The sequence below is a fragment of the Leptodactylus fuscus genome, chromosome 7, assembly GCF_031893055.1.
Source record: "Leptodactylus fuscus isolate aLepFus1 chromosome 7, aLepFus1.hap2, whole genome shotgun sequence".
Taxonomy (NCBI): domain Eukaryota; kingdom Metazoa; phylum Chordata; class Amphibia; order Anura; family Leptodactylidae; genus Leptodactylus; species Leptodactylus fuscus.
The window spans coordinates 15,919,502-16,022,435 of record NC_134271.1 but is presented as its reverse complement, the minus strand read 5'-3'; the positions used below and the strand labels follow the sequence as shown (position 1 = coordinate 16,022,435).

Sequence of the window (102,934 nt, the reverse complement as noted above, 5' to 3'; positions counted from 1 at the left end):
TTACCATCACTCAACTTTCCAGGGGAGAAACATGCACACTTGGACATTCAGCTGAGCAAGGTCACATGACTCTTCCTTGAAGCTCCGCCTTGTTGGGATCCCAGTTTATCTTTTCTTAGGCCTAGGTCTCACTTTTTGCACCGCCTTACTGGGTGCAGTGTACCCTCTGGATCGTCTGTAATGGTCTGACCCGATGACACTTCCCCTTTAAGGTATTCTGTGTGCTATGGTGGTTGGACTTCTGTCTATACTGAATCATCTGTTTTCAATATAGTAGGTGTTGTTTTGTGTAGGGGGTTGTAATGTTGTACGTTGGCAAAGTTCTACCCAGCTTTACCATACTTCTGAATTGCTCTCTAGTGGTGGCTAGTGGTTATGCAGCTGTTTGCCTCTAGGGGGGTGTATAACAGATTACAGCACCCTGTAAGAACTCTAATGGTGGTCCTACTGGCTATCACTACTAGTTATACCTACCCACATCTCAATCCCCATTCGGAGCACTTGTTAAACCCCACCAAGAGCGCCCACTGCAGGGGACAGATTTGCTTTGCCCCTACCCCTTTAAGGTCCCATGAGTCGTAGACTTGTATAGTACAGGTGACTATGACAAACTTTGTAATAGATCTTATTAAAGAAATCCGTTTCCTTCTCCAGTTATCAGGCTGAGTTACTTTTTATATAGAAGTCTATGGAGAGAGAATAGGGAAGCAGTAGGCTGCTGAAAAAGATACACAAATAACTGCAGCTGGTGACGGAGAATGAGGCAATAAATCAACACGGCCTCCTTTATCTCCCTATCCTCTCCATAGACTTCTTATTTGGCTATAGAGATAAATAGCCTGAGTGAAGATATGGAGAGCAGCTCAATAAGTGGAGAAGGAAACAGATTTCTTTAATAAGATCTATTACAAAGTTTCTTATATTCCCCTGTACTATTCATTTATAGAAAGTGGCGGTGCACGTAAAGGGCTGGAGGAGGAGACGGACTGACAACTGGAGAAAGAAGGATTTTTCTCTAATAAGCTATATGACAAAGTTTCTTATATTCACCTGTACTATTCGTTTATGGCAACTTGTTTTATGGGGGGGAGGTGCCCTTTAAGCAGAAAATCCCTGCAATGCTCCGCCCCTGAGGATCTACACTGATTAGAACATAGAGTTTTCTTTTATTGGAGCAGAAAAGAGGAAGTAGTCAAAGGGTCCTGCCATCCGTGATTAGATTTTGAAGGAAAAAGGGGTGTGGGGACCCTGGTATGTTGGGCGGGGGGGTGGTGAGGAGGGGCGGGGGAACTGGTCATATTTTCAATATACACCTATAAGTTGTGGCTTTATAGACTGACTGATTTTACTTGCTGGGAGTTGTAGTTCTACAACAACTTAGGGACCGCTGCCATGGAGGAAAGGACACACCGCAATTTTTTTTTTTAGGAACCGCCATTTTTAATGGGTCATTGGCATAATACATAGAGACGGCCGGGGCGGCCTATATACAACTCACTTTTATTAATATCTTCATGTTACAATGTGTTCATCCCAGACTTGTTAGGCAAAAGCGAAAAAAAAAAAAAGTTACACAAGCAAAAACTTTACACCGAGGAACAGCAATGACGTTGAGGGGCGGTCCGTCCGCTCACTCGCCCTTAACCACTTGCTTCCCGATCAAGCAGAATCGGCTTGGCAGTGAGGACCTGTGCTTCAGAATCAGTAGTATTTAAAGGGGCCACGCCCATCTAGAGCTCTGACAACATTCTGTGGTTGTCAGCCCCGCCCCTTCTCTTACTGTACAGGACCCGCCCATGCACTTTGTATTCATCGTTTTTTTCTTATGGATTGAAGGATTCAAAATGGCTACAAATGTTGCAAATTTGAAAACATTGTATCGAGGAATAGAACCTTGACCCTTAGTGCTGTGGGAAAGCTGGGTGATAACCGATAGTCACCCACTCAGCTTTTCTAGACTTCCGCACAGATAACCTCTTGTCAGGAGTCTGTGAAAGCTGGGGCTTTTAGAAAGACTCTCACTCAGCTTTCCTAGAAACCAATGTAGATAGAAAATAGAATTTTTATTATATTTTTTTCTTTTTTTTAATAGGGGTTTGAATGATTTAACAAAATTTTTTGACTGCAGCGCCACACGTGTCCCCAGGTTGTACTGGGTATTACAGCTTCAGTTAATTTAAATGAGTCAAGCTGCAATAACAGACGCAAGCCACGGACAGGTATGGCGCTGTTTTCTAATTCTTAACAGAAATCTATTGCTCTCTGTTATCAATCAGTCACTGGTCGCAGGAAGTTACTGTGCATATAAAAATACATTCCCTCCAATAATGGCAGGTCACCTTAAAGGGGCGCCCCAACAATTGATTTCTGATGATAATATGGCTTAATAGAATTTTTTCTCAGCACAGTGCCAGCTCTAAGCTCATGAAGCTCATGTTGAAGGTGCGCAGAGCCTTGGCTTCACTGAAACCAGATATTTTTCTATCTCTTGCTCCCGTCGTAATCAGATTTTTCCATTATAGCATTAAAATGTAGTTCCCCTTTAAATGTGGTAATGATAGATGTGACTTATGACTCCTCCTCTAGGGGCGCTGTTGGATTGTTCCTGTTTCTTTTTATATCTTCATACCTCTGCTGATGCTTGCATCTATGATGGGGCTACATCCTGGAGCTGATCCATCAGGCACAGGATAAAGGGGTTAATGGTTCTAATAAATTAAAGGGCATGTTCCGATTTTAAAGGCATGGTAAATTTAGTGGATTATTATAGTCCACATGTAGCTTCAAGCTCCTGGACTTCACGACACTCCCATAATACTGATGCCTTCTATAAAGAGCAATGTGATAAGGTTTTCCTAAATGAAATACTTCTTGCAGTACCGTTTTTCAACACTGGAGGCAGCAAATATTTCCTTTAGCACCTCTAATGTTTAAAAAAAAAAATTCAAGAAAAATCCTGACCTTTGAAATGCAAAAAGTTTTGAATGCCACATGAGCCGGGGAGGGTAGAGCCCTCATTTTAATCAGTACGAAGAGCTTTATCCTATACGATAGGGTGGGAGAATATTGGAACAATACCTTTAAATCCCAAATTACAAAAATTTTCTTCTGTTCCACACTTGTGGGACTTTTTGGTTAAGTTGTTTACTGTCGTTCCTGGAAAAACCTAAAGAGCTTTTCTGTGCGAGCGCCCAGCGCCATAAATCCCAGGATCCTACGTCGCCAGCTATTTGTGATCTGCTCCGGTTTTTTTGAGAGCGTAAGTAGGAATGTCTCAAAAACCTCATCTGACCCAGGAGACGAGTGTCACCGCGCTGCGCCGGGAGGAAATTTACAAGCTGAGTTCTGTCTTTTTGCACTGAAACAAGGAGAGCAGAAATGGTTTGTCTGGAGGATTTCCAAAGAGCTGGAAACACAAGAGAACCTTTAATGCCGGAGCCGAGGTGGACACTTAATCCGGGGGAAATGGGGGAACCTCCCTCTGACTGCGCTAAATCTAAGGGGGTCATCTGAGATGTAGACCTGCCATTGTGTGCAAAAATCTGCAGCCCATTTGGGACCTGATCTATGGGGGTGTCGGAACTGAAGATATGGAACGGATGGGAAGATATTTCTCAGCGCACAGTAAACTTCCTTGTCCTGGGATTTAACGTGGTGAACCTTCTGAACAATGGATCGCCCTACAATTTTTGGCAGTCAACAACCAACCTACTGGTAGGTTGTCCCAGATTCGATCCATTTTGGTATAGCTCCACCTCAAAATGGAGTCTCTTAAAGGGATTTTGTTATGGATGAACCTTGGGGTTTTTTGGTCTGGGTCATGTGATCAGAATTGGCACTCGAATCGAGCCATTTCCTCTCCCGGCATAGTAAGCTCCCCCCATTACACAGGAGCGCCAGGTGCTAGGTCAGATCATGTGACTCATGGTTGGAACCAGCCTTGAAGCCCAAAGTTTTTCCCTAATAGAGCCCTTAAGGGAGTGTTTCATCACCTCCAGGAGATCCCTCCCCTTTCTTTAAGACTCTATTTTGGGGTAGAGATATACAAAAAGGAGGTATTTAAACCATCCCTGGAGACCCCTAATGATTATAAACTCTTAAAGGGATCGTCCATTGATGCAGCCTCCCTTTATATTAGGACATAGATACAATTTACAATCCATGTGGCAGAATTTTACAAAAAATTGCTCCCTTGGAAAACTAAAAAGGTACGAACCCCGCGCCTTGTCTGTGGGAACTTCCTACTGTGTAGGATCCAGGACTACAAGGAAGTAATGTCATGTGACACTCCTTGGCCTGGCGATTGGCTGAGAGAACTTCGAACCAGCAAAAAGTTATCACTCCAATAGGTGGCAGCAGAGAGATGGGGTTTGTTCTAGATGAGAGCTCATTTGCATAGCTTTTTTTCCCAGAGGGCATTGCCTGGCCTATTTGTTGACAGTACCCCTAAACCAATGGGTACGTTAGCGCCCCCTACTTATTATTTTATAGGATTCCTTACAGATGTGCTGACTCATGTAATATAAAATACTCATCAGATACAAATCGTATTCCCATATTCAATGGATAAGTGGGCGCCCTGATCAGTAAGGGGGTCCCATTTTGGACATGGACTTGGTTTGCTATAGAGCTGGCTCTGGCATCTGCTATGGGGTCTGTAGGGTTGTAACAATGAAACCTCAGTGTCCTCGGAAAAGTCTGCGACTAAATCCTATTCAGGCGTTAGAGCAGCGGTCTGCAACCGGTTGTTGAGGAACTACAACTCCCATCATGCCTTGATAGCGCCCGGCTGCAGACCTCTGCTTTACAGAATCTCAATCATATTTCCACCAAAAAAAAAGGCTTATATTAGTATTTACAAATAAATAGGCGAATGTTACAAGAACGTAATGGAGCCGGATACATACAAGATACACACCCTGCAGGGGGCGCAGTGGAGACCTGAAGTCGCTGGAAGAACGCGGCCCACCATGTGTAATTCATATGTTCCACGTATAAATGGCTGACTTGGCAGCCCTATTAGTAGGAAGCAGCGGGGAGCCCCTCAGAGAGCAGGGGGGCCGCGTCTAAAGCTGGCGACACACAAAGCAACAAATTAACTTAATATTCTCGTGTGTGCAATCATCACAATGTGTTGGATTCTTTTTTTTGTGGGGGTGGAGGGATGTGTAAGGAGAAGGGACCCTCTTGTGAGACTCCAGGCATCAGTGGACCTTCGCTATTTGAGACGTTCATTGGGGTTCAAGGCACTTTATTATGACTTAAAGGGGGTGAATATTCAGAACCAGCCTAAGCACCCGGCCCGGCAGATAGATAGGTTAGGGTCACCTGAATCGGACAGTGTTTACCCTTTCCGAATCGCTGCCTCCGTTGCTGAGATATTGTCATGTTTGTCAAATGCTCTGGAGCAACATGGGGGCCGCCATTGCAAAGAGCTCATTTGCATATCAACTAAAACAGCAATATCTCGCCAACAGGGGGTCCGATTCATAAGGGGAAAACACTGTTTGATTCAGGTGACCCTAACCTATCTATCTGCAGGCTGGGGTGATATGCGGGATTCTGGTCACATGATCCCTTTAAGCCCAGATATCTTGCATAGTTATACTACTATGACCCTTGGCATTTGACTTAAGGGGCCCCAGTACCATGAGCAATATGGTCTTGCTTAGGGGCCCCACTTCAGATAGATCAATTGCAAAAAGGTTGATGCCACCCTTGATAGAACATTGGAAGAGAATTCTTGGCCCTCCATGGTTCATGTGGGTACCATAGAGTTAATTCTTGTAGCTACTATGGGACCATGGGTCCCACTTTGGGTTTTAGGCCCACCACTACTAAGATCTTCCATAATTCCCCTATGCAGGTGGCCCTGTAGATAAGGGAGCCCTAACAGAGACTGGCCCCAACCCCATGGACAATACCCTACCTCTGCGCACACAAGGGTCATACCTTGTGAATACTGGATGAGCCCAAGGGTCTTCTTTTGCTTTTGGGGACCCCTCCTATTTATATACCTTCCTGTGCAGGCCCATTCATGACTAAGAATGCAAAAAGATGCTAAAAGTAAAAAACTCAGCAAAGCAATCCAATCGCCAAATGTTATACCAGAGGCTCTGTGTGAACTGGTGGCCGCACCAAGGCCTCTCCTCAGGACATTATAAAACCCTGAGGCACCAGGCAGCTCTGCCTGAACATTGCAGCGGCCCAGGCAGAGTCCAAGTCCCCCTGCACCCTCCTCAGAAGGGTCCTCAATAGAAGGCAATGGGATTTCAGAGAAGGCTATCAATGGGCGCAATTGGCCTCCCCCATGAAGGTCAAATATCCCTGAATTGTTGGCGTTTCCTCTGAAGCAGGCGTCTCATGGGTGGGAAGCTTTTAGTCCTGGGGAGGGTAAGTAGCAGGCCCCCCCATTATAAAGTGTGGGTCTGCGCCACGGGGGCGGCTGGAGTGTCAGTATTTGCTGGTAGCGCTGTCATGTGGCCCACGACATGGCCGCGCTGTGTTCTTTGGCTTTCATCCTGAGCGCCGCGATGCTGGAACTCTTCCGGTCGGGTTCAGCGTTCAAGTCGTAACCGTTAATTCCGGGTCCCATGCCCGCGCTGCTGAAGAGGCCGCCCATGTGCGCTTGACCTACGTGAGAGCCGGGACCTGGGACGCTGAGGAACTCTGAGACTCCCCCGGCGGAGTGCGGATGAGTGTGCGGGGACATGCAGGAGGAGACGGTGTCACATGGGACCACGCAGGCCGGGACTGGAGATCCACCATTGTTATTGCCGATCCAAGACGGGTTCTGGATCTGGAGAAAAGGAACAGATGGGGCGGTGAGTAGTGCAGCAATCTACACACAACATAAGCCATACTACAGTCATGTCCTATGTTAGAAAAACATGGTGGCTTTCTTCCAAAAACAGCGCCATATAGGTCCACAGGTCGTGTATGGTATTGCAGTTCAGTCCCATTCAATGCAATTGGGTTACAATGTCAGACACATGTGGCTCTGGTTTTGTTTTTGGAAGAAATCAGCCATGTTTTTCCATTTTAGAGGCCACACAGCTTTTCCAGGAACAGATATTCTATGAAATACATACATTTTACCTGCACTGATACATTGTAACAAACAGGACAGAAGACATGTTTGTGCTGTTGATGTGTTCTGATCAGATTGACCTAATAAAACCTCTAATCTCATAGTCTACAGCATTTATGTAATTTGTGTCTCATTACCTCAATATATTCAAGATGGGGAGAGATTGATATTAGAAATTTGCAAAATTGAAACAAAATTCTATTGCAAATTTACAAAATTGATGAATTCTATTAGGAATTTGCAGAATTTATAAAAAATATTAGACATGCACAAAACCGATACAGAATTATATTAGAAATTTGCAGAATTGGTCCGAAATGATATTACAAATTTGCAAAATTGATACAAAATTATAATCAGAAATGTGCACATCATCTATTAATACAATGAGTAATAAGTCTTCTCCCCCAAGATTGTACCAAATAGTAAATCAATCCCCTTTGTACTGAGAACCCTCCAAAAATCCTATAAAAATGCAAATTGTATGTCGGAAATCTCCAGCCCCAGATTTAGGATGTAAATTTATGAGCGACTGTAATTCAGAATTCCTACTATGGCGTCTACTGTATTTCATTGAACCCAAATTCGTCTTTATCTCCAGCTTTCTGAGCTGCCACAAAGTATCTAAAAGCCAATAGACTTTATTCGGTTCCTTTTGATGGTAGAATGCATTAAGAATTGTAACTGAAGACCGCTCACTTCCCCCAAAAAAACCTCTCAATTAAAATAATACCCCACATGACCTGAAGGCACCCCGGCTACATGGCGGCTGCACTTAACGCTTAGTGCGCTGTGCGACAAACTCATGTGAAGGAAAGTAAAGAACCGGCCTAATGTATAATAATGTATAGTACCGTAATAAGCTGCTACAGTGTATGGCTATATATACATGCTCGGAGAGAATATATAGAGGGAATATATAATACTGCCATGTAGTGCCTGCATAATAATACCATACAGAGCCTGCCTTACAGATCCCAAATACTTCTCCTAAACAGAACCTACATAATAGTTATAAAATACCTACATAATAGTGTTATACAGAACATATATAATAGCACCATACAGAACCTACATAATGCTGTTATACAGAACCTACACAGTAGTGACATACAGAACCAACATAGTAGTGTCATACAGTATATACAGTATGTAATAGTGTAATACAGAACCTACATGATAGTCCCATACACCACGTTCTATAATCGCCAGATGATTTGTCATTATCCCTACTAAGCCGACCTGCCAAATCAACTTCAAGACTAATACCGAGAGATGTAAATATTATTACCAACGCTTATACTATGTAACATATCATCACTAATACTGATACCATGTAATATATTACCACTACTGATACCATGTAACATATCATAAATAATACTGATAACATGTAACATATCTTCACCAGCACTTATACCATGTAACATATCATTACCAATACCATGATGTGACATATCATAATTAATACCAATACCATGTAACATATCATAAATAATACTGATACCATGTAATATATTACCACTACTGATACCATGTAACATATCATAAATAATACTGATAACATGTAACATATCATCACCAATACAGATACTATGTAACATATAGTAAATAATACCAATACCATGTAACATATCATAAATAATACCAATACCATGTAACATATCATAAATAATACCGATACCATGTAACATATCATCACCAATACAGATACTATGTAACATATTGTAAATAATACCAATACCATGTAACATATCATCAACAATACAGATACTATGTAACATATTGTAAATAATACAGATACCATGTAACATATCACCGATACCGTATAGCATATCATAAATAATACCGATACCATGTAACATATCACTGATACCGTATAGCATATCATAAATAATAGCGATACCATGTAACATATCACCAGCATTTATACCCTATCATCACTGATACCATGTAATACATCACCAACACTTATACCATGTAACATATACATGACATATACATGGGGGGCTTTGGGCACAGATTTTTCTTCCACTTCTCCCCCTGAGCAGTTGTCCCGTGCTCTTACTCACTGATTCGCACTGCACTACTCCTTGGGGGTCCCTCAGGGCTGATCCCAGGAGCCAGTGTTTATTTACCCCTAGCCCCCGTATAAAGGTTACAGATATTATGATGAAGGTGGTGGCGGTTGTTTTTCCTATGACATTGGCAGGCACCAGGTCATCTTAGTGCAGATGCCCCCTATGTCTATTGACGTGATGGTTCATATTTCAGGCCCCCCATATCATCCCTGAGGAGCAGGGGAGTAATCTGGGAAGGAATGCAGAAGAAAAGCCTCCAGATGTGGCGGGGAGAGCCCGGATTCCAGCAGTCTCCCTGCAGTTCTCCTGCTCATCAAACATTTGACCTCTGCCTGGTGCAGCTCATTCCTCCTCCTCTCTCTCATCTGCTAGGCTCAGTGATGAAATGCACAATGACCAGGAAGTCAGAAGTGTCAGGGGCTGTCATCCTGCCTCATCAGTCTCTCTACAGTCTCCAGACCCTCTATCTGTCTGCTCATGACACCAATGCAGATGGAGGCAGGCCCAAGCAAAGACAGATATAACACTGATACCATGTAACATCACAGCAAAGAGTAACAAACTTAGCTCTGCTATATCTGATTAATTACTGCTCACTGAGCCAGGTAAAAACTAGGCATGAATGTAACACATGCCCAATGTACCAGGCATCAGGAAAACAATACCTGACATGATCACCTTCTCACTGTTCAGATATACACATATACACACCCTAAAACCAACACCTAACCACTAAGCCATCTTCAGCAAGCAAGATGTGAAGATATACCAGAAAAACACCTTCTTATTGTCCCATATAACATGCAACATAAAGTCAACACCTAACCACTAAGTCATGAACAGAAATTCATATGCAAAACCTACTCACTGAGCCAGTTCAAATGCTCCATGCCAGTCTGTACATCCAGATATACATAGTTACTGAGGCATACATCATATTGCTCGCTGAGCCAGGTAAAAACTAAGGCATGAATGTAACACATGCCCAATGTACCAGGCATCAGGAAAACAATACCTGACATGATCACCTTCTCACTGTTCAGATATACACATATACACACCCTAAAACAGAAACCTAACCACTAAGCCATCTTCAGCAAGCAAGATGTGAAGAAGATATACCAGAAAAACACCTTCTTATTGTCCCATATAACATGCAACATAAAGTCAACACCTAACCACTAAGTCATGAACGGAAATTCATATGCGAAACCTACTCACTGAGCCAGTTCAAATGCTCCATGCCAGTCAGTACATCCAGATATACATAGTTACTGAGGCATGCATCATATTGCTCGCTGAGCCAGGTAAAAACTTGGCAAGAATGAAACTCAAGCCCAGTGAGTTAGGCAGCAAAAAGAAAAACCTGAAACAAACACTTTCTCACTGTCCCATACACACACAACATAATACCAACACCTGACCACTAGGCCATGAACAAAAATTCACATTTGAGTCAAATCAAATGCTGAGTGCAACAAATGCGAACAAATTCTTATTGTAAACATGTATACCTGAAGCATAAAACCAACACCTGACCACTAAGCCATGAACAGAAATTCACATGTGAATCCTACTCACTGAGTGAGTTCAAATGCTGCACGCAACAAGTGTCAGTCTATATGCAAAGATATATGGATTAAATAGTTGTTCACTGAACCAACAAATTCAAACTTCAAAACTCAAGTGATCCTTTTCTCACTATACTCCCCCCATCTGCCCACTGAGCCAATGTACATCAAAACACATGCAAACATTCAATGCTTTACAACCTGTTTTATGTAGATTTTTATACTATACCTACCTTAGGGAGCTTGAACTGACTCAGTGAGACGTTTTGACATGTAGATTTCTGTTTGTGGCTTAATGGACAGGCGTTGGCTTTGTGCTGCGTTTGTGTATGGGATGTTCATTTCAGGTTTTGTCTTCTTGCTGCTTGTGTAAATGACTCACTGGGTATTTGCTCCCTTCATTCCATGCTTTTACCTGGCTCAGTGAGCAGTATTTAATTTTATACTCGTGTTCTCATGCACTTGTGACATGTAGTGTATGGTTTTGCCAGTGTCTGTTACATGCCACCTCTGCTTTGACAAAGTGATTTACGTTTTGATGTTAGGTCTCATGCTGTCTGTGTGGCTCAGTAAGTAAGTTTTAGTTAAATGCTGCTTGTGCATCTAACACTATGGGAATATATATTTATTTTGTGGTATTTTATATGTACTAGACTGGTGAGTATAAACTTGAGTGTGCATATTGTCTATTCTTGTGCAATGTCCTCAATCCCAAGATCTCTGTATATCTGGCTCAATGGCTAAGTGAATATATCCTATCTATATACCTAGCTCTCTATATATAGAGTGACCAGATGTTAAATGCATTTTTCCTTATTGGTGGTGTATTTGTGATATTCTTTACTTTTAGCTCAGTGGGAAGCTGAGTAGAATACTGTATATCCTATCTAGTTATCTGGCTTAGTGGGTAAGAGATATTTGGATGTTGATTTGATATTGCTTGTTTATGTGGCACCATAGCCAGATGTTTATGCATTTTGCCTTATCGGTGGGGTATTTGTGAAATTCTTTTTTTTTTTTTGTGGCTCAGTAGGTAGGTTTCATGTTACTTACCTGAGCATAGTTTTCTGCTCGTGTCAGTAGTGGCAACTCGTAGGCTGAGGAGAAGTGAGTTCGCACTTGTTGCATTTGCCCAAACCTCTCCCTTTTCCTCCATTTCGCCCTTCGGTTCTGGAACCAGACCTAGAAGATGAGAAGAGGTCAGTAAGCTGCCGGTAAAGGCGTCAAGTATGTGGTCATGATCCCAATGTAAGTACTCTGATGACTGAGGGGACCAGAACCGATTGATCGACCCATCCAGGACCTTCATGGTACAAGCAAGAACTGTAAGCCCAATGTGAAAATTTAATTGAAGTGACTGGTAGAAGTATGCCGGGCGATCCATTTATGTCAGATCACTCTATGTGCTGGGGCGGCTCAGTAGTTAAAACCACTCCTTAGCTTTCTGGTTCAGTCTTATCGTTTTGTTTTGATTCTGTAATATATTCCACATCTATGCTTACTGTCATGTGCTTTACGGCAGAATTATGGCCATAGGCAGCAATAGTCTGGAGCCGACTCATTGAGGTCTATGGGAGAGTTTTCTAGACATGTTTGTTGCAGAAAGTGGGAGGAGCTAAGCTGTGATGTCATCTGTTGTCAGTAGTAATGTAATGATGGTCAGTGGTCTTATCTATCGAGGTGTTATCTTCTATTGTATTGTCATATAAGGGAGGTGACTGCTTTTAGGTCTAGTGGTCAGACTAAAAATTGCAGATACTGTACTATAGTGATTTGGAAAATGTAAAAAAAAAAAAAAGATTTTTTTTTTTTTTTTTTAAATATATGTAACATAAAAAACTTGGTTTATAAGTAGGTCATAGTTTAGTAACATAGGATGAGAATCCATAATACTGAATAGTCTGTTCACTTGTCATAATATATCAGTGCAAGTAAACCTCTGTGAGCTAAACACATCCGCGGCACAGACCTCTCATCTGTCCTGGTAGTTCTGTTACAATGTATCAGTGCAAGCAATCCTCTGTGAGCTAAACACATCCGCAGCACAGACCTCTCACCTGTCCTGGTAGTTCTGTTACAATGTATCAGTGCAAGCAATCCTCTGTGAGCTCAACACACCCACAGTACGGACCTCTCTCCTGCCCTGGTAGTTCTGTTACAATGTATCAGTGCAAGCAATCCTCTGTGAGCTAAACACATCCGCAGCACAGACCTCTCACCTGTCCTGGTAGTTCTGTTACAATGTATCAGTGCAAGCAATCCTCTGTGAGCTCAACACACCCACAGTACGGACCTCTCTCCTGCCCTGGTAGTTTTGCTATAACATGTCTGTACGCAATCCTCTGTGAGCTAAACACATCCGCGGGACAGACCTCTCTCCAGCTCTGATGGTTCTGTTACAATGTATCAGTGTATGCAATCCTCCGCGAGCTAAACACATCCGCAGGCAGACCTCTCACCTGCCCTGGTAGTGCTGTTACAATGTATCAGTGCAAACAATCCTCTGTGAGATACGCATATCCGCAGCACAGACCTCTGGTAGTTCTGTTACAATGTATCAGTGCAAGCAATCCTCTGTGAGCTACACATATACTCATCACAGACCTCTCTCCTGTCCTGATAGTTCTGTTACAATGTATCAGTGCAAGTGATCCTCTGTGAGCTACATAGACCTCTGCTAGTTTTGTTACAATGTATCAGTGCAAGCAATCCTCTGTGAGCTACACATATCTGTAGCACAGACCTCTGCTAGTTTTGTTACAATGTATCAGTGCAAGCAATCCTCTGTGAGCTACACATATCTGTAGCACAGACCTCTGGTAGTTTTGTTACAATGTATCAGTTCAAACAATCCTCTGTGAGCTACACATATCCTCATCACAGACCTCTCTCCTGTCCTGATAGTTCTGTTACAATGTATCAGTGCAAGTGATCCTTGTGAGCTAAACCTATCTGCAGCACAGACCTCTGGTAGTTTTGTTACAATGTATCACTACAGAGATTATTAAATAAAATAAAAAAATAACAGCAAGTCCTCTTAGAAGCTGCAGAACGTTCCATCGTACAGTGATAAAATTTTAGATACATAACTTGATGTTTTACTCAGGACTGGCGCTGATATCATTGGGCGGAGCTAACGTTTCGCCGTTCTGTATCGGATTCTCCTGAGAGCAGTTTTTCTGCTTTCCCCTTTGATGTGAGTGTACGCGGCACCATCGGCCTCTCCTCGCACTGAGCACATGTACTGGCCGTGTAACGTGCACTCAGCAGTTTTCGGGTGATGGATGTTACAATGTTCTGAGCTCGGTGATAAATGTATCAACGTTCTCACATATGGTGAAGCCATAACAGCCCTGCGGGTGTCCGGCCGCTACATGTCTGCACAATCACTATTGTTTAACATTCCTGGGAAAGCTGGGTGACAAGTGCTTGAGCAGTGGTTGTAATCCAGCTTTTCCAGATGCCTGAATGACAATACTTGAGTTTCCTCTGCTTGTATCAAGGCGCGTCTTCTAGGTAGATTTACAGTTCAGGTCCCGGGGCGGTAGAATACGCCATAACAGTTATCACCCAGCTTTCCCAGAAACAGATAAGTCTATGACGGCTGGATCTCTGGAAGGACGTGGTATATAAATGTATGTAGCCAGCGATAAGCGAACCTCACATGATTCAAGCGTTTCGCTCTCAAGTCCTGTCATGATATTGATGGGCCCCATGTGACCACTGAGGCCCAATCACAGGCCTCAGCGTTATCCCATGAAGGTTGGAAGAATCCAAAAAAAAAGCCTGGATCAGGAAGGCGACTATGACCATTTATTATTTTTTCGTACCTCGCTCCGATTATTCTACTCTGGGCTCGTGGGTGGCGAATCACAAAAATTTCAAGTCTGAAATTTTTGGAAAACTCGTAACAAACCAGTCCGCTCATCCCTACAGGTAGCTAAACCTCGCCCACATGGGACGGAAAGGTCATTCGCAACCGTCTGTGGGTTAGCTGCATGAATTTGGTCACACCCTGTGTAGTCGTCCTATGGATATGTCACATGGCGACCGAAATGGATCTGAGAATGGCGCCGAAAGTTTATGGCTATGTGCACACAATCTGCTGAGCCATCCCAAGGCCCGAGTCTGCGCCATGTAAAGTAGGGAGGCGATATCATCCGGATTTCGACATGGAATACGAAAATGTTCTGCGCCAAAATCTGTGAACATGAATATCTGCGCAATTTTGCTTTAAAAAAGCCGCTTCACCCCCCAAACTGTGCAGCCATTAACAATGAATATGAAAACGTATCTCGTCGCAGTTCTGGGCCTTTGTATCTGCTCAAGTTTTATATATCTATATCTGCCCCAATGCAAAAGTAATGACACCCTTCTTATCCTCGTGGCTATTCCCATCATCCATTCATCATCTATGGCAGACCCCGGGATTCCAGCGCAGAATCACGTTCCTACATGGCACGGCGTGAGGTTGGTCGGGACCTGTACAGACCATACAGCACATTACGGGGAGGGTCATCAATCAGATGTCAGGTATCGGGGCAGCCAATGGTGTCAGGTACCAGGGGGTCTTCCCGAACTCTGCTTCCCATTCGACATGGTGGATGAATAGGGATTACCAGGGGGCAACGGTGTCAGATTGGTGACAGACATCACACCCGGCAGTGTATGGGGAATACAGGGTTCAGGGTCCCTGTTACTAATGGAGAGAGGGGGGTGGGGGAAGATGTCTTATATTTCATTGTACTGTCCCTTTAAGGGTGAAGATGTCTTGTTCTTTAGTGTACTGCCCCTTTAAGTCAATGGGATCGCTATATCTGATATATCTATATCTCCTGAATGTGAAGAATTGATGAAAGTGATGCCATGGGGCCATTAAGGGATCAGTATTAAAGGGGCGGTCTCACAATGAGCATTTATCAACTAAAAATCCCAGTCACTAGAACGAGGGTCCTGAGCCCCCTGTTCCCCCTCATTGCCTGACCACATTAAGGAGCTTGTTTGGAGCGGTGGTCACATCCTGCGTCCCCCATGCAGTGAGACGGACCAGGGGGTCTAACCCATATTCTAATGATCAGTGGGGCCCCCATAAATCCTGTGAACAAGGGGGCATATCCCTTTAAAGGGAGTCTGTCATCTGACCCAGCACATCAATTCAGCCCTGTAGATAGATAGGTTAGGGTCACCTGAAACAAACAGTGTTTTCCCCTTGTGACTTGATGACTTTGTTGCCAAGATATTGCTGTTGTTGTTAATATGCAAATGAGTGTTTAGCAATGGCAGTGCCCTCGTTGCTCCAAAGAACTCATTTGCATATTGAAAAAAACAATATCTCAGCAACATAGGGAGTGACAAACATGGGGATACTAACCTATCTATCTGCAGGGCTGGGGTGATATGCTGGGTCTGGTGACAGTAACCTATCTATCTGCAGGGCTGGGGTGATATACTGGTTCTGGTGACAGTAACCTATCTATCTGCAGGGCTGGGGTGATATGCTGGTTCTGGTGACAGTAACCTATCTATCTGCAGGGCTGGGGTGATATACTGGGGTCTGGTGACAGTATCCTATCTATCTGCAGGGCTGGGATGATATGCTGGTTCTGGTGACACTAACCTATCTATCTGCAGGGCTGGGGTGATATGCTGGGTCTGGTGACAGTAACCTATCTATCTGCAGGGCTGGGATGATATGCTGGTTCTGGTGACACTAACCTATCTATCTGCAGGGCTGGGGTGATATGCTGGTTCTGGTGACACTAACCTATCTATCTGCAGGGCTGGGGTGATATACTGGGGTCTGGTGACAGTAACCTATCTATCTGCAGGGCTGGGGTGATATGCTGGTTCTGGTGACACTAACCTATCTATCTGCAGGGCTGGGGTGATATGCTGGTTCTGGTGACAGTAACCTATCTATCTGCAGGGCTGGGGTGATATGCTGGTTCTGGTGACAGTAACCTATCTATCTGCAGGGCTGGGGTGATATGCTGGTTCTGGTGACAGTAACCTATCTATCTGCAGGGCTGGGGTGATATGCTGGGTCTGGTGACAGTAACCTATCTATCTGCAGGGCTGGGGTGATATACTGGGGTCTGGTGACAGTATCCTATCTATCTGCAGGGCTGGGATGATATGCTGGTTCTGGTGACACTAACCTATCTATCTGCAGGACTGGGGTGATATGCTGGTTCTGGTGATTATAACCTATCTGCAGGGCTGGGGTGATATTCTGGGACTGGTGACACACTGCCTTTAATCCTTTGATCCCCTGATTGTGGCCACTAATGAGTCACATGACCCAGGATGTTAAGAAGAGATCTGTTGTAAAATTATTAGAATATGATGATTGAGGGCCACACGGTGGCTCAGTGGTTAGCACTGTAGCCTTGCAGCGCTGGAGACCTGGTGTTCAAATCCCGCCAAGGGCATAAAACCATCTGCAAGGAGTTTGTATGTTCTCCCCGTGTTTGCATGGATTTCCATCCCATATTCCAAAAAAGACATACTGATAGGGAAAGATGTACATTGTGAGCTCTATGTAGGGCTCACAATCTACAAAAAAAAAAAAAGAATATGATGATTGAAATAGGACAAGAAAATCCCTTTAAGAACTGTTCCTATGACAAATCTGCAGGTCATAAAGCCATTTGGAGGTGGGTGATTAACTACCAGGCAGGATTCTGGGAAAGCTGGGTTTGATATACATGACCCAACACCATCACATCATTTGCACCCTATACTATACAGTTCATTCTGGGGCTTAGCTAGGGGGCGCTGATGAGTGATGGGCCCTAGGTAATGGGTGATAGGGAGAGTCCATAAACCATTCTCCCTTTGCTAGGGTATTATATACAGAGCTGGGGCAGGAACTGAAATATTTGCCCCAAATGAAGCCCTGCTATGACTCTACGTCGCCCCCAGCCCCCTATCAGGTGAGTGCAATGCACTGCCACATCCTCATAATTCAGATTTACGGTCTCTTCTCCTAATGGAGACTTTTATAGCTGTGATGAATATTACATGTCCTGCCGGGACCTCCATCAGGGGTCTCATCATTGTAGACTTATTGCCCCCCGGGGGGTCATCCTATAAATAGCCCGGGGGGGGGGCTCCGCAGTGGGATGAACATAAGGCAGTGCTATTAGGAACTATATTGTGATACTTATAAGATGGTAATATTACAGATGACACCGCGGCCCCCCCTGTGGCCCCTCTATTCCAGGGGAATCGCAGAGCACACTGTCAGCATTGTGTCCTGGGAAAACAGCTTGGGATGAGGGGGTCAGATAACTGCTGCTTGTTTTCATTACATCTTTAATTTCCTGTAGCCTGTCCTTTTCCCTAACACCACCCCCCATGGATAGGTGGGGGAAGGGATATAGAGGGAGGGGGTGTTAGCGATAGACCTAGACAGGCCGGGAAACAGATATGAATTACACGAGTAAAGCCGTCCATACATCATATAGGGATAGATCAGGTGTGGCTGCTGTGGAACTACAAGTCACAGCAAGCCCAGACATTACTCCATAGACAAGTGTCACAGAACGGATATCTACAGCATGATTCCCTATAGAAACCTCAGCGAGAACTGCTGCAGAACCTCTTTTCATACAGGAAATGATGAGTTTCATGTCAGTCCAATTGGTTTGAAATTTCTAATTGCCAAGAGGTTCTGCAGATCCTCTTTATACACAAAAAGGACGAGTTTCAAGTCAGTCGATGATAGGTTTGAAGCTTACTTTTCAGTTGCCAAAGAGGTTCTGCAGCAGTTTAGGTATTATATGGCTCACTGTACAAGCTGATGCGGAACCTCTTTTGTAGAGAAAGGATGAGTTTGATGTCAGAAGCTGATTGGTTTAAAGCTCACCTCTCAGTTGTCAAAGATGTTCTGCAGCAGTTTATATGATTATTATATGACTTGTTGTCCAAGCTGCTGCAGAACCTCTCAATATTTTTACTTTTGACTTATTTAGCTCACAGAGAACTGTTCAGATGCAAATGTAACAAACCCTCAGCCCCATTGCCCCACTTTCTAGGGGCTTCAACTACTCCGTCAGCACAGAGAATGAGCCAAGCCCCTCTGAAGACCTCACTTTGTAATTTACCTGACAGTTTTCCTGATACAAAGCTCCAAATCCCCTGAATGAACCTAAAGAAAAATGATAAAATTCTAGCTACCTGAACCCATCACTAGGGGGAGCCCATGAGCTGACTGAACTGTTTACATATTAAGGTCAGTATGCAGTAAACCTTTGAGCTCCCTCTAGTGGTGGCAGAAAAGTACATCTGTATAAAGTAATATAATAACATTTTTATAGCACTCTGTTATAGGCAGCTGGCACATGTATGTGAGATCACGGTACCTGCACTCTGGCCTCAGTTAAGTCAGTCCTCATTGCCAGCTGTTCCCGGGCGTAAACATCTGGATAGTGCGTCTTCTGGAAGACTTTCTCCAACTCCTCCAGCTGGTAACTTGTAAACGTGGTCCTGTTCCTCCTCTTCTTTCCTTTGTTACTCTCTGACTCGGCTTTATCCATGGGCAGATCACTGCTTCCCCGATCCTGCGAGCCCTTCCCTGATCCTTCTTTACTCAGATATCCGCTGTCCATTCCTGGGGGTTCACTATTTGGCGTTAGAGAAGTATCTTTACCTAAAAAGGGAGAAAAAATATTTCATTTATTATTATATATCAACAACATATTCCACAACGATTTACAGATATTGTCACCGCTCACTGTCCCACATTAGAACAATACAGGATAAAGCATTCAATATTCTGCTCTGAGCTATATCCTGTATTATACTCCAGAGCTGCGCTCACTATTCTGCTGGTACAGTCTCTGTGTACATACATTACATTACTTATCCTGTACTGATCCTGAGTTACATCCTGTATTATACTCCAGAGCTGCGCTCACTATTCTGCTGGTGCAGTCACTGTGTACATACATTACATTACTTATCCTGTACTGATCCTGAGTTACATCCTGTATTATATCCAGAGCTGCGCTCACTATTCTGCTGGTACAGTCACTGTGTACATACATTACATTACTTATCCTGTATTATACTCCAGAGCTGCACTCACTATTCTGCTGGTGCAGTCACTGTGTACATACATTACATTACTTATCCTGTATTATACTCCAGAGCTGCACTCACTATTCTGCTGGTGCAGTCACTGTGTACATACATTACATTACTTATCCTGTATTATACTCCAGAGCTGCACTCACTATTCTGCTGGTGCAGTCACTGTGTACATACATTACATTACTTATCCTGTACTGATCCTGAGTTACATCCTGTATTATACTCCAGAGCTGCACTCACTATTCTGCTGGTACAGTCACTGTGTACATACATTACATTACTTATCCTGTATTATATTCCAGAGCTGCACTCACTATTCTGCTGGTGCAGTCACTGTGTACATACATTACATTACTTATCCTGTACTGATCCTGAGTTACATCCTGTATTATACTCCAGAGCTGCGCTCACTACTCTGCTGGTATAGTCACTGTGTACATACATTACATTACTTATCCTGTATTATACTCCAGAGCTGCGCTCACTATTCTGCTGGTGCAGTCACTGTGTACATACATTACATTACTTATCCTGTACTGATCCTGAGTTACATCCTGTATTATACTCCAGAGCTGCGCTCCCTATTCTGCTGGTACAGTCACTGTGTACATACATTATATTACCTGCTCCTTCCCTCTAATAGACGGACATCAGATTTTGGGTTTGTAATAAATGGGTCAGACTGGTGTTAGATCCTCGAATTATCTGATACAGATGTAATGAAGAATTATGCATGACCTACTGAAATCCATGTCATCCAGAGCAGCGCTCATGAGTAACATACAGTAATGCAGACAAACCCTAGAACTGGTTTCCTGTAGGGTTAACCCTATCCTCTCCTTTTAGATTTATATAATTATACAATTTTTCCCCAGCTTGGCGTCATTGTGTATTCGCTTACGTCGTGGTGAGGACTGTAATGCGGGTTTCATGGTGTCGGCTGCCAATACTGGAGTGTGGTCAGGTATATTATATGGAGCAAAACCCCGAAACTAAATCTGCAGTTATGTAAGAGCTGAAATCCCACAGCAGTATAAAATATTACAGAACTATTCTATTATACTCCATACATAGAGCACTACAACACCCAGCATCAACCATTACCCATGACCATAATAGAATCCTATTACACCATACATATAGAACTAGGGTTGAGCCCATCTTGAGATTTCAGGATCGATTTTAAAATCCGATTTCCGATCATTTTCCAGCCGATCCCGATCATGAAATTTGCTCACTCGCCGATCGGAATCCGATCTTTCCCGATCCTGAATCGCTCAACCCTAGTCAATGCTTCTTTATGGGAAAAGTCACTTTTAGGACTGAACCGATCTTGAGATTTCAAAATCCGATTTCTGATCATTTTCCAGCCGATCCTGATCGTGAAATTTGTTTGATCGCCAATCTGATCTTTTCCGATACCGATCGCTCAACCCTGTATAAAACACTACTACAACCCCCAATATCACAACATCCCCCTAATGGTGGCCATATTGGATGCCACCCAGCTTTCCCACATATTAAACTTGTATAGTTCCTAGACTTAAAGGGGAACGGCTTCTTAAAGGGTTAGTCCACAAAACCTCGATTTCTCTAAGTATTGCTCAGTTTTCTCCTGACTGCACATCCATCAGTATGTCGGCCTTGTGGAGGGACTTAAGGGGTGAATAATTCACTTCTTATATCTGGCTTCGCAGACGTCTATTATATCCAGAATTATGAATCTTCGGAGACCCCGACTCTGTGATGAGTAAGATTCCTCGCCTTGTCCGGGCGTCCTCCGGGGGGAGCCGCTGCAGCCTCTGCTCCCGTCTTCTTCATCTTGATCCCACTCCCCCTTTTGTTGGATGAGCCGGAGGCCAAAGTTCACAGGAATCAAATGCTCCCTGAGCTGGAGGATTTAGAAGGGAGATTTCACAACTCAACTTTCCGTGACCTCTGAAAGTCATTTCATCTTCCTACACCCACAGCCGCACATTAGATGGTCAGCTCATATGGTGGTACTGATTCATTACCGCCATATGGATCACACAGGAGGGAGATGTATGGCTGCACAGAGCCTGCAAGGCTTTGGATAATCCCGCCAGTGCTGGGGGACCTTCACTTATCTCTCTGACTATATCAGGTTATTGCTGGAGGTCTGTGGGCAGATTCATGGCTATAGGGGGCGTCCTGCTGGGGGCCCCCGAGCCTGGGAGGGCCCAAATGCTGCATAAGAATACACCAGTATTATAAATGGCACCTGGTAGGCGGTAGATGTCTGTACAGATGTATCTAGAAAGATAGACTTGTACAACTAAATATGGATTTTGTGTTACACCGTACTCTAGTCACATCCAGAGCTGCATTCAGACAAATTCGTTTTTCTGTGTCCTTATAGGTTTTATATTTATATGCCTCCTCCTCTACTGTCTATAGGTCGGCAGGAAGGGACACATGGAGGTTTGGAAGGATGTGACGTGTTACCTTGTGCGTGTTACTATATGGCAGTATTTTAGTTTTGTTATTAAAATAAAGATTTTGGCTTTCCTTGTACCCGGAACTGACGTTACCCTGGATGGCGCCCTGTGCGGGGCCCACAATGTCACCATACAATACCCAAATAATACCAACATATAGATACCATCTACATCCATAATGTCTACGTAATACTGCTATACTGTGAAGAATAGGATTTATGTTGCGCTCATGTCTTAGATACCAGGATACATGAGATACCCATTCCCAAAAAGTTGGCAAACCCCTAAACTTAGCCCTCCTTGCTGGGATAAGCGGCTACCCTGACACCACTTATCTCCTGTTGAACCTTGTTTCCATTGGGGGCGGCAGGTCTGCCCTGACACATATCTAAGAATGCATTAAAGGGGTTTTCGAGGATTATTGTTAGTATAGGTCATTAATATGTGATCGGTGGGGGTCCCACACCTGAGACCCCCATAGATCAGCTGGCTGAAGATTGTAGCATTTGGGTGCGCACCATAACCTTGTACTGGTTGTACTTTGGTGTTTCAGCTCAGCCCCATTCACTTGAATGAGACTGAGCTGCTGCTGTACCATGTGAGCAAAGAATGTGACGTCATTGGCTCAGGGAAGAGACCCCTTCCAGACCCCCAGTGGTCACACACTGATGTCTTATTCTAAAAACAGACATCCCAGAAAACCCCTTTAAAAGACACTAGGATGGGGAGGGGGCCGCCATTGATATTTATCCAGTGGAGCACCACAGCAATTTTATGAAAAGGGATCCTACGTCCTTTTTATTGCAGCATATGAGATCCATTCATATGGGGCACACGGGGACCCCTATTTTTGTGATCAGTGGGGTTCCCCTCAGTCAGACACCTCAATCACCCTGTGGATCGGGGATATATTATTGCTCTGTGGACCCCTTTAAAGTCAGGAGGTCCCTTTAGGTTACTATGTATCAGATGTTTATATTTATAGATACGTTGTTTCCAATTTTTTTGCTACATTCTAGTGGCACATCTGGGGTTAATCTCCATGTCTATGGCAGATGTGGGCGAAAATCTGGACCTTTCCTGCAAGATTTATACCGTATAGATAGCGAGATCTGCCCATTGCACGGCACATGTTGGGGTCACATATAGAGACGTCTCCGGTGTGAGTTTATTTTCCTCTAGGTGAAGATCCCCTTTAAGGAGCTGCTGTAGATACCTGCAGAGCAGCTGTAAATAAGGATGCATTAACCTCAAAGGCGCTGGTGACAGTATTGAGCTGAAGCAGGGGCAGCGGCCGGTGATAACCTGAAAACTGGGCCATAACTCTGCTCTTTGAGGCCCTTCCTGGCCGATATCAGAGGCTGCTCAGAGACAGACAGGCGGCTGTGGAGGAACAGAGGTACCTGGCCCCTCTCCTCGGCCATAAAACTGCTCAGTGGGCAGATAAGGGCCATGTGCTGACAGATCCTCACCTGCTTCAAAGGCCCACATTGCTCAAAAGGAAGGTGTAAGACCCCAAATGTCAGGATGGGGCCAAATCTGGGGTTAGTTCTGCTAAATTGCATCATAGGAAATCCCGCGCCTGATCCAGATGTGTAAGAGGAGGCCTTGACTGTATTGAAGCTCCAGGACCCCAATGCAAAATCTGTAACAGGACCCAGGCCCGGGTGTGACTGCTACCTCGGCGCCCCCTATAACTATTGGCTGAGTATGGCAGATCGCTGGAGGTCTGTCAGTCGTGTGATCCTTCTGCAGCTCAGGCCCAGTTCAGTGAATCAGACTAACCTGCAATACCAGGCACAGCCACTATGCCATGCATGGCGCTGTTACTGCTCGCTGACCTTTTGACTGCCCTGTCAATCAGCTGATCTGTGAGGGTGCCAGATGTTAGACCCTCACCCATAGGCCATTAATATAAGTCTTTTAAATATAACACATTAAAGGGAATGTACTAGAAAATAATGGCATAGGATTGAAATTAATAATAGTCAGATTTTGTGAAGAATTTGCAATGAATTTTCTTGATCTATTTTAAGATATCCCTCAGTCTTCATTCTGCTTCACTTCCTGTCCTGTAGAGATCACGTCTCGCCAGTCATCTCATTATCGGTACAGGTAGGATTACAATGACAGCTATCACCTATGGAAAGATAACACAAGATCCACCATTGATAATAGAGGATGTCACAGCTCTTCTCCTCACCCCTCCCTGTGCGGTGACCTCTACACAGGTCATAGAGCATGCCCACAACACTCTGTTATAGAAGTCAATGGGACATCTCCAGACTACTTATAGCATAGTGTGTTATAATGTACAGTATTATATTGTATAGTGTGTTATAATAATGTATAGCGTAATATCATATAGTGTATGATCATGTATAGTATAGGGTTATATGGCGTATGATCATGTATAGTATACAGTAGTGTTATATGGTGTACGATCATGTATAGTATAGTGTTATATGGCGTACAATCATGTATAGTATAGCGTATGATCATGTATAGTATAGTGTTATATGGTGTATGATCACGTATAGTATAGTATATGGTATATGATCATGTATAGTATAGTATATGGCGTATGATCACGTATAGTATAGTATAGTATATGATCATGTATAGCATAATATTCGATAATCACAGCTCTATAGAGATAGAACCCACAACACCAGTACACAATGATAGGGGATGTTCTTCTCTGCAGCGCTCTCAGTATCACACATAAGAAGCTTAGGTACACAGGCTCACATATAATATCCAACACAAAGGGCTTAGATACACAGCTCAGTTAAACAGTATCACACATGATAGGATTAGATACATCAGCTCAGTAGTATTGCACATAATCTAGTCAGATACATCAGCCTGGCATACAGTATCATACATGGTAGGATGAGATACATAACCCAGCACATAGTGGATACATAGTTTAGCTATGCAGTGTCAAGAATATAAGGATTAGATACATCAATTCAGCAGGCTTTTTGAATTACAAAGTGTGCAAAACATGACCGGCTTAGATACAGGGATCATCAGCACAGTATAACACAATAGTACTAGATACACACAAAGTAGGCTAGGCCTCGCTTTCAGTATCACCAATGATGGGCTTAGATACACGGCTCTCAGACACAATATTAGTCATTATTGAAGAAATGTTAATACACAGGCTCAAAGAGAATATCACACATGACAGGCTTAGATACATGATTCTGTAGACAATATCACATAGAATAGGCTTAGATACATGGCTCCGCAGACTGTATCACACATGAGAGGCTTAGATACATGGCTCTACAGACAGTATCACACATGACAGGCTTAGATACATGATTCTGTAGACAATATCACATATAATAGGCTTAGATACATGGCTCTGCAGACTGTATCACACATGAGAGGCTTAGATACTCTGTTCAGCACTAAACCATCTCCTGACATAATGTGAGTGTGCGGCCATGATGGCGGATCCCGTTCACCTTGCAGTCAAGAATTGCCGGAATTACATCTTATAAAGTGGTCGATTTGTCAAATTAGTTTTCTTATTGCAGCCATTTCCCCATGCGAGGAGGTGATGATGTGACTACTGTGTGTACAACGTGTGGGCCGCAGAAACCCAGCTCCGTGTCTATTAGAAGTGACAGCAAAATCCCTTTTATCTAAGGCAAAATAAAAATTCATGATATTTTCTTTGGCAGCGCCGGGCGGTTTGGGGTAACGCAGCAGTCGGGGTTATAAAGCCGCACTTCAGCGGATTCCAGTTTTATCAGCGCTCTCCTTGCTTGGATTGTAGGTGTCTGTGAAAGTGTCTCTGTGTGTGCCAGGGTCTGCCATAACCCCCGCCCCAGACCCCGGCTTCCTGTCAGTGATGTCAAGCCCCAGAGCAAAAATCGCTTAATGCAGCTTAATGTGTCTGACCAGCACTGAATCATCAGAGAAATATGATGCAAGGGTTAATGGCTACTGGCGTACTACAGATCCCATCATGTACTGAAGCTTCCAAATAGGAGGGACCAAAGACTGTCTCTGGGGTAGATACTGAGCCCATGGTGCCGGACCCTGGGGGAACTAATAAGCAACTTTCCTAGCTTTCCTACTTTCCAACTTTCCAACTTTCCTACTTATCTCTAGAACATCATAATCTAAGTGCACGTCTCCTACAAAACCTGGAAAGGTCCCAAATTGCATCCTGTATTATACTCCAGAGCTGCGCTCACTATTCTGCTGGTACAGTCACTGTGTACATACATTACAATACTTATCCTGTACTGATCCTGAGTTACATCCTGTATTATACTCCAGAGCTGCGCTCACTATTCTGCTGGTGCAGTCACTGTGTACATACATTACAATACTTATCCTGTACTGATCCTGAGTTACATCCTGTATTATACTCCAGAGCTGCGCTCACTATTCTGCTGGTACAGTCACTGTGTACATACATTACATTACTTATCCTGTATTATACTCCAGAGCTGCGCTCACTATTCTGCTGGTACAGTCACTGTGTACATACATTACATTACTTATCCTGTACTGATCCTGAGTTACATCCTGTATTATACTCCAGAGCTGCACTCACTATTCTGCTGGTACAGTCACTGTGTACATACATTACATTACTTATCCTGTATTATACTCCAGAGCTGCACTCACTATTCTGCTGGTGCAGTCACTGTGTACATACATTACATTACTTATCCTGTATTATACTCCAGAGCTGCACTCACTATTCTGCTGGTACAGTCACTGTGTACATACATTACATTACTTATCCTGTACTGATCCTGAGTTACATCCTGTGTTATACTCCAGAGCTGCGCTCACTATTCTGCTGGTACAGTCACTGTGTACATACATTACATTACTTATCCTGTATTATACTCCAGAGCTGCACTCACTATTCTGCTGGTGCAGTCACTGTGTACATACATTACATTACTTATCCTGTATTATACTCCAGAGCTGCACTCACTATTCTGCTGGTACAGTCACTGTGTACATACATTACATTACTTATCCTGTATTATACTCCAGAGCTGCGCTCACTATTCTGCTGGTGCAGTCACTGTGTACATGGTCTATGAGACCCCAGACCATAATCTTTTTTGCTTCCATTACAGTTTTGTTACCCAAATCACTTGATTTTTAGACTCCTTTAACAACAATTGGCCCATACAGAGAGCGCTCAATGTCAGTCTTCCTCCTACAGCCCCATCATCACACCTCAGTATTACGGCAGGGGTGCAGACGTCCTGACTCATTGCTGATGAAAGGATATTTGGCTTATTTTTCTTTACTGACTGTTAATAAATTTACTGACAGTTGGCTCCAGCAGCAGCTCGGTGACATGTGTTAGTTTTTGTGGAAGCGAATAAAGCCTCCCCGAGCTCCTGGAAACATCCATTGTTGTAGCAGAAATTCCTAGAGATATTCCAGATCTGTCTCATTTCTGGGTATGTGAAATCCTGACAGCCATTATTCTGCTCATGTGAGATACTGGCCAAAGGGTGAAGTGGACATCCCAAAACTGGAATATAGAGATGTAACCCCTGAGAGACCTAGGAAAGCAGAATACATCTATAGTGTAGTAGGAGTGCAGCTATAGGGGATGCGATAAGAGTAAGAACCTGTATTATACTCCAGAGCTGTACTCACTATTCTGCTGGTGCAGTCACTGTGCACATACATTACATTACTTATCCTGTACTGATCCTGAGTTACATCCTGTATTATACTCCAGAGCTGCGCTCACTATTCTGCTGGTACAGTCACTGTGCACATACATTACATTACTTATCCTGTATTATACTCCAGAGCTGCGCTCACTATTCTGCTGATGCAGTCACTGTGTACATACATTGCATTACTTGTCCTGTACTGATCCTGAGTTACATCCTGTATTATACTCCAGAGCTGCGCTCACTATTCTGCTGGTGCAGTCACTGTGTACATACATTACATTACTTATCCTGTACTGATCCTGAGTTACATCCTGTATTATACTCCAGAGCTGCGCTCACTATTCTGCTGGTGCAGTCACTGTGTACATACATTACATTACTTGTCCTGTACTGATCCTGAGTTACATCCTGTATTATACTCCAGTGCTGCGCTCACTATTCTGCTGGTACAGTCACTTTGTACATACATTACATTACTTATCCTGTATTATACTCCAGAGCTGCGCTCACTATTCTGCTGGTACAGTCACTGTGTACATACATTACATTACTTATCCTGTACTGATCCTGAGTTACATCCTGTATTATACTCCAGAGCTGCGCTCACTATTCTGCTGGTGCAGTCACTGTGTACATACATTACATTACTTATCCTGTACTGATTCTGAGTTACATCCTGTATTATACTCCAGAGCTGCGCTCACTATTCTGCTGGTTCAGTCACTGTGTACATACATTACATTACTTATCCTGTACTGATCCTGAGTTACATCCTGTATTATACCGCAGAGCTGCACTCACTATTCTGCTGGTACAGTCACTGTGTACATACATTACATTACTTATCCTGTATTATACTCCAGAGCTGCACTCACTATTCTGCTGGTGCAGTCACTGTGTACATACATTACATTACTTATCCTGTATTATACTCCAGAGCTGCGCTCACTATTCTGCTGGTACAGTCACTGTGTACATACATTACATTACTTATCCTGTACTGATCCTGAGTTACATCCTGTATTATACTCCAGAGCTGCGCTCACTATTCTGCTGGTACAGTCACTGTGTACATACATTACATTACTTATCCTGTATTATACTCCAGAGCTGCGCTCACTATTCTGCTGGTACAGTCACTGTGTACATACATTACATTACTTATCCTGTACTGATCCTGAGTTACATCCTGTATTATACTCCAGAGCTGCGCTCACTATTCTGCTGGTACAGTCACTGTGTACATACATTGCATTATTTATCCTGTATTATACTCCAGAGCTGCGCTCACTATTCTGCTGGTGCAGTCACTGTGTACATACATTACATTACTTATTCTGAGTTACATCCTCCTTCTTTCTCTCTTTCCTTCTCCTTACAAGACTTCCTGAACCCATAAAACAACGGGAATGCTGGGAAAGTTGATCGTCTGCCGCGCCTTGGCCTGTCTCAGCATTCCCCACTGGGTCTTATATCTGGATTTGCCAATTTAGATTTGACCCCTATCCGGAGGTCCCTGCACCTTTAAATGGCCATATACGGAGTATAAGTGACACGTTCACCATAGGGGTGCCAGGGAAAGGTCTGGCAGGCAAGTGGTTAAACCTCACTGTATCAGTCACGTGACGGTCCGTGCAGATGTTGTATATGGCCCGGGCCCAGGAATAATAGACATGATTCCTTGTATCAGTGCAGACATAAGTAGCTTAAAATGGTATTGAAGCATTTTATGGTCCGTAAACATTTATGGAAGCGCGGACCGCCGTCCAGAGAGCATTCCGATGATTCAAAGACATATGGCGGCATTTATTTAAAGGAACCAGCCCTCTGCCTTATGCCTCCACACAAGACAGTCTGGTCATATTGTAAGATATAGCTTCATCTTTCACTAACATTGGCCTTATAGGCAGCAACGATGCTTCATTACTACTGTAACTCAACGTGGTGCTATTTGAAAACCATCAGCAAGTAGGTATTCTGCTGTCATAGGCCATAGTTTAAAATATGGCTCCGCCTTTGACTATAATTGGCTCTACAGGCAGCAAGGAGACTTCATTGCTTCTGTAAATGCAATCTATTGCTATCTGGAAACTATCAACAAGTAGGTATCCAGCTGCTATAAGTCGTAATTTAAGATATTGCTCCTCTGTTGTCTAAAATTGGGTCTAGAGGCAGCAAAGAGGCTTCATTGCTACTGTAGTGTAATCTGGTACTTTCTGGAAACAATCAGCAAGTAGGTATCATAGAAAATAGTTTCAAATATGGCTCTACTTCTCACTACAATTGGCTTTTCAGGCATCGAGGATATTTCATTGCTATTATACAGTACCTCAATCAGGAAACCATCAGTAAGTAGTTATGCTGCTGCCAAAGGTTATAGTTTAAGATATGGCTCCAACTTTGACCAAGATTGAATTTTCAGGTAGTGGGGTCGGGGGTACTTCATTTCTACCATAGCTCAACCTGGTGTAATTTGGAAACCGTCAGCCAGTAGGTATCCTGCTGTCATAGATCATAGTTTACAATATGGCTCTAACTGAGACTAAAATTGGCTCTACAGGCAGCAAGAAGACTTCATTGCTAACATAGCTCAAACTTATGCTATCTGGAAACCATCAGCAAGCAGGTATCCTGCTGCTAAAATATAATGATGCCTCTATTTTTAGATTTTCCGTATTTTTGACATTGAGATAGCCTGAAAGTCAAGAGAGATCAGTTAGCTGCTTGCTGACAGTCTCCTTAGAACCATATTGTTGCTGAAATACGAATAAAATGAAATCCATTGTATTGTGCAAATTACTTAACGTGTCCAGCAAGATTTCCTTTCCCATGCTTTACACTGCAGGACTGTTTCTTCAGATTGACTCTATGTATAAGGACAAGCTGAGTATGTGGTGAAATAGGGCCCTGTGTGTATACGGTGCGGGGAGGGGGCGCCCCATGTTCTCTACACGTGTCTCTATGGTTACAGCTATGAGTGGCGGTGTATATACCCTCCAGCCCGTGTCACTGATATTGGAGATGACGCCTCATCAGACTGAAGTATGTAGAAAGTAAAGTGTTTGTGTTCTAGTCTGACATATGGCGGCCACAACATCTCCGGGAAGAAAAATCATCTCCTCAGGACAGGAAGATTCATCCCAGGAGCGAAGAAGAATTGTAAAAAATGTCTATCTATCTATCTATCTATCTATCTATCTATCTATCTATCTATCATCTATCTATCTCATATCTATGTCCTATCTATCTATCTATCTATCTATCTATCTATCTATCTCTCTCTCTCATATCTATCTATCTATCTATCTATCTATCTATCTATCTATCTATCTATCCCATATCTATCTATCTATTGGGGGGGGGGGCTTGGCCTATGGGTCATGGACAGAGGGTGGCAGGGCAGACAGACAGCGGACCCCATTCTTGCTGCAGAGGGACGTACCACACACACTGCCCGGCCTGTTATACATTGTGGTAAATGCCCTCTGGTTCTAATAGAAAACCCACTAATAGGGGCGCCCTCATTATTACCACATGCTGCACAACACACCGCACTGTTACAATGAGGAGGCCTCTAAATATTTACGTCTGTCCTCCCCGTGACATTCACTGGTCCTAATATTTACTAAGTAACTCTATAAAATGGTCCCTACGTGAGTACGCAGCTCCGATGCAGACTAATGTGCCATGTACACTGTGCAGTAATAGCGCCCTGCAGCCTATATGGTCTCATGGGCAGAGTGCACCTGCATTGCTCCACCCGATCATAGAGAGTCCACAGTGGTCGCGCAGTCATACAGTTCCAGCCGCACAGTGATCTCAGTGCCCTCCCTGCAGTCATCTCTATGATCAGGCATCAGTGACTGACTCCCCGCAGCAGCCTGGACAGTGCTGGAGCATGAAGTAAGTAACCGCTGGACCCCAGGTAGGAATTGTGGACCCTTTCACTGCCTCGCTCCACCATGCATCCTAACATGAGCCTCAATCACTGTCCGAAATTACCGGGGATTCTGACAATAACCCCTTCACTGCCATAGGACACCAGGGCTCCTGGCATTAACCCTTTCATTGCCCTGAACCACCATGAATCCTAAAATCCCAGGCATTCTGGAATCACAATTGGCCCCCCAACACCTTAGGGGCCCATAGTCAACATATAAAACAAAACATGTAATGTAACATAAGTGCCAAAAATTTGTGACAAAGTATCATGAGGGGAGCAGGGATTATTTTGGGCTTGCAACCTTTACAGTCACCCCCTCCCCAGGCTGAAATGGCTGCTAACAGAGAGCAATAGATTACAATCAGCTGCACATTGAAATGAGAGAAGATACATTTTTTAGGTTTAGTGTCCCAAAGGGCCACAGGGGGGCAAATAAAAGGCAATATAAACCCCCCTCCCCCAATACAGCTTGGCATGCTGGATCTGGAGCAACAGGCCCAAGCATGGTGCAGAACATGAAGGACGTGCGGTGGAGCTTGTTTGTTTGTGTCTGTAATCAGCGCTCCATCGTCTCTCCTGGCAATCCCCGCATCCCTTATTGATAAAATATGTGAACCACACAAATGGATTTTGGCTGTGTGCGCTACCCCTGAGCATTGCCCCGGAGCGCGCTCTCCGCGGCCAACGCTGCTCTATGCTTTATATATATATATATATATATCTCCTTGTTTTGAAGTCTTGGAGAGAGTTAAGGCTGACAGATACAGAGGACTGGAAACCACATGTTAAAAGGTTCCGATTTCTGCTCTGCGCCCCCCCACCCCCACCCAATCCCTCTCTCCAGATGTGGCAGGGAAAAGTTTTTCCTTTAAAGTCAATCACACATGGGAAGCAAATGGAGGGCAATGAGAGTCCCTGGCTCCAGAGCTGAACTTTAGGATATTCAATAAAGGAGTACAAGAAGGGCCGACGTCTTGGACCATATGATAAAGATGGCGATTTGCTCTGGCTGACCGCAGGCGATATCAGTTTTGTTTTTCTGAGAGGCCAAGTAACACAGCACTTGGTATGGGCCATGCAATGTGTGCGACTTAAAGGGGCTTCCCAACATCAATAACATAGACTCAGACCAACTCTCTATTCAAAAGGGGGACACAGACATGGAAGTTGGCACTGCCCATAGACACCAGCTGTAAATCATTCAATAGCCGCAGTACCTGGTCCTGGTGAGACTTCTTTATATAGAGGTTTTCCTGAATAAATAATTTCTTTATGTAGAGATTTTTATGATAGAACTCCTTCATATAGATTTTATCCTGATGAGATAACTCCTTCATATAGAGGTTGTCCTGATGAGACAACTCCTTCATATAGAGGTTGTCCTGATGAGACAACTCCTTCATATAGAGGTTGTCCTGATGAGACAACTCCTTCATATAGAGGTTGTCCTGATGAGACAACTCCTTCATATAGAGGTTGTCCTGATGAGACAACTCCTTCATATAGAGGTTGTCCTGATGAGACAACTCCTTCATATAGAGGTTGTCCTGATGAGACAACTCCTTCATATAGAGGTTGTCCTGATGAGACAACTCCTTCATATAGAGGTTGTCCTGATGAGACAACTCCTTCATATAGAGGTTGTCCTGATGAGACAACTCCTTCATATAGAGGTTGTCCTGATGAGACAACTCCTTCATATAGAGGTTATCCTGATGAGATAACTCCTTCATATAGAGGTTATCCTGATGAGATAACTCCTTCATATAGAGGTTATCCTGATGAGACAACTCCTTCATATAGAGGTTGTCCTGATGAGACAACTCCTTCATATAGAATAATAATAATAATAAAAAAATGTTATTTATATAGCGCCAACATATTCCGCAGCGCTGTACAATTTGTAGGGTTCAAATACAGACAGAAAGATACATTACAAGAAAAGTCATTTCACACAATGGGACTGAGGGCCCTGCTCGCAAGAGCTTACAATCTATGAGGTAGAGGGGGTGACACAAGAGGTAGCAGGGGTGGCATTGATTATGCAGAGGTCAGACACTTTTGTAGTAGAGGTGACTGTCATTACACAAACATAAAATTTTATGAGCCATCACCAGTCGTGTCCTGTAACATGTGGATGGAGCTTGGACAAATAAAGTTAGCCTGAAAAGACATCATATCATGTGAGGTAATATGGGAGCGGGGACAGAGGAGGGTTAAATTTTGGGGATTCTAATGACGGTACAGAAGGGTTTACATTAGGAATTGTGATTGGCCGGTCTGATAAGATGTGTCTTTAGTTTGCGTTTGAAACTGTAGAAATTGGGAGTTAATCTGATTGTCCGGGGTAGAGCATTCCAGAGAAGTGGTGCAGCTCGGGAGAAGTCTTGTATACGAGCGTGGGAGGTTCTGATAATAGAGGATGTAAGTGTTAGGTCATTGAGTGAGCGGAGAGCACGGGTTGGGCGGTAGACAGAGATGAGGGAGGAAATGTATGGAGGTGCGCCATTATGGAGAGCCTTGTGGATGAGAGTGATAACTTTATATTGTATTCTATAATGAATAGGCAGCCAATGTAGTGACTGGCACAGACTGGAGGCATCACTGTAGCGTCTAGCCTGATAGATGAGCCTGGCCACTGCATTCAGAATAGATTGTAGAGGGGAGAGTTTAGTGAGGGGAAGACCGATTAGTAAGGAGTTACAGTAGTCAAGGCGAGAATGAATCAGAGAGACAATAAGTGTCTTTAGTGTATCTCTGGTAAGGAAAGGGTGTATTCTGGAGATGTTTTTGAGGTGGAGGTGACATGAGCGTGCGAGTGATTCAATATGGGGAGTGAAGGAAAGGTATGCGTCAAACATGACCCCGAGGCAGCAGGCCTGCTGCCTAGGAGTTATAGTAAGGCCTGAGACTGCAATGGATATATCAGGGACAGATCTGTTAGATGGTGGAAACAGTAGTAGTTCAGTCTTGGAGAGATTTAGTTTCAGATAGAGCGAGGACATGATATTAGAGACAGAAGAGAGACAGTTGCTGGTGTTCTGTATGAGTGCAGGGGTGATGTCACGGGAAGATGTGTATAATTGGGTGTCATCAGCATAAAGATGGTACAGGAAGCCAAATCTGGCGATGGTTTGTCCAATGGGGGCTGCATAGAGAGAAAAGAGCAGGGGGCCGAGGACCAAGCCCTGAGGAACCCCAACAGCAAGGGAAAGAGGGGAAGAAACCGAGCCCACAAATGATACACTGAAAGTGCGGTCTGAGAGATAAGAGGAGAATCAGGAGAGCGCAGTGTCCATGAGGCCGACTGAGCGGAGCATAGTGAGGAGGAGATGATGGTCAACAGTGTCAATAGCTGCAGAGAGGTCCAGAAGAATAAGAAGAGAGAGAAGTCACCATTGGATTTAGCCATCAGGAGATCATTGTAGACTTTTGTGAGGGCCGTTTCAGTAGAGTACTTAGTAAGGTAAGTAGTGACAGCAGGCGACAGAGATTGGAGAAGGTGTGAGAGGAAGGGGTCACTACTGCAGTTTGTAGGGCGAGATGAAGAAAGTAGCTGAGAGACTTCCTCTTCTGTAACAGGTTCAAAAGATGAGAATGGACAGTCTGAAGTGCGGTTGGTGAGGGGATCATTGCTATGGTAGGTGTGGAAATCAGTGCCACCGGGGGATTGGGCAGTCATTTCCTGACGGATCTTATCAATTTTATCATGGAAATAAGTGGCCAGGTCATCAGCACTGTGGTCTGTGAATGGCGTCTGCACCTTGGGTTGTCCTGATGATATAACTCCTTCATATAGAGGTTGTTATGATTATACAACTCCTTCATATAGTGGTTGTCCTGGTGAGATAACCCCTGTACATAGAGGTTGTCCTGATGATATAGCTCCTTCATATAGAGGTTGTCCTGATGAGAACTCCTCTATATAGAGGTTTTCCTGATAACCCATTCATATAGAGGCTGCCCTGATGATATAACTCCTTCATATAGAGGTTGGCCTGATGAAAAAAGTCCTTTATAAAGAGGTTTTCCTGATGAGATGTGAATTTATCATATAAATTGTTTTGTCTACATTCTTCTTGTAACAAAGTAATAGTGCAAGACTGGATGCAATTGTAACAACGTATCAGTATAGGAAAGAGATTTGCACTGCTGATGTCTTCAGCTCAAAGAGCATTGTCTAAACTGAATACATCTGTAAGTAAGTATAACTTCTGTACAAGTCTTCAGACTCTGGATGTAATCTGTAATCCCACTTATTGCTAATTGGCTGAGATTGTGAAAATGATGAAAAATTATACACAAAGTCAAGCAGAAAGTTGCAGAACTTTTCATTTTACATTGACTAACGGATGGGAGACCTAAATGGGAGAGCTGCAGTACCACTCATGGCCACTACATGACATACAGCGCTGTGCTTGTACTACAGCACTTCAATCAGCTGATTGGCAGGGGTGTCAGGTGCCAGACCTCCACCAATCTGATATTGATAGTAAAGATCTTTTTCTCCTGAGCACATTGATAATTCTCACCAGTCAGATATTGGGACGGGGATTTCCTCGTGTAACGTCCTCCCAGCAGCCTCCGGCAGATTCAGAAGATATTTCCTGTTTGCACATCAGACGATGTTCGTGTTTAGCGTCTTTAATAATGTAACCTGCTGATGTAGCAGTGTTTAGTCTGCGGATCCCTCGCCGCCGTCTTCTGTTTATCATCATAGGAAACAGCAACAGTAAATGCTTCTAAATGTATCAACCTCTGACTAGTGCCGGATAGTGCTGGTCTAGAAGCTTATAATACTGTCTGGGAGGTGACTGATGCAAAGAAAACCTGTACAGAACTCGTGTCAGTCTATTATTAGGCTTAGTGGCTGGAGTTAAAATTGCAGGATTTTGTATTTTTTGTAAAATTTTGAAAGTGACATGGGTAATTTTGTAAAATGTCATCAAAATATGTTGAACATGACAACTTGGTGACACATTCCCTTTAAATGCATGAAATACAGGCTAATCAGTATACAGTGCACTCAACTGCTCCCTCTAGTGGTGACTGCAAGGAGCTAGAAATTATTTAGCTATGTCATGGAGGGGGTTTGGAGCTCTGTGTCAGAAAATTGGATATATCTTAAGAAATTAATAAATGCTGGATGTTGCACCTAAAAATGACACAACGTTAATAGGTGGAAATTTGGGTTTATACAATAGTCTCATCATATTGTCATGGCCAGGTGATCTAACCCATGATCCAGTCTTGCTACTCCATTAACCCCTTCACAATGATATAATCCAGACCAAATAGTCATCCCATTGCCTGTTGGCAATGACTTAGCCATGTGTGATGTCATATCAGATCACTGATGATGTCATCAATGCTTGTTAATAGTGTCATATCCAACAACCATGATACAACCCATCACCCGGTCTTCTAGAAGTCAGCATGGCTTTCGTCGGGGCGTCTGTGACCCTGATATTAGGTCCTGCAAGTAATAATAGTAAGTAATCTCTCCTGTCTGTGGTTGGTTTTATGTCATGCACAGGACGGAGGCGGCCATGTTGTCTTTGACATTAAAACTGATGACATCACTGTGACAACCGCTGCAAACCATAAACACCCCGCGCAGGCTGAGGTTGTAAATACATGAACGACTGTCAGAAAACATCAGCTCCAAATTGTCTCCATGTGTCAAATATAATGGGATATTAGGAGAAATTCCGAAAACTTTTCCTCCCCGCTGCACTGATCCAACTTATAGGGTCAGAATTCATCAATGTCCTGGTTACATTTCCTGCTACACTGATACATTAGTGATCGTCCATCTTGTCTGCTCCTAAATACCTCGATGGATCTTGGCCAAAAAGCAAAGTAACCTCCTCACCTTCTATATGATACAGTGTCACGTGTAATCCTAAAATCCGTGATGGTCTAAGGCATGGAAAGGGTTAAGGGTTACAGGATAAGTAATGTAATGTGTATACACAGTGACTGTACCAGCAGAATAGTGAGTGCAGCTCTGCAGTATAATACAGGAGAAGTAATGTAATGTATGTACACAGTGACTGTACCAGCAGAATAGTGAGTGCAGCTCTGGGGTATAATACAGGATGTAACTCAGGATCAGTACAGGATAAGTAATGTAATGTATGTACACAGTGACTGCACCAGCAGAATAGTGAGTGCAGCTCTGGAGTATAATACAGGATAAGTAATGTAATGTATGTACACAGTGACTGTACCAGCAGAATAGTGAGCGCAGCTCTGGAGTATAATACAGGATGTAACTCAGGATCAGTACAGGATAAGTAATGTAATATATGTACACAGTGACTGTACCAGCAGAATAGAGAGCGCAGCTCTGGAGTATAATACAGGATGTAACTCAGGATCAGTGCAGGATAAGTAATGTAATGTATGTACACAGTGACTGTACCAGCAGAATAGAGAGCGCAGCTCTGGTGTATAATATAGGATGTAACTCAGGATCAGTACAGGATAAGTAATGTAATATATGTACACAGTGACTGCACCAGCAGAATAGTGAGCGCAGCTCTGGAGTATAATACAGGATGTAACTCAGGATCAGTACAGGATAAATAATGTAATGTATGTACACAGTGACTGTACCAGCAGAATGGAGAGCGCAGCTCTGGAGTATAATACAGGATGTAACTCAGGATCAGTACAGGATAAGTAATGTAATGTATGTACACAGTGACTGTACCAGCAGAATGGAGAGCGCAGCTCTGGAGTATAATACAGGATGTAACTCAGGATCAGTACAGGATAAGTAATGTAATATATGTACACAGTGACTGCACCAGCAGAATAGTGAGCGCAGCTCTGGAGTATAATACAGGATAAGTAATGTAATGTATGTACACAGTGACTACACCAGCAGAATAGTGAGCGCAGCTCTGGAGTATAATACAGGATGTAACTCAGGATCAGTGCAGGATAAGTAATGTAATGTACAGTGCCTACAAGTAGTATACAACCCCCTGCCGATTTAGCAGGTTTGATAAGATGCAAATAAGTTAGAGCCTTCAAACTTCAAACAAGAGCAGGACTTAGTAACAGATGCATAAATCTTACAAACCAAAAAGTTATGTTGCTCAGTTATATTTTAATAAATTTTAAACATAAAAGTGTGGGTCAATTATTATTCAACCCCTAGGTTTAATATTTTGTGGAATAACCCTTGTTTGCAATTACAGCTAATAATCGTCTTTTATAAGACCTGATCCGGCCGGCACAGGTCTCTGGAGTTATCTTGGCCCACTCCTCCATGCAGATCTTCTCCAAGTTATCTAGGTTCTTTGGGTGTCTCATGTGGACTTTAATCTTGAGCTCCTTCCACAAGTTTTCAATTGGGTTAAGGTCAGGAGACTGACTAGGCCACTGCAACACCTTGATTTTTTCCCTCTTGAAACAGGCCTTGGTTTTCTTGGCTGTGTGCTTTGGGGCATTGTCTTGTTGGAAGATGAAATGATGACCCATCTTAAGATCCTTGATGGAGGAGTGGAGGTTCTTGGCCAAAATCTCCAGGTAGGCCGTGCTATCCATCTTCCCATGGATGCGGACCAGATGGCCAGGCCCCTTGGCTGAGAAGCAGCCCCACAGCATGATGCTGCCACCACCATGCTTGACTGTAGGGATGGTATTCTTGGGGTCGTATGCAGTGCCATCCAGTCTCCAAACGTCACGTGTGTGGTTGGCACCAAAGATCTCGATCTTGGTCTCATCAGACCAGAGAACCTTGAACCAGTCTGTCTCAGAGTCCTCCAAGTGATCATGAGCAAACTGTAGCCGAGCCTTGACATGACGCTTTGAAAGTAAAGGTACCTTACGGGCTCGTCTGGAACGGAGACCATTGCGGTGGAGTACGTTACTTATGGTATTGACTGAAACCAATGTCCCCACTGCCATGAGATCTTCCCGGAGCTCCTTCCTTGTTGTCCTTGGGTTAGCCTTGACTCTTCGGACAATCCTGGCCTCGGCACGGGAGGAAACTTTCAAAGGCTGTCTAGGCCATGGAAGGCTAACAGTAGTTCCATAAGCCTTCCACTTCCGGATGATGCTCCCAACAGTGGAGACAGGTAGGCCCAACTCCTTGGAAAGGGTTTTGTACCCCTTGCCAGCCTTGTGACCCTCCACGATCTTGTCTCTGATGGCCTTGGAATGCTCCTTTGTCTTTCCCATGTTGACCATGTATGAGTGCTGGTCACAAGTTTGGGGAGGGTCTTAAATAGTCAGAAAAGGCTGGAAAAAGAGATAATTAATCCAAACATGTGAAGCTCATTGTTCTTTGTGCCTGAACTACTTCTTAATACTTTAGGGGAACCAAACAGAATTCTGGTGGTTTGAGGGGTTGAATAATAAATGACCCTCTGAAGAAACTTTTCACAATTTAAAAAAAAATTAAACAAAGAAATAACATTATTTTTTGCTGCAGAGCATTTCACACTTCCAGGCTGATCTACAGTCCAAATGTCACAATGCCAAGTTAATTCCGAATGTGTAAACCTGCTAAATCTGCAGGGGGTTGAATACTACTTGTAGGCACTGTATGTATACTGTGACTGTACCAGCAGAATAGTGAGCGCAGCACTGGAGTAGAATACATGATATATCTCAGGATCAGTACAGGATAAGTAATGTAATGTATGTACACAGTGACTGTACCAGCAGAATAGTGAGCGCAGCACTGGAGTATAATACAGGATGTAACTCAGGATTAGTACAGGATAAGTAGAATAATGTACGTACACAACAGAATAGTGAGCGCAGCTCTGGAGTACTCATATTGCTGCCTTGATTTATCTGGAGTGTTGCTTGGCTCTGTTTCTAACAATGTTCCTTCCCATGAGGAGCTATAATATAATCTTTGCAGTGAGTCCAGGACACTTGGGGTATAATATTCTGTCTACATGAACCATTATACTTCTCTTAGACCATTTGTAGATTTTCTGACTGGCCCTTTAAGATATATTATGGCAGGTCACTAATCCTCGGAGTAACGCTGAGCGCTGCGTATTTAGGCAAACCAAAGCAAAAAATACTTATGTGTTTGTGCCAAATGTCTGTGTACAAGGCGCTCTATAGCAGACACGAGTAAAAACACTGAGGCCTTTCAGATTGCGATCTCATCCATAAAAAGAAATTCAGCAGAGACAACATGTCCCCAGCCCCCTCCCCCTCCGGTCCCCTCTGCAACAGAAGCATTAAATACATTAAATAAAATCACTTAAAGGGGTTTTATGTAAATGAATGAAAAGTTCTTTAGATTTCAATCTGCAATTCTCTGCTTGCTGTCAATGAACGGGATCTTTCTGGCTTACATGCAGGGCTGAGGGTTTGCTACAGTTGCATACATACCTAGTAAACCTCTAAATATAATAATGGCACACATCGCTCTCTTATCCAGTTTGTTACAATGTATCATTGTAAGTGTAATGTAATGTCCACACAGCATGGAGTCATGGAGGTCTTTAGGAGATCGGCCCTCTCCTCCCTTCTAAACCTCTTCCTGGCTGTAAGGCATCTTGGTTCTACAGCAGCCCTTCCCCACTGCTCTGTTTTCAATAGGAGAACTTAGCCCCTCCCCTTTAGCTAGACTCCGCCCACATAAAAATCCAGCTTTAATTCTTAATTAAAGTGTACCTCTAATCATAAAACCATTTTCCATAAGTGAATGAATAAGTACAGGTGAATATAAGAAACTTTGTAATATATCTTATTAAAGAATAATGCTTCTTTCTCCATTACATAGAAGTCTATGGAGAGTAGAGGAGGCTGCGAAAGACCCACCAGCTGCCATATCATGACTGCTGTATCTTCTGAATAACATTGTACCCCTGTACAGAACAAACTTAGCTCCTCTCCTTCCCTTCTCCATAGACGTCTGTGTATGAGATAAATACAGAAATGGTCTGACTATGTAAACAAACAGTCTGAGTGAAGATAAGGAGGAGATCAGTCTGATAAGTGGAGAAAGAAGCATTTCTCTTTAATAAGATATATTACAAGGTTTCTTATATTCACCCACACTGTTCATTTATAGGGGTACACGTCAAGATTTTTCATCCAGGAATCTATAAATCCCATTGAACTATGCTAGTTTAAACCCAGCTTTCCAAGGATCAGATATTCCCAATAAGCAAGAAAAATGTTTTTTCCCCAGGTATCCGTGGACACTATTGCTGCCAGATTAAAGGGATTTTACCATAAACTGTAATTTTACCGTAAAGAGCCGTTTAACCCTACACGCTAATGTTTTGTGAGCCCGCTCGCGAGGTGATGTGACCGCTCTGCCCCATTTGCAGTAATAATAGCGGGTTTTCCATCTGTATAAATAAGTGACTGGTATCAGCGGATATTATGTTGTAAACCGAGTATAATGGCTTGTGAGCGGGGTCTGTGTGAGTGCGAGCGCCCCGCAGGGATTATTTCCTGTGTAAAAAGGTTCAGCTCCGATAGATCTGGAAGTTTATACCATGAGGAGAGAATGACGGCGGAAGAAGTGATGTAGGAGAACACAACGCAGGAGAGAGCACTGCCAGGGACTGCTGGGACTTGTAGTGTCACAACAGCTGAAAAGCAAAGGAGAACTCAACGGGCCGACATATTATATGTCTGCGGAATGTCTGATTGATTTGGTTAAATATTTGTGAGATTGTAGCCATATTTATTTAATATCTATCATCCTATCTATCTATCATCCTATCTATCTATCTATCTCATATCTATCTATCTATCTATCTATCTATCTATCTATCTATCTATCTATCTCCTATCTATCCATCCATCATCTATCTATCTCATATCTATCTATCTATCTATCTATCTATCTATCCATCCATCTCCTATCTATCCATCCATCTCCTATCTATCCATCCATCGCCTATCTATCTATCTATCTATCTATCAATCTCATATCTATCTATCTATCTATCTCATATCTATCTATCTATCTATCCATCAATTCCATCATAACAATATAATATAATATATTATATAATATAATAAGTTTAGTATAATAACATAATAATATAATGACAATCTTCAGACCATATTCACACTACACTGATGTCTGACTATGAGAACTTGCAGGTATACGTAACATGGGGCCATGTAATGGGGTCTGTCAGTAATTGACAGGCAAGTTATTACATTGGCTTTAGATACAGATACCCCACCCCCACCCCGGTCTCTGATGTCAAATCCAAATTTTCTTGGTGATTGGAGAGCCAGTTGGAAGCTTCTGCACTCTCAGATGTTTCCAGTGTTGCAGACCCTTGTCTGGGTGCTCATAGACATTTCTGGAGTCTTGATATAGGATGTTACAGCAGTACTGGTACTGGGGTGTGTAGACCTTTGCAACCAGTGTTTATGGGAAACCTCATGTATAAATACCAAAAAATGAAGCTACTTTGTTAAAATGTTGTGTCCCCCAATGTTCTTGTACCATGAAGCACTAGACACCCCGTATGGTGCGGTTCCTTCTTATGCCGCCCTATTACAGTGCACTACATATGGTGAAGGATATCTGCAATATTCTGTGTCTGATGGAACGGGATCATTCATGGTGTTAGTATCGGATATACAGAAGCTCCCCAGAGATTTCTATATATCCTCCTTGGAACTTGCCCAGGGGGGTGAATCCTAAGACTCTATTCACACTTCTTTCCATGAAGGTGAAGGATGCAAATAGGGTTTTATTGTGACATATTTGTACTAAACGCTTCTGTATGGAATAGGGTGAATCAAGTAACAGGTTTGTTGCAAATTTCTTGGCTTCTCTGCAGAAAAAAATTGCAACATGTTGTCTTTTTATACCATTCATTCTGCTACTATGTCTGCAAGAGAAATACTGAGAATAAGCCTCTGCTCACATGTGTCGTGTATGTGCTGGAATAGAGGGGGCGCTTCTACAATGTAACTTTTTAAAAAGTTGCAAAAATTATAATTTCACTTGAGTCCTGGGTTGGCATAGAAAGTGGAGAAACCTCTCAGAACAGAAGTTTCAGGGCCCCAGTCAGTAGGTTTTAGAGCTATGGAAGTAAATCAGAGGAAACCTGCACGTACATTGGGAGAACATGAAAACTCCATGAAGAAGTGGCCCTGGGTGGATTCAAACCCAGGACCCCAACACTGCAAGACAATAGTGATAATAACCGCATTATTATCATTATTAGCAATGCTACCTCTTGTGTCACCCCCTCTACCTCATAGCTTGTAAGCTCTTGTGCACAGGGCCCTCAGTCCCAGTGTGTGAAATGACTATTTCTTTGTAATGTCTCATTTTGTCTGTTCTTGAACTCTACACATTGTAAAGCGCTGCGGAATATGTTGGTGTTATATAAATACAATGTATTATTATTATTATTGTTTTTTTTATTTTATCATTGCTACATTTATTATGCTTTTTTTTTTTTTTTTTTTTTCATTCTTAACTACCACTAACTGATTTATGGGATTATAGACAATGACAAAGAATAATAATAATAATAATAATAATAATAATAATAATAATAATAATATATGATAATAATATTACGAAATAATATAATAAAATAATAAATAATATATGAATATTAATAATACAAAATATCATATAATAATAAAATAATAATAATAAATATTGAAAATAATAGGAGAATGCTAAAAAGAAGAAAAACATTCCCCTCGACATATTCATTCTGGTTAATTCCATCTGATTTTTAGTTTTAGTAATTTTAGATTATTGTATTCATTTTTAAACCTAATATTACACTTACGTGGCTCTTTATAGTATTATGTTTATATTTTATTTTAGTTACATATTATTGGCATGATACGAATTGTTCATTTATTTCATTGTTCATTTATTCCTATTCTTCTTCTTCTTTTATAACTGTTTGTTGTTTTTATTATCATTTTATTATCCATTTCATTGAATGACTATGATTTCGTATTCTTTTTTTAAAAATTATATTTTTATTTCTATTATTTTTATGGTTTGTCTCAGTATCATCGCTATTTTTAGATTGTTTTTACTATAATTTTATTTGTTTATTTTACCATTAACGTCATTAAGAATAATATTCAATTTTTTTCATGCTTTTTTGTATTTTTCTTTTCATTATTCATTTTATATCTTTATTGTTAATATTTTACAATTCTTATCTTTTTATTTTTCTTTGTATTAATAATGTTAATTTTTATTCATTTTATATGATTATAATTATTATTAGATATTTATTATATTATTATATTATATTTAATTATTAATTATTATTATTATTATCATTATTAGATATTGTTAATCATATTTTTATAATGAATATTTGTATTTATTTTTTTTTGTATCCTCCTTACTATTTTTCTACATGACATTTATTACTGATAATAATTTCTAGATTATCTTTCTCTCTCGCAGAGGTTGCCCACAATTCACACTACTGTAATATTACATTGATATTTTCCTTACTATACAAACAGGAATTTCCTGTTATTAAAATTTAAGAAAACGTTATGTTTCTTATTTTCTTTTGTAACAGGAAAGAACAGCCGGATCCGTTTTTTTCCCCCTTTTTTTTTTAAAGGTCCTCCAAACATCGGCCGTCCCAGGGATCAAGAAGAGCTGGGAGGCCGTTGCCTTAGAGAAACTCTATATCCAAACCAGATCACCCCTAATAAAAACAGATTGCGGGTAACCAGATTTCATCAGGCGTCACGCCAAACCAGAAGGGGTAAGAGCAATGACAGCCGGGGCTGGTAGTGGTAACAGGATATATATATATGTGTATACCTTCCCTCTCTACAAACAAGCTGAGCCCTAAGGAGGCCGTAATACTGTGACCGCTCGCTACAAGGGATTTACCTTCTAACAGAGTAAAACACGTTTTTCTTTCCGTAACCGAAAACTTATTTCCAGAGACCGGGCCGAGAGCAGGTGCTGAGGGGGCCGCGGTGTATGGGGTGGTGGGCCGCGGAGAGAACAAACACAAGGCCGGTGACAGGAAACAAAAACATCCTATATAGGATATACAATGTGCTGTGATGTCATAGAACAGGCAAAGTAGCCCCATCCACTGTTGTCATGAACCATTGACCACATTAGGCTTCGTTTACATCTGTGTTGGAGTCTCCATGGCAATGTCCCTCCAAAATCGCTTACGAAAACGTAAAGCAAGTGCGAACGCTCGGCCGATCACACTATAGTTATTGGGGTTCATCGGGCTCTGTATGGGAACATAGCGCCCCACTATGGGTAGGCCAACACTAGCGTAATGTGGTAAGATCCAATTCAATGGACAAGGATCTATATCTGTATGTCTGTGCATCTACCTATGTATACATTGTCTACACAAGCTATAAATCTAATCATATCTATCTATCTATAGTATCTATCATCTATCTATCTCCTATCTATCTATAGTATCTATCATCTATCTATCTCCTATCTATCTATCTATCTATCTATCTATCTATCTATCTCCTATCTATCTATAGTATCTCCTATCTATCTATCTATCTATCTATCTCCTATCTATCTATCTATCTATCTATCTATCTATCTATCTATCTATCTATAGTATCTCCTATCTATCTATCTATCTATCTATCTATCTATCTATCTATCTATCTATCTATCTATCTATCTATAGTATCTCCTATCTATCTATCTATCTATCTATCTATCTATCTATCTATCTATCTATCTATCTATCTATCTATCTCTCTCTCTCTCTATCTATCTATCTATCTATCTATCTATCTATCTATCTATCGCCTATCTATCTATCTATCTATCTCCTATCTATCTATCTATCTATCTATCTATCTATCTATCTATCTATAGTATCTCCTATCTATCTATCTATCTATCTATCTCCTATCTATCTATCTATCTATCTATCTATCTATCTATCTATCTATCTCCTATCTATCTATCTATCTATCTATCTATCTCCTATCTATCTATCTATCTATCTATCTATCTATCTATCTATAGTATCTCCTATCTATCTATCTCCTATCTATCTATCTATCTATCTATCTATCTATCTATCTCCTATCTATCTATCTATCTATCTATCTATCTATCTATCTATCTATAGTATCTCCTATCTATCTATCTATCTATCTATCTATCTATCTATCTATCTATCTATCTATCTATAGTATCTCCTATCTATCTATCTATCTATCTATCTATCTATCTATCTATCTATCTATCTCCTATCTATCTATCTATCTATCTATCTATCTCCTATCTATCTATCTATCTCCTATCTATCTATCTCCTATCTATCTATCTATCTATCTATCTATCTATCTATCTATCTATCTCCTATCTATCTATCTATCTATCTATAGTATCTCCTATCTATCTATCTATCTCCTATCTATCTATCTATCTATCTATCTATCTCCTATCTATCTATCTATCTATCTATCTATCTATCTATCTATCTATCTATCTATCTCCTATCTATCTATCTATCTATCTATCTATCTATCTATCTATAGTATCTCCTATCTATCTATCTCCTATCTATCTATCTATCTATCTATCTATCTATCTATCTATCTATCCCGTATCTATCATCTATCTATCACTTCCATACCTGGAGCAGTCGGGTCCTTTACATGGATCTTTGCCTTTTGCAGCAGGTTTCCATTTTGGCTAATAAAAGGGGGACTTCATTGGACCCCTCCTGCAATATTACATCCATATGTCCAAGTAGGTAATATGAAAGGGTCTGTGTACATCAGGTAACCCTTTAAGGCCCAGGGGCTGAGGCCTACTGTAGGTGGAAGGCGACTATTCTGCGGTGTATGTAGCGCCCGCTCTGATTGTCTCATCATCTCTTTAATAACCTTCATGTTACATATCAAAGATTGCAGAATCTAGAGGAGCGGCGGTAAGAGCTATGACCATGGAGTCAGGGTATATGACGTATATAGTATATATAAAACTATATATCGTACATGTGGTCAGGGTATATGATATACTAGATATATACTGTGTACATGTAGTTGGGGTGTGCGAGGTACACAGTATATATAATACATGTAGTCGGAGTGTGTGATACACACAGTGTACACAATACACATCACAGCTGCTGTAGAACATCATAATAAACACTTCAGCTAACATAGGACATCCTAGTACTCACCTCAGTCAGTCCTGAGCACTTTTTATTGACAGGAAGCTGCAATGTTATTATTAGGATGTTCTGCAGCAGCTGAGGTCTGTATTATTACAGCAGGTGAAATGTGAATTATAATGTTCTGCTGCAAAGGTGTGTAGTATGATGTTCTGCAGCAGTGGAGGTGTGTGTTATTTGGTGCCCCGAAGCAGCTGAGATTCTATGATGTTCTGCAGCAGCTGAGGTCCTATATCTATTAAGATCTGTACTATGATGTTCTGCAGCAGCTGAGGTCCTATATCTATTAAGATCTGTACGATGATGTTCTGCAGCAGCCGAGGTCCTATATCTATTAAGATCTGTACTGTGATGTTCTGCAGCAGCCGAGGTCCTATATCTATTAAGATCTGTACTGTGAGGTTCTGCAGCAGCTGAGGTCCTATATCTATTTAGATCTGTACTATGATGTTCTGCAGCAGCCGAGGTCCTATATCTATTAAGATCTGTACGATGATGTTCTGCAGCAGCTGAGGTCCTATATCTATTAAGATCTGTACGATGATGTTCTGCAGCAGCCGAGGTCCTATATCTATTAAGATCTGTACGATGATGTTCTGCAGCAGCCGAGGTCCTATATCTATTAAGATCTGTACTATGATGTTCTACAGCAGCCGAGGTCCTATATCTATTAAGATCTGTACTATGATGTTCTGCAGCAGCCGAGGTCCTATATCTATTAAGATCTGTACTATGAGGTTCTGCAGCAGCTGAGGTCCTATATCTATTAAGATCTGTACTATGAGGTTCTGCAGCAGCCGAGGTCCTATATCTATTAAGATCTGTACTATGAGGTTCTGCAGCAGCCGAGGTCCTATATCTATTAAGATCTGTACTATGAGGTTCTGCAGCAGCCGAGGTCCTATATCTATTAAGATCTGTACTGTGATGTTCTGCAGCAGCCGAGGTCCTATATCTATTAAGATCTGTACTATGATGTTCTGCAGCAGCCGAGGTCCTATATCTATTAAGATCTGTACTATGAGGTTCTGCAGCAGCCGAGGTCCTATATCTATTAAGATCTGTACTGTGAGGTTCTGCAGCAGCCGAGGTCCTATATCTATTAAGATCTGTACTATGAGGTTCTGCAGCAGCTGAGGTCCTATATCTATTAAGATCTGTACTGTGAGGTTCTGCAGCAGCCGAGGTCCTATATCTATTAAGATCTGTACTATGAGGTTCTGCAGCAGCTGAGGTCCTATATCTATTAAGATCTGTACTATGATGTTCTGCAGCAGCTGAGGTCCTATATCTATTAAGATCTGTACTATGAGGTTCTGCAGCAGCTGAGGTCCTATATCTATTAAGATCTGTACTATGAGGTTCTGCAGCAGCTAAGGTATATACTCCAAGTTTCTGCCAAAGTCCTTATGACTGAAGGCCCATTTATTTAAGGAGACCTGAACCTCTTTAAGTCAATCAGTCTTGGGTACAGGAGAAGAAACGTCTTGTGAAAGTGATCTGTGGCAGCGTCTCCTACAGGAGGAGATAAGCAGCGCCTCAGTACCGCCGCTCATCTCCGCATACCCATCAGGTTCTGACATCGGAATGTGATGTTTATACAAATGTGATTTACTGAACTGTCAACAGAAAATTCCGCCTGTCATGTATTTCATATATATTTAATGTAGAATTTACAATATACCTAAATATTTGTATATGAAACATGTGGACGTTACAATGTATCATCATATTTACATCTGTTACGAGGAAACATACTTTGTTCTGGAATGTCCATATGATACAATGTAATGAGATATGATACAAACGTATCACATCTATATCATATGATATCTGGTGATCGCCAGATGGAAGACGATTTTAGGAAAAAAAAACTTCTTTTATTGTTATTTTTAAATTTTCAAAGCCAATGACTCGGCAAAGTTTTTGAAATTCTTGCTTCGCCTACCTCCGTGTCCTAAACTCCACCTCTCTCTAAGCCACCATTTTTTTTTACGTAAATTTTTACGCAATTTATTTTTTTACATAAAAATTTTCATTTTGAATTTTCAAACTTTTTGAAATATTTGCCACAATTTCCCTAGAAATACCCACAGATTTTTTTTTTTTTACCGTTACAAAATAATTCCATTTTTAATTTTGAAAAAAACCTAATTTGATTGACCATTGCAAGATTTTTTAAATTTTTTTTAAAACTTTTAGAAATTATTGGATTACTGGACACCGTTTGTCATCGCATTCTAAATTCCATTTTTATTTAGTCCCCCCAAATTTTTAGGGCTACAAAAAAATTCTTATAATTTTTTTAAAATTTCTAAGTCTCATCATCAGTTCCATTGTAAAACCTCTGCCATGTTCTGGGTGTTCCCGTGAATTTGATTCTGATTTTTTTTTAATGGTTTGCCCCGCTGAGTACAACATGCTCCAGTACATTAGGGAAGGGGGTGGCGGGAGCCCTCTTATGCAGATTTACATTATGCATGGTTTGAATCGTGCCTGAACGATACAACCCTAATGTCATCTTTATGTATACCTTGTGTGCGCCCATATGGAATACATATCTCCCCATGGTAGTCACATACAGATGTACGCAGGATTTTGGCCAGGTGGTTTGCAATGCAAAAACTTGTGAGATTAAAGTTTATGATCTTCAAATCCTTCTGTTTGATGCGAACAATTACAATTACAGCAATGCTGTAAAGACTCCGAAGGATCCGCACTGGAAAGGCGACTTATATATTATATATATTACCAAATACTTATCAGAAAGTATAACCAGGAACTACAGGCCGGCTGAAGAGGAGAGGGCTGGACATATCGTTGGTACAACCTGGGCAGCTGCACAGGGGCCCGGAGGTCAGGGGGGCCCGATCACCTTACCAGCAGATTTATACTATCTATTAGATTGCAGGTCAATGTCTAAAATAAGGAACATCATGGAAGATAAATAAGGGGAGAAATAAGAGGGGTGCTCTAGGCTGAGATACTGGAAAACAAGGGGTCTCCTAGCTGATCTTGTCAGGGGCTCAAGGTAATGTAGTAAAAACATATCATGTCATGATAGTAAGCTCTTGTGTCCAGAATCTTTACATCAACCATTGTATAATATTACAGATAGATAGAAAGAGAAAAGGATAGATAGATTATAGATAGATAGATAGATAGATAGATAGATAGATAGATAGATACAGGATAGATCAATATAGATCATAGTTATTGTAGATAGATATGTGAGATATATAGATAGATAAATAGATCGATAGATAGATGAGATAGATAGATAGGAGATAGATAGATAGATAGATAGATAGATAGATAGCAAAGTAGATATATAGTAGATAGATAGATAGATAGATAGATAGAAAACAAAGTAGATATATAGTAGATAGATAGATAGATAGATAGATAGATAGATAGATAGATAGATCAATATAGATCATAGTTATTGTAGATAGATATGTGATATATAGATAGATAAATAGATCGATAGATAGATGATAGATAGATGATAGATAGATAGATAGATAGATAGATAGATAGATAGATAGATAGATAGATAGATAGATAGATAGATAGATAGATACTTTTACATTTACATGGGGCAGGATAAACCTTTCCATTATGTTACTAATAATATTCGGCTCTTTCACCCCTCGATGTCTGAACATTTCAATGCCTTTTATGTGATTACAAGAAACGTAACATTTACATCTGTAGTAAAAGACGGGAAAAGTTTCTTTGACATTCTAGAACATTAGTTTTATGTTAAAAAAAAAAAAAAAAAAAAAAGATATAAAATAATAAAATAGGGAAGCAAAAATAACTCAAAAACACTCCAGAATCTCAGCTCTAAAACTTGCATTATTTACTTATTGAAAAATATCTGAAAAATTATTCAAAAATAAAGGTAGAAAAAGAAAGTTTTCTCTGAATTACAGAATTGTGAACTGAATTAGTGATATTTTTGGTTCTCGGGTTCTTTGGATATTTCTAGTGTTGACACAATGTGTGTGATTTATGGTGATGTAATGAATACTTCATGTGATGGGCTCAGTCACCAGAATGAAATATAATGGCTTACGTAAAATCGTGGCCTCCAACCTGTGGCTCCAGATGTTACAAAACTACAACTCTCAGCAGGACACGACCGCCGCCGCCAACAGCTGGAGAGCCACAAGTCAGAGACCCCTCATCTACATCGCCATATAGCCCCAAACCAAAACAAACCCAAAGCACAAAGTCATATCTATCAGCTTTATAAGGCAACATTTAGGATTTTACTTTAACTTTTACTTCTACGTTTGAAACTTTGAAATTCTAATTTTAAAGTGGGAACAAAGTAAAAACTACAATTTCTAAAAAAGTTTTCTCAACTTTTTGAAATTTACATTTCATATACTCCATATGTATATTTGGTATTTTGCCATTTCAAAAATTGAATCAAAATCCATTAAATAAAATATCAAAAATTATAATTTTGGATTTATATATTTTTTTTAATAGTGGTGCGTCAATGTAGACTATTTATTTTTATGGAACTGCCTGAATTTTAGCAGTATGTACAGGGTTAATGCTGCCAGTTTGGGTCCAAAACAATGCATGTAAAAAAATTAATTAATTTAAAAAAATTGATGTAATTTTTGACGCTCGGGTCTAGGCGACCTCAGATTTTGAGCATAAAATAAGGCAGGATTTAGATATCTTTGTGCAATTTTTGGGGGCATTTTTTTCCCCCATAGGCCAGTAGGCAAAGGAAAAGAAAAAAAAAAAGGAATTATTTTTGATTTTTTATTGAATTTTTATTTTTTTTAATTATTTTTTTTTATTGATTTCAACTTAAAAAAAGCCCAAAAAACAAACCCCACTAAAAACTGCAAGTGTAAATTTTGCCTTAGGTCTTCTTTACGCACAAGTTTTTTTTTCCTAGTATTTTTACACGCCTATCTTAGGAATTTTTCATAGCATTTTTTAGGATTGAATCACACATACAGTTTTGATGCAGTTTTTGAGCCAGAAGTCGACCCAGCACAGAAGAGAAATATCAATTCCTTTATATATTGCTCATTCCTTCCACCCATGGCCTCTAGTTCCAAAACTGTATCAAAAACTGTATGTGTGATTCAGGTTTTTGTTACCCGTTTTTGTTTGTTTGTTTTTTACATTTTGAATTTTTTCTGGCGTTTTTAAGTCCTAAAGAGAATCCTATTGAAAAAAAACAAATCCCTCAAAGAACGCCGTACCTCAATTGAATAAGTCAGGAACCAAAATACTTTTTATGTTGTACCTTTTATATTGTTCTATAGACTTTAATGTAACATCTGGTATCAGTATTTCTGGCCCAAAAAAATGTAAAAATTAAATTATAAAAAAATAAAGTTCATGGTATGAACAAAATCTGCGCTGCATATTTCAATCCTAATAAAAAAATCTATTACACAATAAACATCAAATAAATGACCCCTGACCGAGCCCGGTATAAAATTATCCATTTTTTGCAAAATAATAAAAAAAACTAAACTTGCATATTTGAGTAAATCAAATCCCATGGTACGGATTTCTGCCGTCACAATGCAGGACACAGACATAGCGATATTGTATATCATATGGCAGATCGTAAACGATATTATAGGATAATAGACGTGAGCATGGCCTTTGCATTATTACACACAACCCACAGAAATCCTTTGAATTTGTAAATTTTTTCTGTAATTTTGTAAATTTTTGAATATATTAATCTTACTAAATAAATAAAATATTACGATATGGCTGCGGCAGAAAATTTTTGGCAATTTGGAGCAGATTCATCCCAAGGGGATTTTTTGATGCCACCTTTCAGACTTGTTTGGCTTTTTGTGACAAAATGTTGCACGCTGGTTCCTAAATTTGTCGCAATTCAGATCCATATTTGATACATTTCATGTAGTCTCATGCAGTATGCACCAAAATTTTAATGTTTTTTTTATTGGAAATTGGACGTCACTTTTTCAAAAAGGTGCAATGGACACAATTCAATAAAAAAATTGAAGGATGGGCTTAATAATTTAATGAAAAAGTTCAAAAATAGGGAAAAAAATACAGGAAAATTCTGGTGCAGAAGTGATGATAAACCGGCCCCTGAAGCACATTGGCAAGTCTTACCCTATAGAAATGAATAAGAGCCTCCAAGATAAAAAAAAATTACTGAAAAAATCCACAATGTCAAGGCGTTCTTACGTTTATGTTGGCATTGGGACGTGTCCTTGGAGACGCTACATGTACAAGGACATACGTAAGCTAGAAAAACCAAGTAGCGAAACGCAACTTAAAAAAATTGCAGAAAAAAAAACTCCAGCGGAACAGCATCACCTTTTTCATTGACTTTTCTGTGTTTTTTCTTCCCCTATATGAGAAACGCTCGCCATTCACCAGAGAAATTGACAAGCTGAGTTTGTTTTAAAAAGTTTTTTAAAACTTAGCATTTCCTGCGTCTTTTTTTTTCCGTTTTTCTGCAACGTGTGGATGAGATTAAACAAAATCTCATTCACTTACCTGCTACTGTAAAATACAGTTTTTTTTTCCCATTGCATTTCAACAACAGCCAAAAACTCAAACGTAACGTGAGGGCCTTAGTCTAGAGGATGAAAAATTTTGTGATACAAATTCTTGATTCAATTCCAATTCCAATAATAAAAAAAAATCTAAAAATTTATTTGGTGGTTAAAGTCAACATAGACTGGTCAAGCTGAGGTTATCTCTGGTTATACAACCCCTAGGGAAGGTCACAAACATAGTTGAAACAATATTACAATATTTTAGAAATTTCAAAAAATAAAATTTGACAAATCTCATTCATTTCTAAGGTTTACAAAAATATCTTCTATTCCAATCGCTTTCCACTAACTCCAATGATTAAACTGATCTGCAAAAAGTTTGGTAACAATAAGAGAATGATGTCAATGGATGTGGAGGAGCTCATCGCTTGTCCGATCCCATTACTTGTAAAAATAAATAAATAAACTAAAAAAATAATAATAAAAAATTCCCTGACCACCACAAGGGCTAAACAAGAACTGAATAATCAATATAACAAAGCTGATTTGTATGAAATAAATCAGATTATAACCACAAATAATGAAAATAGATGCTATAGGAGTCATTTTTCTAACATATTTGTATGTTTTTTACTTTTTTTTCCCCCTTAAAATTGTAATAAGGAAACTTATGTCCTAAAAAGTCCTAAAAAGTGACACATTTATTGCCCCGACCGCCATTAGAAGTCGCCCATAAGTGATGGTGATAATTGTCAGCAGGTCAACAAATCCCATCAAAAAGGAAGGTGTAAAAAAAAGCAATAAAAAAAATCTGCTGAGATTGAAAAACCTTCTAATATTCCTAGAAAATCGAGACCTCATAGTTACTGAGCAAAGGGTCAAGTGGTATTTTAGTTTAATGGAGAATATGGGGGATGGATTTGTATCAAGGTCATTTAATTAACCAGCTGATTTAATTGATATTTTTTACCTTAATTTTTATTATTATGCATATATCTATATATATCTATATCTATATATATATATCTCTATATATATATATATATATATATATATATATATATATATATATATATATATATATATATATATATATATATTTTTTATTTTATTTTTAACTTATGCTTCCAATTCTCTCAGGGAAAAATAATAATTTAATTATAGTAATAATTCTATATTTAAAATGTAATAAAATATTAGACCATTATATCTATTATACTACTAGTGATGTTACTACTACTATTATTACTGCTACAAATAATGGTAATAATAATAATAATAATTAATAATAGTAATAATAATAATAATAATAAATAATATATTGTAATAAATATTACTACAACATAACTGAAAATAGTAATAAAAATAAAATAAAATACATAAATGATTAAATTATAATCAAATATAATAGAATAAATATTACAACTTAACTAAAATAGTAATAAAAATAACCTAAGATGATGATGAGAATAATAATAATAATAATAATAATAATAATAATAATATTTTAAAAATAAAAATAGATAATAACTAAAATAAAATATAAATACCACTTATATCTATATGACATCACCATACTAACCACAAACCTTATCTACAATGTTACATTTTCTTCTCTAACACAATTTAGTTGATGAAAATATCAATATCTGTATATTACCTATTACTTTTTGATATATTTTAATATTTACAAATAAAAATATATTTTAAATAGAAAAATCATTATCACCCATTATTTCAGAAATATAGAAATAGCATAAAATGATAATCTTTTCCTCATTGAAATACCACCTAAATAAAATAAAATCTAAATTTGGAACCAAAAACTTAGCAAAATAAAAAAAAGTTAAAAAGAGAGAGAACTAAATGTATTTTTTGCTCCATTTTCAGCCTGTGCCTGCCCAATGAACCTGTCAATGTCTTCCCTGACTTCTGTGTAATCTATAGGAAGTTTTCTGCAGGGACTGGAGCACATTTTAGCCATATAAAATCTGTCTGATCCAAATCCAGAGGGATAGATAGATTTTTTTTCTTTCTTAGATCGGAAGCAGTTTCCTTGCCCCAATAAATAATGGGGGTGTTTGAAGGACAGATTTAAGGCTCCTCTATCCCTCTTTTTGGATGATGTGAGATTATTTTATGGGAGTCAGTCACAGGCCTATTAATGGGGCAGGGGAGGGCACTAAACACTTACATAGGGGGGGGGCAGATCATTCTTTACAGTATCTTCATGGATAAGAATTGCTGGAATAAAATAAACCTAATTGTCTCCATATGAATCAGTAATAAATCCTAGCTCTGCCACTGACTGCTCACCCCATGTACTGCCTGCACCTTCCACCTGACTGGGCTCCTCATCTCTGACCTTTAGGGGTGAATCCTGGGGGTCTTCACCTCTGACACCCTCACCCCCCTCCCCTTTGACTCTGAATGACTGATAGAAGTCTATACTTTACCCAATAAAACAAATCTATAGTTTCCATTAAATTGTGAACATTCCATTGCTACGAAAAATAATTATTTTGTATCAGTTCTTTTACATCGTCGTACACATTATGCGGTAATTACTTGCGATCCAAATCCCCATGTACAGTACTGACTAGATCTATAGAGATATAAAATGAGAAGACAATCTTGTCTGGATGTGTTTGCCTGTAGCAGGGAATCTCTTGCGCTGGACAGGGCAGTTAGCGCTAATAGAAATCAATAGCGCCGAGCCGGAGCCGCAAATTCCTCCATTGCCCCGTAAATTATAATGTCCCTTTTAAGTTTATGGCTACCAATGTAGTTACTGAAGAGATACAGGCCCCTGGGCCGGCAGAAAGGCAAACCCCGCTTCAGGGTTAGCGCTTCAGTGAATCTGATGGATTGATGGTTAAGGAAAGTTCAGACACAAACCTTTATAGGTGCGATTTTATGGGTTTCATTGATCTGGATCAGTCAAGTGCGAACTGGAGCTTTGCGACTGTTGCAAAACTACAACTATAGGGGATGATGAGAGTTGTAGTTTTGGAATAGATGGGGGTGGGTTAGAGGTTGGAGGTCACTGATGTAGAAGAACCAGTGCATGAGATAGATAGATAGATAGATAGATAGATAGATAGATAGATAGATAGATAGATAGATAGGAGATAGATAGATAGATAGATAGATAGATAGATAGATAGATAGATAGATAGGAGATAGATAGGTGTGTATATATGTCACCATTTACACTTTGACGGATAAATGATCAATAGACATAGATATATAGATAGATGGATGGATGGATAGATAGAGGGATACATAGATAGATAGAGGGATAGATAGATAGACAGATAAATAGATAGATAGATAGATAGATAGATAGATAGATAGATAGATAGATAGGAGATAGATAGGTGTGTATATATGTCACCATTTACACTTTGACGGATAAATGATCAATAGACATAGATATATAGATAGATGGATGGATAGATAGAGGGATACATAGATAGATAGAGGGATAGATAGATAGACAGATAAATAGATAGATAGATAGATAGATAGATAGATAGATAGATAGATAGATGTGTATATATGTCACCATTTACACTTTGACGGATTATTTTGACGGATAAATAATCAATAGACATAGATATATAGATAGATGGATGGATAGATAGAGGGATGGATAGATATGAGATAGATAGAGGGATAGATAGATAGATAGATAGATAGATAAATGTGTGTGTATATATATATATATATATATATATATATATATATATAATGTATCATCTGATCACCTTTTACACTTTATTGACGGATTAGAGTTGATTTGATGGTTAGAAATAAAATATAACGATCTACTCTTGGTCTGCGGCCCAAAAACTCATCCAACTGTACAAAAGGGGAACAGAACTCATTGCCAACATTGTCTGAGCCCCATATACAGGGTCCTGTAGCCCACTGCCCACCAACCATCCGTCAGTCACTTCCCCGCACAGCCATCACCCTCTACAGCCCAGTGACCTTAGTACAGAAGACACAAGCCTCGTCCAGTACAAACACCCCACAGGGTTCTGCTGCTTCAATTACATTTAATCCTCATTAATTTTAAGGACACAATAAGGGACTCTGTAAATGTGTCTAATCCAGGATAAAAGAGCCGTAAAATGAAAGCTGGTGTAAAATTAGTACCCGGGTAACTTGGGCAATTTAGAAGTTCACAGGGGATTAAACTGATATTATTAGACTGAATAAATAATAGCTAAAAATAAAATCCAGTCTCCAGAGCGACCCTCACCACTGGTAATACTAACCGGGGCCATCACTAGGAGGCGACTACAGTAGTCGGATGGACAGGGATCTACATAGATAGAGTTTATGAACACAACTTCCCCTTATACTCTATACAGGCAACTTTTTGCCTTGTACTGACTATCTAAACGGCTTCTTTCATTAGTTTTTCACTCATGGTTGGGAAACAGGCTCTAAGCTTCAGAGCTGAAATCAAGCTGGATTGGAAAGTTGAATTAAAGGTTTATTAGATGCTTAATACAACCAGACAGAAATAATAGATGTGGATATATAAACCCCAGTACATGTATATGCACAATGGCATTTGCAAAAAGATTGCATGAGACCTATCTATCTATCTATCTATCTATCTATCTATCTATCTATCTATCTATCTATCATCTATCTATCTCATATCTATCTATCTATCTATCTATCTATCTCTCTCTCATATCTATCTATCTATTCACCTATCTCATATCTATCTATCTATCTATCCATCCATCTCATACCTATCTATCCACCTATCTATCTAATATCCATCTATCTATCTATCCACCTAACTCCTATCTCTCTCTCTCTCTATCTATCTATCGATCCATGGAATATCTACAAGTGTTCCAGCCTATGCGGGTCTCTTACCGTAGCAAGGAATGAGGGGGTCTCCAGGACTGTCTTGCAGCTTCAGGCTGTCTGTAGGAGACTTGCAGGAACTATTCTGCATGTAGATGTGAGCCTGCTGTTGTGTCTGGCTGTGGTGAGACTGGTACTTGGTGAAGGAGCCCTGGTGTTGCTGTTGCTGTTGTTGCTGTTGCTGATCGCTGGTGTTGCCATCCATAGACTGGCAGTCCTGCTGGAAGGAGCCCCTGGACTTGTCTCCAAAGCCTTGTCCTTTGCTGGCCAGAAAAGCAGGACTAAACTTATCACTGGGCTGGAATGCCCTAAAAGGAGAACTCTGCAGCTCTCTGCCTTGCGTAGTCGGGCTGTAGTAACAATCCATGGCAGTGGCTTCACAATAAGACAAACATGGATCAGCATTCATTCCTAAAATAAAAGGCCCGATGTGTCCTTAATTTTTGGAGGGGCACCAGCTCACTAGGAGTTTCTCCTCCTGCTCCCTCCCCCTCTAGCTCTCCCCTGCTCTCTGGTTTCCTCTTCTCCTGGGTCTTGCTCTCTTTCTTCCCCCCTCTCTGTGTCTTGTCTTCTTCTCCTCTGTCTCCTTCTCAATGCTTTTGCTCTTCCTCTTCCCCTTCTCTCTCCTCCTTCCTCTGAGACCTCCAGAGATTTGCACTTGGTACCTTTCCCCTTGTCCAGATACAAGATGCTCCTCACTGTCTCATCCCCAAACCCAACAATCCTCCTCAGTGCAGCTAATAAGAGGGTGGTGACACGGGGGGGGGAGTGGGGGGGATGGGGGGGGGGGGGTATATGGACCATTAAACTTGCCCCATAAAAAAGCCTTTTAGATAAAAATAAGAAGACACATGACATTAATCTGATTAGGAGGTGAATGTGGGATTGTGTGAGCAGGGTCTGGGGTCTGGACACACTTCATTTGCTATGGCTTCCCACTGTCTAGGAGGAGGAGGATGGAGAGGTGGATGGCTCTTTAAATTAATTGACGCCCCCTCAGATGTTACTATATAACCGGGATGTGCGATTTATTGCGACTCATTAGCGACAATTAAACTAAAGGAGAAACACAAAATAATAACAATGTAACAATTATATTATCGAGAGCTTATTGTGGGGAGGGGGCTGTTTAACCCTGTCAACTTCGTATCCATCTACATGTCTGTCTATCTGTATCTATCTATCTATCTATCTATCTATCTATCTATCTATCTATCTATCTATCTATCGACATGTCTCTCTGTAACTATGCATAGATCTACATGTCTATCTATCTAGATCTATCTATCCATCTTACAAACTTTCTATCTATCTATCTATCTATCTATCTATCTATCTATCTATCTATCTATCTATCTATCTATCTCCATGTCCCTCTCTACCTACCAATCTACCTATCTATAGATATATCTGTCTAGTAGTACAGTTCTGTTCTATTAGGTGTGTAATGTATATTATATACGCGTATAATGTGTATATGAGGGATTCCGTATGTACAAGCCAATGTTCTAGATATATTATTTTATATTACGCTCTATTAGAATCTTATAAAATGTTAAATATCTTTTTAAAGTTCCATAACAAAGTATTTTCTATATTAAGGCTCCTTATGGATGTTTTTGGTTTGGTTTATAACGGATGAAGATGCCGGGTACCCCCTTAAATCTCAGTTTCCTGCTTTAGGGGTCTCCTGCTTGTCATAGGGGAAGGGGCAAAATCTCTATATTTCGAGCAATAGCAGTTGCAGTTTTGTTTCGTAGATAGATAGATATGAGAGATAAATAGATAGATAGATAGATAGATGATAGATAGATAGATAGATAGATAGATAGATAGATAGATAGATAGATACCGACAGACTATGGACAGGCGATAGATAACACATAATAGAAGATAGACAAATAAAAAGAATATAGATAAATAATAGGTGATAGATAATAGAGGATAAATGAAAAGAAAAAAAAATAGAGACAGACATTCGATAGATTGCTAGATAGATATATATAGAGATAGATAGATAGATAGATAGGATAGATAGATAGTGATAGAATGAATGAATATATATGAAATAGATAGATAGATAGATAGATAGATAGATAGATAGATAGATAGATAGATAGATAGAAACATAGATAGATAGATAGATATGAGATAGATAGATAGATAGATAGATAGATAGGAGATAGATAGATAGATAGATAGATAGATAGATAGATAATTCTACTAGATCATGCCCATATGATTGTCATTGTTATTATCTCCACTATTAGTATATATTTTTTAGTTTTTCTCCCTAAATGAAATATTACATTTTATTCCATCCCTGGCACATTTTAAGGAGGAATCCTCAATCCCATCCATATATCAGCACACACATACCTGTACCCCCCCAACCTGACCCCCCCCCCCCCCCCCCCCATCTTCATACCTACATTATTACATTATCTAGAATTTTCTTCTCATCATTCCATGTCCTACAGAGAAGACCAGAACGTCAGGTCAGGCCTCTATAGGATTAACCTCTAACCCCCCATGTACCTATATATTCTATATACACTTATATATTCTGTGCTTGCCGTATATTTTGGCTGTCCTCGCTGAGACTTGTAGTTCCTCAGCAGCTCCAGCGCCCTCTAGCCGCAGGAAACCATCACTGTCTGGAAGGCATCAGGCTCTTAAAAGCCGCATCTGCCCCTGATTAACCCTTCCTTCCCTGCAGCCCATTAACGCATTAGTTTTAGGGCTGAAGTCTTTGAGATGTCTTATAAGTCAGTGACTATTTCCGGTCACTTTTAGAAGGAGATCCCTTGGGATATTTTATTAGCTGTGTTGTCCTGTCCCCAGGAGCTGACACTTCATTTCTGGGGATGTCCCAGAGCCTTGGCCAGGAGCTCAGCCAAAGAAAGCTTTCAGCAAGCTCCATGTCTTATCCTCTCTGCTGCTTAATTCAATCCTCATTTCTCCCAAGGTTTTCATAAAAACCAAATCAGATGCGGCTTCTTGTTCCCAGGCTGCAGTGAGCAGAGGAGACAGCAGCGGCCCCTACACATCCTATAGGGGTGAGTATGAGCGACCCTGCCAGCAGCCCCCCAATACTCAACCCCATAAACGCACAATCTGCTTGATGTTATATCTTCAACATCTAGGGTCCTGGGCTGAAGAGCTTGCAATCTAACCCCAGCTTCAGACCTAGACAAATGTTTGCAGCATTTCCTGATACCCGTCATTAAAAGTCGTTACAGGAACGCAGCGATCTCAGGTTTTATTTTCGTGCGGTTTGTAGATATTTGGTGCGACATTTTCCGGCCATTTCTCTCGGTGTCATCGGGTCCAGTTCAGATGTTACTCTTCTGATAAGAGACTCGGGCAGCACGTGAGGAGCCGGCGGGATAAAGACGCGGCTTATGTGCGGTAATTAGATTTGTGCATTAAGCCAGTGACGAACTATGGCGCAAACCACACTCGTGAGCACAAAGTGGCTTCTTATACTGAAGATTTACTGAGATGTCTGAGCTCCTTAGAGGAAACCCAAGATAGATGAAGGATATTATAGACCAGGTCATTTATTCTAACGAATAGACTCTACATTCCTAGTAACAACATGCGACTTTTATCTAATCTATATCTTACTAACATCTATCTATCTATCTATCTATCTATCTATCTATCTATCTATCTATCTATCTATCTATCTATCTATCCATCCATCTCCTATCTATCTATCTATCCATCCATCTCCTATCTATCTATCTATCTATCTATCTATCTATCTATCTATCTATCTATCTATCTATCCATCCATCTCCTGTCTATCTGTCTATCTATCTAGTTGCTACCTTACTGCTATGATATATGTATTATTGCCTGACACCTGCAGGAACCCCTGTATGTACTGCATTTATAAAACTCTTATATATTTCTTTTTTTCTATCTATCTATCCCTCTAATCTCTATATCTCTTTTATAACAAATCTATCTAGTCTGTCAATTTCTTTGTTTTATAACCATTTATCTAACTCACAAATATCTAGTTTTTTGTTATCTATCTATCTATCTATCTATCTATCTATCTATCTATCTATCTATCTATCTATCTCCTACCCTGTTTCCCCGAAAATAAGACAGTGTCTTTTATTAAATTTTGGTCCTAAAGACATGCTATGTCTTATTTTCAGGGGATGCCTTATTTTAAGATTGCGCAAAGATTGTATAAAGAAAAACATTGCAGCCGGCTGAACGCTGTGTGCGGTGCTCTAACAGTAGATACAATGTATTGCAGCGGTGTCAGTAGCCGGCATATCTGTGCACACAGAACATTGCGTACAGTGTTCAGCTGGCTGCAATGTTTTTCTTCATACAATCTTTGCGCAGAAAGATTATTACCGTATTATTGGGGGATGTCTTACTTTCGGGGGGTGCCTTATATTAGACAATTCAACAAAACCTCTGCTATGTCTTACTTTTGGGGGATGACTTATTTTCGGGGATAACAGGGTATCTATCTATCTATCTATCTATCTATCTATCTATCTATCTATCTATCTATCTATCTATCTATCTATCCTTCCATTGTATTACATTGGATAAAATCATGTTATGAGAAAACTATTATCACACAGAATGTGAATATATTCTATAGCTCAAATTTGATTGTATTTCCTGTTATTATGTTTTTCAGGTGGATGTTCTGTATGACAATCCGCACACAATACAGTGCAAATACTGCACATACTAAACACACACAAACACACTACAGGACACACACTATACACACAATACTGAACACACACTATGTGCCATATGTGCAAACATACAATACAGTATATATATATATATATATATATATATATATATATATTTACACACACACACTATACAGTACACATTCTATGTGCACACACACTATATAATACACACACTTCCACTATATAACAATTGTTACACATTGGGGCAGTACTTCGTACATCAGTCTTAATAAAGGGCCAATAAGCGCAGGGCACGAGCGATTTTTCAGGTGACCCGTGCGCCACAATGAAGGTTGGCACCAGTCCAGACCTGGGCCAGATTTCCAGTATAACTCAGGTGACTAATAATAAATATTTTGGGGTGATGTCCCCTCCTTGGCCCGCCCCGATCTCCACCCAAATGTGCAGAAAGTAGTGAGAGCGGCGCAGAATGGGGAATGTGGTTGACATTTGGCGCAAGAAATGGCCCCCACTGTTCACAGTAGACACAACGTGTTAGGGTTAGTTCACATGTAGTTTTTTGGTCTGGATTTTAGACGCGGGAAACCGCGTCAGAATCCGGACCAAAGTGCGCCTGTCGCGGCTTCCGGAGGGATTGTTTTGACGCAGACTCCACCTCAAGATAGGGCAGGTCGCTTCTTTTACCGCTTGCAGAAAAAGGAAAAAGGAAATGACCGGCTCCCATTGAATTCAATAGGAGGCAGTTTTTTGACCTGGATTTTGATGCAGATTCCGCATCAAATTCCAGACCAAAAAACTGTGTGTGAAGTATGTGAATAGTGCACAGTACACACTGACAACACATACGTTTTGTTTCAACTAACTTTTCATTTTTTGAATGTTTTTTTTGTGACCTTGTTCTCAATATCTGAGGCTGAGGTTTTATTTTGTCACATGACGCACATCACACTACACACATGGGGAGGTTACATGTACAGTATACTGCACATATACAATGTATCCATATAAGATGTACACACTGTGTATACACCATACCCTGTATACAGTGGGGGCAGGCGGTGCACTCACACCCCACACTACACACATGAGGAGGTTACATATACACTATACTGCACATATACAATGTATCCATATAAGATGTACACACTGTGTATACACCATACCCTGTATACAGTAGGGGCAGGCGGTGCACTCACACCCCACACTACACACATGAGGAGGTTACATATACACTATACTGCACATATACAATGTATCCATATAAGATGTACACACTGTGTATACACCATACCCTGTATACAGTAGGGGCAGGCGGTGCACTCACACCCCACACCGCGTCCTCTGCTCCATCTACAATACAATTAGATGAGTTGTAAAGTTTTATAGGAATAAAACTGGTTTAACTGGGCACAAAAATTTGGTCCAAGTATTTATACGCAATTCACTGCGGCAAAACGTTATTGTGTCTTCTGTAAGTGTTACAATGTGACAATGTGGCCCTCTGAGCAAATAAGGGCTGGGTCTGATATACAACAATGTAGCATTATGTGGTGTATACAACCAGCAACATGGTACAGTATACACAACTACTAGTATATAAGAGATATACAACCAGCAACATGGTACAGTATACACAACTACTAGTATATAAGATATACAACCAGCAACATGGTACAGTATACACAACTACTAGTATATAAGAGATATACAACCAGCAACATGGTACAGTATACACAACTAGTATACCATATGATATATACAACCAGTACAACATGATAAGTATACAAAACTACTACTATATATGTTACATGCAATAAGTATTGGGGTATATAGAATAGAAAACCAGTATGTCATGAGATATATACAGTGCAACCACAAGCACATTATACAGTATATACCCAGTACAGAGTATGAATTATACATAGGACACCAATACAAAGTAAAAAGAACCAGTGCAGCATACTGTATAAAGTAACCAGCAATACAGTATAATGTATACATAGCCAGTATACAACTGTAGAGAACATACAACTAGAGCGACATAATAAAATATACAACACTAGTTCTATCCATGATTGATAAATTCAATATTACCCCATGTAGTAAATGGCTATAAGATCATGCCCCATTTTTTTGGTTGGGTGTGAACTGCCCTGAGCTGTGTGATCTCGTATTACGTTACTGTTTGTAGTGTTTGGAATGTCATAATGTATATATATGTTATATTATAAGGAGAATGGACATTATAACCAGGTATGGGGCTTTAGAGTATATAGGAAAAGCAATGGGAAAGTCAGCGTGCAGCCCTGGGTAAGTAGTAGAGATTATAGCACCAGGTCTAGTACTGTATAATATATAGGAACATAAGTGTGCAGCCTGAGAAATTATAGCACCAGGTCCACTGCTGTACAATATAGAGGAACATCAGTGTGCAGCCTTGTATACAGGTCTGGTGCTATATAATATATAAAACATACATGTGCAGCCTGAGAGATTACAGCACCAGGTCCATAGGGATATTAGTATACAGCCCTGTATAATGAGGATGGCCAGTGCCATAAGATCATATATAGGGGAATGACAAGCCAGGACCAGTGCTTTATAACATGTAGGAACAGTAATGGGTACATCAGGGTCCTATATAAAGTGCTGAGTACATTGATGTACATTGGTAATATTAGCATATACAGAGGAATGAGTGTGCCAGGGGGAAATATAATGGAAACATCAGTGTGTAGCCCTATAATGACAGTACTATGGCCATTGATTTATAACATGTAGGGACGGCAATGGGTACATTAGTGTGCAGCTCTATGTAACGTGCTAGGGACATCAGTGTCACATGAAGATAGATAAGGGAATAGCTGTGCTATGGAGGGGGGACAGTATTGGGAACATTAGTGTGTAGCCCTATAACGACAATACTACCATGACCTCGTGGGAACAGTAATGGGAACCATAGTATAACCTCTTCTATACAAGGGAGGGACAGTGCTGGGTTTATTGATATATAAAGTGCATGGACATTACTGCACCGAATAGGGCAAGAACCAAGTGCTGTGGTGTATAAGATATAAGGGAATTATTACGATTATAAGTGTTTAGTCTTATATAGCTAAGAAGAACTACACCAGGTCCAGCGCTTTATAACATAGGGACAGCAATGGGAACATTCATGTGTAGTCCTGTATAATGGGGATTAAGGTTCCTGAAGTATTAACGGTATCAGGTCATGATAGGGACAGAGCCCCCCAACTAATCCCACAAATAGAGACCCTCCCATCTCAGGTGCTCATACACTATAATGGAGAGCGCCGCCTTCTCCGGCATACTTCCAATTGCTGAATTGTAGGGCACACACAGACAAAAAAAAAATATAATAAAAAAGTAGAAGAATTTAAATTATTTCATAGCATCTGATATCCGCTATATTTTTTTTATTATTTTTATATTTTTTTTAGAGTAATTATTAATATTTTCTTCCTACTAAGTTATTACAATCCTTTTTATTAGAGATTATTCTTTTTGCGATTTTTTATAAGATAGGTTTTAATTTTTTTTATTTTTATTAAATTTAAGGATTTTTATTGATATATTTTTATATTATACATTGTGTTATTTATTCTAAAATACATTGATTTATTCCATTTTTATTACAGATTATACTTGTTTATATATTATATCACGCAGTGCATTAAAATGTATCTTTTTATTACTTATTTTATTAGATATTTGTTATATTTACCAAATATAATGATTATAATTTTATTGCATATTTTATTTATATTTATTTTACAGTATATTATGATGGATTTTATTATTATATATTTATATATTATTCATTATATTTTACATATATTTTATTACATTTTTATTGCATATTATATTTAGATTATATTTATATTTTTACTACATATTATTAGATCTATTTTTATTATATACTATATGATTTATTATAGTTATATTTTTATTACATATATTTAGATATATTATATACTATATTATGGTTTATTATATTTTTATTCTTTTACATATACACTATATTATGATTATATTTTTATTATATTTATATTTTTATTACATATTATATTTAGATATTTTATTGTATACTAGATTATATTTTATTATTTTTACATACACTATATTATGATTTATTATATTTTTGTATTGTTATTTCATTTGCTACAATAAATGTTACATTTTCCTGCTTTATTTGCTCCATATTTCTCATAGGCTTGTGGTATCGGAGCAGGGGCCGCCACTAATAGTTTAATCCGAGCAGCAAGTTCTATTTTCCTAACACCTGGTACTTGGAGGACATCTTAAGTGCCTGGTGTTTTCCTGTAATGTCGACAGAAAATGAGTCGGTTTTATCCACTGCCAAAACATATAGCAGCTTATGGCTGTAATTTCGCATGGAATTCCGTCTGCGGAGAAGTCAGAATAATCAGAGGAATGTAAGCGGTGGCTTGTATTACCGCCACGTAGTGTCACTTACATCTTATAGGCTATGGGGGTCTGGGTGAATCTTCCAAATCTATTGACTTTGAGAAAGTGCGAATGAAATCATCCCAACAATATGAGCTCCTTACTCCTTGCAATGTGTGGTCATATCTGTTCCTGGGAAAGCTGGGTGGCTGATGTTAGATTTTTCTTATGGGCTTAAATATAGCAATTACAATCAAATATATGTTGAAATATAATGATTGAATATTAAAGGGGTTGTCCGTATTGGCAGACAAGTAATCAAACAGCTGAATAGAATATCTAATAAATTTGCTATAAAAAAAACAACTTAAGTTTAGCTGACACAGAGCTCCAAATCTCCTGCGAAGACATAGAGCAACATAATAAAATTCTGTCTACCTGCAGACACTAGAGGGAGCTCAGGAGCTTACTGAATACACTGCATGATAAACTAAGCTTGTGATAAACTAAGCCTCTAGTGGTGGCTGCGGGTAGACAGAATTTTAGCATGGAGCTCTATGGCTTTGCAGGGGATTTGGAGCTTTGTATCAGAAAAACACACGTGACACGGTCTACACTTAGTTGTTGAGACTCCTTATTCAGTCCGAGTAGGAGAATTGTTTGACTTTTTTCCCCCCATCTATAATCTCATTTAATATTACGTAAGAGGTAAAAATAGAAACAAATATTTATGGCATAAAATTTAATTTACAAAAAAAAAAAAAAAACAACTGATTCATGAGGTTCTTTAGAAAAGGGATCCATGAAATATTAATATTCACAGGATATTTTTGGTCAGATGGAAATCCCAGATGAAAGCTTCAAGTGTATAATGGCTTATAACTCCCAATAGATTACAATGGAGAGGGCAGTGCACAGAAACAGCACCACCCTGGTCATTGGGATGGATCTGGTATTGCAGCTCAAGCCTAATCCAAGCTACAATACCAGAGATTAGTCATGGGCAGCGACTGGGACTGAGCTGCAATACCAGGAATAACCTATGGCCTGGAGTGGCGCTATTTCTGGAGAAAAAAAAGTAATGTAAATTATAATAGTAATTCCTGATATAATGAAAGATATATAATAAAGATTACGCACTGCCAGGCTGAAGCACTGCTCAGGACTCTGGATAACCTTTATACTGTTTGCTATACTAGTATCTGTCACCCAGCTTTCCCAGCTGCGGATGAATGTATTTCAGGGAACACGATGCAGGACCCCTAGTGTTGGTGCTGCTCCCATCTGGGCTCCATTGCTTTCTGCCAGTATTACCCTTCAGCAGTCATAGAAGGAGTAGGAGAAGATCTGGAGTAATCTTATCCTGTATAACATCAGAGAGTTGCGTTTCCTCAGCAGCTGCGGTGATGTGCCAGGCGCTGGAGCGCAACCGCTCTACATTCTCCAGAACAATCCATATTTATCCACTTCAATTAGTTTCTTGTCTGTTTTCTATCCAACATCTTCACTTACAAAACCAGCAGAGGAAGTGATTGTACAAAACTCACCAGCAGGGGGAGACACTGGGAATTACAGGTGGACAGGCTGAAAGCGCCCCAGCACTGCACTGCCACCTACATAGTCACTGACTGGTATAGGTGTCAACTTCTGCAACAGTGCCAGTGAGAGGAATGCCAGTCTCACCGTAGTCTCTGCAATGCCAGCCTCATATTGTGCCAGCCCCATGCTAATGCCTGTAATGCCAGCCTCACTGTATTTTCCATGATGCTAGTCTTATACTAGTTCCAATAATGTCAGCCCCATACTGACTGTAATGCTAGTGTCATACTCCTCCTCCTAGTGCCTGCCACATACTAATATCTGTAATGCCACCCTTATAATGCCAACCTCATAGTAGTCTCCATAATGTCTATAACACCAGCCTCACTGTATTTTCCATGATGCCAGTCTTATACTAATTTCCACAATGCCAGCCCATACTAGTAATAGCATACCCGTAATGGTATTCTCATACTGCTCCCCCTAGTGCCTGCCCCATACTAATATCTGTAATGCCAATCTCACTGTATTCCCCCTAGTGCCAGGCTCATACAAAAGTCAGCCTTACTGTAGTCTGGACAGTGCCAGGTTCATACAAGTCCCCATAGTGCCAACCTCTTCCATAGTGCCACCCTTATAATGTCAGTCTCACTGTAGTCCCCCTAGTGCAAGCCCCATGCTAACGTCCACAATGCCAGCCTGATACTAAGTCTGTAATACCAGCCTTACTGTATTCCCAATAATGCCAGCCTCAGATTAATCTCTGTAGTGCCAGCCTCATACAATCCCCTATACTGCCAGCCTCATAGTAGTCTCCATAGTGCCAGCTGTATGTCTATAATGCCAGCTTAACAGTAGTGGTGCCAGTCTCATATAAACTTACTGTAGCCCCCATAGTGCCAGCCTTATACTAATGTCTATAATGCCAACTACACATAAGACCCTATAGTGCCAGGCTCACAGTAATTCCTCATACGATACCATGCCTTGACCTGTTTTATGCAATCCCACCTTCCAGGAAGTTGTATGTGAGCAGCCAATCAACAGCCGGGGTGGGCGACTTCCTCTTCCTGTTCTGATCTCATTTCCTCCTGGTAGAGAGAAGTGATGTCTGTGCAACAGAAAAGCCTCTGGTATTACAGGAGTAGCGCAGTGCATACACCAAGAATGGAGCGCATATATACAATGCAACGCTACAAATCTTTTTGAAGTCTTATTTCTATGAAATCCGAGAAATTTTCATGCAGAAATTGGTAATATAGATGTATTATTACATGGTAGGACCTGAGATGGAAGTAGATTCAGTCCATTCAGGTGCGCACATCATAGATACATAGGGCCATGTTTCCTAGTCTTCCCAGCTTATGACCAGTCAGTGAAGCCTGACAGCTATAGTGACAGCGCCCTCTGTAATACACTCACAGCACTGGGTAATACGTCTTTTTATTGCACCTCTGTGATCTCTGCACCATTTATCACCCTGGTGTTAACAGAGGCAATGGCTACAGGTGGGGACTCGCAGGAGAAGGGAAGTCACCCCCTTATAAAAGCTGCAATAAATATCAATGCAAGGGCATCACTAACACAATGGATCTGTAGGGCCTGGTTCACACTGATTCTTAACCATCTAAAATGTTAAAACTCATTAAAAGAAAAAAACCCGTAGTGATTAAAGGAGACCCCCGCCAGACTGATACTGCAGTACCAACCTCTGGCACAAGAAGAACATACTGTCTCCTAACATGTAACAATACAAGAGGAGGGGGAGAGGAAAGCAGGAGCATGGAGGAGGTAAAGGGTGCGGGGACCATATTTTAGGGGGATCTGTAAGTAGTACTATTATGGGGCACTATGGCTGGTACTATAATGGGGACCTAAGGCTTGCAATGTTATAGAGAGACTGTGACTTTGTTATGGAGTACTGTAATTGGCTCTATTATAGGGTACTTAAATTGGGTCTGTTATGGGTCACTGTGGCTGACTCCGTTATGGGGCACTGTGGTTAGCCTTGATATAGGGGTACTATTACTAAATAAGGGCGCTATGGTTGAAATTTTGGCAGGGGTTCTGTTAGTGGCATTATTATGAAGACACAACCACTAGAGATGAGCGAGTAGTAGTCGATTGAATACCTCCCCGCCATGCGTGTAAGCGGCTGAACACCAAGGGGTTAAAGCACATTGAATATTCGATGCGCTTAACCCCTTGGTGTTCAGCCGCTTACACGCATACCTATGGCGGGGAGGTATTCAATCAAATACTACTCGCTCATCTCTAACAACCACCATTAAAGGTAAGTGATGAGCTCCGCTATGGAGTACTGAGGCTGGTTAGAGACAGTTATTCTAGCTGGCAGAGTTATATGGGCATTAGGATTGTCACTGGTATATAAATATGGTTATTTAATAAGGGGGTGTCTGAGAAATATACTATTGTTTCCCCCCTAACACAATAGTAAGTTATGGCTATTAGACAGTACACTTTGTTTTCCTGTTGGACAGAGGATATCACAGCACAGTGCCTTATACCAGTCTATTCCAATATCAATTTATACATCAGCCTTGCTGTGTAGACTGGAACAGTGCCGGCAGAGTCATCTCATCAGTATTACTAAGGGAGGCCAAGACAAGTCAGGATAGTAGCACTATAGTGACAGATAATGCTCTGTCTGCAACTCCTACACATTGAAAAAACAACAGTGGAGTGACTGACTTACATATATCATCGCCTGGGTTCAAGACCCGGATCATACCTTCATTTTCATAGATGGAAGAACCCCACTAAGTTTTAGCAATTTTTTCATGCGAGTATATCTAAATAATGTTTATATTTCAAACCATGAATTGGTTGAAAGGAATTTGATGCAACTTGACGAGGATTCCAGTTACTTGCAAGTCAACAAAGTGGCCTGAAGGTGGAGGCCGCATTGAGAGCCCACCCGATACTGCCAGTGACACATTTTTGGGTCACAACCCTCTTCGGGAAGAACAGTTGTGTTAATGTTACTGTTAATGAGGCAAAGCTGGGACACAATGTCTTTCTGTTCATTGACTAAAGTGAAATCCCGTCAGCTCAGCGCAGGATCTTACCTCCTACAACCTCGCTGGAATCTCGCAGCTCATGGATGCTGCCTGTCTGTCATCCGTTCGCTGCCACATCAGCCATATTAAAGTAGCCCCCCGGTAAGAATTCACGGCCTGAGAGAACAATATGTGTTTGGGTTTCTTTTCTCTTTTGCCTTGGGCATTTGGATACCGGCCTGGTCCCTCAGATTTCCTGGCCCTCACCTCAGTTATGCCCTCCTGGAAGAGACGATCTGCGGATCAGGTTTCTAAAAAAGCCACAGCGAAATCCAGAAGAGCCAAATACATTGCAAATTATCACATCTCTCCTTTATTTTGGGGTCATAAGGATCTTTTATTGGCTGATGCTATGATATCACAAATTACATGGGCCAATATGCCCAAAAATCATGAAAGTTCAGGTCATGGTTCAAAGAGGTAACAAGAAGCCCCTGGGCTTCAATGCAAAATATGTAGCAGAGCCCCCAACTATAATGTATTGTCTATAGAACTGGTCTCCTATTGAAAAGAGACACCATATAGTTTCTGGGCCTGGGCGCAACTATACCCTCTGCACCATTACTGGCACTCCTATAGAGGGTTGGCAATGCCGCGGCCCCGTTATAGGGGCATTGTAGCCGGCAGTGTAAAGGTATATTCACACTGCACTTGTTCTGGAGTCTTTTCAGGTTCCACCCAGACTATAATAAGAGGCCCATTTAAGGTGTGGAGCAAAATAAAACACTCATACTCACCTCTCCTGTGTTCTGCTGCAGCCTCCGGCTCCTACTGAGGCCTGTTATTGGGTCTCAGCAGTCACATAGTGGGCATTGACAACATGGCGCTTTGACAATACCCCCATGTGATCACTCAGGCCCAATTACAGTCCTCATGGGTAACCCAGGGCTGCTGACGTAACAGAGGTGTCCAGATGATGCCCAAGAAAGAGCACTGGACACCATGGCGTAGCCCAGGATAGGAGAGTATGAATGTTTATTTTTTTAAAAATTTTTCCTGGCCTCCATACCCACAAGTATAATAATGATTTGTAGGTAGGGAACTCCAAAAATGTTGAAACTGAAATTTTTGGAAAATTTAGAAGAATCCCAATTTTATTATGAACTGGTTCACTCATCTGTAGTCCTCCGTCTTCTCTGCCAGTCTCTGGCTGCAGTGCTTTACCGATGATTTAACCAACACCTGCTTGTGACTACTGTGGCCTTTGATTGGCTGCAGCGTCCACAAGAGGAGTCATTGATTTCACCGATGGACCACCAGAAGGAGAGACCGTGGGGACCTTGACGTTGGAACGTTAGAGAGAAGAACGAGTAAGGCTTTATTTTTACAACATTTCCTGCTATTCCCAAATGTACTTTTTTTCTGTTAAAAATCCCTTGGTGTCACTACAGTAAAATGCCCCCTTAGTGTCCCCCATACAGTATAATGCCCCCTTGGTGTCTCCACTTTGTGGACTACATGCAGTGTAAAGCCCCTCCCCCATACAGTATAATGCTCCCCCTTTTTGGACTACACACAGTATAATGCTCCCCCTTTTTGGACTACACACAGTATAATGTTCCCCCCTTTGTGGACTACATACAGTGTAATGCTCCCCATATAGTATAATGCTCCTCCTTTTTGGACTACACACAGTATAATGTTCCCCCTTTGTGGACTACATACAGTGTAATGCTCCCCATACAGTATAATGCTCCCCCTTTGTGGACTACACACAGTATAATGCTCCCTTAGCAGTACCCACACAGTATAATCCCAATACAGGCAATATGGCAAATCCATGATGTGTTGAGGTCCACAGGGACATTGCCATATCCAAAAATTGTATGGCGTGCTGAGCGCTCCATTGTCTTTGGCATTAGGTCACTATTGTTGGCTAGTAGAGTGCAAACGCATGTGTCGTTGGCCCCAAGGAAAAATCTATACTGTACCAAGGCCAACTACCATATGCCATTTTGTAATACTGGAGTCATCTTGCGTGGCAAAGGGGGGCTTTAGGCTCACAGACATTATGGTCAAGGGTAACCTCCCATATGTGCCGCAGCCCAGCGTTCCCTTCACGGTACCCATGTAACACGGCAGTTACTATAGAAATAGACAATAAATACAATAAAAAATATCAGTTTTATGGCCTATGACTTGGCCTTCTCCGTGCATTAAATCCCAGCATGAAGCAAGGGAAAGCTCAAGGATTTTTCTAGTAATCGTCTCCCCTAAGCGGGCTGAGAAGCGGCGCTCAGCCCCAGCCCATTGGCCGTAGACTTGTGAATGAGCCCGGGCCGGCAAGGTGTTGATTATAGAAGCTCGTTTTAATTTGGCCGTGCTAATACTGATTTGAGGACGAGCTTCCGAGGTTCGGGAAAATGACAGCCCTGTCATCCCGTGATTACCATCACCTGTCCCTCACCGCGGCCCCAGATTTATTGACTGCCACATTTTAATAAAAAACACACACCTCCCCACTGGCTGCATTAAGAGATTTCAGGCAAAACAGGCCGGCCATGCCATAAATTTCCCTCTCAAGTAATAACTCAGGTCTAAGCCCCGCGGTCTCTGCCGTTTTTTTTTTTTTGTAGATGGCAAAAGACCAAATGAGGCTACGGACTCCGCACCCCTGCAGGAAACCGCGGGCGAGCAGTATTAACTCTTGTAGTGTCAGAGATCATGTACTGCCGGGCACCTCGCAGTGTAAGGCCTACGTCTAGGGCTGGATTACACAGGCCTTTGCCCATTTCTTTGTAGCCTCCATTACTCACCCCCTTAATGTCCTCCCTGGTGGTTTGTCCCAGTCCTATGTCGTGACACCATCTACGGTATTACTAATTGGACACTGTATGACTTAAGTGTTGCTCGCCTGGCGCCATTTTGTTAATGGGCTAAAGCAAAACAGTCTTTTTTGCCCCGTAGCATGCAGATTTCAATTTTCAGGACCAGAATACATAATGAAAGCTGTGTGGCGATTGGTTGTTATGGGCAACAAAGACAGTTTTGCTTGTAGACCATTTTAATAAATCTGCCCTAATGTGTTCTAAAAACAGCGATCCATTTTTGACATTCATGTGAACAAGGCCTTATAGGATAACCGTCTGTCGCTATTATGTAGGCATTGTATGATGCCATTAGGTGTTAGCCACCCGGCACTATTATATGGGCACTGGGTGCTATTCCTATATGTTGACTGCCTGCAACTATTATGTCAGGACTGTATGACACTTATGTAGCGCTATTATATGGGCAATGTGTGGTATTCTTATGTGTTGACTGCCTGGTATTAGTATTTCGGTACTGTATGGAACTCTTGTGTGTTCACTGTCTAGCGCTATTATATATGGGCACTGTATGAAGGTTTTATATGTTTACTGTTCGGTACTATTATATAAGCTCTGTATTGTACTCTTATGTGGTGACCGGCATTACTATATAGGTACAATACGGTACTTTTATGTGTAGACTGTCTGGCACTAGTACAGGTACTGTATCATTTTCTTTTGTATTTACTACCTGGCTCTATTATATATGCACTATATGGTACTTTTATGTGTTTACTGCCTGGCACTATTATATAGGCACTATATGATATTATTATGCGTTGACTACCTGGAAATATGATGTAGGCTCCATACTGTACGGTTATGTGATGACTTGCCTTTTTATATATGCACTTTATGGTACTTTTATGTGTTGACTGCCTGTCATTATTATATAGGTATTATATGATTGTTTTATGTGTTAACTACATTATATATGCACTGTATGGTTATATATACGGTATGTGTTTACTGCTACTATATAGGTACTGTACGGTGCTCTTACTGTATGTGTTTACTGCTATTATATAGGTACTCTATGGTGCTCTTACTGTATGTGTTTACTGCTATTATATAGGTACTGTATGGTGCTCTTCCTGTATGTGTTTATTGCTATTATATAGGTACTATATGGTGCTCTTCCTGTATGTGTTTATTGCTATTATATAGGTACTATATGGTGCTCTTCCTGTATGTGTTTATTGCTATTATATACGTACTGTATGGTGCTCTTACTGTGTTTATTGCTACTATATAGGTACTGTATGGTGCTCTTACTGTGTTTATTGCTACTATATAGGTATTGTATGGTGCTCTTACTGTATGTGTTTACTGCTATTATATAGGTACTGTATGGTGCTCTTACTGTATGTGTTTATTGCTATTATATAGGTACTCTATGGTGCTCTTACTGTATGTGTTTACTGCTATTATGTCAGTACTGGGGTCTGTTGTGGTGACAAACACTGGTGACTATAGAGGCACAGATCTTACACCACTGACTCACCAGGGATTGGTCAGGTATCCTGTAAAGTACACACAGATCTCAGAAAAACTTTGGGGCGTTTCCATAAACATCTTAATATTTAATTGAAGTGCAAATTTTTTAAAGCAAGACGCCAGCATACCTTATTGGCCTACATACCCCCTTCCCGCTCCTGCCTTTCATGAGGATGACTGCACAAGGGCTACAGATTTCCTAAGAGTAATCTAGAAAGTTTCAGGCTGAGCACACTTAGGAATGACTCTCCGAGCCCAGGCGTCCAGACTTCTCATCAGTGACACCTCGCTACTCCCATGTGTCCGAGAAGGCTTCATGCTTTACAGATGAAGAGGCCGAGGAACATTTCAGTAAAATCTTTGATAAATCTGGTGGATTTTGTGGCCTGATCTCCAATGTCAGGGACTCCTTTGGTCTACCTTCACTCTTGTTTGATGCAGCAGATCTGGCCAATCCACCATCAAAGCCAAACTCTAGAGGGAGAGGACTTACTAAGTAGTAATAACTATAGAAGAGGTCCCCAGCAGGCCCATAAATCAGGGCAATGGCTTCCTTAACCCTCCTAATTAACCTCTCCCTCTGACGGCTAAGAGGTGTGACACGCCGCTGCTATGGATTAGGCCTCTATGAATTTATGGGCCTCAGGAAGAAGCCGAACAGCTTGAAGGTTTTGTAGAACAAGATTTGAGGGTCAGAACGTTCGTCAATGTTAAAAAACATTTGGCCCTAAATTCAGTGTCAACGGTGAATATACGTCTCCCTCTCGATTCTGTTTGTTTTTGGGTTGACATTATAGGATATTCAGATGTGGAACCTAAAACAATCCAACTATTTTATAATGCTGGACATGTTGGGTGGAAAACTCAAAAGCTTATAGTATATTTACCGATTGCCTTTGCTTTTTAGCAGCAAATGTTCCTTAGCTATGGGGCCTCTATAAGTGAAGCTGTCCCATAGTTACCACAACAAGGTTGAAGGTCTTAAGATGATCCACCAAGCAGCAGTAGTGTCTACTTCCCAAACTCTTAACATCATTGTTACCATTAAGGTTGAGCGATCGGGATCGGAAAAGATCGGATCCTGATCAGCGATCGAGTAAATTTCACGATCACAATCGGGATCGGCTGGAAAATGATCGGAAATCGGATTTTTAAATCTAAAGTTCGGCTCAACCCTAAAAGTAACTTTTCCCATAGAGAAGCATTGACTAGGGTTGAGTGATCGGGATCGGGAAAGATCAGATCCAGAACGAGCAAATTTCACGATTGGGATCGGCTGGAAAATGATCGGAAATTGGATTTTAAAATCGATCCTGAAACCTCAAGATCGGTTCAACCATAGTTACCATAGATCAATGGTCTCCACCTTCTGGCACTTCAGCAGTCTCAAAACTACAACTACCAATATGCGTTAGAAGCCAAGGAGGTCCTGTAGAGTCATAGTAGTTCCTGCACCTATAATGTACTTCCTGTGGTGGTAGAGGATCTCCCTTGTATGCAAAGGACCTGCCACAAGTGTAAAAGACCACCTGTGTCTCTAGAGGACCTCCTACACTCAGAGCTTTCATTCTTGAAGATTTCTTCTGACTGTAAATAACTCTCCATGATTGTAGAATATACCTCATATCCATTTATCTATGGAATATCTATCTCCAATCATTCTACCTGAAGTATTTTCTAATAAGAAGTTTAATATACACAAATTATATTGGTTGTTGATAAATATTAGAATCTAAAACTTTATCTCATATCTATTTCCTATCTATCCATCTATCTCATATGTATCTAATATCTATCTATCTATCCATCTCATATCCAATATCTATCTATCTATCTATCCAATATCTATCTATCCAATATCTATCTATCCAATATCTATCTATCCAATATCTATCTATCCAATATCTATCTATCCAATATCTATCTATCTCCCTATCTATCTCCCTATCTATCTCCCTATCTATCTCCCTATCTATCTCCCTATCTATCTCCCTATCTATCTCCCTATCTCCCTATCTATCTCCCTATCTATCTCTCATATCTAGCTATCTAATTTCACGTTCATCCGTCATATCTATCTATCTATCTATCTATCTAATTTATCTTTCTATTATCTCTATCCTATCTAATCTCTCTGTCCATCTCTCTCTGTCCATCCATGTCATCTCTCTTTACTTACTATTATCCAATATATTTAATCTTCCAGTTCCCAAAAATTACAAAAACAGTAAAAATAAACAAATTATGTAAAGAACACAAATGTAATGGATATTTTTCTTTAGTACAATAATAATTATTCCCAATATGCAACCAATTAGGAAAATGCGGCCATTATACATCATGTCCTAAGGCGCCATTCACATGGATGGACTCAATGTATCATTGAAGCGGTGCAAAAATAAATAAATTACAAAATGTTACAGTTGTTTGCTTCATCCAGTTTCAAAGGAATTACCTTTTTTTTTTTTTGTCCAAATTTATGGTTTCTATTCTGACTTCACTTTTAATCTTGACAATGTTAGGAAATGTATCTTTTACTGATTGACCAGAACTGTACATTTATTTTCACATTTCTCTTTGTCCCCATGTTATATTTCCTAATAGTCTAATATAGGACGATACAAAAGAGAAGATTCCGTGATGGGTCGGACACAACTTTTCTATTCAGTATTATTTAAGGAAACTTAATGTAGTTGGATCTTCAACCACCATAATAGCAGAAGATTATTTGTAGATTTTTTTTTTCCTTTAGACAATTTAAAGCAGATAACCAAAAACTAACAAAATCCCCAAAACAAAATTGTACGAGAATTGTGTTAAGTGTAATAAAATGAATCTATTACAATCTGCAGAAAAAAAGAATTAGGGACTTTAGAGAAAACCAGATTCATACATATAGTCATTCAACGCTAGATAGATAGATAGATAGATAGATAGATAGATAGATAGATAGATAGGAGATATATAGATAAATAGATAGATAGATAGATAGATAGATGTGAGATAGATAGATACTTTAGATACATGGTGTGTATTTATTCATGATAATAAACAAATAAAAAGAAAGACATAATAGATGTTAGATTAATATATACAGAGAATGTAAAATACGTATAAGGATAATTCAGTAGATACTGTGTGTATAAGAAGGATATATAGATATACAGTTAGACTACTAGCTAGATATATACAAGCAGATATATATATATATATATATATATATATATATATATGTGTTCTAGATACATAAACATAGATACATTAAAAACATTGATATATACATTGATGATAGATAGATAGATAGATAGATAGATAGATAGATAGATAGATAGATAGGAGATAGATAGGGAATCCATTATAGATAGATAAGTAATAGATGATAGATATAGTTACATAAAAAATAGATAGAAGGATCGATAGATAGATGATAGATAGATAGGATATGAGATAGATAGATAGATAGATTCCACCTTGTGAACCAGGAATAAACACATTCTCTTTCCATTCATGTAAGTGATGAAATCTCTCTTGGAGCCAGGAATTAGAGGGATTCTTATTTTGCTGGCCTGGTCCCAGCCTGGCCCGCAGCTTTGCCCCCCTCCCCCCCTATCATATCGTGGAACAGGGCGCTTCAGCCTACCTTCCTCAGAAGAACAAGTGGCCAAGTCTGTTCGTCACAGAGCTCTGACCTGCGCTGCCTTCTTGGGGCCTTCACCTAAAATTCAGAGATTTCTGAACAAAAACAGCTTGGAGCAATTCGCATAAAACAGATCCAAATGGAGAATATCAGGTTTCCCTGCAGAGAGAGGGTGCAGCGGGAGCGCAGGACGGGTGTCTGCGGAGGGGACTTGTCTCCACAAACCCCTTTATATTACACTAAAGAAAAAAAAAAACATCTTTACTAGTTTATCCTCCATGAGGGCCGAATGCATGTGTGAGCGCCCCCGCTGCGGCCGTCGACCTGATAGGATGTCACTGGGTGACTATGGTAGAAGGGGGCGCTCATTTTATTTTACTATTCTATTTTAATAGATTTTTTGATCTACTCTGGAACTTAAAGGGCATTTCCTTTTTTATTTCTGTTTCTAGGAAAGCTGGGTGACAACCAATCGAGTCCGTGTTACTGCTCCACTGAGGTCTGGGTTGTAGACAGAAGGCCGCAGTCAGACCTGGCCCCATGCCTCAGAGGATTCAAAGGCCCCCGGCCACATGAGAAGACACCAGTATTAGAAGTGGCACAGGCTTTTGGGGGTCTATAGGCAACAAGGAGCGCCTTTCTTAGTGTGCTATTACCCCCCTCCCCAACATTACCAGATCCAAGACCCCCTAAACATATTCAGACTTCCTATATAAATATACCAGGCTAGACCAGAGCCCGTAAATATATTTCAACCACAGGTTCCTTATAATAATATAATACCCCAGCCCAGACCCCTATATATATCAGACCCCAGACTAAACTTCTATATTAATATAAGACCCCAGACCAAACCTCTATATTATTATCAGACCCTAGACCCCTATCTTAACATCCAGAACCCAGACCAGACCCTTATATTAATATCAGACCCAAGACTAAACCTCTAAATTAATATAAGACCAAAGATCAGACCTATATATTAAAATCAGACCCCAGACCCCTATATTATATCAGACCCAAGACAAGACCTCTATATCAATATCACACACCAGATTAATCCTCTATCTTATATATGACACCCCAGACCAGAGCTCTATATCATGAGACCCCAGACCCCTATATTAATATCAGAACCCAGACCCCTATATTAATATAAGACCCCCATACCGAACCTATATATTAAATTCAGACCTTAGACAACATCACTAGCTCATTTCAGATACAGGACAGACCTCTTACATATATTCAGACCCCAATATTAATATCCGATCCCAGACGAGACCCCAATATATTTTCAGGCCTGCTGTATTAATATCGCACCCTACATACATTTCAGATCCCAGACTCCATTTATTATTATCAGAACCCAGATCAGGCCCCTTTATTAATTTTTAACCCCAGCCCCTTATATTAATATCAGATCAGACCTCCTATATATATTCCATCCTCCTGTATTAATATTAGACCCCTATATAAATTTCAAATCCCAAACCAGACCCACTGAATACATTCAGACTTCCTATATACTGTAGTATATCAGATTTACAATATTAGTATCAGACCCCTACATTCATTAGAGACACAGACCCCCTATATACTTAGTTTAGGCCCCAAACCAGACCCGTCTATAAATCTTAGTCCTAGTAAATAATTAAAATTAGATCCCAGACCGGACCTCTATATTAATTCTAGACCCCATACTAAACCCCCTTTATACACAATATAACCACATACAGTCCCACATTCAGCATTACTATACAAAAACGTAGAAAATCAAGGACTTTATTGATGATTTATACAGGTTACAGGGGAAGGGGATGTTATGTTTAGGGTTTTCGGAAAGCTGGGTGTCACCCAACAACTCCGAATGATTGAATAGAGCTTTATTGTTACTGTAAACTCATTTGACCCGGGGTTTCTCCTGATATTAGGGCAATGTCACGGCCCTAAATCATCTCGTCATTTCACCCTATTACCACGCTGCATCAGACCGCATTAATGAAGTGCAGACCCCATGAAATTGTCCCCTATCCCTGCATGAAATTAGTCCGCGGCATTGATCTCGGACTCTCTTCCTCTATGCTTTGTCTCTGCCCAGATTAGATTTCAAAGCCGGGTCTTATGGATCACATGTGAGAAGGGGTCAGCAAATCTTATTGGTGACCCTAGCCCGAAAAAGGAAAAAAAAAAGTTCTTATCCTTCGATTATTTGGGAAACTTTTTGAGCAAAGCTTAGAGGGCTTATCTGGTGTAGAAAAATTGATTTTCAGATACCCTACTAGTGAGTTCTGAGGGGAGGTCTCACCTCCGGCGGCAGCCAAAAAACACGTGGCTATGTGCACAGAGCCTAAGCGAAGGGAATCGGTTACAAAAACATCTCCCATTTCTCTGGAGGGTCCAAAGTGACTGCACATCACACAGACAGTCCATTACATGTTTACGGGGCGGTAGGTGTCCCGTGCCAGATCGGGTTGGATGCTCATCTCCTGTTCCAAAGATCAGGATCCGAGGAAGACTCAACTTTTTGATTTCTGCAATCGAGGGTGATCGCAAAATGGGGAAAAGAGGTATTGGGGGGGAAAAAAAAAAAATAAAAATAAAAAATTGCAAACAAAAATGACAAAAAAATGTTCTAAAATATATTTTCATACCCATTACTAGAAACAAAAAAACAAAAAAACAAAAAGTTTTAAAAAAAATTAAGAGTTTATTTAGTTTGAAAAATACATTTATTGCAAATCGCATCTAGTAAAGCCTCATTTTTCCTGTGGGGGCACTGCAAGGAAATTGAACGCAGGGGTGGATCAAAATTCAGGCGTGCGGGTGGGTCAAAATTCAACACATGCGCAAGTCGGCTCTGCCTGTGGGCCTCAGGCAGAGGCGACTTCACATGCGGGCGGCCATAGAACTACAGGAGTGTACTGCGCATGGTCGTGTAAGCCACAAAAAAATGGCCGCCCGAATGTGAAATCAGCTCTGCCCGAGGTCCGCTGGCAGAGCCGATGTGCGCATGCATTGAATTTTGACCCACCTGCGCGCCAGAAGAAGACGCGGTGAAGACCCTGTTGCTGATTAAGAAGGAGGTGGCGCTGGAGAGAGTTCTCTCGCAGCATTGGGGACACCCCCAGTGCTGTTTGACCGCTGGGGACCGCCCTCAGTGCTGCGAGAGAACTCATTTGCATATCAACAAAAACCGAGATTTCAAGCGAACTGCGGAGTGGAAAAGACAATGAAAGGTAGAAGAAACATAACCTTTCTTAAGGCTATTCCAGCATGTTACTGAGAAAAAAAAGGCGCTTGAATGATAGGATCCCTTTAAAACCACCTGCCCAGTATACAGTAGTGTCATGTATGCTGTTCCTCTGTTGCTACTCCTGAAAATATACCAATGAATTGCCTTGTGCATGTACGGTGCATTACTTCAGCATGGTACCCCTTTAAATGATCGACCTGGATTCATGTAACGTCTTTGGTGGCCACCAGATGACTTGGTAGGGAATCACGACTTCATATTTTCCTCAGTTTAAGCCAAATAACCACAAACATGTTCTAGCTTATAATACACGGCGCAGATCTTCCCGATAATTCCCTCTGAGCACATGCGAGACGGATATTGTTTTGAAGAGAGGAAACCCGCTTCCATTAGTTGATGGAGCGGCGTTCTAGTCGTACATGACAGTTTTCTGCTTCTGATGTTCTGCTTAATACATGATAGAAATTTCCATAGATTGTGCTGAGATTTGTCGGATATAATCAAACGCAGAACGGTCCGGAAAACATTATTTGGTCAAGAAACAATGCACAAAGACATAAGACGTAGCGGGAAGAAACATGGCTACTGCCACCAAGAAGGATGGAGGAGATCGGCATGGTTTAGGCCTCAAAGTAGAACCAAGATGAGAAAAAGAAAAAGTTATTTTTTTGTCCCTAAAGCAGTGGATGTCCGTTCATGGGTTGGACCTGATATTGCAGCTATAGGTGGGGATGAGCTGCAATACCAGACACAACCATAGTCAAGAGTGGAGCTGTTTCTGGAAGATCACCACACTCTTCTTTCTAATGCTCGAAACCTCTCAACTTTTTTCTACTCCAGAATTGTTGCTTAAGTTTCTATTTGCAACTGGTAAGTATCAGGACCCTCAAAAATCAGTTCACGGAGTCTAAGGCCACCCTGAGGTATCCCACAGAGCCCCCCGAAATTCAGGATGGACTCTGTAAATCGGGACCCAGGTTGCAACCCCAGAACAAGGTGCACTTGCATGCTAAGACACCTTATTCTGGACCAGATACAAGCCAGGATGAAGCTCAACACTGTTTAATATCCATCTATGGAAAAATGCTTCTTTCTCCCGGTGCTTATACCTCCTTCATGTGACAGACTTATCTTCAGACAGAACAGAATTATCTGCTAAATTAGTATATAGACCTGTAAGGAGTTAAGTGAATTCAAGGCAGTGCTCCGTGCAGAAGAAGAGATGGAGAAAGAAGCATTTTTCTTTGATAACATCTATGATAAAGTTTACTTATATCACTTGTACTATTGAGTTAAAAGTGGGATTTTTGGATGGGCACCATGACCAGTTACTGAGTTACCGCTGGTGGGGAACTGGCCGTATCCCATTTCTTGCACTTTGATATTCACTGTCCGGCAAATCCAACGCCAAAGTGTAAAGACGAATGCAAAATATGTGATGTCCATATCCAGGTCACATGATGGGATCTTTAAGCCTTGTCTCCTTTTTGGGCACAATAATTCCTCTAAACCTCCATCTTACTATACGGACTCCATATAAATCACAGTCTGTCTTATTCTATAGACAAGATAGATCTCTCTGACTACTTTAGTAGCCACATGTAGTCCGATAGTGGCCACCAGGCAGTAAGATAAGTGGTTGCGAGGCAACACAAAGTAACAGGTCAAAAACGACAAGTCTTCTTGACCTACTGAGTAAAGAAAGTGGAAGACAAGGAGAACCTAGAAGTTTCCTTCCGTGCCATATCTGGAATGTCACCCATGGCTCCACTACAACTCCAATCCTTGCGTTTCCCCTAAATATCATGTCAGAAAAGTTACCTGTCAGAATATTATCCCAAAATAGAATATCTGAAACCCAACAAGAGCTGACAAGCAGCACCACAGTCTAATGAAGGTAGAGGGACTCATGAAGATCTGCTGTATTATATTTCGGGTGACTTGGCCACTAGAGGCGCTGTTCTATGGGAGTCTATGATACTTTACTCCGCAGAATGACTTGTATGTGTAGGATTTCACTAGAAAGGACTTGACATGTTGCAGAGTGTCACGGAGCAAAGGTATACGTCTTCCTCCGGAAGGTCTTTTGAATCAACACGGACGCAAGAGGTCGGGAGACAACAGCAATTTATTGTAATCCACAAAGTTAGTAGCCGGCGGCGGTCACATCAACCGTAATAACAATAAGTCCACAGAAGTCACAATCCAATGATAACTTTGGTTCCTTGGTCCTGTAACTAAATTCTGGCTCTCTGCAGAGCTGTGCACAGGCCGGCTAACCCATACTAACTGCCAGCTACAACTATATACTAAGACTGTTACTTCCTCTATCTGTGGGTGGGGAGGGCTGAGTCACAGATCCTTCCCCCCTCACCTATACCAAGGAGAGCAGACTCCCTGTCTCCTGTGGACAATGCACCGTCCAACATCTTCTTGGAGACACTGATCAGATTATCTCCACCCATTGTCCTCACTGGTCCTCACTAGTTAGAGGTATTTGCATACAATGTGCTAACACACTAGACCCCAATCAGCCAACTACACATTGATGTATACAACAGGTTAGAGAATACATTCCACATGAAATATATATTACACATTGCCTATAGTATAGACTCTAACCATCCCGTGACAACCCCTCCCCCTCTCAAAACATGTGCATGACACAATTGGCCTACACAGGTAAATTGGGGAATGCACATCAGTCTCTATAGCTCATATGTCCTCCTGCCGGGATAACCCATCCGCGTTCTGGTGTTGGTTCCCTCGGCGGTGCTGAATGGTAAAGTTGTAGGGTTGAAGGGCTGGCATCTGGCAGAAAATCCGGTGGATCCATGTTGGCGTCTCTCTGAGCTTGGCTTCGGGTCACTGCTCCCACAAAGTGGCACTGTAGATTTCCAACATCGTTGCCTAACAGAACATCGGCCGGCAGCCCGCTCATCACACCAATTGTGCATCGTTTTGGTCCATAACCATAGTCGAGTTCCACGGTAGCTTTAGGAATACGTCTTTGAGTACCCCCTGCCAACTTGATAGAAATGCCAGGACCCTCCTCTAGGGCCTCGGGTCGCACAACTCGGGGGTCCGCTACCGTTAGGAAAGCTCCCGAGTCCCGGAATCCAACAACTGTTCGGCCATCCAGTAGGACCTCCTGCAAGTGCTTCCGCTGAGGGTTTGCGGGATGTGTGGCGGAGGGCTGAATCCCATAGACCCCTGGAGGTGGAACAGATGGGTCATTCATGGAGTCATCTGGAAATGGGGCCAAACTTTCTGTCCTAGGAGTGGTTCCCAGGTAGTGAATAGGCCGGGATGCCACGGTGGCCCGTGCCCCCATGTTAACAGGGCAACTAGCTTGCAAATGTCCAGGCCGCCCGCACCCAAAACATCTGCGCTCTAGCATTCTTCCAGTAGGTCGTTGTCTAGGGACAGGGTTGTTCATAGCTGGAGGCCGATGGGCTGGGGCAGGGGTAGAGGGGGAATTGTAATCCTGAGGCCGGGCACGAAAGGTGGGTGGCTGGATGAAGGGTGTCTGGCGGACTGTGGTAGTTTTCCGCTCCTCTGCAAACAACCTCTTCCACTGCGGCTTGATGGTCAGGCCCTCATCTGCAAGGGAAGCAGCTTGCTCCACTGTGGCTGGGTTCCGTTCCAGCACCCACTCACGGATCTCAGCGGGGCACTGGGAAAAGAACTGTTCCTTAAGTATGACTTGGAGGATCTTATCGACTGTGACAGCCTCCTCTCCTTCTAGCCAGCGCTTGCATGCTTGCTTCAACTTGTGGGCGAACATGTGGAAGGAGCTTCCCCCATTGTAAGACAAAGAGCGGAACTGAACTCGGTAGGTCTCTGGAGTGACTGCATAATACTTCTGCACCGCTCTTTTAATGGCCTCATAGTCCCGCTGATCACTAGGGTCCATGGCTCTGAGAGCTTCCGCAGCCCCATCTCGTAGGTGCCCCACCAGATACCGGACCCAATCCTTCTCTGGGACTTCCATCAGGTGGCACTGGTGTTCGAAGTCCTGAAAATATCCATCAACATCCCCAGCCGCTTCCTCAAAGGTCTTGAAGTGTTTATGGGAGACATATGGTGGTTCTCTCACTGTTGGGCTGGGGGTCGACGTTTGATTATAATTCCTCATAGTTATCTCAGCCATTCGCATTTCATGCGCCATTCTTTCCTTTTCATGCGCCATTCTCTGTTCCTCCTTCTCCGTTTCCTGAGCCCTCTGTAATGCTCTACTCCTTTGCTCTGCAGTTGCTCCTAGCCCCAGCACTGCCAATTCCTCCTCATACAAAACAACCCATCTGCTCTTTTGGGTCTGTACCTGCCACTCCCGTATCTCTCCAGTCTCCTGGGGGCAGCCCTCCTCATGGTCGCTTTGCAGGGTCATCTCCTCCAGTGCCTCGATCAGTTGCTCTTTCGTTCTTCCCTGGTAACTCAGGTTTAGTTCCCGGGCCCTTACTTGTAGACTTGCCATAGTCCAGTTCCTGTATTCTGAGGTTGTGGCTCCATTAATCGCTGGGCTGCTGTAGTCCATCTCGCTATCCGCTGTTGATCCCACCGCTGCCAACCAGTTGTCACGGAGCAAAGGTATACGTCTTCCTCCGGAAGGTCTTTTGAATCAACACGGACGCAAGAGGTCGGGAGACAACAGCAATTTATTGTAATCCACAAAGTTAGTAGCCGGCGGCGGTCACATCAACCGTAATAACAATAAGTCCACAGAAGTCACAATCCAATGATAACTTTGGTTCCTTGGTCCTGTAACTAAATTCTGGCTCTCTGCAGAGCTGTGCACAGGCCGGCTAACCCATACTAACTGCCAGCTACAACTATATACTAAGACTGTTACTTCCTCTATCTGTGGGTGGGGAGGGCTGAGTCACAGATCCTTCCCCCCTCACCTATACCAAGGAGAGCAGACTCCCTGTCTCCTGTGGACAATGCACCGTCCAACATCTTCTTGGAGACACTGATCAGATTATCTCCACCCATTGTCCTCACTGGTCCTCACTAGTTAGAGGTATTTGCATACAATGTGCTAACACACTAGACCCCAATCAGCCAACTACACATTGATGTATACAACAGGTTAGAGAATACATTCCACATGAAATATATATTACACATTGCCTATAGTATAGACTCTAACCATCCCGTGACACAGAGGTTAATACATTTTACACATATTGCCTTCCTATTGACTTGACAGCCCGAAAAAATCCATTTGTTCTGACGCAATACAAAATATCCCTTAAAATCACATGTAATTGCTCAAGTACGGATTGGTCTCCTGTTAACCTCAGGGTCCTTGACTAAGAAATAAGAGGACTGTCAGAGTATTTAGTTCCACTGTTCTAGATGTAATGAGGCCCCCTCCTGTGACCCTCCTCTGAGAAATACCTACCTGTCATTCTGATTCCCCTTGGCCAAAAAGAAAGATGACAAAGTGGTCAGGAGCAGTGTATGGGGCCAGCTCTGATAACCCTCAGAACAGAGTCTTACAAGAGAACGCTGACTCTTATAGGAGGAGATTCCATAGGCTTCATTGTTAATGCCAAAGTGCTTAACACCAAACACTGAGCTGTGATATAAGAGGCAAGAAAGCTGTCCGATCTGGCAAGTTATTAGTAGCAGCAGCAGTGGTGGCAGAAGTAGTAACATTGGTAATAGTAGTGGTAACAGTAGTAATAGTAGTAGTAGTAGTAGTAACATTAATAATAGTAGTGGTAATAGTAGTAGTAACAGTAGTAGTAACATTAGTAATAGTAGTAACATTAGTAGTAGTAACATTGGTAATAGTAGTAGTAACAGTAGTAGTAACATTGGTAATAGTAGTGGTAATAGTAGTAGTAACAGTAGTAGTAGTAGTAACATTAGTAATAGTAGTAGTAACATTAGTAATAGTAACATTGGTAATAGTAGTGGTAATAGTAGTAGTAACAGTAGTAGTAGTAGTAACATTAGTAATAGTAGTAGTAATAGTAGTAGTAGTAACATTAGTAATAGTAGTAACATTAGTAGTAGTAACATTGGTTATAGTAGTAGTAACAGTAGTAGTAGTAGTAGTGGTAATCGTAGTAGTAGTAGCAAGATTAGTAATAGTAGTAGTAACATTAGTAGTAGTAGTGGTAATAGTAGTAACAGTAGTAGTAGTAGTTTTAGTAACATTAGTAGTAACAGTAGTGGTAATAGTAGCAGCAACATTAGTAGTAGTAATATGAATAGCAGTAGTATTATAGTGGAAGTAGCAGCAGCAGTAATAGTTGCAGCAATAGTGACAGTAGTAATAGTAACAGTATTAATAACAGTAATAGTGACAGTAGTAGTAATAACAGAATTATTAGTTGTAGTAGCGGTAATGATAGTACAAGCAGTAGTGATAGTAGTAGTAATAGTAGCAGTAATACTAAGGCTCGATTCACACTTGAGTTGGAGTCTCCACTGCAGAATCCACCTACCTCCCTCCCAGTTTCAGTATAAAATCGGCGGAAACCTGATGGACTCCATTTTTTTTTTTTTTTTTTTTTTTATTGAAGAGGGTCTTTGTCTTCCGGATCTCCATACGGACCTGAAGAAAATGGAAAGCTGAATGATAGTGTGAACCTAGCATTATAGTAGTAGTAGCAGCAGTAGTAATAGAGGGCAGCAGTAGTAGTAATAATAATAGTATTAGTATATGGCAGTACTAATAGTATTATTAGAAGATGGCAGCTGTAGTAATAGTAATAGTAACAGTAGTAGTAATATTAGTAATAATAATAGCATTAGTATATGGCAGGTCTGCAGGTCACATAGATTATTAGATTTACACTCTTTGGAGGAGGAGACATTATATGATATTATATACTGACTACTCCTCCTGCATTATTTCTTCATTTTCTTTTCCTTCACCCTCTTCTCTTCTCTCTCACATTCCTTCATTTCTTTTTTTTTTCTCCTTACCATTTTCTCCCTCTTTCTTGTCCTTCACTTTTTTCTTAACTTCATCTTCCTTTTTCATCACAATATTTCTCTCCTTCATCACTTTCTTCTCCTTCTTTTCCATTTCCTCCCATTCTATTTCTTCTTTCACTTTCCCCACCTTGATGTCTCTGTCTTCCTCACTTTCTCTTTCACCTTGATGTCTTTGTCTTTCTCACTTTCTCTTTCACCTTCCTCACCTTGATGTCTCTTTGTCTTCCTCACTTTCTCTTTCACCTTGATGTCTCTTTGTCTTTCTCACTTTCTCTTTCATTTCCTCACCTAGTATCTGTAAGGTTTCCCAGGCATCTCGTGTTATATTTCAGGGTCATTATTTTGATGCAGCTCTTTATGTGTATAGAGCGCAGCATCTGCAGCTTTTCTTGCGCCATTTCATTCCTTACTAGCCAGATGCCAGATTTGCTTTGCTTTTCTTAGCTCGAGGCAAGTTAGAAGATTTTATACCTAAATGTAATATGAGTGAGCGAGGCCAAATGTCACTTTTTTCATGTGCTGCAAAACAAGGTACATGATGTGATTCTGACAACAGACCAAAGCAGCAGCGGCAGCACAATGCGGCCATCTGTATGAGCTCCAAACCAACATCAGATATCAGACAGTATACATAGGTGCACGTTTTAACCTCCATATTGCAGCCACAAGACTTGGCCTAACTCCTTCCCCCTGCGGTTTAGGATCTTAGATCACTGTAGGGCTGTACGATGAGCTAAGTGCAACCTTAGAGGGGTTCTAGGTGGGTGCAAGTAAAAATACTGCTGAATTATATACATCTGAGCCCATAATAGGGGTCATTCACAAGTCAGGATATCCAGCGGTGTTCTTCACCTGCCGTCCACCATCAACCACCTCTGCCTGGGGGGAGAGCGGTCCTCAGAAGTTCCCCATGGGCAGGGTTAAACTGTGCGAAGTCAGTCCAAGGGTTTTGCCCATCTTCTGCTTACAAAGGCCATAAAATGCAAAGTATGGTAGAAATTCAATGATACTGGGGGCTCAATCCAATCCGGCCCACATCTACTAAGCAGTGAATGTCAGGACTGGTTCACAACTGCTTTCGCGACCCCCCTGAACGGAAACCTATACGCATACAAAAGCAGTTACCTAAGGAAACACACAGACCCTATAGATCATAATGGAGTCCGTGTGGTTTCCACATGAAACATGCGGAGAGAAAAGCGCTGCTTGCAGGACTTTTCTCTCCGCATGTTTTGTGCGGAAACCACATGGACCCCATTATAGTCTATGAGGTCCGTGGGTTTCCGTTTGGGGCCTCAGTTGTATCAATGCAGGTAAAATGTATCAGTCTGGGGTCCCGGCTGTTTATGCCATAACATGTTCAGACTAGATACAATTGTAGCAAAACCTCAGCTATTAGATGTATTGATGGAAATAGGAAGGTTTTCATACACTGACACCAAGCAGAGAACTTAACTACTTACTGACCGCCCATTGGTTACATTTATGAAGATACTTGCGCCTTTTTTGGTGTAAATTGCGCCTTTTTAAGGTCTTTTTCTGCCCTACACTTCTTTTATGAAGCATTTGTACCTTCCTCACCCCCAGGTGTTATGCTGCACCCGTCACTTTTTCTTTTTGGCGAGAATAGGGGGCTTGGCCTACACGGTGATCCTTTTCACGTTGTATTTATGACTTGCACCTTTTTAAAAACTGCCCCCAAAAAGTCGCATATGCCCTCCGGTCCAGGGGCAATTGCACCTTTTTTGACCAAAAGAATGGGCAAAGTGGACATGGCCTAAGAAGGCGCATCTACACTAACACGTGCACAATATCTAACAAGGAGGTGCACTGCCGACAAATAAGCATCACAGTATAACTGGTCTACAAAAGACGCACCTGCAAAAAGTATGGCCAAAAAAGGGGCAGAATAAATAACCTCCATTACATATACACAGTGTACCTGAAGGAGCGCAGAGCAGCCCATAAGTAACATCCCAAAAAGAAGGCCCATGTATACTGCCATGATGTAACTTCCTCCCAGACCCAGCAGTCATTTGATCCTGCAGGTGTTGGGAACTGCAGGAGGTGCTGGGTCCTAGAGGACTCAGATTAGCTCTACAGTATATACCAGGAGGATATAGTGTAATGTATCAGCTCCAGATACAGAGGGGAAAAAGGAATGTTAAAATTTCCAAAAATGTATAAAAAAAAACTCCCCCACCCCCCTAAAAACATATCTGGATATAAAAAAATTCAAAAATAAAAATTATATAAACATAAAGCCTGAACGAAATAAACCAAATGAATAATCTGAACAAAAAAAATTAAAATACAAAAAAAAAATAATACAAAAAAAAAAGTTTTAGGCTTCAAAACGGCAAGTACCAAAAAAAAAACCAAAAACGAAAAATGTGTCCAGGCGTGAAGTGGTTAAGCCTGATATTGAATTGAAGCACAACGTATATTAGAAATTTACAAACGGAAATAGAAAAGAATAGAGACTAGGTGATCACCCAGCTTTCCACAGATACTAAATGGAAAAGAAACATGTTACATGTCCTATCCTATGATCTCCTACTAGTCAGCCCATGTGTCAGTCTTCACTCTAGCTTTGGCATTCTATTCATAGACCAAGTAGGATACTGTTCTACACTATACATTCATGTGTACCAATGATGCTAAATCTGTGGTTAGAATTTTGGGGTCTCCTCTAGAAGTTTGTCCTCTGGGATCCCCTTTGTAGGTCTTCCTTGGCCGAATCTTTCGCCGCAGCATTTTCTCACCCGGAGGGGTACAGATTTCGTACAGGTTGTGTTACCGTCTTCTGCTTCCTTGGAGGAGCTTTGTTGTTTGTTCTTAGAGGGTAGGAGAAGCTTACAGCATGGCTTAACTATGCCGAATGGGGGTTTAACTAATACAACATGTGAGGAATTCGAGGCAGTCATATTTCACTGGAGAAAACAATGCTGGAGCGGACGGCCCGGGCTGCACCGGGAGGAGGGCACTTGGCGGTGTTCTACCCTGCGAATGTATAACACTCAGCACCCCTGGGCCTGGAGACTGTGCGTCTTACATCTTCCAAGACGTCGGTACTACTACCACTACTACTCCTATTATCATCCCTTATTTTATATTGCCCCCTTTGTACAGTGCTGCGGAATAGGTTGGCGATATATAAATAAAATGATTATGACGATAATTAGAATTTGTCTCATATTCTCCATTAGGGCATAAAGTCTGCCCGATCTTGCGGTATATAACATGATCTCCCTTTCATTTGAATGGCTGCATGTAATACCACATTTTCCCTGTAGGGGTCACTACAACTTTCCTACCTATGTCAGCTCTCTACCAGTGAGTTTAGAAGCCAGATCGCAGTGATCAGCAGATATTTGGGTATATGGACATCAGGGTTAGCCACAAAAGTTATTCAGTTACTGGAGGACCTGTGTTGTGCATGTACTACATGATCTCCTATTCATTAGAATTGCTGCATGCAATACCGCTTTCCCCCTTTAGTGGCCACTACAACTTTCCTGCCTATGTCAACTGTCTACCAGTGAGTTTAGAAGCCTGATCGCTGTGATTAGCTGATCGATAAGGTTGTTCCCAATTAAAAGAAGGGGTTTCATTGCGAGATTGTCCTGTTGTAAACATTTATACAGAGAATCGGTTGATTCCTGTTTTAATCTCAATAGGACGGGCACATATAATATAGTGAGAGTTTTCTTAAAAAAATAAAAAATAAAATATATATATATATATATATATATATATATACTAGCTGGTATCCGCAACTTCGTCTGCGGTGATTGTAGAAGTGGGTATATACAGGCGCGGGTAAGGTTTTCGTACTGTGTATAAGGTATGGGATATGAAATGTAAGTTTGTATCTTGTTTTTGCTGTAATTCAGAGAATACGTGAGACTTTTGTGTTGAAGTTACTTTGTATTTGAGCTGCTATATATACGGTGTTGTGAGAAACTTTACATAGTGACTTTGGGACAGAAGTATTTGAAGTTAACCCTTTCCCGCCAATGACATTTTTTGATTTTCGTTTTTGACTCCCCTCCTTCTAAACCCCATAACTTTTTTATTTCTTCGCTCCCAGAGCCATATGAGGTCTTAATTTTTCCTGGGACAAATTTTTCTTCATGATGCCGCCATTATTTATTGTATATAATGTACTGGGAAGCAGGGAAAAAATTCAGAATGGGGTGGATTTGAGGAAAAAATGCATTTCTGCGACGTTCTTACGGGCTTTGGTTTTACGGCGTTCACTGTGCAACCAAAATGACATGTCCCCTGTATTCTGTGTTTTGTTACGATTCCAGGGATACCAAATTTATATGGTTTTATTTACATTTTGACCCCTTAAAAAAAAAATTATTTTTTGAAAAGTCGCCATATTCTGACAGCCGTAACTTTTTTTATACGTTCGTGTACGGGGATGCATAGGGCGTCTTTTTTTGCGGGACCGGGTGTACTTTGTAGTTGTACCATTTTCGGGAAATGTTATTGCTTTGATCACTTTTTATTCAAATTTTTATCAGAGTCAAAACAGTGAAAAAATGGCGGTTTGGCACTTTTGACCATTTTTCCCGCTACGGCGTTTACCAAACAGGAAAAATATTTGTATAGCTTTGTAGAGCGGGCGATTTCGGACGCGGGGATACCTAACATGTACGTGTTTCACAGTTTTTAACTACTTTTATATGTGTTCTAGGGAAAGGGGGGTGATTTGAATTTTTAATCCATTTTTTTTTATATATATATATATATTTTTACTTTTTTTTTTAAACTTTTTTTTTGCATTTATTAGACCGCCTAGGGGTATTGACATGGGTGGGCGGTGTCGCGGATTGTCAGAGCGGTGGGGGTCAGCAAACATGGCTGCTCCGGAGCGTTAAAGAGAGCCTCCTGGAGTATCGTTAAGGTGAGGAGCAAAGTGGTAAAGTATATGTATATGTGATTGTGTGGGGTTAGGGGCGAGGCTGTAGAGGGCAATATGAATTTTGTGGCTTGCTATGGTCCAACGTGTGTGAGATTGCAGAGATGGTGGTGTGAGTTTGGGGTTTGTGGGGGTCCTGGCACAAACGTATGTGCGCTATTGTGACGAAAAGTAGCCTATTGCGCAATCGGGTGTATTAACTATGTTTGTGGAAAATTTCAGCCAAATCGGTCGAGCGGTTTTTCCGTGATTGAGGAACAAACATCCGAACATCCAAACTCACAAACCCACAAACTTTCACATTTATAATATTAATAGGATAGGATATATATATATATATATATATATATGTGATATCCTGGGAAAGCTGGGTGACAACCAATTTCTCCAGTATTACAACTATACATCTTTCTTCCGGTCCTGAATAGCCAACCTGCATAGTTATTCCAAACTTGAGATATGTCACAGCCAAGTTAGGCATATTTACCATTCAGGAGCTGAGGAAAGCTGGGTGATAACCTTTTTTAATTAGTGTTCCTCAATCCATATTGGTTTCACCTAAAATAGAAAAAAAAGAGAAAAATAGAGAAAAACCATTTATTTCACTATTATAACCATGGGGTCTGATACCCATCTTTGCTAGAGTCCTGAATGGCAAATCTGTATATGTATGCACATCTGGAGACATAACACAGTCAAGTTAGGCATGTTTACCATTCAGGAGTTGAGGAAAGCTGGGTGATAACCCCTACAATTGAGGTTCTTCAACCCTTGTTATATAGATTCCACCTAATTTTTTTAAAATCTGTTCTTGAGAAAGCTGGGTGACTACCATTTTTCCCCCAGTACAAACACAAATGCGTGACCCATCTTTCCTAGAGTCCTGAATGGCAAACCTGCATACTTATCCAGAGCTGGAGACGTATCAGATCCATGTTAGGCATGTTTACCATTCAGGAGCTGATGAAAGCTGGGTGATGACTTCTAGAATTGAGGTTACTCTGGAAACATCTGTTCCCTGGAAAGCTGGGTGGCATCTAATTACCAATACGAGTCCTGAATGACAACTGCATGGTTAGGCAGAGCTGGCGACATATCACAGCCAAGTAGATATGTTTTCTACTCAGGATTCAGGAAAAGCTGGGTGATAGCTTCTATATTTGGGGTCCTTTAACCCATCCTGGTTATTACACAGCTTTCCCACAGCTTTGACAGACGAGGTCAATGACTTTTTTCCAGTGCGAGACATCTTAGACCTCAGTGACCCCATAATGGGGCAGTTTTATGAAAGAACTGTTGTATATCAACCAATCACAGCGCAGATTGTATGTCTCAGGGGCTGAATTTACAATGAAAGCTGCGCTGTGATTGGTTGTTATGGGCATCCAAGATAGTCGTATTAAAGTTGTCTAAAATCAAAACTGCCTTTAGTTGTCCATAGGAACCAATCGTAGCACAGCTTTCATTTTATATTCTGCTTCTGACAAATAAAAGCTGCGCTGTGATTGGTTGTTATGGACAACTCTGCTTGTAGAATGTTTTAATAAATCTGCCCCTATATTACCTGTTACAGTCCTCACCTCAGCGAGGCGCGAGGCGTCACAGACCTCAAACCTCACTGAGAGGAGGCCGCTATAAGGAAACGTTCTGTTTGCCTTTCACGTGTAAACAGCGTATAAGATGTCAATGTCCGCTCCACTCCGCAGCAAATGAACCTGAATATGTTGATAAAGCCGGCAGACATGACGATGGTATCAGCCAGACCTGTTGACGGCCACTGACAGGGCCCTTTCATGCCGGCCTGACCTACGCACCATGATAAGGATCCAAACGGAGGCCGCGTCTGGCGCTTGTCACATGACTGTGCCAACCGGGCAGCCTATTTATTCTCCATGACACCAGGTTGAACCTTAAACTAATAAACCGTCCATCACGGTGACAGGCAACGAGGCAGAGCTGCAAACCTGGGAGATATTAAAAAAAAAAAACTTCCCCCTTCCCCCCAAAAAATCAAAAAGTAAACAAAATCAGCAGAAAACCTGGAGTCGTATCTTCCCATGATAGACATTTATGGCATAGTCGCAAGATTTGGGGCCCGGGACCCTAAGAGGAAGAATCTGGCGGCAGCCACATGGCCATGTTCTCCATGGAAGTCTATGGGTGCCACAAATTGCAGTGTGGTTCTATCAGGGCATGCTGGGAGTTGTAGTTTTGAGCCACAGGTTGGAGACCACTAATTAGTTATATCAGTTTCTGGGAAAGCTGGGTGAGAACTAATATATGTGGCATTTTAGGTCTCCTAAGGGTTGTCGCTCAGGTTTACCATTCAGGAATCTGGGGAAGCTAAGTAAAAACGATACAATGGCGGCCATATTGGTTGTCACCCAGCTTTTCCAAGGGAAGCAATCAATGAAATTAGGTTTTCAGGCATGCTGGGATTTACATATTTAAAACAGTTGTAGAGCGACAGATTTAGTATTATCTGTTCCTGGGAAAGTTGGGTGAGAGCTAGTATATATAGCATTAAAGGTCTCCTGTCACACAGCTTTCTCACACTCTTGAATGGCAGGTCTACCTACATATAGACAAGGTGTATCATGCAGCACTACATAACTAGGACAAGTTACCACTCAGGGACGTGGGAAAGCAAGGTAAAAACTCATGTAATGGTCACCATATTGGTCGCCACACATCTTTCCCAAGGGAGACAATCCATTAAATTACATATTGGGCCTTGCTGGGAGTTATAGTTTAAAGAAAATAAAGGAGAGCCACAGGTTGCAGACTTCTGTTTTAGTTATGTCTGTTCCTAAGAAAGTTGGGTGGCAACTATTATGGCATCACAGCTCTCCTATGGGTTATCATTCAGATTTTCCACAAGCCTGAAAGGCCTAGGATATAGACAAAGTGGATCCAGCACTAACTTGTCTGATTTAGGAGACTGGAAAAGCTGGGTGAAAACCATGTCATGGTGGTCATAATGGTAGTCACCCAGCTTTTCTAAGAGAGATGATCAATTATATTGTGATTTTTGGGATTGTAAGTGGTAGATGCTGAGGGTGGAGGCCTCGGCCAGTACAGGTGGGCAGATCTTCTGCACAAGACCGTCTTTTGTCCCTGGAGCTGATCAGTTGCAGGACGGACGGATTTATCTCGGTTCTTATTGAGGCTTTTTATTTCAGCCCATGTAATTATCAATTACAGAAGGGAAGCTTCTCATAATGTGAACCATGACGGCCGCCTCTTCCCTCCAATGGGGCTGGGAGCTCTGCGCTGAATTAATGGCCCTATTAATTGGCGGCATGTGACCACTCCAGGGGAAAATGTGGGATTTCAGTCTACTCCAAACTCTGAGCAGACTTCAGTGACCCATGTCATGCGATAATGGAGCAAGGTCCCGGGCTGGGAAGTAGATCCTCATGTTCACAGCAGAAATGGGAGCAAATACTTATAATATTTATGGGCCGCAGGGCAACTTAGGATATGGGGCAGTGGTCAACTGCCCCATGTGGCACCGGAGCTCCCACCATGAACCAGGCTTTAATACATGTAGCTGGTGGAATCCCTTTAATATGAGGACCAGCAGTAAACAAGGCCTAACTAACCTAGGTGGCTTAGCTAGGGGGTACAGAGTGTCATGGGGAAGGAGGGGTACCAATAAGTGACTTTATCTTGCCCAGGGTTACAAGGATTAGGGATATATACTGAGCCAAAAAGTGTTTCCAAAGGGTAAACTCCATAACAGAGGTTATTACACCCTTGAGCTATTAGGGTGAATTCACACTGAGTAAACGCTAGCTTATTCTGAACGTAAAACACGTTCAGAATAAGCGGCGTCTAAAGCAGCTCCATTCATTTCTATGGGAGCGGGGATACGAGCGCTCCCCATAGAAATGAATGGGCTGCTTCTTTCACTCCGTGCAGTCCCATTGAAGTGAATGGGGAGTGCCGGCGTGTACGCTCCGGCATGAGCAGAGCTTGCCGTATACGCCGGCACTCCCCATTCACTTCAATGGGACTGCACGGAGTGAAAGAAGCAGCCCATTCATTTCTATGGGGAGCGCTCGTATCCCCGCTCCCATAGAAATGAATGGAGCTGCTTTAGACGCCGCTTATTCTGAACGTGTTTTACGTTCAGAATAAGCTAGCGTTTACTCAGTGTGAATGCACCCTTAGGTTATTGAGTTATTGATAAATGAGTTTGCATTGCACAAGTAAGACTACAACTCCCAGCATGCATAATGCCATATTTAGGTGAGTTAGGTATACATACTGAGTTAAAAAAGGAAGAAGCTATAGCACAGGTTATTACACCCTTGAGTTATTAGGTTACTGAGTTATTGTAAATGATTCGACACACAGGTAGTTCCACCCTTGAGTTGTTTAGTAACTGAGTTATTGTTAAGCGGTTTGCATGCAGCTCTTGTACAACTACAACTCCGAGTAAACTTTATTTACATGAAACCAAATAACACTTTGAACATATGAAGACCAACGGTACACAAAATATATGGGAGTATAGCTAGAAAGCAACGGGTAGGGTGTGTAGCTAAGGGGAACACTGACAAGTTACTGTTCCTTGGCCAAGGTTTTTAGATATAGGATTACATTAGTAGGATTAGAGATATACATTGGGTCGAAAAAGTGTTCTCCGATGGAAAGCCTCGTAGCTGGCGCGAGAAAGTGTTAATTCCACCCTTGAGTTATTAAGTTATTGAGTTATTGAGTTTTATCATAGTTTGTAAGTAAGATGTTGTTACTAAATGTCAACTCTTTATTAGAAAAATTGCAGATGGGACAATGGTTTCCCAAAGTCCGTGCAGTTATTTCCCCCCAGAAAAAGCGCCATTCTAGTCCAGCATCTTCAACTCATCATCAAGGCAGTTTTGTACTTTCATTACCGTATGGGAGGTACGCGAGTCATTGGTTGGTGGATCTTTCCCGTCTTGTCCCAAGGTGATCCCAAAGCTCTATACATTATAAAATACAATGTGGGCAAATTAAAGCGGGCCAGACCTATTACTGCAGCCACCACCTTCACGATCTGGAGAATACGCTCTATGGGGTGGAAATGAAACTGGGAGATCTTGGCTCCAGATCAGAAAACATTTTGGCAGGAGTCGAGCTTCTGAAGGGAGCCTCTGTATTATTAAACAGCTTCACATGAAACAAGTAGAGAGGAGCGATTTCCAAAAAGACACATGGATCACTGCGACGTACAGACTTTCCAGAATCAGAAGGTTTCATTGTACGGAGCAGAAGACCGTTTAGTATCACAAGCTTGTGGGTTCGTGGTTATGATATTGCAATTTAAAGGGGACAACATACCATTATAAAATATGCATGCGCACTGAGGGGTATGTAAAGCCATCTGTCCAGGAGGCAACACTTGACCCTTAAAGTGTTCCTCTGGTTGTAATACAACTTTCCATAAATGGTACAGATGAATACAAGAACTTTTGTAATACATCTCCACTTATTAGGCTGCTCTCCTGTGTCTTATTCTACTATTTTTAGCCTAACACAATGAAGACTATGGAAAGGGGATGAGCTAGTTAATTGATTTATTGTCTCATTATCATATGGCCTTAACTTCAAGATAAACCAGTATGCACAAAGTACATATTTATGTCTTATCTAGCTTCTCCTCCTTCTCCTGCACCCCCCCTCCCCATAGACCTCTATGTAAAATGTAACTCAACCTGATAAGTGGAGAAGAAAACAGATTTATTTAATAAGATAATTTACAGACTTTCTTATATTCACCTGTACTACATTCATGGAAAGTTATTCTATAAGTGGAGGTATACTTCAAGGCTTTGACAAGCAGCATAGATATACCGGGTAGATGTCATGATTGAACGTACAGCAGGAGCCATGCCTAGGTGGTAGACTTGATTGTGCCTGCTTACTTTTAATGTATTTGTGAAGACATTGTTGCCTACTTGGGGACAAGCAGTTTGCACAGGCAAATTTTCCTTTGAGAGAAGGACTAGAACACAGCGTGCCCCTTTAATGATATAGAATCTATGAATTCTTGGGATGGCAGACAAATAGGTGACTGAAGAAGGTGGAACAAATATGTTACAAGGTGGTAACATACTTGGCAGTTCCGTAGTTCCCAGGTGAGTCAACCAGCTTGATGGTTTCAGAAGACACTTACAACAGGTTGGCATGGCCAAATCAACTCAACCAGTATTCAACTGGTCTTGATATTCAAGGTGGTTGGCATACTCTCCGAACATGTCCTGTCTAGAATCCACCATTGTTTTAGGTTTGGCTCTACGATAGGATAAGATCTCAGTTTGACTATCATTATGCTTAATGCTAGGTCCAAGGCTAGGTTTACACACATTTACTTAGAAGAAGAAGACCTGTGCACTGGTGACAATAACTTCCTAGGGGACCAGGGGTCAAGCGTCATATACCCTGCTCGTATACCTTAAATAACGTTGATTATATGGGGTCAAACTAGTCATGACCTTTGACTAAAACATGTCCACCATTGCTACCTCTTTTATTCCATCGATATTTCTACCACTTTCTGACACCATTCAGACTTAACACTAGACAGCAAGTTATGAAGT

The 102,934-nt window shown here is 41.0% G+C and overlaps 1 protein-coding gene across 1 annotated transcript; it reads right to left on the bottom strand.

The window, feature by feature from the left end:
- Positions 1–6,272: 6,272 nt before the first annotated feature.
- Positions 6,273–60,021, bottom strand: ALX4 (ALX homeobox 4). Its single transcript, XM_075281203.1, has 4 exons — positions 59,514–60,021; positions 19,109–19,395; positions 11,796–11,924; positions 6,273–6,799 (listed from the first exon to the last, which is right to left on the bottom strand). Exons 1-4 carry the CDS (start codon positions 59,911–59,913, stop codon positions 6,476–6,478), a joined length of 1,140 nt encoding a protein of 379 aa, XP_075137304.1. The 5' UTR covers positions 59,914–60,021; the 3' UTR covers positions 6,273–6,475.
- Positions 60,022–102,934: the final 42,913 nt, after the last annotated feature.

Excerpts from the sequence above, each read along its gene's own strand:
- ALX4 (XM_075281203.1), bottom strand. The coding sequence starts at position 59,913 with ATGAATGCTGATCCATGTTTGTCTTATTGTGAAGCCACTGCCATGGAT. Across the intron at positions 11,925-19,108 it reads TAACTGAGGCCAGAGTGCAG|GTCTGGTTCCAGAACCGAAG; the intron begins GTACCGTGATCT and ends CTCATCTTCTAG. Across the intron at positions 6,800-11,795 it reads GAGCAGAAAACTATGCTCAG|ATCCAGAACCCGTCTTGGAT; the intron begins GTAAGTAACATG and ends CCTTTTCTCCAG.